This window comes from Myotis myotis, unplaced genomic scaffold (assembly GCF_014108235.1).
Source record: "Myotis myotis isolate mMyoMyo1 unplaced genomic scaffold, mMyoMyo1.p scaffold_m19_p_2, whole genome shotgun sequence".
NCBI classification, from domain to species: domain Eukaryota; kingdom Metazoa; phylum Chordata; class Mammalia; order Chiroptera; family Vespertilionidae; genus Myotis; species Myotis myotis.
Genome location: NW_023416324.1, coordinates 131758492 through 131880387, shown reverse-complemented (window position 1 = coordinate 131880387; position 121896 = coordinate 131758492). Strand labels below are relative to the sequence as shown.

Below are 121896 nucleotides of genomic sequence, written 5' to 3'. Positions count from 1 at the left end.
TGCTAAGTGAAATAAGCCAGTCAATGAAGGAAAAATACCACATGATCTCACTCATTCATGGATAATAGAGACCATTATAAACTTTTGAACAATAATAGATACAGAGGCAGAGCTGCCTCAAACAGATTGTCAAACTGCAGCGGGAAGGCCGGGGAGGGTTGGGGGGCAGGAGGGAGGGGGGTAAGAGATCAACTAAAGGACTTGTATGCATGCATATAAGCATAACCAATGGACATAAGACACTGGGGGATAGGGGAGGCTAGGGGACTGTCTAGGGCGGGGGGATAAAATGGACACATATGTAATACCCTTTGTAATACTTTAAGCAATTAATTAAAAAAAAATAAAAAAATAAAAAATAATGTATACAAAAAAATAAATTAGCAAAAATGGCCCACGCCACCTGTTAGCGTGTGATAAAAACTACCTGCAAACAATGTGTTAAAATCATTTTTCTTGAAATAAAAAAACTGAAAAAAAAGAGTGACTTCCACTAGTTTGTGTTTGTGTGATTGTACAGAAATATATAATTGAATAAGGATCATGTGACATTTTTGGAAAAAGTATACTTAAATAACACAAAATTTTGTACCTATATTTCCATATATAAATGTGAATAACCCATTGAGTACATAAACTATTAACAATTTGCTGTAACCTTAAAATGGCATTTTTCTTTATCATTAACCTTGAGATTAGTTTTGCTTTGTAAATGTGATCATCCCTGTGTGATTTTTAAAATTTCTGTTCTTATTGAATATTTTTTCTTTTCGTTTTTTTTTTTAATATATTTTTTATTGATTCTTTACAGAGAGGAAGGAAGAGAGATAGAGAGCCAGAAACATCGATGAGAGAAACATCGATCAGCTGCCTCCTGCACATCTCCCACTGGGGATGTGCCCGCAACCCAGGTACATGCCCTTGACGGGAATCGAACCCGGGACCCCTCTGTCTGCAGGCTGACGCTCTATCCACTGAGCCAAACCGGTTTTGGCTTATTTTATCTTTAAGGATAAAAATTATTAAGGTAGACTTAACAATTAACTCACTTAGGTGATATGCTCATTCATATTTATCAGCATTGGTAGTAAATAGCCAATTTATACCTGTACTCCCAATATTTAAAGAGAGTTTCCTTCCCTGTCTCTTATAGCAAAGTACAGATCAATGAATCATTTATAAGAGAATGTCAGTTACTCTATTTTGATTTGTTGTACTATGTAATAAAATTAAAATATATGTAGCTGATACTAAGACTCTGAAAATTAAATAATTAGTTTGCAAGTAATTTAAAACTTTTATTTAAATAATGACCAATTTACAAGGGATGTAACTACATTGTTGAAATACCTAAGCTGGTGATACATAACAACTGAATGCAATGAGTGAACCTTAAGTAGATCCTGATTAAACTTAAAACACTCTTGGCTGTTTAATCTCAAGGCGGTCAATAGGATGAAGGAACTTATATCATAAGTATGTGACTATCTCAACTTTTGTTGTTCTTCTCTTGTGACTCTGAGTCTGAATTCCCCAAAGAACAAACTTCGAGGGAGGCCTGGATTGCAGAAGAGTGGGGACAACATTCACTCAAAGATCTCACATATTTTATTGATGCCATACTCAGCAGTGAGGAATTCTATCCATTTTCGGAAATCTCTGTAATTTTTGACTTGTAAGACATATCTGTATTTTATGTGTGTGTGATTTGAGGGTGTTATCAATGTTAAAAAAATACTTACATTAACACTTACATTAACACTATTATGCCCATTTTACAGGTGATAATGAAGCATGGTAGCAATCACCTCGGGTAAACACTGCTGTTTAATTTTTAACCCTGCTGTTCTGGCTTCTGTACTTATTTGCTTGCTAAAATAATAGAGAAGTTATTTTGATTTTCTGAACTTATATAAATCATCCCATTCAATTGAATACCCCATTGATTGTGGTTTTACTGGTCTTTCAAAACACATTTCTTTGCACCTGGAGTCCAGGAAGCACAATTGCTTTAATTGCTTCGTGGCTCCAGAAAATGTGTTTCTGTTGACGCAGTGGCCCCAAGACCTGAAACTATAATTAATCTTTGTACATAACTAACTTGCTTATTTTAGCTTCTGTAACAAACTGCTTTTGCAAACCAGATTCCTCATTCCAAACCTCGAGATGTAATCAATACCTTTGTGATATTTGCCTTTATAAGCCTGATGTTATGGCCAGTCGGGGCTTCGAGATTTGGAGAGTATTTGCCCCCTCGAAGCCGCCGGCTCTGAAATAAATGTGGCTCCTTAATTCGACTTCTTGAGGCATCCTTGTGTGATTCGCGGGGTACAACACAACAATACAACTGAGGCTTAGAGGGGTTAATCAATTTGCTTAAAGTCACATAACTAATAAGTGGCAGAGCATTTCGATTTAAATCCAGGCAGTTTAGCTCCACAGGCAGTCTCAAACATTAAATAACACACATTTCAAAGGAGTATGCCTAAAGCACAAAAAGCAGAGGTAATACATAAAAAAACAAAATGAGCTCTCTAAGGTGATGGAATTTGATACATTCTCTTTTTTCCCCCATCAAAACATTATTTCGCTATAGTTGTTTTAGACCATACATGCAGGTACAAAATAAAAATGTTGATGGTCAAAACTATCCCATTTGCTTCCCTTATCCCTGTGTTCTCCAGTCTTCTTGGAGTGGCTTCACTCACTTCTTGGTTTCAGTTCATGTCCTCACCCCCGATGTCTCTCTCCCTGTTTTTCTTCCCAGCAGGGATCCCCTTTCCCCGGAGTCCTCCACGTTCTCCTGGCCACTCAGCCTCCCAGCCTGGCTCGCAGGAGCTTTTTACTACGCTTGCCTCCCCTTCCCCTCGGAAACTCCCCCCTCGGGAGACCTGGGCCGAAACGCGCGAGTCGGGGAGCGGGCCAGGAAAGCTGCCTCCGCAGTGTTTACCAGGCCGCCAACGCGTCCCCCGAGCCCTGCCCCCAGCTCCGCAAAGCTTCCTGGAAATGTCCGCGTTATCACTTCCCCGCTGCGGCTGGGGGCTGGGAGCGGGCGGGCCTCTCCGCCCCCGGCTCCCGGGGCGCCGCCGCCCGCAGTCCTCGCGCAGCCCGGCCATGAGAGTCCTCGGCGGGAGCTGCGGGGCGCTGCTGGCGTGCCTCGCCCTCGCGTTCCCCGTCTCGGAGGCAAACTGTGAGTAATCAATAGCGTCTTGTCTTCTTCTGTCCCCAGCGATGCCAGCCGAGCTGCCAGCCTTGCTCCAGTTTGTTTTCCGGGGCTGCAGCCTCCTAGAAACTTTCCAAGCCCCGACAGCCCCCGGCGGATGGAAGCAGCCCTGGGTCTTGCGGGCAGCGGAGTGGTGGGGCAGGGTCGGTATTTGCTCTGCGCTGGGAACCCCGTGTTGCTGCCCAAAGGACCGAGGGAAGGAGCCGAGTAACACTAACTGTTAAAGAAGGAGTTAGAACACCTACCCATTTGCCCCAGCAGCTGAAGTTCCCGGTCAGAGGACAGGGATGAGCACATTCCAGCATAAAAGTAGGGGAAAAGGCATCCCACTGTCTTCCCTTTGTACCCGCGCCTGTCCCCAACTCGCACCCCCTGCTGCAGCCTTACCCCACTTTTGCAATGTCTGGACTTTGAGCTTGGTTTGCTTATTTCAACACTGACAAACGAATTGTTGTAGGTGAGTTGAATTTTGCATAGCAGTTGGCACATATTATCTGACCTTGAAATCAAAAGGACTGTTAAACATCGTATTTCTTAGATCATTTTGTACTGAGGATATTTGACACTGAGTGCCACTGATCTGAAGTCCTGGCAGGAGTTTTTCATCTTTATCTTTGAATGTCTAGTTCTTTAGGTTCCCGTGCCTAGACTCAAGGCACAATATTGAGTTTTGTCTGAAAAATATATGAGGTGTATTAAGGCATTTAGAACATTTCAGTTGTCAGTTAACTCATTTGTTTTCTAGAGTTTAAGCATATTCATTGATTAAAAATGCTTACTTGTACTGTTTTACTCTCAGGAAATGACATGGGAGAGATAAACTATGAATTAAAAATAACTTTTAGGTTGCGTAAAGCTCTAATATAAAAACTTCAAAGAAGTAATTTCAGGAGAATTAAATAGGAATTTACTAACATTACACTAGTTTTTATTACTGCTCGTGATGAATGGAATATTTTAACATTCTAATTTAGAGGCTAACATTATTTGTTGATTTTATATTAAAGAGCTACAATAGCAGAACTTCAACACTCATACCCCTATCATCACTACTAATAAGCCTGCATGTGGACCATAGGCACTTCCTTATTACCTATGTAGGCCATTAGGATAATCAGATATTCGTTTGTTAATTAGTGCTTTGAGAAGAGAAAGAGGCAAAATGACTAGCCATACTTCCTGCTTGCCATCACAGGAATTTTCTCAGCCCTTTCTTTTTATAGAGATTGTCATATTTTCACTGAATCTAGGCAGAGTTAAAAGTGTGTGTGTGTGTGTGTGCACATTATATGTAGGTATTCAAACCATATGTATGGAGAAATACAAGTGTTATGTATAGATACTGTTAGATAAATTAATTCCACCAGGTTACATATAAAGGCCCTATAATCTCTTAACTTAAAAAAATAGGATAGTTTGCCCTGGCCAAGTAGCTCAGTTGGTTAGAGCATCATCCAGATACATCAAGATTGTGTGTTCAATCCCTGATGAGGGAACATACATGAATCAATCAATGAATGCATACATAAGTGGAATAATAAATCAATGTTTCTCTCTCTCTCTTCCTCTGCCCCCTCCCTCCTTTCCTCTCTCTGTAAAAATCGATCAATAAAAAATTGTTAAAAGTTTAATTGGATTGAAAATTATCTTGGTTTACTGATGAGAAAACTGTGATACAGGTGGAATTATTTAACTCTTTAAGATTTTAAATTTGAAATAGAATTAGAATTCTAAATATTTGATTTACAATTCATGTTTAGTCCATAGAAATATAGTTGATATTTAAAGATAATCAAATCATAGGTTTAGTTTTGAGAGAGTGAGAAATCATCCAGTTCAACCTCTTTGTTTTAACAATAAATTGTTCAGAGATGTTAACTGACTTTGCAGACATTTCTAGACCATATGCAGAGAGAGAGAGAGATTTAAAAGATATACTGTCTACATATTTTGTCATTTCCCCTTAAGGGTTGTGGTGAAGAGAACTAGAAGAAAGTGAGTCCCGTTTTGGCTGTGCTAATTTGGCCCTACGGAGACTTCCACTTCTGGATGGATGCAGTCCACCCTAGACATTACGGACTCATATTTTCCTTCTCTGTTTTACTCTTTACTAACTATTACTTTCATTGTTTATTTGTCTTTACTTGAAGTCCCTTTATTTCAGAGTCCAAAATGTTGCACTGGTGGAGAGATTTTATCAAGGTTAGGTTAGATTTGGGGTTGGTGCTAGAAAACTTAGAAGCAATTTCTGGTATGCAACAGCACCCTATGCCATAGTCTCTTACCACTAATTATATGTAAGGAAACATAGTAATATTTTTCATAATAGACCTTTTCTGTCCACCAAGTTATAGATAAACTAGATAAACTAGAGGCCCGGTGCATGAAATTCATGAAGTTGCGGGTGGAGGGGGATCCCCTCAGCCCGGCCTGGGCCCTCTTGCAGTCCGGGACCCCTTGCTCCTTACTGCCTGCCTGCTCTCTGCTCCTTAGCACTGCTGTGGAGGCGGGAGAGGCTGGCTTCTGGCTGAGCAGCACTCCCCCTGTGGGAGTGAACTGACCACCAGGGGCAGCTCCTGTGTTGAGCATCTGCACTCTGGTGGTCAGTGCGCATCATAGCAACCAGTCATTCCACAGTTCGGTTGATTTGCATATTAAGTTTTTATTATATAGGATGTTCTTTATGCATAGGTAATTTTCAAAATATTATGAGAAAAAATGTAAGAAGCCTGGTAATACATATATCAGTATTCTTTATTTACAAGTAACAGCAATGATAAGGGAAGAAGGAAGAAATGGAGGGAGGAGGGGAGGAAGAGAAGGCAAGGAAGGGGAAGGAAGGAAGGGAAGGGAAGGAAATGTAAGGGGAAGGAAGGGGGAAAGAAAAGAGAAGAAAGAGAAAGGAAAAAGGAAGGAAGGAAAAAAGGAGCCAAATGGATTTATTGGAAGGTTACTGAAGGCATGCTGAATAAACAGGTTTAGGGAAGCCAGGGACTGGGCATTTAGGTGTTCCCTACAGTGGGAACTCCCGTGCTCACTGTGTTAGGATCTGCCACCATGTGACTCCTAATTGCCTTCTAGTCCTGTGTGTCTCTACTCATGATTGAAATTCCTACTCATGATTGAGAGTCTCATCATTTGGGCTTAGCTTATTTCTGGAATCCTGTGATAGACACCTCACTAGAATCAGGTAGAGAGAGCATGGACAGCTCCCACAATGCTGGGAAGGAAGCAGAAACAAGAGAAGTCTACACGTTCTAATTATACCCTGTGCAACATACACACATGACCTTCTTTCTATTCACACCACCTGAAAGTATTTCAAATATTTGCACATATTTATAATATCATGTAAATAAGTAATATACAACACAAAGTATCTCCTGTTGAATAGGTTTTAGTCATCATAACCAGAGAGGAAGGCTCAAGGCTGCCATTTCCTACTTTAGTATCCTTGGGTGATGTCCGTGCCTCCTCTAGTTCTGTCACAATCCCTTATCAATGTGGTCTGCTTTATGGACAAAATGATACATTGTAGTGTATCGACACATATTATATGCCAAAATGTAATAATAAAAAAGAGGGGAATACAGGTCCTGGCTTTAGGGATTGGCTGTCTCTCTTGGTTATAAGCTTGAATTGGTATTTATGAGGGACTTCATCCTTCACTACTCAATTCACATCTCTCTTCTTCTCAGGGAGTTCCTCATGCTTGGGCTTTTGTCTGCTCCATGAGCTGAATGAACCACACCCTTCAGGAAGAATTTGAGCCCTGTTGTTTCTACCTGTGGAAGGCTGTATTCATCTCTTCTTTTAGAATTTCTGCTGTTTACCATAGTTATCCTGGAGGAGTAACACTCCTAACCCTGATTTATATGTGGTAACAACACTATTTTGCCTCGATTATTGTCACTCCAGACAATCCTCTTTTCTTTTTTTTCAATGAGAGTAAGGAATTTTAACTGGCCATAAAGTAGGTTCAGCTTCTAATTCAGTAGAAAATATATTAGGTCCCTCATGAATGTATTCCTCCCTGGTTCGCCAACTTCTAGATGAACAGAACCCAGTTATGAAGGGAGAAAGCAAAAAATTTAAGAATAGGTCTTTGAATTAGTTTCTTAGGTCTGTTGGAACAAAGTACACAACCCTCACCCTAGCTGGTTTGGCTCAATGGGTAGAGCGTCGGCCTGTGGACTGAAGGGTCCCAGGTTCAGTTCCAGTCCAGGGCACATGCCTGGGTTGCGGGCTCAATCCCCAGTAGGGGGCGTGATCCCCAGTAGGGGGCGTGGAGGAGGCAGCCAATCTCTCTCATCATTGATGTTTCTATCTATCTCTTCTCCCGTCTTCTCTCTGAAATCAATAATAATAATTAAAAAAGTACCACAACCTGGGTGGCTTAAACAACAGAATTCATTTTCTCACAGTTTTGGAGGCTAGAAATCTAACATCAAGATTTTATCGGAAAGGGGACCTGCCCTGAGCTGGTCTGCTGGTAGTGTGTGGGTTCTTGACTTCATGCAGGAAAAATTTCACAATATGGGTCCAGGTGATTTTTAAAGGACATTTATTAAAGTTGGGGACAGTGAAACAAGGAAGGGCCTCGGATAGAAGAAACAACAGGAGAGAGACTATGGGGGGAAATGAGCCTCGGCTGGGCTTCTCCGGCTCACTAAGAAGTCGGAGAAAAGGGGATGGTGGGGACAGGTTCAGCGGGTCAGCCTGGAATGAGCTGAGGACTAGGAGGGAGAATCTGTTCCATGCTTCTCTCCTAGCTTCTGGTTTCAAAAGACATTCTCCCTATCTTCACATCATCTTTGCTCTGCACATGTCTATCTCTGTTCCACATTTCCTCTCTTGATAAGAACAGTCATAGTAGATTAGCAACTACCCTTATGACCTTGTCTTTCCTTGTCATCTGCATAGTTCCGATTTCCAGATACGGTCAGGTTCACAAGTACTGGGGAATTAGGACTTCAATATCTTTATAGGGGACACAGCTGAAACCATAATAGCCACTAATCATGACAAGAACCATATTTTCCCATGTATAAGACGCCCCCCCCCTTTCCAACCCCAAATTAAGAAATCAATATTTTAAACATAAAACAACACATTTTTATTTATTTATCTTTTTATTTTTTGACATCTTCATGGGCTCAGAAAGCTCTGGTCCCTGTTGCATCTGCACACTCTCCACCTCTACCTCCACCTCCAATTATGGCATCAGCTGACATCAGTATCAATAAGGCTCGTGATTGGAGGAAGCCTGTTTGACCAGGTATGGGCAGCTATGCACCTGTGCGGCTCCCTCCTTGCCTGACTTCCGTGTATAAGATGCCCCTCGATTTTCAGTCTATTTTAGAAAAAAAAATAGCATCTTATACACGGGAAAATACGGTTCTTATGTCTTTCTACCTTCATTTCTGACCTGTGTATTTTGGCTTAAGGGAAAAGAGCACCATATATGAATGATTGCTAGTATTGAGAAGGTACTACATTTTTTTTTTTTTTTAGCCACAGTGGAAGATAGTGTTGTATCACAAAAGGCAGTGACTGAGTACTCACTAATTGGTCAGTCTCTCATTCCCTGAGGCTACCTCCTTTAAGGTGTTAGAGTGAGTATACAATAAGAACAATGAAAACCACCATAATCATCCCATTCACTTATTTCCTTAATAAGTTAATTCCTTAGTTAAAGGTAATTTTGTGTGGCTTAGCATAAAGCATTGAATTAGTCTACCAATAGTGGTACTGACAGAAAAATTTAACCCAAATACAGAATAAATGCCTCTATCTCTGAGCACAAATTGCTGTTCCTGATAGAAAAGCCCTAACTAATCAGCCATCCACTAAGTCCCTGGTTCGATTTTGTAATACATCCAGGGCTGAGTCTCATCTGAAGCTCTTCTAGGCTCACTGGCAGAACTCATTTCTGGCAGCTGTAGGACAGAGGCCCTCAGACCCGGAGGCCTCCCCCATCTGACCATCTCCTCAAGGCAGGTTGCTTCTGAAAGGTAAACCAGAGGCTCTGCTGCTGCGCCTTGACTCTCACTTCTCTTTCTGATGTGGCATATGAGGCTCATGATGGGGAGGATTCCAGAGCATTTCCTCCACCGGACCTTTCCCTGCCTCTCTTCTCAGAGGGTCACTCTATCCTCTCTTCCCTGTGGTCTTTCCCCACGCTAGTCCTCCTGTTCGGAAGACTTCCCTTTTACAGTCCTCCCACAAGCATCCCAGGTGATCAGTCAAAAGGCTTCTCAGACTTTAGGATACTTTATGAGAATTTGTTCTTTTTTTAAAGAATAATGGATTGGCATGTGATCAAGCTTTCTAGGATAATTACAGTGGGGCCTTGACTTATGAGTTTAATTCGTTCGGAGACCCGAGCTCATTAAGGAGCTCGTTAACTCAAATTACTCTATCAACTCAATGCAAAAAATCGGCGGAGAGACAGCTGGTATCTCAAAAAACTCGTTAGTCGTACACTCGTAAGTCAAGGCCCCACTGTATCTCCCTATTTATATTAAAGGATGATTTAGAAAATTGTCCATTTTCTTTTTTTTAAAAAATATATCTTTATTGATTTCAGAGAGGAAGGGAGAGGGAAAGAGAGATAGAAACATCAGTGATGAGAGAGAATCATTGATTGGCTACCTCCTGCACATCCCCCACTGGGGATAAAGCCCAGGCATGTGCCCTTGGCTGGAATCGAACCTGGGGCCCTTCAGTCCGCAGGCTGACGCCCTATCCACTGAGCCAAACCAGCCAGGGCGTCCATTTTCTTGATTGCTATTTTTGGATACTGTATTTCAAATATATTTGGGGCATTTATTTATTTATTTTACTCTTGCTTTACTGGTAATTTTATTCAAGGAATAAACAGAAGTACTCTGTCTCTATTTACTACCTATCTATCTATCATCTATCTATCTATTTATACATTTTTGCTTTCTTTAGAGTCCTCTGATTCTTAGAATTAACAAAACAGCAAATTAGCACTTAGTAAATAACATCTGTTACAAGCATTAAACTATTTTAAAATTTTCATAATCTTTTATTACTTTTTATTTATTTATTTATTTATTTATTTTATTTTATTTTTTTAATTAAATCTTTATTGTTCAGATTATTACATTTGTTCCTCTTTTTTCCCCCCCATAACTCCCCTCCTCCCAGTTCCTGCCCCACCCTCCGCCCTCACTCCCCACCCACTGTCCTCATCCATAGGTGCACGATTTTTGTCCAGTCTCTGCCCCCATCTCCCATACCCCTTTCCCCCCCAAGAATGGTCAGTCCATTCCCTTTCTATGTCCCTGATTCTATTATAATCACCAGTTCATTCTGTTCATCAGATTATTTATTCACTTGATTCTTAGATTCACTTGTTGATAGATGCATATTTGTTGTTCATAATTTGTATCTTTACCTTTTTCTTCCTCTTCCTCTTCTTAAAGGATACCTTTCAGCATTTCATATAATCCTGGTTTGGTGGTGATGAACTCCTTTAGCTTTTCCTTATCTGTGAAGCTCTTTATCTGACCTTCAATTCTGAATGATAGCTTTGCTGGATAAAGTAATCTTGGTTGTAGGTTCTTGGTATTCATCACTTTGAATATTTCTTGCCACTCCCTTCTGGCCTGCAAAGTTTCTGTTGAGAAATCAGCTGACAGTCGTATGGGTAATCCCTTGTAGGTAACTGAGTTTCTTTCTCTTGCTGCTTTTAAGATTCTCTCTTTGTCTTTTGCTCTTGGCATTTTAATGATGATATGTCTTGGTGTGGTCCTCTTTGGATTCCTTTTGTTTGGGGTTCTCCGCGCTTCTTGGACCTATAAGTCCATTTCTTTCACCAGGAAGGGGAAGTTTTCTGTCATTATTTCTTCAAATAGGTTTTCAATATCTTGCTCTCTCTCATCTTCTGGCACCCCTATAATTCTGATGTTGGTACGCTTGAAGCTGTCCCAGAGGCTCCTTACACTATCCTCGCATTTTTGGATTCTTTTTTCATTTTGCTTTTCCGGTTGGGTGTTTTTTGCTTCCTCGCATTTCAAATCATTGACTTGATTCTTGCGCTCCTCTGGTCTGCTGTCGGGAGTCTGTATAATATTCGTTATTTCAGTCCGTGTATGCTTAATTTCTAGTTGGTTCCCCAATATAACATCGAGGGTCTCATTAGTTTTCTTGTAGATCTCATTAAGTTTATCGGCGGCTTCTAAACACTTCTTGAGAGACCTTAAAAGCGTGGTTCTGAACTCTGTATCTTCCATTGACAATTTTGTCCTGTTTCTTTGTCTCCGCATTTTGTTATGCTTCCTTGGTGCACCCCCTAGTGGTCTTTGTGCACAGTCTTATAGTTAAACCTTGATTGTTGTAGCTAATACCAGGGAGGGTTTGACCTCCAGGCCAAGTGGCTATGAGAATCAGCTGTGTCTGCAGTGAGAGAACTTCTGTCCTCTAGGGAGGTGCTAATCTAGCCTTTGCCTGAGGCTATCTGGCAAATGCCTCTGTGCAGGGCTTGGGCGGGGCGGGTCGCACAGGATCAACACGGTGGGCTGGAGAGAGCAGTTATGGCGGCTCTCAGTCCTGTCCCCAGGGGTTCTGCCTCTCTGAGTCCCAGCACCCTCTGCAAAGCTCAGAGAGAAAGCTGCACTTGCTCTGACCGAAGCCAGACAGTCCCGCTTCTCCCATTTGAGTCTGGGTCCCTAAAGACTCGCCTGTATCTGGAGCTCAGAGTCTGCGACTCCCTCCCGATTGAAAACGCCAACCGCGCCCTCCGCCGCCAGCCCGCTCCGCGCACTCCGCACCTCAGAATTTGACTTCAGCACTGCGCCTCCTCTGAGTGTCCGTATGCGTTTCTCTTTCCTCCTAGTTGTAGGACTTCCACTCAGCCAGCGTTCCTGTGGTTCTGGGTGATGTCTGTTCCGTTTTTTAGTTTCACTTTTGAAGTAGTTGTTCAAGGCAGCAAACTCCGGCGTTAACCTATGCCGCCATCTTGGTTCAAAATCCAATCTTTTATTACTTTGGATAAGATATGCTATAATATCTTCAATAACAATTTAGTAACACTTTAATCTCCAAATCTGCAAATCTCCAAATCCTAGTAGTTTAGCAAAATAAGAGTTTCTTTCTTTTTTAAAAAATTAATATATTTTTATTGCTTTCTGAGAGGAAGGGAGAGGGAGAGAGAGATAGAAACATCATCATGAGAGTTGATCATTGCTTGGCTACCTCCTGCATGCCCCCGACTGGGGATCGAACCTGAAACCCAGGTATATGCCCTTGACCAGAATGCCCCTGCAACCAGGGCATGGGCCTTTGACCGGAATCGAACCTGGGACCCTTCAATCCACAGACCGACTGAGCCAAACAGGCTAGGGCAAGAGTTTCTTTCTTAATTGTGTAAAGTCCAATTTGTTTTTTGTAAATCTCTTCCATCTTTAGTTTAACTGTCTGGTACACATGGCCTCCAATGTCCCTGCAAGAAAAGAGAGCAGTAGAGGAGATGTATTTGTTCTTTACGGTCTTAGCATGGAAGTGACAAGACTCACCCCTGCTTAGGGTTCAGATAGCCACATCCCAAGGCAGCACATGGAGTATTTGGTCAGCATTGTTCCTGTTACAAATATTTTTCTTCTAAGGTTAAGATGTTAAAATTACGGTTTCTTTCTCTAAGAGAGGTGCAGGTATTTATTGACTATTTAAATTTGGTCATATATATTCCAAAGTGTGAGGTTGTTGCAACTATGTGAAAAAAATTTGTGATAGACAGAGGGCACAATTAACTATGCCTATTATGACATAACACCTGGGGACTTAGTATAATGACATTGAGTTGGTTGCTGCTGTAGCAGGATGAAAAATAATATGGTAATAGTTGGCACTGAAATTGTTCCTCTGGTGAGAACTGCCATTATTTTAGAAATTCCCTTCCACAATGGCTTTACATTTAGGAAGTGAAGTTCTGAAAACACGGTCTATAACTTTGCTACTCAAGCGGAGCCCGTGGACCAGCAGCAGCAACATTTCCTAGGAGCTTATTGGAAATGAAGTATCTCTGGCCCCACTCCAGACCTGCTGATTCAGAATATGCATTTTAACAAGATCCTCAGGCAACTCCTCTGCACACTTAAAGCTTGAATCATGTGGTCTGTAAGGGGATAGCAGGGAAGATAGATAAATGGTTCTGCGTAAGAAGTGAACCGATTGCATGGGTGGCAGTAGCGGGCACCCAGGGAGCAAGAAGGGGAAGGATGTCAGAGAAGGGAGAAGAGAAGCTGAGCCACAGAGAATGCAGCTGGTGTGGAAGGTCTCCCGGCAGAGATTATTAGATGCCAGGTGGACAAAGGATTTTAGGAACTGGCATTTCTAGGTCTCAACTTTAAGTGGCAAAAGTTGCTTTAAATGTAAACTGCCCCCAGGGTTTCTTCAGAAGAGGTTGATTTTGCCCTAGCAGGTTTGACTCAGTGGATAGAGCGTCAGTCTGCGGATTGAAGGGTTCCGGGTTTGATTCTGGTCAAGGGCACATACCTTGATTGCAGGCTCCTCCCCAGCCTGGACCCTGTGTTTCTCTCACATCAATATTTCTCTTTGTCTTTCCCTCTTCCACTCTCTCTAAAAATCAATGGAAAAATATCCTTGGGTGAGGATAAAAAAAAAAAAAAAAAAAAAAGAGCTTGATTTCCACATCTAGGCTGATTAAGAATGAAGAGAAGACAGTAGTGAGATTGTATTTAAAGGGCCAGAAGGTTGAGAACCACTGCTCTAATGTATCTTATAAGGACACTAATTCATTAGAATCTGGGCCCCACCTCTATGATCTCATTTAACCTTAATTACTTCTTTAGAGTCCCATCTCCAAATATAGCCACACTGGGGATTATAGCTTCTGAATATGAATTTCTGGAAGAAGCAAACATTCAGTTCATAATGACCATCAAGTAGAACACAAATGCTTATTTTCTTATTTCATTACTATGGAAGAAAACAAGTACATTTTATATTTTGTCTGGGTGGTTGTTTTTTCTTTTTTTCTTTTTTTTTTTTTTTAAATGGCCCTGAGTTTCTATATGTTACATGCATCTTTCCTTATAACTTGTTTTATTTTCCTTGACTCCTTATCCCAGTCATTTTCTCTCCTTTTCTTAATAGGTTATCATTTTATTCCATTGTTATTTAGCCTTTTGGAATGTCAACAGGGAATTCTGAGAGGCTGACAGAGATTGTATTGAATTTTAAACACCTACTCAATGATATACCAATATGTCAAGTAATCTCACATTCACATCTGCACTTAAAAATATATATATATCCTAAGAGTCAGAAGGGAAGCCATTGAAATCTACAGTCTTTCTAAGCCTGTAAGTATACTTCAGATTTGCTTATTGTGGAGATCTGGGAGGTATTGCAGGAAGTGGGATATTGTAGCATTAGGCCAACAGTTTCATTGTTGCCTTAAAAACATGTCCAAAAACAATTTGCCTGTTGCTTCATAAATACACACACAGGCCAGTGAACTAATAATATAATTGATGGCATCCTAAAAAAATAGGTCAAATAGAACAAAAAACAAAACATTTCCTGTGTTGTAAACTCTTGATACATGACATCAAAATCACATGGTATTTTGGTCTCCCAGAGTGTAGTAAATAGAAAAGACATGAGGACTGACTGCCGGAATATTTTACTGCACGTCATAGAAGAGACCTCCCACTACAGCCTCAGAAAGTATAGCCAGTTGGCAATGTAGTAGTTGAGAGAAGAAAAGACAAGGCTATAGAAAATTCCTCTTCATACCTTGCAATAATCTGAACTCTTATGATGTACAGTAATTTATCATTTACTGAGAGCAAACAGATCAAATAAAAAAGATGGTCCATATAATTATTTCCTGAGTAATAAAAGGCTACCTGTTCTGTCTTTTGAGTAAAATGTATTGCTTCCTCTCTTTGTGGCTGAATGAAAGGTGATAATCTTGAGGAAACAATGGCAGAATGTTTGGTTTATTCTTTTTCCCCCTTAGACTGAGGCAGTAAATTAAACATTTAATTAAATCTCAGAGTAAGGAGAGGCCCATTTCACTTCTGTTGTGACTGAACAGTTTAGGCATTGTTTCCCTATTCATTCATTGATCTGACCCAGAATGGAGGTCAATGGCCATAGGTTTGTTTGTATGTTTGTTTTTTAATGTCAGCAATGGCTTTCCTATTTCTAAATAAATGACAGTCCTCACTCCTTCCAATCCAAATGTTTTAGAACTCACTTTTATGAGTGCAGCATATAATTCATAGATTATTTCATCTTCTTTTCCAGATTTATATCTGTATCTTTTATGATCTTTGACTACCTTAAAGTCAGCCTATTTATTGCTCACTCCTTTTGAAGGACAGAGGCATAGTTCACCTTTTCTTACATTTTTCTTACCATTAGCAGAATAACATTCGGAGAATCAGCGTTCAGCAACATAGTGCTCAATATGAAAAAAAAAAGTGAAATTTAGAGAAAAGCAAGGGTAATACCTTTCTTTAAAATTTTTTAAATTGATGTATATTGCACATACAGACATAGCATTTCTTTCTGAAGGCTAATAAAAGCTTTTCTGAAAGTTCATAATAATTATATAGACTGATGAATGCCCAAGTAAAAATCTGTCTTTGGAGTTTTCTTAATATTTGCAACCTTCACTTTTATAAATATCCCCTCAATTGAAAATCTTCTGTAGTAGATTTATTTATTTAAAAAATTAAATTATAGTTAATTAATATGTGATAACTTAAAATTTGTAATACTAGGTATGTGGTCACATGTTTTCCTATCACTATTAACTAAAGGTTTTTCTATATTAACATGCAGTTATATTTTTTTTCAGGCTTTAACTAAGGAAAACATGCCTTTTTAACAGTTGAGATATTAGAGGTACAATTATATCTCAAATTATTATCTAGTTGTTCTGTTTGTACTTTGAAAGCCATTTTCCCTGAACCCATCCCACACTGAAGCAGAAACAAAGATTCAAAGATTTTGATAACTCAAATGCTAGGCAAAGATTCTCTTCTCAAAACAAACACACAGAAAAACAGTAACAAAAAACAAACACACAAAAGATTCTCTTCTCAGACACATTATTTTAGGGGCAGTTTTTCATTTTTGGGATGCCAGATAATGAGGGCCTGGGGAAAGGAATGACAGAAAGCAAAACTAAAAAAGAGATGACCTTTTGGAGGGAGGAATGTACGAATAGTCGTTTCAAGGACAAGAAAGCAGAATGGAAGTGATTCAGAGGATGAGCTGCTTGCTACCTCCTCTTCTTCTGACTGATCAGTTTTGGGCAACCTGCAGACTTACGGTCCTGACCCACCTGAACACAGGGTAGCAAACTTGGAAAACCAAGTGGGAAAGGGGCCTGAAGAAAGGAGCTCCCCTGACCAAGGTTCAACTGAATTGAACAGTGAGGAATTTTCCTGTGAGTAAAGGCATTACTAACTCCTCTATCCTTATTACGGATGCTTAAGTGATGCATCTGTAATATGCTTAAGGATAAATTACTTTTTTGGAGATAAACTTGTGCTGGAAAAAACACACAAAGATTTGTTCCCACAGAAAATATTGAACCTGTGAAGGCTGTGAAGACCATTTCAAAAGAGAATTCCGGTTAGTGTTTGAACAATGATTATGTTATTGACATAGTTGTTCAACTGGCTGTGGTCACTTTTTGGAGAAGGGGTGACCCAGATAAGTTAAAAAAAGAAGCTTATTCAGTTATGCTTCTAATCTTGAAAGACTCATAACTAAACATTACAACCTAAAAGTTTGAATCTGAATGTAGCACTTTTCAAGCAACATAGTTGGGTTTTAACAAGGATTTTCTTGAAAAACTTCTCCATTTAAAGAAGTGAAGCAAACGATTTAAGACCGAGTGGCAATGCAAAAAGAGAACAGGTTTTGGAGGCAGACTTGGCTTTGTTCTCAGCTCTGTGAACTTGATAAAATTAAACTCAACTTCAGTTGATTTTTAGTTCCTGTGTAATATGGGAAAATTATTATATATTTAGAGCAGTTGTGATTAGGATTAAAGGAGATTAAAACAAAACAGCATTTATTTGCTTATATGCCATGGCTATCATGATGATATTTAATGGAACTTTTTGGACATTACTGCAGGCCAGTAGGTTGGGTGTTTTGGGGCTTATAGATTGAACCAGCTGTTAAAAGCATGTCTAACCACATATTATTCTCATCCTACAGTTTTGTAGTTTTTAGTTTGGATCTGTGATATCATATTTATACCTTTTGACAAGGAATAGTAGACTCCTTTACAAACACACTCTTTTGGAGGGGTTTATTTTATAAAGGACAGTGAATGTCTTATTTACCGTAAGCTATCAAACTTGTCCACTCCACAACCACATAATTTCTTTTCCTTTTTTAAATTAAGTACATTGTGGGTGTTGGAGTGACAGCATGCATAGAAGAAAGAGCACTGGACTAGGAGGATGGGGATAACTTCACTTATTTATTTATTTTTAAAATCTGTATTGTTGAGAGTATTAAAGATGTCTCCTCCCCCATTTCCCCCCTCCACCTGGTTCCCACCCTGCCCCAGGCCTTCACCACTCTATTGTTTGTGTCCATAGGTAATGCATATATGCACACAAGATCCTTGGTTAATCCCTCCTGCCCCCCCCCCCTTCCCTCTGAGATTCCTTAGCCTGCTCTATGCTTCCATGCCCCTGATTCTATTTTATTCACCAGTTTATTTGTTCATTACATTTGTTCATTTATTTTGATTTTTAGATTCAAATGTTGATAGATATGTATTTATTGCCATTTTATTGTTCATATTTTTTATCTTCTTCTTCTTCCACTTCTTAAAGAATACCCTTCAACATTTCACATAATACTGGTTTGGTGATGATGAACTTCTTTAGCTCTCTCTTGTCCATGAAGCTCTTTACTTGACCTTCAATTCTTTTTTTTTTTTTACATTTATTTTTAAATGTATTTTTTTATTATTGATAGTATTACAGATATCTCCCATTTCCCTCCCCCTCTTTCCCCCTTCCTCCCAGCCCTTACCTACCCACCCCCCCTCCCCCGCCAAGTCTTCACCACCCTATTGCCCATGTCCGTGGGCTATGTATATAACTATATAAGTTCTTTGGTTTATCTCTTCTCGTCCCCCTAACCCCACATTGAGGTATGTCAGTCTGTTCCATGCCTCCCTGCTTGGGGTCTTATTTTGTTGGTCAGTTCCTTTTGTTCATTAGATTCCACAAATAAGTGAGATCATGTGATATTTGTCTTTCTCAGTTTGGTTTATTTCACTTAGCATAATATTTTCCTGGTCCGTCCATGCTGTCCCACAGGGTAAGAGAGTCCTCCTTTTTAACAGCTGCATAGTATTCCATAGTATAAATGTCCCATAAACTTTTTTATCCATTCATCCACTGATGGGCACTTGGGCTGTTTCCAGATCTTAGCTATTGTAGATAATCCAATTTTTTGATTGGTGTTTTGGGGTTTTTAGGATATATGCCCAGAAGTGGGATCGCTGGGCATTAACAAAAGTTTAATTTGACCTTCAATTCTAAATGATAACTCTGCTGGGTAGAGTAATCTTGGTTGAAGGTCCTTGCTATTCATCAATTTGAATATTTCTTGCCAATTTCGTTTGGCCTGCAAAGTTTCTGTTGAGAATTCAGATGACAGTCATATGGGTGCTTCCTTATAGGTAACTAACTGCTTTTCTCTTGCTGCTTTTTAAAAAAAATATGTTTTTATTGATTTCAGAGAGGGAGAGAGAGAGAGGGAGAGAAACATCAATGATGAGAGAGAATCATTGATTGGCTGCCTCCTGCATGCCCCCTACTGGGCTTTGAGCCCGAAACTGGGCATGTGCCCTTGATCAGAACGGAACCCGGGACCCTTCAGTCTGCAGGCCGATGCTCTATCCACTGAGCCCACTAGGGCTTCTCTTGCTTCTTTTAAGATTCTCTCTTTGTCTTTAACCTTTGGCATTTTAAATATGATGTGTCTTGGTGTAGGCCTCCTTGGGTTCTTCTTGTTTGGGACTCTGTGCTTCCTGGACTTGAAAGTCTATTTCTTTCACCAGGGTAAGTTTTCTGTTATTATTTCTTCAAATAGGTTGTCAATATCTTGCTCTCTCTCTTCTCCTTTTGGCACCCCCATAATTTGAATATTGGTATACATGAAGTTGTCCCAGAGGCTCCTTATACTCTCTTCAATTTTTGGATTCTTTTTTCTTTTTGCTGTTCTGATTGTGTGTTTTTTTTGCGTCTTCATATTCCAAATTGTTTATTTGATTCTCGGAATCCTCTACTCTACTGTTGAATCCCTGTAAATTATTCTTTATTTCAGTTAGTGTATGCTTAATTTCTGAGTGGTTCTTTGTCATGTCTTTGAAATTCTCACTAAGATTCTTGAAAATCTCACTAAGTCCCTTAAAGCTCTCATTAAGATCCTTGAGCAACCTTATAACCATTGTTTTGAATTCTGTACTAGTAGTCTGCTTGCTTCCATTTTTTTCATTTGTGACATGTTTCTTTGTCTCCACATTTTGGCTGCTTTGCTGTGTCTGTTTCTATGTATTGGGTAGAGCTGCTATGTCTCCTGGAATTGGTAGAGTTGGCCCTGTGTAGTAGGGAGCCCAGTAGGGTCCAGTGGCTCAGCCTCCTCAGTCATCTGAGCTGGGCCCTCTAGTTGCACCCCTGTGTGGGGCGTGTGTACATTCTTGTTGTAGTTGAGCCTTCATTGCTGTTGGCATCACTGGGAAGAATTGACCTCTAGGCCAACTGGCTGTGAGAACCAGCTGCAACTACAGCAGAAGAGCTGCTGTGCAGGAGACACCCATATGGAGCAGGACTTGCTTCAGTGGGGCTTTGGTGCTTACCGAATCTGCCTATTGAGTATGTCGTGTGTGGATGTGTAGAGTTGTAATCTGGTATTGTCTGAAGCTGTCCACCGGATGCATTGTCTCTTGGGTCTCCAGGGAGGTGCAAAGCCAGCCACTGCCTGGGGCATCCAGCAGGAGCTACAGAGAGATCTGCAGATTCCTCCTATTTGTATTGGGTTTGGAAGTGCCCAGGTGAAGCCCAGCTGTGAAGCAAGGCAGGCTGGTGCTGGTGCTGGGTCTTGGGCCTCTTATTGATAGGTTTGGGGCATGCTGAAGCCAGCTGCTGCTTGTTTGAGAGGTTTTTTTAAAAGAGTGAAGGCTGAGCTGGGGCAGGCCATTCATATGGAAAAGACTCTGCAAACAGCTTGGGTGGGCTGCAAATTGGATGGGGAGGGTCTCAGGGAATCACCAGGGTGGAGTGAACAGTGTGGGCCATGCTTCTGGAAACTCAGATATAGCTGTCAGTCAGCTCTGCAATGGGGAGGTCCCAACACAGGAACAATAATCCCTGTGAGCACCCCAGTCTGGGAGAATGCTGCCCCCAAGTTCCTTCCCCGATGCCAGACAATCCAGTTCCTCCCCGTATGTCCCTGGATCCTCCAATGCAACCCCTGAGTGCTGGAGGAAGCAGGACCCTGTAAGTTTATGCGCCAACCCTTAAAGAGGAACTCTGTGAGGCTTTATAGCAGCCGTGGGCAAACTACGGCCCGCGGGCCGGATCTGGCCCGTTTGAAATGAATAAAACTAAAAAAAAAAAGACCGTACCCTTTTATGTAATGATGTTTACTTTGAATTTATATTAGTTCACACAAACACTCCATCCATGCTTTTGTTCCGGCCCTCTGGTCCAGTTTAAGAACCCATTGTGACTCTCGAGTCAAAAAGTTTGCCCACCCCTGCTCAATAGCCTCAGCTTCACTCAGTCTCAAACCTTGATGGTTTTTACAGCCCGGCTCCCAGGCACTAAGGCAGCCAGGCAGGGGGCCCAGCCCCAATCGATTGATCCGCAGGCGGGATGGTGGAGCAGATTTTTGTGTAACAGATTTTTGTTTCTTGAAGAGGAGTTTGAGGTCTTTGATGGGCTTACAAAAATAGGTCTTAGGTTGTAGTTTCTGTGGGGATTCACAAGAAACAGGTTAAATTTGAGATAAGTGAGCCCAACTGGCTATCGCTGTGAGCTTTACTGGAGTTGGGGTGCTTAGTAGGATCTGATGTGGGCCCTTCTGTCTGGTTGTAGTTGGGATCAAGACAATTGTATTTCATTTTGCAAGGCCCAAGAGACTTCCTCTGTGGTGTAGGAGGGCCTTTTAGGGGCCGAGGGAGGTTGGGGAACAGGTTTTTCTCTAATTATAAGACTCCAGTGAGTGCTATGAGTTCAGCTTTTTGGGCCCAACTAGTGGGAGACAGGGGTTTTGCCTCTTGTTTCCTGAAGACTGTTAATGGCATACCCAGCCCTTCTGACCCCATCCTTTATAATAAAAGCTTAATATGCAAATTGTTCAACTGAGAGTTCGACCGGGAGCTCAACTGCTCGCTATGACATCTGCTGACCACCGGGGGCAGTGTGGAACATGGTGGGCATCAGCAACTTGGCACTGGCAATGGGCGGCAATAGAGGCGCTGCCGGCCCCAAAGGGCCCCAACAAAAGTGGGACCGTGGCGGGATGGTGGAGCAGGTGAGCGGGCAGCACCAGGCCAAGGTGGGTGCAAGTGGGGGCCCAGTCGCCCCTCCAATTGCCCCGCAGGTGGTGACCAGCGGCAGCAGTGGGGGGTGGGGTCACCGCCCGGCTCCCAGGCACTGAGGCAGCCAGGCAGGGGGCCTAGCCGCAATCGATCGACCCACAGGCGGGATGGTGGAGCAGGTGAGGGGGTGGCACCAGGCCATGGTGGGGTGCCAGGCAAGGCTGCAAGGCTGGGGGTGCAAGCTTGGGCTGTGAGCCTGGGGGCACGAGCTGGGGGCTGATCCCCACAGGCAACCCCAAGGGACCCCACCGTGCACAAATTCGTGCACCAGGCCTCTAGTCTTGTATAAAACTTCTGCCATCTATAGACTATTCTGTTTCAAGATGAGGTAAAAGTTAATCTTTTATGTCAGGCCTGCTTGAATGTAATTGTTCAGTAGTTTCTATGGATTGGTGTGTGACTTGTTTTTCTATATTTATTGGTAAGAGGGTGGCAGGACTAAAAGTTTGGAAGACCTTCAAGTTAATGCAAGAGAGTTGAGGAGGAAAGCCTAATATTTACTTAGCCTTCCCCTGTGAGCCATTGAGAGCCCTTTATTTCTGTTGTGGGTAGTGAGATTGGCACCAGGTGTTAGCCCACTGGGGTCAGACTGGACCTGGGTTCAACAACCTTGTCCTTGAGTTCTGGCTAGGAAAGTACTATTCACAATCGAGATTCAAACCATAAGAGAACATTTATTTGGAAAATCACAAGAGGTAAAAGAAGTAATTTGTAGAAGAAATGGGCTTAGGAAACAAGTTATAGAGGCAAAGGAAGGGCCCTTGGAGCTTAGAAGTCAGCTATATTTCCCTCCAATCTGTTGCTTGATGTTGAATTTTGTTATGTAATGTTTGTTGTTATCCAACTATTTAAAATTTTTCTTCTTTGCCTTCTGTTTTTTTCTTGCATAGTCTTTATATGATGCCATTAAATATTTTTAAACAATAAAATAAGTGTTATACTACCAAATAGGAAAATGTAATACGTTAGTCATATTTAATTATATTACTTATTTTTTAAAGGTGGACAAATCTTACATAATATTGGTTTGTCACAATATTGAATAATGTTAGTTAATTAGTTAAATTCCTCAAATTTTAAGAAGGAAATATTTCCTTTGGTGACAGCATGGATGGACCTGGAAAGTATTATGCTGAGTGAAATAAGTCAAAGAAAGACAAATACCATATAATCCTATTTATATGTGGAATCTAATGAATAAAATAAACTGATGAACAAAATAAGTCTAGAGGCATGGAAACATGGAATAGACTGATAGTTGTCAGAGATGAGGGGGGAGAAGGGGACTGGATGAAAGAAGGTGAAGAGATTAGCCAAAGAACATGTATGCATAACCCATAGAGACAGCATTGTGGTGATAGCCAGAGGGCAGTGATGGGGCTGAGGCTGGAAGGAGGTGGGCAAAGGGAGAAAATGGGACATCTGTAATAGTGTTGATAATAAAAATAGAGCTAAAAAATAAAAGAAATTGAAACTGTGAAGTGATGGATATTAAACTAAACTTATTGTGGTAAGAGTTTATATATATAAAGTTATAATGAATTTTGTTATGTCATTTTTGTTGTTATTCAACTATTTAAAAATTTTTTTCTTTGCTTTCTGTTTTTTTCTTACATAGTCTTTATATGATGCCATTAAATATTTTTAAACAATAAAATAAGTGTTATAATACCAAATAGGAAAATGTAATACATTAGTCATTTTAATTATATTAATTAATGAGATTAGCCAAAGTATAATCTATACTAATAAAAGGGTAATATGCTAATTAGACTGTGAGACCTGCCAGGGAGGGCAGTTGGGGGCCATGAGGCCAGCAGGGTAGGGCAGTTGGGGGCGATCAGGCTGGTGGGGGGGCAGTTGGGGGCAATCAGGCTGGCGGGGGGGGCAGTTGGGGGCAATCAGGCTGGCGGGGGGGGCGGCTGTTGGGTGTGAGCAGGCTGGCAGGCAGAGTGGTTAGGGGCAATTGGGCAGGCAGGCAGGTGAGCGGTTAGGAGCCAGCAGTCCCAGATTGCGAGAGGAATGTAACCGGAGTCAGATATCCCCTTAGGGGTCCCAGATTAGAGAGGGTGCAGGCCAGGCTGAGGGACGCACCCCACTCCCCCCATGCACTAGTAAACCTACTGATTACTAGTACATTATATATACATATATATATATTGGTTATATATAATGATATAAAACATGCACCTAAAACTAATACAGTGTTATATATCAATCATATCTCAAACTGGAAATGACAACTAAAGAAATTCCTAACATTTTAAATAACTTTGTAAAAACTAATCTTTTTCAGATATTCAAGTGTCACAGATAGTGTTGCCTGATTTTTTAAAATCTTGACTCATAGTTGGTTAAAGAACATGTTTTATTAATTTAATTATGGGAGTTTTAAAATGAAAACATACACCAGTAATGTCTGTTGAGGTGGTGAGAAGTGATCATATGTTTTATAAGTATTTATTTATTTACTTATTTTTAATCCTCAGCTGAGGATATTTTTTCATTGATTTTTAGAGAGAGTGGAAAAGAGAGGGAAAGACAGAGAGAAGTATCAGTGTGAGAGAAACACATTGGTTGCCTCCTGCACACACCCCAACCAGGGCCCAAGTCAGGGAGGAGCCTGCAACCAAGATGTGCCCTTGACCAGAGTCGAAACTGGGACCCTTCAGTTCACAGGCTGATGCTCCATCCATTGAGCCAAACTGGCTAGGGCTGTTTTATAAGTCCTAAAGAGAAAGCTGAGAGGATTTTGTGATGATGTAGAATTGGGTTTTGAGGTAGGGGGAGAGGGGAAGGGGGAATGAAGGATTATTTCAATATATTTTGTCTGAGCTCTAGAAATTACCATCAATTGAGAGGTCAAGTGGAGGCAGTCAGATGGAGTGTGGAAATTAAAAGTTCACTTTTATGATGCCATATTTGAGATTTTTGGTCATCCAAGAGATGCCCACTAGCCAATTGGACATATGATCTGAAGTGAGGAGGGAGGCTCTAGCTAGAGATATAATGTATCATTAGGATATAGCCATGAAACCTCAAATAACCAATATTTACAGGTCAGTAAAAGGGGTCTGGGTCTGGTCAATGAGATACAAGAATAATGAAAACTGCCTTATGACCTGTAAGTTAGGTTTAAATATTGTATCCACGAAGCAATAATCAAGGCTGTCAAATAATACTTGTAGGTCATGGAAGATGAGGACTGATAATTAACCTTTAGAGTTCGTATCAGGATCTTGATAAAAGCAGCATGGTTAGAGTCACACAGAAAAGCCTGATTGGTGTGAGTGTGAAAGAATGGGAGGGACAGCTGTGCCAAGTGGAGCAAAGAAATGGGAGCATTTCTGATATGATTGAAATGCCTGTCATTAGAGGATGAAGAAGGCCATAGAGGGCATGCTAGGATTAGTCTCTGTGGATTCTAGAGTCTTCTGTACGGGCTTGCTTTTACCATGAATTTTTAGCTTCCTATTTGTATGAATAATTGTGTTAGCCTATTGAATATATTTTAAGTAGCTGATTGGACTATACTTCTGCTTTAGTGATCATGTGAGTTTTTCATTAAAATTAAGAAAGTGGCTTTCAAGATGGGATAGCTATGACTTTTTACATAGTCATTTCAGCATGATGCTATTTCCAATGTAGTTATAAGATAAACAGAAGTATCATCTGGTATGTATGACCTCCAGCATGAGCATGAAAAATTTGTGTAGATCATTATACTAATGCTATAGTTGGACACCAAACCTACTCTTTGAGTTGTTATCAAAGTGCTATATATCTGCACTTTTTCTTCAGTTCAACCATACTGATTTTAAATGTCATACAATTCGAAGGCAGAAAATGATTCTAATTATCACTAGAGGCCTGCTGCATGGATTTGTGCACCAATGGGGTTCTTCGGCCTGGCCCGTAGGGATTGGGCCAAAACTGGCTCTTTAACATCTCCAAAGGGGTCCTGGATTGTGAGAGGGCACAGGCCAGGATGAGGGACCCCACTGGTGCACGATTGGGGCTGGGGAGAGACCACGGGAGGGCTCCAGGACGTTTCTGGCCCGTCTCGCCCAGTCCCGATCGGCTGGACCCCAGCAGCAAGTTAACTTACTGGTTGGAGCATCTGCCCCCTGGTGGTCAGTGCATGTTATAGAGACTGGTCAGATGGTTGAACGTATGGTTGGACACTTAGCCTATTAGGCTTTTATTATATAGGATTGTTTAAAAAATAATATATTTTATGTGGAGAAATGAAATATTTCTTTATATAAACTTATTTTTTTCCTTCAGTTTTGTCAAAGCAACATGCCTCACAAGTTCTGGTTAGGAAACGCCGAGCAAATCATCCCTTTGAAGAAGTCAAACCGGGTAATCTTGAAAGAGAGTGCATTGAAGAACTGTGCAATAAAGAAGAAGCCAGGGAGATCTTTGAAAATTACCCTGAAACGGTAAGAGCTCATGACAATTAACGTTAGCACAGCTAGTCATACGATTATAGACAGAACAGTTCCAGCTTGAGTCTGTGTTCCTCTGTGTTCCTTTTTAATGTTAAGTGATTGTGTATATATCACATTTCACATGTAACCATTGAAGTATTTCAGAAGGAAATACCTTCAAAGGAAGGTGGACTAGTCAGGAAGATGCTATTGCCAAAAGCAATGCTCTTACCAATCTAGTATTTAATTATAAATTAAATACTACCAGCAAATAGTATCAACCTCATGGTTTGTAAATACTTTCTTCCAACCATAACTTGGTAATATGGGGTAGGGAGGGAAGACATCTTAAATATAATGTGTGTGCATGTTTGTGTGCGCATATGTACAGACATGGGTGGGTACCAACATGTGATTGCATTGTTATCACTATACTTAATTAAATATCTCCAGGCATTTTTAACCAGCCTTTAATCTAGAGCTTGGTACATAATAGGTACTCTGTGAATCCTTACTGAAGAATTCACTCAGGCCCTAGCCAGTTTGGCTTGGTGGATAGAGCGTCGGCCTGTGGACTGAAGGGTCCCATGTTCGATTCCGGTCAAGAGCATGTACCTTGGTTGTGGGCACATCTCCAGTGGGGGGTGTGCAGGAGGCAGCCGATCGATGTTTCTCTCTCATTGATGTTTCTAACTCTCTGTCTCTCTCCCTTCCTCTCAGTAAAAAAATCAATAAAATATATTAAAACAAAAAAAAAATGAATTCTCTCAGCACTGTATTTCCTGAGTATATTTTGATTTATTCCATAAATCCTTGAGAACTTTCCTGAGCCATTTTATATCATCAGTCATTCCTAGGGTTAGAATTTACATCTTAGTGTATTAATTTTTCCAAGTTAGTTTACAAAAATCTAACCATAAACATCCCTAAATATGCAGAAATATGACCTTATCTTTAGTCCTCTTACTTCCCAGGCCAGGATATTCTCCAAAATATACTGTAGGTGGCAGTATAAATAGTGCCTCTAAGAATTCAAGTTTGATAACCTTCATGGTCACCTCAGATATTTTCTTTTCTGAGATGAACTATATAACCAAAAGGAAATGAGGAAGAACATATATACAAAGGCCCTCCTGCACCTCTCCCATGGCTCTTAGGACCATGAGATAACGAGGAAGAATCATCTCTATAGTTGGAGAACTTGTCCAAGACAGTAATAAGTTGTGTTCTCTTTAATTCTTTTACCTCCACCTACCTTTATAGGTTCAAAAGGAATTTTTTCCAAGGTACCTAAAGATTCATTTTTAATACCCTCTGGGATTGACGCAAAATGTTTCTCTTAATTCTGTTGCTTTTGTGGATAAGCACTTGGCAAGAGAAAAATATTTTCTTCCACACAATATACAGAGTATTCTTATTTTTTAGGAAATAGATACACACACCTTTATTTTTATTATAGAAATTTAAAATATATACCAAAATACAGAGAACAATATAATAAACCCCAATATACCTTCCCTTTATTCTCAACAATGATCAGTAATCTACCATACTTGTTTTACCCGTTTTCTACTATGCCCACTCTAGTTTTGTTTTGTTTGCTGGAACATTTTAAAGCAAGTGTGCATGGCTGAGATATCATACTGTATCACTCATACATAAATACTTGATTATGTTAGCATCTGAGTAGCAAATAGGGAGGCCAAAGACCATAATGGAGTGAAGGGAAGATAGTGGGGAAGAGAACTCATGAATGTTTTTTCTCTCCACTCATTCTGATGGAGGTCTCATTGACAAAAGAGAAAGATATGACAGACAAAAGAAGAAATGGGAAAAGTAAAAGGAAAGAAGAAACATTTGTTACTGCTTCTCACTTCCATCCTGCCTCATCCACTCACTGTCCACGTCCCTAATACCCTAATTCACATTCCCAATCTCTACCCCTTTGTTTACCTCCCCATTATCCCTAATACATTCCTTTCAGCCATCACATAATCTCCTTTTGAACCTATTCATTATTGCTTATCCTCCTGGCTTCTGTTCTGTAGAAGACACTGCTGTCTGAAACACTTGATGGGAGATCCTATCCTTATAAACTAGTAGATGTGTTGTGTAGGTTTATATGTGAGAGAAAGAAACAGTGAAGACTTTTGACTCTGTATTGGATGAAGTTATAGTTTGCACTTCATTATGTTTTTGTGTAGAAACACTGGTTCCTCATGAGGTGTTCTTGTGCTTTTAATGTTACACATTAGATATATTATGACTTAAGAAGGCTTTTGTGAACCAGCCTGAGAACCTTACCATTAGAAATCATTTTTAAAATTTTCTCTCTCTGGTGAAGTATATTTCTTAGTCCAAATTACTGATTTACAGACAAATTTTTGGTACATAGCCAATTAAAAAGTAAGGTATTACTTGTACTCATGATGCTAAAAGATAAATGTCCACTTCAATTCAGTTCAGATGATATCAGTCTTATTCAGCATTGGATCTGGTATGTGTAATCAGCATGGCATGAAATGTGTCAAATGATCTGATCTCTATGGGAAAAATAAAGGATTTACAAAAAGGGGACATATATGATTATATTTGATAGCTTCAATAGAACCTGTTTTCAAATTAGAAATTTTTGAAGCATAATTTAATAGATCACTATTGCCTTAAGACTAAGCATCTGATTAGCTGAATGTTATTAGTTATCTACTCCTAGTATGTTTTGCTATAGAAAAGAATCTTATAATGTGGAGATGACAATTGTATGTAACTTATTTGCATCTTTAAAAAGATATATATTTAAAGTTTTTCGCCTTCACCATTTATTCCCCCTATACCCTCCTCCACATTCACCTACACCCCTCCCCTCCTCTCACCACATATTTGCATCTTTAAAGTAAAAACACATTTCAAAATTGTTTTAACTCTATAGTGAAATTTAACTTTCTAAGATAACTTATTTATTTTTCTTTCTTTCTAGGAATATTTTTATCCAAAATATTTAGGTAAGTTCAAAGGCTTTTATTCACATAATTCTAGAAATGGAAGGGAGTTAGATATGATCAAGTCTAGTCCTCTACTTGTATATGTCATCCAATACAATTTCATTGGCCTTGGGAGGAAGATTCCATTCTATATGCAATATTGCTGTTCTTTTATTAAAGTTACGTAGAAAAATTTTAGAATTGTCCTTTAATTACCATGTGGAATTTTGACATTTAGTTTTTTCAATTTCCTGTCTTTCTCATAGAGTCATTGGGCTAATACTAAGCTATATTTAGGTCCTGGGTTATCTTTTAATAAAAGAGAATATCTCTGAGAGAAAAACTCCCCAGAGCTGTGGCATAAATAATTATTGAAATGATTAACAGCTTCTCCCTTGGCAACATCACTTTATCATTTCCTCCAGTATCTCTCTCCATGTTTTGCTTTGGTACACAATTCTGGACTTCCCAGGAGTGAGGTCATTTCCGTACCCAAACAGATGAGATGATTCCAACTAAATATCAGTTAAAGATAACTAGGTTTCGGTTTGCTTTAAGGAAATATGAGAACATTTGTATTAATATTACTTGGGATAGTTGTTAGCATTTCTCAGCAATGAAAGTCGAGTATAATTTTCTCACCTCTTTCTGATGGGATTCTCTGTAGGTGGAGCCCACAAAGGTGTGCTCTTGTCCTCTTTAGGCTCAGATTACTCCCCATTGGTGCCTCTTTCCATCCCACTCTCATCCCAGCCAACGTGAGCTTCGAGCCCTGTGAAAAAGAAAAATGAATCTTCCTTAAAAAAAAAAAAAAGGTAGAAATGTACTCTGATACACATGAATTACTATGTAGCTTAAAATTTATTGATATAATTTTGTGAATAACTTTCTATTATTCTATTTTTTCTCTTGAAATTTGAGGGTTTAATTATAGTTTAGAGCTTCACTTTTTGTTTGTTTTTGAATACCCATGCACAGCCTCCAGAGACCATGTTTAGATTGGGTATATCTCTTCTTTCCCCCCTTTCCTCGGGAGCCTGATATTGAAATGATGGTATGTGCTTATATCTTCCCTTCAGGACAATTAACAATTAGGAGCCTAATAAGACCCTTTTAGGACCAAGTGCTCATTTTCATAGTCCTGAAGTAGTTACTCTTTCTTTCTTTTCTTTTCTTTTTTTTTTTTATTGATTTTATTGATTTTTTACAGAGAGGAAGGGAGAGAGATAGAGAGTTAGAAACATCGATGAGAGAGAAACATCGATCAGCTGCCTCCTGCACATCCCCCACTGGGGATGTGCCCGCAACCCAGGTACATGCCCTTGACTGGAATCGAACCTGGGACCTTTCAGTCCGCAGGCCGACGCTCTATCCACTGAGCCAAACCGGTTCCGGCTAGTTACTCTTTCATTTATGAGTGTCCACAATGGTCTGACTCACTTTCTTTCTTTCTTTCTTTTTTTTTTTTTGGTAATCCTCACCTGAGGATATTTTTCCTTTGGTTTTTAGAGAGACTGGAAGGGGCAGAGAAAGGCACAGAGAGAGAAACATCACTGTGAGAGAGTCACATCAATTGGTTGCCTACTGTACACGTGATAGAGCCTGCAACCGAGGTACGTGCCCTTGACCAGAATTGAACCCAGTACCCTTCAGTCCGTAGGCCGAAGCTCTATTCACTGAGCCAAACCGGGTAGGGCTATACATGACTCACTTTCTAAAGCAAAAACTACAGGTCTGCACTGTTAAAGTGGAGAAAAGATAGAATAATAAGACTATTTCAACTTCTCAATTTTAGGTAGAAATTTGATTATGTTATAATTAAAACAGGCAATATTTGAATATTAAAAAGTTACAAGCTTGCATTAAAAAACATAGTGTTAATCTCTATTTCTTAAGTCCGTGTATTGAAACTGTTTCTGTAGGTGTCTAAACTCTAGAAAATATATACATTTGATCACAGAGTATATTTCGATAAAGATAAATAAGATTTTAATAGAATATTATGTGTTTTGGAGGAGTTCCTTAGGTAAAACATTTTTCCTTTATTTTCCTTTTATTTTTCTCAACTTCCTCTTTGCTGGCTCAACCCAACTTTCTCTTCTCTTTACCTGTCTTATTTGGCAGCATGGTGGAAAAGCTAAGTATCAAATAAAAAAATAAGTAAGTAAGATGTAGGCTCTAGTTAAAGACCTAAATCATTTCTACTGTGTTAGGTTATGCAAGTTATTTAACTTTTTAGCTTCTGTATTTAAATGTACACTATATTTTTTAACTTCAGAACTATTGGGAATACCAAATAAGTACATTTATGGAGATACACTTTTTATTGTGTTAATTTTTTTAAGTGTAAAGTATTATCATTTAATCAACCCGTATATGAAATAAAATATATTCTTACTATGGTTTATTTTTTTAATTCAAATTTCATATTTTGGACCTTATTTATACACAGGCATATGTGATTAATTCCACTGTTGAAGACAGAAAAGAAATGCTCTAAGTTAAACTTTTCTGTCATTTGATTTATATATTTTGTAGGCCAGATTTTTCTACTTGATAAAAAACCTACTTGATAAAATCCTATCCATGGTAATCCTAACAGTAATTTTACTAATTACCTCAGTCCATGCATAGAGCTCCTTACCGTGAGATAAGAACACCCATGAGATCAGATCACTAATAACCCATACTTTTTGGACAGTGTTTAGATTTGGAGTTTCAGGGGTTCAGAAAGCACCTCAATCTCTCCACATATCCCATTACTGCATTGAAAACATAGAATTTGGACAGAAATGCTCTGTTTGTTTTTATATTTATTTTTTCTCAGGTTATTTTTTAGATTTTTTTAAAATTAATTTTTAGAGAGAGGAGGGGAGAGGGAGAGAGAGATAGAAATATCCATGAGAGAGAAACATCATGGATCGGCTGCCTCCTGCACACCACCTACTGGGGATTGAGCCCCAAACCCGAGCATGTGCCCTGACCCGGAATGGAACACGACCTCTTGGCTCCTGGGTTGATGCTCAACCACTGAGCCACAGCAGCTGGGCAATGCTCTGGGTTTTCAAGTTGTGTTCTTTTCCTTAGAAAATAGAATAAATAACTCTACCAGATATATTACCTTTAAAATATCACCTGATAGAGTGGAAGATTCTATTAATGGGAGAGAAACTTTTGGGGAAGAATGCTAAATTCTGAGCCTAAATATAAACATTAGAAATTATTTTTAATTTCTAGTTCTTACCAAGTTGGTGAATTAGCCCAGACTGCCGACTTCCCTTAAAATCATCTCAAGGGAAACATTAGCATTCCAGGAACTAATAATAACAAAATAAAACTTTAAAACAAAAACAAGAAATATGAGAAACCCATGGGCAGACTAAAGACTGGTTTGACCTAGCATGGGGATCGGGTGCTGACTGCTGATGCGGCAGTTGGAGGACAGGTCAGAATACTTAAAAAAGGATCTAAGCATTCCAATCAAGAGAGACTTTTGAAGGTAAACCCTGAGTGACAAGGAATAAGGAAATAATAAAAATAGGGATAGAAATAAGTTAAATGGAAAACAAAAGAGAGATTAACAAAAACAGTATATCTTTCTTTGAAAAGTATAAATTAGACTGACCTCTTGTAAGGATAATCAAAGAAAAAGAAAGAGGGAATGCCAAAACAAAGTGGAGGATAAAAATGGGAAATACTGGAAACTCCCAATATAGATGAGATTTATAATAAAATAAAGATCATCATAAAATATTACAAATAGCTATACCAAAATATATTTAGAAACTGGATAAAATGGACACATTCCTAGAAATATATAAACATCTATAATTTTACATGAAGAAATAGAGAACTTGATTTTATAAATGAGAACTAAATAAGTTAACCTCCTCCCCACTTAAAGCTTTCTCCTTTGTGTTCCCTCAACTCCAAACCCAGATGTTATATGAGTGAGTTCTTCTACACTTAAAATTGTCCTAGAAAATAGAAAAATAGAAAAAGATCTATGTTGTGAGTTTATTCTAAAAGACTGGTGTGGATCTTGATTCCAAAATCAGATAAGGACAATGCAAGAAAATAAAAATATAATTCCTTTTCATTTATGAATTCTAAGTAAAATTACATCCAGTCTGATGTAAACTATATTAAAAATAATGTCATGGTAATGTAGATTTTATTCCAGAAATTCAAGGAGGTTTAACATCAGAAAATCCATTAATGTAATTCTCCACGTGGTTTATTAGTACCTCAATTCATACAGAAAAAGTAGTTGATAAAGTTCAACACTTAATTATGATAAAAAACTTTTGGCAAACTACAATTACTAGTATAGGAGAACTTTCTGAGCTTTGTAAAGGTTATATATGGAATAACCATGTAATTTATCTTTCAAATTTTGATGTTTTGTTTATGTCTAATATTACACTAGATAAATGCCAAGTAAAAAAGAATAAGTAGGACTCTCCTGGGTAAATTGGCATGTATGGTAATGCTAATGATATACACACAACATGAGAGAAAGAAAGAATGGAAGGATGGAAGGATGGAATAAGAGAAGGAAGAAAAGGAAGGGAAAAATAAGAACAAAACATTATACTTAATGGGTAAACTTTAGATATAGTCTCTTTATGATTGATAGCAAAAATAGAAGCACTTCAGGTTGCAGATAAATCAAGGAAAGAAAAGTAAGAATAGTATAGATCATGAGGCAAAATCTATGGCTATCATTATTTGTAATTGATATGATGATATATTGCTAGGAAAAAACATTATCCACAGACAAAATATTAGAACATGTACGAAATATTAGATAGTTCTGAGTCTACCCCATAAAAATCAGTAGTAGTTCTTTATACAAACAACTAGTAGTCCTGCACACAAATCCGTGCCCCCCTCATAGCTTGCTGCCCTGTCCCCTCCTGTAGTTCTCTGCTGCCCTCTTGTAGCCAATAGCTCGCTGCCGCCCTCCTGTAGCTCTCCGCCAGCTGCCCTGCCCTCCTGTAGCTCCCCATCCCCCCCCCACTCCCTCCCATAGCTTGCTGCCCTGCTCCCTCCTGTAGCTCTCCGTCACCTGCTTGTAGCTCACTGCCCCACCCTCCTGCTGATCCGTGATCCGGTCGTTGTGTAACGACCATTTGCATATTACATCTTTATTATATAGGATAGTCCAGTAAAAAATAAAAAGTTGATACCATTCACAATAGCAGAAAATCCAATAGAATATCTACAAATATCTTAGGAATATATAAAACAGCTAGAGGGAAAATTTTAACTCAACTTAAGGTCATAGAAGATGAACTGAAATCATAGAAAAATATTTCATGTTCTTGAATTGAGTGATGCAGCAGCAGCGGGGTGATGGGGGCGGCACCTTCCCCTGATTGGCCAGGTCGCCTCTGGCAGAGGGAGGCTTAGGCTGCGAGGTAGAGGTGGTTAGGGGCAATCTGGCTGGCAGGGGCCAAGATAAGGGTGATCAGGTCGGCAGGAGACAAGGTTGGGGCAATCAGGCTGGCCGGGGGGGCAAGGTAGGGGTAATCAGGCCAGCAGGGGGGCAGTTAGGGGTAATCAAACTGGCAGGCAGGCAGAGGCAGTTAGGGGTAATCAGGCAGGCAGGTAGAGGAGTTAGGGGCGATCAATCAGGCAGGCAGGCAAGAGTTTAGGAGCCAGTGGTCCTAGATTGCTAGAGGGATGTCCATCTGCCAGTTTAGGCCCGATCCCTGCAGGCAGTTGAACATCCCCTGAGGGGTCCCAGATTGGAGAGGGTGCAGGCTGGGCTGAGGGACCCCCCCCCCCCCCGCATGAATTTTGTGCACCAGGCCTCTAGTTAATAATACAATGCTATAGAAACAAAACCACTTGCTATTGTCAAAGGAACATGTAGACTAATGAATTTAAAGAGTTTAGAAACATCTATTTATATATGGAACCTAATATTTGGTAAAGATGATACCATATGTCACCTTGAATTGTTTAGAAGATCATGTTGGAAAGACTGGCTAACTATAATCAGAAAAATAAATCTGGGTTCCTAACTATCATCAAATGAAAAGATGGATCATAGGTGAAATAACAATACACACTAATGTTAAAATAAAGTAAAACAATTGAAACGAAACAAAAACTATATGAGAATATCTTTATGATCAATGGCATGGAACAAGAAAACCTCAAATGCACAAACCATAAGGCAAAATAATTGGTAAATTTGATTACAATAAAATTAAGGACTTCTCTTAAAAGACAAAAGGGATATGATTAAGAGACAGGTAAGAGAATGAGATGATATTATGAATGTTTAAAGTTTTGCAAACCTACATGAACAATGGATAAGTGCCAAAAGAAAAATGATTACAAAATAATAAACTATTCAGAGAAGGAAACCCCAATTTTTATTTATTTTTTAAAATATTTACTTATTTATTTAGTGTTAATCCTCACCTAAGGATAGTTTTCCATTGATTTTTAGAGAGAGTGGAAGGGTGAGGGACACATCAATTGGTTGCCTTCCACATGTGCTGGACAAGGGCTGGAGATTGAGCCTTCCACTGAGGTCTGTGCCCTTGACTGGAATCAAACAAGGACCCTTCAGTCCACAAGACAATGCTCTGTCCATTGAGCCAAACCAGCTAGGGAAGAAACCCCAATTAAAACAAAATGAGATATGCTCCATCTCACTGGAAATCAGAAAAACAATGAGATGTCACTTGATTACCCACTAGAGGCCCAGTGCACAAAATTCAGGCATGGATAGGGTCCCTAGGCCTGGCCAGTGATCAGGGCTGATCGGGGCCTTCCAGCTGCCAGCTGGAGCCTCCCTTCCCCCGCTGCCAGCCAGGGCCTTCATTTGTTCTGTGCTGCCCCCTGGTGGTCAACACACATCATAGCGAGCGATCAAATTCCCAGTTGAACTCCCAAGGGGACACTTTGCATATTAGCCATATATATATTAGAGACCCGATGCACAATATTTATGCAGGAGTAGGCCTTCCTTCCCTCGGCTGCTGGCACCAGCTTCCCTCTGGCACCCGGGTGCGGGCATCCCTTGCAGCCCTGGCTTTGTCCGGAAGGTCATTCGGAAGGACGTCGGTCTAATTAGCATATTACACTTTTATTATTATAGATATATATTCTGGAAACTATTAGAAAGCCAGAATATGAAAATTCTTATGCTGTGATGGTGGGAGTGCACCTCTGGAGAGCCCCTAAGTTCATGCCTAGCTAATGATCCTGCAATTCCAGAAACCCTTTAGAATCTATTCCATAGAATTTCTTATTCATGTGCTAACGAGACATGCATGAAGATATACCCATTGCAGTGCTGCTTATAGAGGTGGGAAATTGGAAGCAATCTGAGTATTGCAGATAGAGAGGATTTTTAAAATGGTGATTGCATGCCATGAGTAATATTTAGAAGTTAGAAGCAATAAGTTATATATAATAGCATGGATAGATAGATCATAAAAATATAATGCTAAGGAAGAAATATCAGAAAACATGATACATATTACACAACCATTTATAGAAATGAAAATTCATGTACACAAAATTATAAATCTGTATTTTATAAGAACACATACAAATAAAAATGCATGTTAATTAATTAGAATAATTGCATAAGGAGTGATTGGGAGTGGAAATGGAGATAAAAAGCTGCAAGCAACAGGCTTTTTAAAGACAGATAATAGTAATGTATCATCAAGAGGGGAATATGAATAACAGTCTTCCACTTAATGAACAAACACTTAGATTTTTATGTGATGGCATCTTCTGTGATATAAAGACAGAAAGATGCAAATGTAGTTTCTCAAAGAAAAGAAAAATTTGCCAGACTCTGGTTCCACTACAATGCCAATAAAACTTTTGTTTAGGGCAATTTGAACTATTTTTTAAAATTGACCAATTCAGACAAGTAGTTCAGTGGTGCCTATATCAGGTGGTAAAAGAGAATCAAATAATTTGGTCCCTAATAATATTAATGAGGAAAAAGGTGAATAGAAGGTGCGTGTAGGAATTTTCATAGTCTAGACTAGTGGCTGGCAAACTGCGGCTCGGAAAACCACGGCTCGCGAGCCACATGCGGCTCTTTGGCCCCTTGAGTGTGGCTCTTCCACGCAATACCGGCTTTCCACAAAATACCGACTTCTGCGCATGGGCCACGAAGTTTCAATTGCACTGTACGTGTGCGCCCACACATGGTATTGTGTGGAAGAGCCACACTCAAGGGGCCAAAGAGCCGCATGTGGCTCGTGAGCCACGGTTTGCCGACCACGGGTCTAGACCAAGTGTAATCATCAGGGTCCTTATACAGGGAGGCAGGAGATCAGAGTAGGTAGTAGGTTATATACCAATGAAGCAAAAGTTGGTAGTGATGTGAAGGTAGGCCTACTGGTACAAGCCAAGGAATGCAGGTGGCTTCTAAAATCTGAAAAAAGGCAAGGAAATCAATTCTCCCTTGAAGTCTCCAGAAGGGATGCAGCCCGGCTGAGACTGTAATTTTAGACTTCTGGTTCCTATAGCTGTAAGAGAATAAACTTACATTGATTTAAGCACTAAGGTTATGGTAATTTGTCACAGCAGCAGTAAGATACTAATGTACATACTGACTTCAAATGGAGCCTCTGAATCAACCTGTTATACATTGTACCTTCCACAAATGGCTGCAGAAATATCTCCCATCACACATACTCTTCTGCAATACCTCTTGCCACTTCCCATTCACTACATGGAGTCCATGCTTGCCACCTCTCCCCCTTGAATCTGTGTGGAACCTGGGACCGCTTCGATCAATAGAATGGTGGAAGTGACAAAATGCCTCCTAGTTGGCCTGGCAACTTCCACTTTTTCCTCCTGAAAGCTAGCTACCCTGAAAGAAGTGCCACGTTAGAACCAGCATGCTAAGAGAAACTCAACCTCATGGAGCAGCCCTGCAGCATGATGTGCCACATGGAGAGAGAGCGATGCCATGAGCCCGAGCTGTCGGACATGTGAATGAAAAGCTATCTCGGAGGTGGACCCTCCAGGATGTGCAGCAGGGACAAACAGCCCAACACTTTCTAAATATCTGACCCACAAATTCATGACTAAAGTAGAATAGTTATTTTAAGCTACCAATTTTAGGGTTTGTTTCTCAGCAAAAGATAATGAAATCCACCTTTTTAGTAAGCTGATGATTGTCCGCACAGTGAAGTGATATACTGTTGTTTTCGGGGACTATTAAAGAACGTATTGTTGGCACTGAGTGACCCCTAGTTACTTCAAAGACTGTAAGTATTTTATCTCTATTTTTTCAGCTGTTATTTCTGCCAGGTTGCCATATGTAATTTCATAGCGTTATAGTGAGGAACAAAATGAATGCAGTGAACCTGCTTTGCTTTGTACTATTGAGGCATTAGGCAAATACTATTATGTTAATCTCTATGCAACATTGGAACAATTGGAAGTTGTTTACAGCAACCAGAAACACTAATTCTATTGACTTAATTACAGACACTTTCTAAATCAGGCTCTGATCTACAGATTTGAGGAAAACTGTATAGGTCTTTGCTATAGAGATTTTTGTGTCACAATAAATCTCTTTGCAAATCCAAGAACGTTTTCACTTCTGGCTTTTAGGTTCTTTTCCAAAGAGAACTTTCATAAACCTACTAGAGGCCCGGCGCACGAATTCGTGCACCAGTGGGGTCCCTCGGCCTGGCCTGTGCCCTGTCACAATCTGGGACCCCTCAGGGGATGTTGGACTTCTGGTTTCAGCCTGATCCCCACAGGCCAGGCTGAGGGACCCTACTGCACCGGGCCTCTGGTATGCATATAAGATCTTTGGTTAATCTCTTCCCGCCCTCCCTCCTTCCCACTTCCTTCTGAGATTCATCAGTCTGTTCCATGTTTCCATGCCTGTTTATTGAGCGTCTGCCCCCTGGTGGTCATTGCGCATCACAGGTACTGATCGAACGGTCAAATGGTTGCTTAGGCTTTTATATGTATAGATTTTTCATGAACCTGTATGTTTGCAATCTTGCTTTGAATGCTGAATCTGTAAGTCCACAGGAATATAAATAATGTGCCTCTTTGCATAATTTCTACCATGATTTCAGATCATGTGAGCATGCCCACTCTAAAAAGATTACATTTGTTTGTATTTACAGGCTGTCTTGGCTCCTTCCGAGCTGGATTATTCACTGCTGCACGTCAGTCAACTAATACCTACTCTGATCTAAGGAGCTGTGTCAAGGGTAAATACCTCTGCAATCAATTTAAAAACAAAACCAAACAAAAACCTGGGAAAAGTACACCCATGTAAATATGTTTAAAAATTAACAAATGAACCCTTGAAGGTTATGCCCAACAGGGAGGTTGGCTTAAAATGCATTTGAAAGAATGCTTGTCATATGTAAATGCTACTGTTTTATTAAAAATGAATTTTTCACCTAATGTTTATTGAGCTGTCTGCCTTGTTTACTAAGCTTTAGGTCATGGATTTCAGAATTTTATTCCCAACAGCTTTATTTTGTCTATTGTTGCATAATCATGTAATATGACCAAATGTTACAGTTAATAGATCAAAATTGAGCCAAGTTATTTTCCTAACTATTGGCATCAATAACATAAGTGTGGAAAATGTTATGATCCCAAATTATCCTTCTCCCTCTGAAGTTCACATAAAGTCTAGTGATAATCCTGGTACATTGTCTAACTCTGATTTACCAGTTTCCTGAGAGTCATAGTGAAAAAGGTGAAATTGCAAGAAGTTGAAAATGCAAGATTGGAATGTTTGTCCAGTGAATGCTTTACATGGAGCATTGGCAATATCTAGATATTTATCTGAATTTTCTCTAATATAAAGTTAGTTAAACTTACATAAGTATAAAACTATTTGAACACACATATTTAATTCACACTTTATCAGTTTTTTAATTTACCAAAGGACAGGAAAGTAATTTGATAACAATTTCTGATTGGTCTTTCTGTTATTTTAATCCCTAATTTATTACTATTTTAAAAAACAACTTGATGAACTTATGAGGACATTTAAAAACATGTGGTAATTATGTTTCAGCTAGGTTTAAAATGATTTTCTTTGCAAGAAACAGAATTTTCCTCTAGCTAACCTAAGCAGAGGGGGCTGTTTGGGAAGTACGGAAGGAACTCGCTGAGTTGACTAGGAAGGCTGGAGAAGCAGGCATGGAAATGTGTAGGAACCAGGGACCCTGCAGTGTCCCGTGAGGAGAGAGAAACCAGAAATGACTAAAGAAACAAATGGGCATGTCATTAAGATGGTGATAAAGTGCTCTGACATTTTATGAAGAAAATTCCTTCCCCTAAGGATCACAGTACTCTGCTACCTTTTTTTAAATGTCTGAAAACCATTATTTCATGTATTTTGACAGAGTTCTATTTATCTAAGGCGGGAGGATAAATCTGGTCTCTGTTATTCCATTTTAGCCCAAATTGGAAGTCCCCAATTTTTTTTCTATTAATATTGAGAGTAGTTTTATGTGTCCTGTATATCTCATGGAACTGTTTTAATGGTCAAGTATGGTAATATATATGAAAAAATAGCTAAATTGCAGTTATAAAATACTGTATATATTTGCAAATATAAGAGTAGTTTCCTTTTGCAAAATAAAAAGATTGTCTAATGGACTCAATATTTTATGAAAAAGTATTATTTGAAAGAAGGATTTACAATTTTTTGTTTGTTTATTATAGGCTTCATGCACAGGATTTCTTTTTTTAAATTTTTTTCTTTATTGGAAGGAACTCTTACCATTTGCAACGGCATGGATGGAACTGGAGAGCATTATGCTAAGTGAAATAAGCCAGTCAATGAAGGAAAAATACCACATGATCTCACTCATTCATGGATAATAGAGACCATTATAAACTTTTGAACAATAATAGATACAGAGGCAGAGCTGCCTCAAACCGATTGTCAAACTGCAGCAGGAAGGCCGGGGAGGGTTGGGGGGCAGGAGGTAGGGGGGTAAGAGATCAACCAAAGGACTTGTATGCATGCATATAAGCATAACCAATGGACATAAGACACTGGGGGTTAGGGGAGGCTAGGGGACTGTCTAGGGCGGGGGGAAAAAATGGACACATATGTAATACCCTTTGTAATACTTTAAGCAATAAAAAAAAATAATGAAAATAAAAATAAATAAATAATTTTTTTTCTTTATTGATTAAGGTATTGCATATGTGTCCTTATCCTCCCATTGTTCCCCCACCCCCCAGCTCATGCCCTCACCCCCCTGGTGTCTGTGTCCATTGGTTAGGCTTATATGCATGCATATAGGTCCTTATGTTGATCTCTTCCCCTTTACCCCCACCCTCCCCTGCCTTCCCTCTGAGGTTTGACGGTCTGATCGATGCTTCTCTGTGTCTGGATCTGTTTTTGTTCATCAGTTTATGTTGTTCATTATATTCCACAAATGAGTGAGATCATGCGATATTTATCTTTCTCTGACTGGCTTATTTCGCTTAGCATAATCCTCTCCAGTTCCATCCATGCTGTTGCAAATGATAAGAATTCCTTCTTTTTTATCACAGCGTAGTATTCCATTGTGTAAATGATCCACAATTTTTTAATCCATTCAGTTGCTGATGGGCACTTATGCTATTTCCAAATCTTAGTTATGGTAAATTGCATGCCCAGGATTTTTATCAAAAAGTATATCATTTTATTTACTATGGCATGCGGTAAAAATTAACTAGATGTCTATTTCCTTTAGCCATTCCAGACCAATGCAACCCTCTTCCATGCAATGAAGATGGATATCTGAGCTGCAAAGATGGCCAGGCTACATTCACTTGCAAGTGTAAATCAGGTTGGCAAGGAGAGAAGTGTGAATTCGGTATGTGTGATATACCCATTTGGCTTATCTGGATCAACCCCCTGAGGAATTTTCTGAAGGCTTTATCACTTTAATAATAATTTATGTTCTGGTTTTTAGATATAAATGAATGCAAAAATCCCTCAAACATAAATGGAGGTTGCAGTCAGATTTGTGATAATACACCTGGAAGTTACCAATGTTCTTGTAAAAGTGGTTTTATTCTACTTTCAAATAAAAAGGACTGCAAAGGTAAGAGAAAGAAGGTGGAATAAGAAGATATTTACCATGTGAGAGCAAAATTCAGTTAGAGAAATTTCCCTAGGATATTCTTGGAAAACTCTCTGGTTATAAGCTGTTATAATAAACTAGAGGCCCGTTGCAGGAATATTCCTGCAAGAATAGGTCTTCCTGTGGCTGGAGCAAAGCAGAGAAGGGAGCGAAACTCTCTGAGGCGGGCTTCGCTCCCGCTTCAAGCCCCTGCAGCTGGTCTTGCCCTCCCGCTCCAAGCCGCTGCCCCTTATGCTCCCAGCCACAGTGGTTGGGCTTGCCCCCCTGATCCCAGTCGCTGGGGCTGGGCTTGCCCTCCCACTCCCAGCTGCTGCCCCTCAGCTTCCAGCTGCTGCCCCCCCACCCCCCCAGCCGCTGCCCCTTATGCTCCCAGCCACAGTGGTTGGGCTTGCCCCCCTGATCCCAGTCGCTGGGGCTGGGCTTGCCCTCCGGATCCCAGCCGCTGCCCCTCAGCTTCCAGCCGCTGCCCCCCCCCACCCCCCAGCCGCTGCCCCTTATGCTCCCAGCCACAGTGGTTGGGCTGGCCCTCCCGCTCCCAGCCGCTGCCCCTCCCACTCCAAGCCTCTGCCCCTTCCGCCCCCAGCCGCTGCCCCCTGTGCTCCCAGCCACAGTGGGTGGGCTTGCCCTCCCACTCCCAGCCGCTGCCCCTTCCTCTCCAAGCCGCTGCCCCTCCCGCTCCAGGTCGCTGCCCCTCCCGCTCACAGCGGCTGCAGCTCCGTTTCTGTCCTCGCAGCCACTTGGCCTCCATGTTGTCGTCAGTCACTCGCCCCTGGTATATGCAAATTAACCGCCATCTTTTAGCTTCTATAATTGAAACATTGTATCTTTTGGAGCTGTTGCTTCAGGAGCTCAGAGGCTGTCAGCGGCAGGTGGGGAACCTGGCTTCCTTCGTCACTGGAGCAAGCAAGCCTCCTGTTGGCGTTAGTTGCCTGGCTGCCGGCGCCATCTTGGCTGGCAGTTAATTTGCATATCACCCTGATTAGCCAATGGGAAGGGTAGCGGAGGTATGGCTAATTACCATGTTTCTCTTTTATTAGATAGGATATACATTACTATGCACTTTGAAGCCTTTCAATATTATGGGACTGCCTTTTAATTTTTTATAGGACATTTATTGTTTTCTTTTTGTATTTAATTTTTATAGAGTATTTTTTATTGCATATGTATGTGTGCATACACGTGATCACATTTTAAAAATAATTTCATTATGCCCTGGTCAGGTGGTTCAGTTGGTTGGAGCATTGTCCTGTACATCAAAAGATTTCGGGTTCGACCCCCTATCAGGGTGTGTACGGGAAGCAACTGTTCCTTGTTTCTCTCTCTTGCATTGATGTCTCTCTCTCTCTCTCTCTCTCTCTCTCTCAAAATAAAACATATCTTTAGATGAGGATAAAAAAAAAGAAAAAATAATTTTGTTATGTGGTGATAAAGTGAAGTTTCAGTGCAAGTCCTTGCATACTACAGTGCTTGCAAAATTGTTGTTTATACTTTCTATGACAGACACTATAATATTATTTCCTTTATTCCAATGAGATAAACAACTATACGAAAAAATCCAACACAATGCTTAGTAACATTTTTTGTTGTATTTTGTTTCCTTGTCAGAAATATCTCTTTAATTTCCAATATAAACCCTTCATCTTACACCTGATTTCCTGTTGGAAATTTGGGGAAAATGAAGCACAGACTTTCTTTCTTTATACTACATCTAAGAGCACATCATTTGCCATTAGTCTTGTTTTTTTTTTGTTTTTTTTTTAAATCTCAGACTTTAGTGATTCCTGTCAATTTAGCTTTATAACAGTCATTTTGCTATAGTATATTTCTTTTTTTCTTTATGCTTCTCTGTTCCCCGAGTTTTGACTTTTTTATCTCTGCATGTCTTTTCTATTGGACTACTTTAACAGCTGTAACTAAATCTTCAAGTGTAATTGGTAGGTATGTGGATGACTAAAAAGGGAAATTTCCAGCCTGAAGTTCAATTTTGCCTTAAGAAGCTAGAAGTTTTTCTTTCCCTCCCTCCCTCCCTCCCTTCCTTCTTTCCTTCCTTCCTTCCTTCCTTCCTTCCTTCCTTCCTTCCTTCCTTCCTTCCTTCCTTCCTTCCTTCCTTCCTTCCTTCCTTCCTTCCTTCCTTCCTCCTCCTTCCCTCTCTCTCTTTCTCTACTACTCCTCTATCTCCTCCATCTCTTTTTGCTGCAAGGTGAAAAAAGAATAGTAAATTAAAATGTAAAGTTTTCTCCATTCATATCTGCTTTGGTAAATATACCAAATTGAATTCATAGTCAAGGAAAGGTCTGCCCCTAATGCACTGTAGTGTTTGGTGGGGTATAGTTTACTATAATATTATTTAAAGTGCAGTTCAATGACTAAAGTGAAGTGTACGAACTAACAATTTCTTCTAAACATATACCTAATTTGTAACCATATATCTTTCTTATTTGCCTATATGAAAGTCTGTTTGAGGTTTAAACATTTAGAATACCAATATCATTAGAACATCAGTTATAGAAAACCATCATAATGCAAGATACCATATGCATGCCATAAACAAATAGTACCCATTCATACTCTACATTAAAAAACTTAAATAGTCTGTTCTTCTAAAGAATTTGTGACATATTTTTAATTGAAAGTTATTTAATCCTTTTACACTGAAGTTATACATGTGCATGTAAATTATCAAAAAAAAGTACTCATAAATAAGAAGGTCCCGATTGACCAGAACATATGGTCTTGTGTACTTCATTTGCATAGCTTTTTATCCATGACATCTAATTAATAGAGTACAGAACTCTGAGAAGAATGTGTATACAACTATTACAATAAGGCCTTTGTCAACATGTGGATATGCTTGGATCAAGTTGCCAGGAAATGTCTAAAAAATTCAAGAATAGAACTTTTCATCAGTCATTAGATGTCAGTGTAGAGTCATAAAATCAATGAGCTGTAACCTGAACTCATATGATTTAAATAATTCCTTGCAATTTTTCTCAGACCAAATAATTTAGGCATATGTTTTCACTTTCTTTTAAAAATATTAAATATTTTATTTTGAAGTAATATAGATTCACATGCTATTGTAAGAAATAATAAAAAGAGATCCCATGAACCCTTTGCCCAGTTTCCCCTAATTGTAACATTTTACAAAACTGTAGTACATTATCACACCCAAGATACTGACACTTATGGAGTCAAGATACGGGGAAATTCCCTTACCACAGGGATTGATTCTATTATATTTGTGCATGTCATTTTATTTTTATTTCTTTAATATATATATTTTATTGATTTTTTACAGAGAGGAAGGGAGAAGGATAGAGAGTTAGAAACATAGATGAGAGAATAACATCGATCAGCTGCCTCCTGCACACCCCCCACTGGGGATGTGCCTGCAACCAAGGTACATGCCCTTGACTGGAATCAAACCTGGGACCCTTCAGTCCACAGGCCGATGCTCTATCCACTGAGCCAAACCGGTTAGGGCTATTTTTATTTTTTTTATCCTCACCCTAGAAGTGAGGATATTTTTTCTGATTTTTAGAGAGAGTGGAAGGGGTGGGGGAGGGAGAGAGAGAGAGAGAGAAGAGAGAGAGAAGAGAGAAACATTGGTTGCCTGCCATGTGTGCCCTAATGTGGGTGGGAGGAAAGGGGGGTGGGAACCAGACCTGCAACCCAGGTGCATGCCCTTGACCAGGAATCTACCTGCGACCCGCTGGTGCACAGGCCCATGATCCAACCACTGAGCAATGCTGACCAGTGTGCATGTCTTTTAAAACAGAATAATGTCTGAAATGTTGGTTATTAGTCTGTGGAAAAGTTAAAATCCCAGCTTTTAAAAGAAATACATATTTTTTTATTTATTTCAGAAAGAAAGGGAGAGGGGGAGAGAGAGATAGAAACATCAATGGTGAGAGAGAATCATTGATCATCTGCCTCCTGCATGCCCCCCACTGGGGATCGAGCCACAACCCAGGCATGTGCCCTTAATCGGAATTGAACCTGGGACCCTTCAGTCCACAGGCCAAATGCTTTATCCACTGATCCAAACCAGCTAGGGCAACTCCCAACTTTTTAAAGTAGAAAGTATATTTTTCATTCTAAACTTGCTTTCAGAGAGTACAAATGAGAAAAGTTCACTTCTAATTAGATCTCCATTGAATTATTTCTATCACTTTTTTCTTTCTTTTTTTTTTTTAAATATATTTTATTGATTTTTTTACAGAGAGGAAGGGAGAGGGATAGAGAGTTAGAAACATCGATGAGAGAGAAACATCGATCAACTGCCTCCCACACACCCCCTACTGGGGATATGCCCGCAACGAAGGTACATGCCCTTGACCGGAATCGAACCTGGGACCCTTCAGTCCGCAGGCCAATGCTCTATCCACTGAGCCAAACCGGTTAGGGCCACTTTTTTTTCTTTGTTTTTATAGGTTCTTATCTAGTAGCTAATTGCAATCAATACTTTGTCTCCTACTCTACTATGTAATGTAATAAACACATCTGAAATTTCAGGAATATTAATTTAGCATTAAAATTTGTATTGGATTAACTGCAGCTTTATAAATACTTTGAGACCTTATTCAATTTCACTTTAAATTCGAGTCACTCTTGAATATTTTAGGTAACAATAATGGTATGCAGTTTAGCTATTGTTTTTCCAAAGGAAAAACATAAGACTGATGAGCCATCTCATATTTGTTTTTTATATTTGTGATAATGCAGATTGTATATACTTTTTTTTTGTATATACTTTTAAGACCATATTTCAGAAACATGTATTTAGAAATACATATGAATAATATGGTGGCTCTGGCTGGTGTGGTTCAGTTGGTTGGGTTCCATCCCATTCAATGAAAGGTTGCTTGTTTGATTCCTGGTCAGGGCACATGCCTGGGTTGCAGTCTCAATCCCCAGAAGGGGCCTGCAGGAGGCAGCCGATGTTTCGCTCTCACATTGATGTTTCTCTCTTCATCTCCTTCTCCCTCTCTAAAAATCAATTATATATATATATATATATATATATATATATATATATATATATATATTAAAAGAAATGTTTATGGTAAATCCTTTGTCCCATTTATTTTCATACTGTAGACTGGTAGATAAGACAATAACTAAAGCCCTGTCTTTCATTTACATAACTACACATTGCAAACATAAATCAAATTCTCTGCGCTTGCATGAAGATATAATATTTAGTGAACTAAAATATGATGATAGATTTAATATTTTGTTATTCTCAGGCCACTCTGTTATCTTATTTTATATATTAAACCAGATCCAGGAAACACAGATCAAGGGTTTTTTGCTAGCTTGGTATGGGAAAAATGTCTTTTAATATATTGGTTTCATTTATAGATGTGGATGAATGCTCTGTGAAGCCAGGCATTTGTGGCACAGCTGTGTGCAAGAACACCCCAGGAGACTTTGAATGTGAATGTGCTGAAGGTTACAGATACAATCCCACATCAAAGTCTTGTGAAGGTAGAGTTGTGGTCATGTCATTGTTGATGGTGGAGAGGGTGGGTTTGAACCCTGATTTGGTATTAGAAGCATTGGTTCTGTTTGACATCAACAATCAGATTTTCTAAGATGGTCAAATCCATCTTAGTTTGTTCAATTGAATAATCATTGGCTTCCTTCCAAAGTAAAAATATGCAAGACACATGGTCTTTAGTTTTAGTGTTAGTACTCCAGTGGGCCCTCTAAGCTAAATATGGATTAGAGACCTCCCAATGTATGATAAAAGCAAAATAAACATATTCTCACATCACTTAAATAATATTCAAAGATAAAAAGAGTTTCAAGCTGTAAGGAATAACACACACATACAAAAAAAAAAAAAGACAAGTTTAAAAATCACGTGGGAGTTACTTACAACAGGGGTGGTTAAAAACCTTCAGTTCTATACCAAGCTTATCAATGATTTTTTGTGTGTAAGTTTTATTTATTATAAAATAAGAAATGACAAAGTTCTATTATAAGTAAAAGCATATGAAAGAAAAAAAATAATCATAACCAAATGATAGCTAAGTTCTAGAAATGAGAGAGTACTGATTAGTAGTGTCAGTGCCTATGCATTAGGAAGAGCCCTTGGACTTGTTGCTGCTTCATTTGGCCACAGCAGTGCTTGGACGTCATAGTGGATTATTATTTTTTTATTTTTTATCATGGATATATACAAATTATCTCACATCCTCCTTTAAATTTTTTGAAGTTTCAAAATGAATTTAATACCATGACTAAAACTAATGAAATGAATAGCAGTTTTGACAAAATATATTTGAGATACAAAGTGGTCATTTAACCTTTTTTAAGTGTACAATTCAGTGGCATTAATTACATTTTATATAGATATGCAGCCATTGCCATTGTCTGTTCTAAAACAACTTCACCACCCCAAAGAGAACTCTGTAACCCTCCTCCAATCCCTGAACCTCTAATCTACTTTCTCTTTCTACAAATATCCCTAATCAATAATAATTTTAGAATAGGGTTTTTTCCAGCTACATATACTTCTCTTGAGATTTTGAGGCCTTATCTCTTCGTGCATGCACCAAAAATACCTGCTCGTTCCGACACACATATGTCATTTCTACTCTCTCACCACTCCAGATAGAAATTACTGTAGTAAACCATAACCATTTGTAGATGGTAATTAGCTCACTTCATCATCTATATTGTAGCTTTATTCCATGAATAACAATTAAAAAACAAAATAACAGATTTATATGACATACAGTATTTTATTACTTTAATCATATAACATTTTAAGGGCATTGAGGGATCACTAATATGGGGGTTTTGTTTTAAACCGTTGTGTGCTATAATAGCATTTATGAATTTGGGAATTTGCCGGGGTCAAGATATCATTGGTTCATTCATCGAAAAGGTCAGGATCTTAGTAGCTCTGGATCTTAGTAGTGGGCTTTAGCTAAAGAATATTTTTACAACTTTTCAAGAATGACTTTCTCAAAATATGAAGTGGGGACAGGGATCATTATACAAGATTTCGCAATATGGGAGGTAATATAGCACAGTGAGTTTTTAATAAAAATAAGAATACAGGTATGCCCTTTAATTTAATGCCTCTATTAATCATTGCATCATGTAGAGTCAAATGTTTTTGATATTATCATTTAGTTCTCAATTACATTGACCTTCAATTAAAAGGGATCTTTTCATCCCTATCTTTCCATCCTCCCCTTCCTTCTCCTCCCCTCTACTCTCCCCTCTTTTTCTTCAAAGCAAAGAATAGGAAAGGTAGTCTCAATGGAATTATATAATCAGAAATGCCAACTGACTTGAGACTCTTGGTCTTTTTGCCTTCAAATTCAAAACCAGGAAATTAGTATACTTGTTATATTTTTGTTAAGTATTAATTAATAAAATTAAATATTAAATTTGTTATTTCCAGTGTGTAAATAAAAAGAAATTAAACTTGTGACTCATTTAAATTTTCATGCCAAGTGTTTAAATGTAATTTGATGTCAGAAATTTCTTTCATTATTGTCACTGATATCGCAGATTAAAATCAGAATACTTCTTCTGTTGGGTTGAGCATTTAGAAGATATTAAGATTTATGTTCTCTTTTTCTCTAGATGTGGATGAATGCTCTGAGAACATGTGTGCTCAACTTTGTATCAATTACCCTGGAGGTTATTCTTGTTACTGTGATGGGAAGAAAGGATTCAAACTTGCCCAAGATCAGAAGAGTTGTGAGGTAACATTTTGCAATGCTAAACTTACTATCTCTTTTCTAAAATAAGAGACCCAGGTACTTATTTCCACAGAGCTGAGATAAGTCAGGAAAATACAGATGTTCTACAATAATTTCTGTAGTTCCATCTAGGCTCTGAGTCACAATCTATTTACTAATTATGGATGTGTAAAGTTGTAAACAATTGGGAATAATTAGTGGCCGGGTAAAAATAAAAGCTGCAGGGTCACAGTTCAGAGAGTACAGCATGTACATTTACAAAATACAAAATATATGCTTATTTAAGGAACTTAAGGAAAGCTGAGGTTTATACTGGTCTTTGTGAGAAAAAGAATCTTCCATAGAAACTTCAATGAAAACATTTCTCAGTGTCCACTTTTCTTTATTTACCATTCTGACAACTTTGATCAAGCCTTAGGCATGTTAGTACTTTCAAGAGTTGTCATAAAATCTTGGGTGGAAACATTGTCAGACTAGAAGAGTTAGTGGGACTTACATATATAAAAATTCAGAGAGTTTGATTTTGTTAATCTGTATCTCTTAAATTTGCTTTTAGTTACTCAGATTTAACACATAATTGACTCAGAAATTGAATGTTGGGGGTAGATTCTAGTTTTTCCTTTATTGAAATGAATAGATCAATCTCTGAAGCTATTTTTTTTAAAAATAAGGATCATGTGTTAATGATCCTTAGTCCAATTATTGTATCTCCTTTACTTTTTTTCAAGTAAAAGTGAAATTTATATGATTCTGACGCAAACAGTAAAGATACAAAAATCCTTAATAATGATTTAATCATATGTACACACATACCTCTTTATCATCAAGACAAAGCTTAAGTACCCCAAAAATGTAACATTCAATATTATTCTACCTACTTGATAAAGGAAGATAAGGTAAGATAGTTGCCTATGTACTGACTTTAATAGTACAGTACTTAATTGAAATGCCATGCTGTGTGAATGTCTATTTTGTAACTTAGTCTCTTATGATTTAAGTACTTGTTGTAGTTAGACATCACCATCTGCCTCAGAATAGATTTATTAAAGTTCTAAGAGGAAATTAAATGTTATTTCTGGACCTAGATTTAATACAGTGCTATGTACATAATTCCTTCCAAAATAGCCATTTATAAGACTTTCCATTTTAATGTTTATTTTTATTTTTAGGAAAAAAAGTACTTAATTTCATATTTAATGATTCTAAATCACTGTTTTTGTAGCTTCCTTGAAGACTATGATGATATCTCATTTCTATTTATTCCATCCAGGTTTTCCAGTATTCCCTTTGCTACCTAGATAGCACAGTTTTTGCACAGAAATTTTTTGCTTAATAATGAATGAGTGAATAAATGAGGTCCTATTTATTGGTACATTAATTTTCCCACCTACTTCTGACTTCAAATAAAAATTATTTTCAGACATAATTCATGGAAGGTCTGATACCTGTATCAGTTAAATAAGGGATCACTTGTTACTAGAGGAAAAAGTTTGTGTTTTTGGACTGCGATTTATAAAGGAAATATTAAAGACAAAAATATAAAGCCATGCACATTGAACAAAATTTTAAAAAACACGTAGTTTTGGGGGTTCCACTGCTAGACTAGACAAGGAAGTAAAGGTTATTGCTTTATTATTACCAGGGTGTCTTTAATTCATTTTAGTGTATCATGGAGGATACATTTGACAAGAACACTAGGAATCAGAGAAAGGATGCATAATCTGACAAAAAACAAGCAGTTAACTATAGTTTTTGTTTGTTTTCTTTTCTTTTCTCCAGGCTGTCCCAGTGTGCCTTTCCTTGAACCTTGAGAAAAATTATGAACTCCTTTACTTGGCAGAGCAGTTCGTAGGGGTTGTTTTATATCTAAAATTTCGCTTACCGGATTTTATCAGGTAAGGTACCACTGTCAATGATAATTTCTAGCAGTAGTCAGGTTAGAACAGAAGAAGGAGGGGACTACAAAAGTTTGAAATGTATGAAATTGCATTATAAATCAGATGATTTAGGTATATTATCATTCAGATGACTTGGGGAACCATAAAGCTAATTTGCTCCTTCACACATGTAATTTTCTTTCTTTCTTTCTTTTTTTTTTTATTGCTTACAGTATTACAAAGGGTATTACATATGTGTCCCTTTTATTCCCCCCGCCCTTGACAATCCCCTGGCTTCCCCTACCCCCCAGTGTCTTATGTCCATTGGTTATGCTTATATGCATGCATACAAGTCCTTTGGTTGATCTCTTACCCCCCTACCTCCTGCCCCCCAACCCTCCCCGGACTTCCCGCTGCAGTTTGACAATCTGTTTGAGGCTGCTCTGCCTCTGTATCTATTATTGTTCAAAAGTTTATAATGGTCTCTATTATCCATGAATGAGTGAGATCATGTGGTATTTTTCCTTCATTGACTGGCTTATTTCACTTAGCATAATGCTCTCCAGTTCCATCCATGCCGTTGCAAATGGTAAGAGTTCCTTCTTTTTTATAGCAGCATAGTATTCCATAGTGTAGATGTACCAGAGGTTTCTAATCCATTCATCTACTGATGGGCACTTAGGCTGTTTCCAGATCTTAGCTATGGTGAATTGTGCTGCTATGAACATATGGGTGCATATATCCTTTCTGATTGGTGTTTCTGGTTTCCTGGGATATATTCCTAGAAGTGGGATCACAGGGTCAAATGGGAGTTCCATTTGCAGTTTTTTAAGGAAACTCCATACTGTCTTCCATAGTGGCTGCACCAGTCTGCATTCCCACCAGCAGTGCACAAGTGTTCCTTTTTCTCCACATCCTCTCCAGCACTTGTCGTTTGTTGATTTGTTGATGATAGCCAATCTGACAGGTGTGAGATGGTACCTCATTGTTGTTTTGATTTGCATCTCTCGGATGATTAGTGACTTTGAGCATGTTTTCATATGTCTGTTGGCTTTCTAAATGTCCTCTTTTGAAAGGTGTCTATTTAGGTCCTTTGCCCATTTTTTGATTGGATTGTTTATCTTCCTTTTGTTAAGTTGTATGAGTTCCCTATAAATTTTGGAGATTAGGCCCTTATCAGATATGACATTGGCAACACACATGTAATTTTCATGCTAGAACCAATTTGGATCATTCTAGGCTGGCCTTCCTAGTGATCCTTCAGTCTTCCTTATTTATTTATTTATTTATTTATTTATTTATTTATTTATACCTATACATATGTATTTATTCTTTGACAAACATTGAAGTCATCCTGTACATGTAGTTTTGTAATCTGCTTTTTTCCAAATACCAGTTCACTATAAGCATTCTTCCCAATATAAATATTTCTACAGAATAATTTTAAAAAAATCTTTATTGTTGAGAGTATTACAGATGTCCCTCTTTTTCCCCCCATTGTCCCCTTCCACCTAGTTCCTGCCCCACCCCAGGCCTTTGCCACCCTATTGTCAGTGACTATAGGTAATGCATATATGCAGATAAGATCTTTGCTTAATATCTTCCCAATCCCTCACCCCTTTCCCTCTGAGAATCTTCAGTCTATTCCATTCCCATGACTCTGATTTTATTTTATTCACCAGTTTATTTTGTTCATTAGATTCCTTGTTCTTTTATTTTGATTTTTAGATTTAATTGCCGATATATATGTTTTTATTGTCATTTTATTGTTATACTAGAGGCCTGATGCATGAAATTCGTGCAAGAGTAGGCCTTCCTTCCCCCAGCTGCAAGCACCCGCTTCCCTCTGGCACCCATGACCTGGGCTTCCCTCTGGCACCTGGGACCCAAGCTTCCCTCTGGCCGCCAGCAGGCACCCAGAACCCAGGCTTCCCTCTGGCCGCCAGCAGGCACCCAGGACCTGGGCTTCCCTTGCAGCCCCAGCTTTGTCTGGAAGGTTGTCCGGAAGGACATCCAGTCTAATTAGCATATTATGCTTTTATTATATAGGATTTTTTTTCTTTATTGATTAAGGTATTACATATGCGTCCTTACTCCCCCATTGCCCCCCAACCCCTGCACTCATGCCCTCACCCTCCTGGTGTCTGTGTGGATTTTTTATCTTTTTCTTCTCTTCTTCTTAAAGAATACCCTTCAACATTTCATGTATTACTGTTTTGGTGGTGATGAACTCCTTTAGCTTTTTGTCTGTGAGGCTCTTTATCTCAACTTCAATTCTAAATGATAGCTTTGCTGGGTAGAGTGATCTTGCTTGTAGGTCCCTGCTATTCATCACTTTGAATATTTCTTGCCACTCCCTTCTGGCCTGCAAAGTTTCTGTTGAGAAATCAGCTGACAGTTCTATGGGCACTCCCTTGCAGGTAACTAACTGCTTTTTTTCTTGTTACTTTTAAGCCTCTCTCTTTGTCTTTAGGCCTTGGTATTTTAATTATGATGTGTCTTGATGTGGGCCTCTTTGGGTTCCTCTTATTTGGGGTTCTCTGTGCTTACTGGACTTGTAAGTTTATTTCTTTTACCAGGTAGGGGAAGTTTTGTCATTATTTTTTCAAATAGGTTTTCAATATCTTGCTCTCTTCTCATTCTGGCACCCCCATAATTTGAATCTTGGTACACTTGCAGTTGTCCCAGAGGCTCCTTACACTCTCTTCATATTTTTGGATTCTTTTTTCTTTTTGCTCTTCTGATTGGGTGTTTTTGCTCTCTCATATTTCAAATCGTTGATTTGATTCTCAGAATCCTTTACTCTACTATTGAATCCCTGTCAATTATTCTTTATTTCAGTTAGTAATTTCTGAATGGTCCTTTTCCATGTTTTTGGCTTCTCACTAAGATCCTTGAAAGTCTCACTAAGTCCCTTGAAGGTCTCATGAAAATCCTTGAGTAACCTTATAACCATGGTTTTGAACTCTGTATCTAGTAGTTTGCTTTCTTCCATTTGTGACATGTTTCTTTGTCTCCACGTTTTGGCTATTTCCCTGTGTTTGTTTGTATGTGTTGTGTAGAACTGCTATTTCTCCTGGAGTTGGTAGAGTGGCTTTGTGTAGTAGGTGTCCTATAGGGCCCAGTGGCTCAGCCTTCCCAGTCACCTGAGGTAAGCCCTCTAGTTGCACCCCTTTGTGTACTGTGTGCACAGTCTTGTTGTAGTTGAGACTTGATTGCTATTGGCATCACTGGGAGAAACTGACCTCCAGGCCAATTGGCTATGAGAACCAGCTGCAACTACAGCAGAAGAGCTGCTGTAGGAAACACCCCTATAGAGCAGGACTTGCTTCTGTGGGGCTTTGGTGCAAATTGAGTCGGCCCCTTGAGTGTGTTGCTTGTGGATGTGTAGAGTTGTAATCTGGTATGGTCTGAAGCTGTCCACTGGGTGTATTGTCTCTTGGGTCTCTAGGAAGGTGCATTGTCAGCAGAGAGATCTTCAGATTCCTCCTATTTGTATCAGGTTTGGAAGTGCCCAGGTGAGGCCCAGCTATGAAGCAAGGCAGGCTGGTGCTGGTGCTGGGTCTTAGAGTCATACACTCTTTGAAAGAATGAAATTGGAGGTTTGTTGGAATAAAGTAAAGAAAACATGTTTAGACTGGCTATAGAGTCCAAATTTTAACATTTTAATTAAATAAGCAAGGTGACCTAGAATTTAATTCATTATATATGAGTGATTATTCATTAACTATAAATTCATAGAAATCTTTGCATTAAGAATCATTGAAATTTATTCTAAGATTCCCTGATGTAATTGTGCTCCTTCAACACTCATTTTCCACTATGACCTGGTTTTCCCCTTTAATATCTCAGAGCAAATAGTATTGTCTGATGAGATAGACTGGAGACAGTATTCCTTGCTATGCAAATAATGAGAATGACAGAGAAAAAAATAATGTTTGCATACTTTCAGGCATGTTCAGGGGTATTGCTTTCTCAGAGACAATTCATAATAGCTTGGGCTCAAACAGTGGATCAAATTGGACAAATAATAATTTTTCCTGGTATTATTTAGTTAATTAGTTACTTAGTTTAGCTTTTTATTGAGATATAATATATACAGAAATGGACATGTCTGAAATGTGCAGCTTGATGAATCTTTTATGAACCTCACCTGTGTAACCAACATGAAGAACAAGCTAGCTCTTTATTACTTTATTTTTTTTTTTTGCAAATCCCTTCTGTTGTTTCCTGTAATCAGATACTCTACCCAAAAGTACAGATTCACTATTTTTTTACTCTTTAATACTTCTGACAAAGAATGAATTGTTCCCCAATGTGATGAATCAGCATATTGATGTATTTCAGAAAGAAAACATACAGAACAGGACTCAGAATTACCGGTTTAGCATGATTTTACAAAGAGACAGAAATTATCTCCATAATAGGATCAAGTTATGGAAAATTCTGAGCATACACAGATTAAGGTTTTGGCAAGATAACACATGCTTTACATCAGCAAGATGTGATGAGTATGAAAAAGAATGGAAGCACTTATTCTAAGCAAAATTCTTTTTCTTATAAAATAATTTGGGTTCAGTGAATTTCTACTACATTGCTATCCATTCAACACACTTTACTTCACATTTACATCTTTAGAATATTTCCTATCACCTTTTCTTTGTTCCATTTGAGGTAGATCTGTTTCCCATTGCAAATGGTGCCTGTGTTGTTATTACTGCTATATGTGGGGATAAGGTGTGTATTCCTTACTTTATTTAGCAATTATTTGAAATCCTAACTTTTTAAGTTAAATTATCTTTATTTTAACTAATCATTATACCAGTACTTTTCTATTCCCTTTTGTCTTTTTTCAGTCATTTTGATTTGCTGGTCCCTTGGAAACTTTATTGCTGATTCTCATTAGAAAGTGTCCTATGGGCACTGAATCAGCATGTGTTATTTAAAAATATAGCATGCTTAAGATTTTTCCTCCCTTGTGGTAGCTACATATATGTCCAGAGTCTTTAATAGGCATTGCCAGAGCTCTGATACCCCAGAACACATGGCTAGACTTTATCTGTTTCTTTGAAGGTAAAATTGATATATGACATAATATGTCTCAGGCATACAACATTATCTGTAATAATAAAAGCGTAATATGCTAATTAGACTGGACATCCTTCCAGACGACCTTCTGGACAAAGCCAAGGCTGCGAGGGAAGCCTGGGTCCTGGGTGCCAGAGGGAAGCTGGTGCCGGCAGCCAGGGGAAGGAAAGCCTACTCTTGCACAAATTTCGTGCATCGGGCCTCTAGTAATTTGATATTTGTATATATTACAAAGTAATCACCACAAAAAATCTAGTTATTGTCTTTCACCATAAAATTGACCCCTGCAGACTTCTTACTCACTCCCCACCCAATTCTCCTCTGGTACCACCAACCTGTCCTTACTTATATATTTGAGTTTGTTTTTGCTCATTTTTGTTGTTGTTGTTGTTTGTTTGTTTGTTTTAGATTCCACACATGAGTGAAATTTTGCAGTATTAGTCTTTCTCCATCTAACTTACTTCACTCCGTTTGTTTTGTCTCAAATGGCAAGATTTAATTCTTTTTATGGCTGGGTAGTGGTCCGTTGTGTGTGTGTACCACATTTTCTTTATCCATTCATCCATCAGACACTTAGGTTGTTTTGTTTTTTATATCTTAGCTATTGTAAATAATGCTTTGGTGAACATAGGGGTGCATTTATCTTTTCAAATTAATGTTTTGTATTCTTTGAATAAATACACAGCAGTGGAATTGCTGGATCATATGGTGACTCTCTTCTTAAATTTTTGAGGAATCTTTATACTGTTTTCCATAGTGGTGTGCTACTTTACATTCCTACCAACAGCCTATGAGGGTTCTCTTTTCTCCACATCTTCTCCAACATTTGTTGTTTCTTGTGTTTTTGATAATAGGCATTCTAACAGGTATGAGGTGCTATCTCATTGTGGTTTTGATTTGCATTTTTCTAATAATTAGTGAAGCTGAACATCTTTTTATGTGCCTGTTGGCTAGCAGTATGTCTTTGGGAAATACATAGTCAGATTTTCTGCCCATTTTTTAAAGTTGGTTGATTTTTTGTGGTTGTTGAGTTTTGTGAATTCTTTGCATATTCTACATATTAATCCCTACTTGGATGTATAGTTTGCAAATATCTTCTCCAGTTCAATAGGTTGCATTTTCATTTTGATGATGGTTTCCTTTGCTTTGTAGAAGTTTTTTAGTTTGATCTGGTCCCATTTGTTTATTTGAATTTCTGTTTTCCTTTCCTTTGGAGTCAATTCACAAAAACATTGCTAAGACACATGTCAAGAAGCTTACCTGCTGTATTTCTTCTGTGTATTTTATGGCGTTAGGTCTTTAATCCATTTTGATTTAATTTTTGTGTATGGTGTGAGATAGTGGTCTAGTTTCGTTGTTTTGCAGGGGGCTATCCAATTTTCCCAGCACCGCTTGTTGAAAAGTCTGTCCTTTCGCCATTGTATGTTTTTGACTTCCTTTTCATGAATTAGTTATCCATAAATGTGTGGGATTATTTCTGGACTCTCAATTCTGTTCCATTGATCTGTCTATATTTATGCCAATATCATATCATTCTGATTACTATAGCTTTGCTGTATAGTTTGAAATCAGGAAGTGTGACACCTCCAGCTCTGTTCTTTCTCTAGCTTGCTTTAGCTATTGGGGAAGTTCTATGGTTCCATACAAATTTTAAAATTATTTATTCTACTTTAGTGAAAAATGCCATTGGAATTTTTTTGTGGCTGGGATTTGAGGAGACAGCTCATGGGGACTGAATAGGTGGTTCCCCCTGCCCAGATGGCCGTGGGGGTACCCAGGTATGGAACTGGACAGTGGCCTTCAAAAGGGGCTAAAAGGGGAGAGAGACTGGAATGGGAGAGGGTGGGCTCTGGACCAGGAAGGTAGAGAGGGAGAGAAAGAGGACCGACAGAGGTGGAGAAGAGGAGGTTCTGAAGGATGGGAGAGACAGAGAGTTCCAGTGGGAGAAAGCGGAGGGAGCCAGGGCGAGAGGGAGAATGACCAAAGGACAGAAAAACAGAGAAGGGAGAGAGAGACTGAGAGGGGAGAAAGGGGAAGAACGAGAGAGAATGAGAGAGAGAGAGAGAGAGAGAGAGAGAGAGAGAGAGAGAGAGAACAGAAATTGAGAGAGAGAGAGAGAGCACACTGGAGGGGGTTTAGACAGAGACAGACACAGGGAGACACCTAGAGACAGAGGTGGGTGGAGAAAGAGGGAAGAAAACAAAACCAGCCCCAGTGAGAGATGAGAACAGTGAGTTGTCAGGAGAAGGAGGATTGTGGAGGGCCAGACTCTTCTGCCTTGGGAGAGAGGGCCCTGTCGCTGGAGGGCGGAGCCATTGGAATTTTAATAGGGATTGCACTGAATCAGTAGATTGCCTTGAGTAATATGGATATTTTAACAATAATAATTCTTCCAATCAGCACAAAATGTTTTTCCATTCATTTGTGTCTTCTTCAGTTTCTTTTATCAGCGCCTTATACTTTCCAGTGTATAGGTGTTTCACCTCCTTAGGTAAATTAATTCCTAGGTACGCGTATTTTATTCTTTTTGATAACATTGTAAATGGGATTGTTTTCTTAATTTCTCTTTCTGATAGTTTGTTATTAGCATATAGAAACACTACAGATTTCTGTACATTAATTTTGTTTCCTGCAGCTTTGTTGAACATTTATTAGTTCTAACAGTTTTTTTGGTGATATCTTTGGGGTTTTCTATATATATATACCATTTCCAAATAGTGAGCTTTACTTCTTCCTTTTTGACTTGGATGCCTTTTCTTTCTTTCTCTAGTCTAATAAAAGTGGCAAGAGTGGGCATCCTTGTCTTGTTTCTGCTTTCACTTTTCCCAATTGAGTATTGTTGTTTGCTGTTGGTATGTCATATGGCCTTTATTATGTTGAGCTATGTTTTTCTCTATACCCACATTGTTGAGAGTTTTTACCATAAATGGATGTTGAATATTAGCAAATATTTTTTCTGTTTCTATGGGGATAATATATGATTTTTATTCTTCATTTTGTTAATGTGGTGTATCACATTGATTGATTTGTGGATGTTGGATCATCCTTACATCCCTGGAATAAATTCTACCTGATCATGCTATATGATCCTTTCAATGTATTGTTGTATTTGGTTTGCTAATATTAGACTATATCTTTTAAACTTTTTTACCATGTAATCTAGTATAGTGATTTACGCTATTAGAGTTTGGGAGACCCTTTGAAATCAAGCTAATAGATAAATTTTAAAGCTTTTGACTTTACCTTTTCTACCACACATGAAAGCTTAACTGTGTTTGCAATCATTCAGATGCTGAGTGATTCCTTCCTGACATATATGAAATCATAGGGAGAATATGCTTTTTGATGGATAAACCAATCATGAAATTGTAATATCTTTCACTAACCACTTACAGATACAGCAATAAAAGAATCTTAATCAGATTATATAGTGTATAAAAGGTTCCAGAAGAGATTCAATATGTCTAATATTTGTACATGTGCCTTAATCCCAACATTTGAAAGGTGCCTCCAAAACAAATGCCAAAAAAAGATGAAAAATTACCAAAGTATCTGTTCTCTGGGAAAAAAAGAGACTCCAATAATAAGCAAGAAAATTTAATAACTTGATTTTAAACACACATGGAGCCAGAGATAATACACCAACAATCTAATTCTGCCCTTTTCTTTTATTAATTCCAGGGACGGAAGTAGTTGACTCAACATACTGCTTTTTGCCAGTACAAGAAAAAAAAGAATAATACATTGAGCCTTCCATGTTCTCACTATTAAGGCTCTCTCTTTGTCCGTTATTTAGATTTTCAGCTACATTTGATTTCCGGACATATGATTCCGAAGGTGTTATCCTGTTTACAGAAGCTCTTGACCACTCAGCTTGGCTCCTGATTGCACTTCGTGATGGAAAGCTTGAAATTCAGTTTAAGAATGAACATACAACCCAAATCACAACTGGAGGCCAAGTTATTAATAATGGTCTATGGCATATGGTACGTTGTTCAGATTTCATAAAGAATCTGTCCACTTTGACACAGTTTGTATAAAATCATTAATAATTTATTTTTATTAGGTTTAGTGGTACCAAACCTAAGTGGATTTGGTTTTAATCTGATGTTATATGAAGTATATTCTATGTACTGCAAATCCATGAAACAGTCTGAGGAAGGATAACCTCCCTTAATGTATTTAAGATTTCTCATAACTGAAGTTGTTTCCAGTTATTTGCCTGACCTTGTCTGTCTTTAGCTTCTTACCCTTTTTAGTGTCTGTCACTGGCTGAATAGTTCGAAGATTATTAGCTGGCAAACTAGTTTATGTAAAGACACCACTGATCAAGGATAGATATACTGGATAGCCAACAATCTTTTTTTAAATGTAAAGAATTACACTTAGGAACAAAATCAAAGTTACTTCAGCTTTAAATATTAGCATATAGATAATCAGTTTGTACAGTTTACATTAGCTGGTAGCAATCAGAGTGCCTAGAAACTAGCATTTTTAGATAATCCCTAATCATGAGCCTTCATTTTAATAATAACATTTTAATCAACTGGATCATAGTGGAGATTTTCTTTGAGAAGGGATTACTGCAAGTCTATAGCGAAGAGAATTCTTTTCTGCAATAGAACCAATCATTTCTTCCAGGAGAGGCTAGCTAAGACCAGCTTCACCTTAGAATGTGGCACCCCAAAGAGGAACTTTCTATGCCTGTGGGAGCTGATGAGAGTCCATGTGGTGATGCCATGTGAAGTCATCACTAAATTATTTCATTCCATTATTTACCCACTCATGCACTCATCTATTCAATACACTTAAAGTGAGCACTTTCAAAGTGCTAAGTTCCTAAGAACTGGTCTTTCTTACTCTTGAACTTAGCACCTCACAATTTAGTAGTTGATGTTGCCTTATGAATTAGTTGTCCATATCTGTGTGGGTTTATGGACTAATGCAATGGAATGTGAAATATGCTACAGTAGAAGGAGTGATAAAGTCAGTTGAGCACAAATGTGGTTCACCAAAGAAGGGCTTTCTGTCCTTTGATAGCCATAGATTTTGGGCTCCTAACTCTAAAAGAATATGTCTGCACAGGTTTAGATGCAACTGTCAGAAAAATCACTAAAATTTTCTGACTCTGTATGCTCTCATTAGATGCTTTGCTACTATGTCTCTCCTATTACCCCTGTATCAAGAGCAGTTTATGAATCTAGCTAAAGGATATATTTTACTGCCTAATGTCCCAAACACATATCTCAAATCACTAAAATCACTTTCAGCAAGAGGATAAACATTTTCCCCCAATGAGTTTATACAAATAGAAAATAGCTGTTTGAAGGAAAATTTGGTAAATGTCTAAGTAGAATATATTATGTATAAGGAAGAAGGTAACTATTTACCTGTGAGATTAACAACATGAGTTGTAGATTGTATTTATTTTTTAAAATTTTATTTATAAAAGGGGACCTAAGAGATGGTGACAGAAGAAGATTTGACTTTGGTGGTGGCCACACAGATCTTATATCTTAGAAATCTACACCTGAAAACTATATGATTCTATTAACCAACGTCACCCCATAAATTTAATACAAGAATCAAGAAAACAGAAGGGAAATATTTAAAAACAAACAAAAAATTGGCAATGAATCATACTGCTGAAGGCAAGATTAATGGTTGGATGTAAGGCAGCAATTCAGTTTAATGCATTTTGTCCTCTATGTTTATGATCCTTGTTTAAAAGAAAGTATTTAATGTATATCCATGTTTCAATTAAAACATTTTAATTAAATTATTCCTTTATAAACAATTCAATTTTATATAAAAATAAAATGTAAGAACTATAAACAAGTCAGAGAAAAACTTTAATCTGGTAATAAATTTGGTATTGGTAGTTTTTCTTAAGTTCTTAATTCAATATTTTAACAATTTATGAATTCCTCCCCACCATATAAGTAGGATTTTTTTCTCACTCTGTATCTTTTGTTTTTAAAAAATTACCACGGGCTATTTTACCAGCTTATGATTTTGATGGTTTATTAATAAATTATACTATTTTGCTGAACAAATTTATTCAGCACAGAAATTATTTGAAATAAATATTTTAAGTTAGTAGAGTATTTACTATAAAATGACTGTTTCACCAATTTTAAATTATTTAAAAATTTAAAATAAAATACTTTAAAAATAAATCAAAATTGAAATGCATGACAATTATTTTATAATTCAGCTAAAGTGAATAGAATGTGTACTTATTAAGTACTTATAATGACTATAATGCAAATAAATAAATACTGATTGTTTAGAATGATTATTATATCTCATATTTGGGTTTAATCCTAATATTGGTTGGAAATCTATAATTTATATAATAATTTCATTCATTTAGCAAAATATTTATTGCACTTTATGTGATATTCTGTCTAGGTGGTGAGGATACAATAATGAATAAAATAAAGTCACTGCTCTTATGGAACTTTCATTCTAGTAGTGGTGAGATGAAAACCACAAATACACAAATAAATAGATATGTCAGATATAATGAATGCTATGAGGAAAAAGAGAAGGCCAGGCAATAGAGAATGATGATGGTGAATGTGCAAATGGAATCAGGAAAGCTATCTCTGATTAGATTACATTTGAGCAAATATTTGAGGCAAAAGTCATGAGAAATATATGGGGAAAGATGATCCTGTGCCATATGAACAGCAAATACAGTCTTAGGCAAGAGGATGTGTCTGAGGAATAACACAAAGGTCAGTGTAGATGCAGTGGAGTGAGACAGAAAGAGAGCATGTAGAAAATGAGGCTAGAAATATGATCTGGAATAACATCATGTAGGGTTGGAGAACATAGTGAGTACTTGGATTTTTTTTTTTTTTTTTTTTTTAATATGGAACGCTTCACGAATTTGCATGTCATCCTTTGCGCAGGGGCCATGCTAATCTTCTCTGTATCCTTCCAATTTTAGTCTATGTGCTGCCGAAGCGAGCACGAGGACTTGGATTTTATGCTAAGTAGAAAGATATTGGATGATTTTGAGACATGACATAATCTAATTTGCATTTTTAAAGATAATCTTGATTAGGTCCTCATAGCTTTGTGGAAACTAGATAGTAGAGAATAAGGGTAGAACAGGACATGGAGCCAGGAGACCATTGAAATAACCTAGAAGAGAGAAGATAGTAGTTTTGGCTGGAGTATTGATCGTGTGAGTGGTGAGAAGTGATCTGATTCTGGGTATATTTTTAAGGTCAAGCCTTCAAGGTACATATAAACTTTCAAATATCTAGCATAAAGAGAGGGTTAAAGGCCATGAAATTGAGTATATCAACTGGCGGTTCTAAACTCTCTCATCCATTGTCCAAATATTTATAATGTTCTTTTACTGTCCTATAATGAAATGCATCAATAATGAAAACCACCTTCACATATCCCTAATAGAAACCAATAGAATGCTTCAATTATTATATACATGAAGGAAAGCAATTTATAAGAATATATATTTCAATTTGTAAATGTTCAATACAAGTATAATACTTGTCAAATCTTGCTCCTATACATAGAATAATGAATAATGTGGAAGCTATAAATGAAGACTTATGCTGAGTGTTGTACTGGCAGCTCAAATACCATAACTGCATAAATGGGGTTGCCATCAGTAATAGTAATTTAATCCATAAATTATTTTGATGGTTTATTAATAAATTAATTGCTCTTATACATAGAATAATGAATAATATGTAATTATATATGTTTTTTCCGATGGTCTTAGGCGACCCTTGTGAAAGGGTCGTTCAACCCCCAAAGGGGTCGCGACCCACAGGTTGGCGACCCACAGGTTGAGAACTGCTGCCCTACAAGAATATCCAGTATGGTTATTTAGAAGGTTTGCAGGATATTGGATTTTTTATTATTTATTTTGCACAATTATCCTTCATATTACAATGTCAGCATACTTCCTACTCCTTGTGACAACTAAAAGTACCCCCTCCACCCCACATTTTCCAATGCCCTAGAGTGGAGCATAGAGTTCCCATTTAGAAATACTTGCACGGCTGAAGGAAAAAGGTCAGGAAGCTGAGCTCTGGGGCTTATAGAGAGTGAGAAGAAGAGGAGAATCTAGCAAGGAGACTGAGAAGAAATCATAAGAAGGCAGAAGAAGCAAGGTTATTAGGAACATCTCCCCCCTCCGCCCCCCCCTTTCTTTTCTTTTCTTTTTTTTTTTTTAAGAAATGTCTTTCAAAGAGGGAATAGTCATTAGGGCAAAGTGACATGATTAGCTATATATATATATTTTTTCCTTTACTGATTAAGGTATTACAAATGTGTCCTTATCCCCCCATTGTTCCCTCATCCCCCCACTCATGCCCTCACCCTCCATCCCCGTGTCTGTATCCATTGGTTAGGCTTATATGCATGCATGCAAGTCCTTTGGTTGATCTCCCCCTTAGCCTCACCCTCTCCTGCTTCCCCTCTGAGATTTGAGCATTGATTGATGCTTCTCTGTCTCTAGATCTATTTTTTGATTAGCTATATTAAGGAGAAAGTATACACTGCCTAAATCTTTACATGCTACCAAATTTATTTTGCTTTAGAGCATAGGTTTTCTTTCTATAGTGGTGTTTTAATATGCCTTTTGTTTGGCCTCCATTAATAATTAGTAAATGAAAAATTTGCATGTTGAATGATACAGTTTTACATGAGATTGCAACAATGGTTCTTTGGATTGCCGTTATAGGATTTCTTAATTGTTGTTTACCATTACTACCAACCTTTATTTTAGAACCCACACTACTTTCAAAATTGGAAAAAAAGTTAAAATTTCATGTTTTGTGCTTCCTAATGATCTCAATTACTTTGGAATTTTGAAACAAAATATTATTTGTTGTGTAATAACCAGAATGATGAATGTACTGATTTCTCTTAATTTATATGAATACTTTATTTACATTATTGATTCTTTATGTGTATTATAATACAATTGTCAAGTAAGAACACAAACATTTTCTAAGATTTTGTAGAGTGACTCACTTTTTTTTTAAAATATATTTTACTGATTTTTTACAGAGAGGAAGGGAGAGAGATAGAGAGTTAGAAACATCGATGAAAGAGAAACATCGATCAGCTGCCTCCTGCACATCTCCCACCGGGGATGTGCCCACAACCCAGGTACATGCCCTTGACCGGAATCGAACCCGGGACCCCTCAGTCCGCAGGCTGACGCTCTATCCACTGAGCCAAACCGGTTTCGGCAAGTGACTCACTTTTTAAAAACTATCCATTTTATGACACACTGGCTTGAAGAATACATATTTTAATTGGATGTTTAAATTTAACAGAATAACATTGATTTTTTTAAACTTTAAAAGACAGTCATTTCATTTTTAATCATGTACTATTCATTTAAAACACATTTTTTATCATCTCTATAATCAGTTGACATTTCAAATGTATTGGGGCAAATTAATAATTACATTTAAATGATTACTTTAGAAAACTATTTACTGGAATATTAACAGGATTATTCAAAATTAGTATTTAATATGACATTCAAGGATGTTTGGTTGTTTGATAATCTCTGTCTTTTTAATTGTAGGTCTCTGTGGAAGAATTAGAACAGAGTATTAGTGTGAAAATAGCTAGAGAAGCCATAATGAATATAAATAAACCAGAGAGCCTTTTTAAGTCTACAAGTGGATTTGTAGAAACCAAAGTATACTTTGCAGGCTTACCTCGGACACTGAGGAATACACTCATTAAGCCGGTAAGGATCCAAGCTTTTTACATTCATTCATCAGGGATGAATTCCTTTTATTTGTAATAGATTTGAAAAGATATTGCCAAAGTCAAAAGAAGTTATTTTATTGAACACACCAACTGTGACAACTTGAATTGAACATGGAAAAATAACATTAGTGGGCCTTGAAGTTATATTAAGAAAACAGAAAAATGAGTATAGTGTTTTTGAGCCAATTTAACCTCCAGCAATTTTATTATTTTTTATTTTTATTTTGGCACCAGAACTTGGAAAACATTTATTAGACATGATAGGGAAAGTTCTCATGATGCATTATAAAAAGGACAGCCATATATCAACTGTTACAAAAATGAATTAAGGTGAACACTTTTAACAAACTGAAGTATTTTCTTAAAGAAACTTCCTCTACTGTCAGAGATCTTGAAAGGCCTCTTGGTCAGTCGTTGGAAGCAATGCTTCACATAACTGATAAGCTTGTCTTCCACTTTGGGAAGAGAACCACCTTTTTCTATTCTTGCTTGCAGTGAAATAGAAAATTTTAAATTCTTAAGCTTTAATTCACGGCTAACATCATAATTGTACATAGCCATTAAACATAAAACTACATATATTTGAATCCCCAAATACATTATTTTATAAAGTCAGTTAAAGAGCTTTCTTAGGTCTACTTTAGAACTTAAATTTGGGAGATAAGAATGGCATATAAGGTGGAACTTTTTTTATTTAAGAAATCTTTACTAGCAGTATGACTGCAGCTTGTCATAAATTGAAGTTACATACAGTAGATGATTTTCTGAATGTGATGTTTAATAACAGTAGAATAGGTTTCATGAAGGAGACGGATCACTGTCCTTAGAGAGTTTTAAATATTTCATCTGTATTCATGGATCTGCCAATTGCACCTGCTGATTTAACTTAAATATTTACTATTTTATATCTATCTTTCACTCATGGCAATTCACAGTTACCTTAAGTTAAAAGATTTCTGTAATATGATATAAAACCTGAATTAGTTAACCCATGTCAGAGTGAATATACCTGTTCTTTGAAATTGATAAATCCAGACACTTTAACAATAAAATAAATTATTCAAAAAGAATCAACTATTTATGACATGGCCACCACATATCTTCAGTCTGACTGGATGCCATGGTGAGGCTACAGAATGGAAACACACGGGGTCCTCTAATTGCATTTACCACACAGGTCTGTCTTGCCAATGCTTGAGTCTGATGGCAAGACAAATCTGTGTAGTAAATGCAATTAGAGAAAAATAGAAACCAGCCTAGAGCCCAGGGCCACAGCTAGACACATATATGGAACTTGAGAGCAGGAAAGTTACCCCTGCATGCCATAGAAGAGGCATGTAGGGCTTGAGGTATTAAAAATTATTAGGATCTTAATGGAGGCCTGTGGTGGCGTAAACTCACTTCCTGGAAAAGACTATGCATCTGATAGTCTTTTCTTTGATTTAAAAAATATTTTTAATATCTTGAATTTTATCTAAAATGTTCTTTTCAAAGTGTTGGTCAGATGGATAGTCTTTTCCAGGTAAAGTGAGTTTATGCCACCACAGGCCTCCATTAAGATCCTAATAATTTTTAATACCTCAAGCCCTACATGCCTCTTCTATGGCATGCAGGGGTAACTTTCCTGCTCTCAAGTTCCATATATGTGTCTAGCTGTGGCCCTGGGCTCTAGGCTGGTTTCTATTTTTCTCTAATTGCATTTACTACACAGATTTGTCTTGCCATCAGACTCAAACATTGGCAAGACAGACAGACCTGTGTGATAAATGCAAAAAGAAAAGATTTTCCCTCTAAGTGAAAGCCTGTTTCTATAATCAGTTAAGCCACTATCAGTCTGACAAGTTAAAAATGCACTCCTTGACGTATATTCTGTTTTGTTAGATTAATCCTCGTCTAGATGGATGTATGCGAGGCTGGAATTTGATGAATCAAGGAACTGCAAGAGTAGATGAAATTATTCAAGAAAGACAAAATAAGCATTGTTTTATCACTGTGGAGAAAGGTTCCTACTATCCTGGTTCTGGAGTTGCTCAATTTAGCATAGATTATAGTAAGTGATTTCCCATTTTATCTCTCTTTTCTCATTAATGACTAAATTTATTCATTGACAAATAGCAGTAATTCCTTCAGTAAACATTATGAGTGCCTACTTTTTGCCAGGCATAGTATTAAGCTTACTCATATTATTATATACTTTTTATAAAAATTTCCCCAGCATATTGAGGGAAAAAGTAGTTGAATATGCCTATGTTATTATTTAAATATTACTGGCACATAGCCTGATTGATTTTGGGTAAATTCAATTGAAGCTTCAACAATTTCTTAGTTGTATTGAGTCTACTAATTAATATAATTAAAAGGATGCATCTTCATTTCTAGTATTTTCATTTGCTTCTTTCTTAAAATTTTCACCTCTCATGAAATTTCTTTTCTGTTCATACATGTTGTCCCATCTTTTCCAATGAGCCTTCAACATATTAATTATAATTTTTTAAAATTTCCTGTCTGATAGTTCCAATGTCTGTGTCATATCCAAACCTGATCATGTTGATTGCATTGTCTCTTGACCATGTGTTGCTTTTTTCATTCTTTCTTCCACATCACATAATTTTTGTTTTAAAGGTGGGCATCTTATGCAGAACAGCAGAGAGTGAGATAAATAACATTTAGATCTGGAAATGAGCGCACTTCCACTTTTGTTAGGCTCTTTACTGAGGGATGATGAATCAATCTACTCAAGTGTTGAGCAGCTTAGGTTTTGTTATTTCTGTGACTACTTTTCAAATTCTTTTAATATTATCTTGTGCTTAGGGTAGCAGTTGGTAATCCAGAGGTTTTTTTTTTTAATTCTGTATGTTGAAAGTATTACATATGTCTCCTTCCCCCTTCCCCCCGCAAGTGACCTCTCCTAGCCTCCTCCCATTTCCCAGCATAGGCCCTCACTCCCCTATTGTCTGTGTCCATTGGTTATGCTTATATGCAACCATACAAGTCTTTTGGTTGATCTCTTACCCTGTCCCCCTCCACCTTCCCCTGCCTTCCCTCTGAAGTTGACAGTCTGTTCGATGCTTCTATGTCTCTATTTTTGTTCATCAGTTTATGTTGTTCATTATATTCCACAAATTAGTGATATCATGTGATACTTATCTTTCTCTGACTGGCTTATTTTGCTTAGCGTAATGCTCTCCAGATCCATCCATGCTGTTGCAAATGGCAAGAGTTTTTTGTTTGTTTGTTTGTTTTTACAGCAGTGTAGTATTCCATTGTGTAGATGTACCACTGTTTTTTAATCCACTCATCTGCTGATGGGCACTTAGGCTCTTTCCATATCTTAGCTATGGTAAATTGTGCTGCTATGAACATAGGAGTGCATGTATCCTTTCTGATTGGTTTTTCTGATTTCTTGGCTATAGTTCTAGAAGTGGGATTAATGGGTCTAATGGGAGTTCCATTTTTAACTTTTTGAGGAAACTCCATACTGTTTTCCATAGTGGCTGCACCAGTCTGCATTCCCACCCGCAGGGTTCCTTTTTCTCCACATCCTCACCAGCACTTGTCTTTTGTTGATTTGTTGATGATAGCCAGTCTGACAGGTGTGAGATGGTACCTCATTGTCATTTTGATTTGCATCTCTTGCATGATTAGTGACTTTGAACATTTTTTCATATGCCTCTTGGCCTTCTGTATGTCCACTTTCAAAAAGTGTCTATTTAGGTACTTTGCCCATTTTTTGATTGGATTGTTATCTTCCTTTTGTTAAGTTGTATGAGTTCCCTATACATTTTGGAGATTAAACCCTTATCGGATATAACATTGGCAAATATGCTCTCTCATGCAATGGGCTCTCTTGTTGTTTTGTTGATGGTTTCTTTTGCTGTGCAGAAAGGTTTTATTTTGATGTAGTCCCATTTGTTTGTTTTTTCTTAGTTTCCATTGTCTTAGGAGCTGTATCGGTGAAGAAATTGCTTCGGCGTATGTCTGAGATTTTGTTGCCTTTGGATTCCTCTAGTATTTTTATGGTTTCCCGTCTTACATTTAAGTCCTTTATCCATTTTGAGTTTATTTTTGTGTATGGTATGAGTTGGTGGTCTATTTTTATTTTTTTGCATGTATCTGTCCAATTTCCCCAACACCATTTATTAAAGAGACTGTCTTGACTCCATTGTATGCTCTTGCCTTCTTTGTCAAATATTAATTGAACATAATGGCTTGGGTTGATTTCTGGATTCTCTGTTATTTTTCATTGGTCTATATGTCTGTTCTTATTCAAGTACCAGGCAATTTTGAGAACAGTGGCTGTGTAATATAGCTTGATATCTGGTATTATGATCTCTCCAACTTTGTTCTTCTTTCTCAGGATTGCTGTGGCTATTAGGGGTCTTTTTTATTCCATATAAATTTTTGGAGAGTTTGTTCTAGGTCTGTGAAATATTCCATTGGTATTTTAATGGGGATTTCATTGAATCTATAGATTGCTTTGGGTAGTATGGACATTTTAATGATATTGATTTTACCAATCCATGAACATGGTATATTCTTCCACTTGTTTATATCTTCCTCTATCTCTTTTTCAATGTCCTATAGTTTTCCCAGTCTTTTACCTCTTTATGTTTATTCCTAGGTATCTTAATTTTTTTGTTGCAATGGATTTTTTAGTTTCTCTTTCTGTGAGATCATTATTGGTGTATAAAAATGCCATAGATTTCTGGGTGTTAATTTTGTATCCTGCTATGTTGCTGAAGAGGATTTTTCTTAATAGCTTATTTGTCCTAAGGTTTAGGTTCTCTCTCTCTCTCTCTCTCTCTCTCTCTCTCTCTCTCTCTCTCTCTCTCTCTCTTTCTCTTTCTCATATATTTTTATTGATTTCAGAGAGGAACAGAGAAGGAGAGAGAGAGAGAAACATCAATGATGAGTGAGAATCGTTGATCAGCTGCCTCCTACATGCCCCGTCCTGGGGATCGAGCCTGCAACCTGACAGGGAATTGAACCATGACCTCCTGGGTCATAGGTTGATGCTCAACCACTAAGCCAGTTCGGGCCAGGCTAGGTATTTTCTTTATGACATTATCAACAAAGTGTCTCTGCATGGTCTTGCCTCACCCAGCAGAGTGTTCTTACTCATTCCTTAATATTTGCTAGCCTCTTAGAGGGGTTGGGGGGTTGCAGGCTAGAGATGGGAGGAGTATTCTCTATTATTCTGGTGCAGATTCAGTCTTAGTGTTACCGGGGAGATGATGAAACCTCGGGTCTTGTCTTCTTGAAGGAAGTATTCCAATCGAGAGACAAAGTGTAGCAAAGTAAGTAAGAATTTACAGGCTGCAGCAAAAATATACTTAGGACAGTAAAACAAAGAAGGGCATAGAAGAAGCAATAGGAAAGCCTACGCTGGGATGCTTTGGCTCACTGAATAGTCAGAGAAAAGAGGGCTTGGTGACAGGGCTTGGCGGTTAGGCCTGGACGAACTGCTGCTGCCTATTGCTCCCGTGGTTGCAAGACTTGTGGGTCCCTTAGAAGGAAGGAGGGCAAAGGGAATAGTGCATGTGTACTCCCCTGGAGGGGGCGGGGAGGGGGGGAGTGTGCACTGTGTCCTTAATTCTGAGCATACTTATCTCTCTCTTGCAGGTGGAAATCTTAGGGGAGGTCTCAGGGGAAGGTCTCAATAGAATATTCATCAGCTTTCCAGGTGTGCCCTGTCAGGGTTTGGTATCCACTGATTGGTTGGTGCCATGGTAGGGGGTCATTAATCAATGTAGCTGGTCCATAGCATCACTTGTCTGGTTTAGCTGCTTTTTTGGGTCTGGAGTTGAAATACAACTGAGGCCTAGATGTTATCTTTAGGAAGGAAAAGGTCGAGGGGAGGGGGAGGTGGTATTCTAAACTTGCATGACCAGCAATATACTAGGGGAGGAAAGGTTGCCCTGGGGATGAGGTTCTTTTCCCCCCCAGTTTTGCTCCTTGTTAGGCATCTAGGGCTTTCTGGTCTGGTGAGTTTCTGTACCTGGCCCACCATCCTTGCTCTGCTCCTGTCTGTCTAACTGCCTATATAACATTGGGTGAGTGTTGTATTCCTGGGGCTCAGGATTGGACTTTTCATTGTCTCTCTCCCTCACAGCAGTGGGGAGATGTCTTGGATTCAGGTATTTTTCTGTTTCTCCTTCATGGTAGATTGTTTTTGTTTTCTTGTTTCCTTTCTATAATCTGTAGGTACATGGGTCTTCATATGTGTCCTAATGGTGGCAGGTTTTCGACTTTCCCCCCATGCTTTAAGGCTTTAATTGTGTGGAAGACACAGAGAATGATCTGGGTGAGACTTTGTGCCTTTCCTGCTGGTTGCTGCTTCTCTTTCCTAGGCCTGCACTAGGAAAAAGGCACTCTTTAAACTCTATCTCTGCCCCCAGTTTTTCTCTTGAGCACCCAGTAAGGTCTGTGTAGAAAGCCTATGAATGGGTATGAATTTATAGTGTTTCTGCAGTTCCCACAGCTTATTTATCACACCAGCTCCCACTAAGACTTTAGGAAGTTGTTAAAATTTTACCTAGTTCTAGAACCATGATGACGGCATAGGTAAATTCCAGTACTCACTGCCTCCCACAACCACATCAAAATTACAACTAAAATACAGAACAGCCATCATTCAGAACTGCCTGAAATATGACTGAATGGAAGTCCTACAACTAGAGAAGTAAAGAAGAAAGCATATTGAGACCGATAGGAAGGGCAAAGGCGTGGACCGGCTTGGTCTGACACCCATGTGTAGCATGTTTTTAATCAGGAGGGATATCTAGGCTTCAGAGGCCTCCAGTGGTGAGCAAGCCCCATACCAGACTCCTCAGCCCAGGGTTCCAGTGCTGGAAGAGAAGCCCCCCCCAAAACTTCAGCTATAAAAACCAGCAGGGATTATGGCTGAGTGACAGGGAGACTGCTGGAGTCCCAGGCAATTTCTTTTAAAGGGAAGCACATAGACTTACTCAGATTCACTCCCTCTGAGCTCCAGTGCTTGAGGCAGTGGCTTGGGAGGATCCAGGGACATACGGGAGGAACTGGATTGTCTGGCATCGGATCAAGAACTTGGGGACAGCTTTCTCCCAGACAGGGGTCCTTGCAGGGGTCATTGTTCCTATGCTGAGAGCTCCCCCTGACTGGCAGGCACCATATCCAAGTCTCCACCAACCTGGCTTATACTGTTTGCTCCACTATGGTGATTCCCTGAGATACCACCCCACTCAATTTGCAGCCCCACACAAGCTGTTTGTAGCAGCTATTCCATATGAATAGCCTGTCCTGGCTCAGGCTTCAGATTTTCCTAAAATATCACAAATAGGCATCAGCTAGCATTAGTGTGCCTCATACCTCTCAATAAGAGGCCCCAGGCCCAGCACTAGCAGCAGCCTGCCTTGCTTAACAGCTGGGCTCTCCTGGGCACTTCTAAGGCCAACACAAGTAGCAGCCATCTGCAGATCACTCTGTAGCTCCCGGTAGGTGGCCCCAGGCAGGGCACAGGCAGTGGCTGACTTTGCACCTCCAAAAGGGCCCCAGAGCCAATGTACCTGGTGGACAGCTTCAGACCATGCCAGATTACAGCTTTATACATCCACAAGCAACACGCTCAAGGGGCAAACTCAGTGAGCACCAAAGCCCCATTGAAGCAAGTCCTGCTCCATAGGGGTGTCTCCTGCATAGCAACTCTTCTGCTGTAGTTGCAGCTGGTCCTCACAGACAATTGGCCTGGGGGTCAGTTCCTTCAATTGGCCTGGGTGTCAATTCCACCAACAGCAATCAGGGCTCAACTACAATAAAACTGTGCACAAAGCTGACACTGGTGTGCACATAGAGTGCCATCTCAGGTGACGGGAGGATGAGCCACTGGGGCCTACAGGACACCTGCTACAGAAGGCCACTCTTCCAGTTCCAGGAGACATAGCAGCTCTACCTAATACATAGAAACAGACATGGGGAAGCAGCCAAAATGCAGAGACAAAGAAATGTGTCACAAATGAAATAACAGAAGACATCTCCAGAAAAAGAACTAAATGAAATGGAAATAAGCAAACTACTAGATACAGAGTTCCAAACAATAGTTAATAAGGATGCTCAAGGATCTGAAGGAGAGCTTCAAGGATCGTAGTGAGAATTTCAAGGAAATTAGTGAGAACACCAAAGACATGAAAAAAGATCAGTCATAAATGAAGGATACATGAATTGAAATGAAGAATAATTGATAGGGACTCAACAGTAGAGTAGAGGATGCAATTTGGAATATGAGGAAGCAAAAAAATACCTAATCAGAAGAGCAAAAAGAAAAAAAATCCAAAAATATGAAGAGAGTGTAAGGAGCCTCTGGGACAACTTCAAGCATACTATCACTCACATCATGGGGGTATCAGGAGAAGAGAGAGGGGAAGCTATTGAAAACCTATTTGAAGAAATAATGACAGAAAACTTCCCCTACCTGGTGAAAGAAATAGACTTACAAGTATAGAAGCACAGAGAGTCCCATACAAGAGAAACCCAAAGAGGCCCACATCAAGACACATCATATTTAAAATGCCAAAGGATAAAGACAAAGAATCTTAAAAGCAGCAAGGGAAAAGCAGTTAGTTACCTATAAGGGAGTGCCCATAGAACTGTCAGCCAATTTCTCAACAGGAACTTTGCAGCCCAAAAGGGAGTGGCAAGAAATATTCAAAGTGATGAGTAGCCAGGTTCTACAGCCAAGATCACCCTCCCCAGGAAAGCTACCATTTAGAATTGAAGGTGAGATAGAGTTTCACAGACACAAAAAAAAAGCTAATGGAGTTCATCACCACTAAACCAGTATTACATGAAATGTTGAATGCTAATCTTTCAGAAGAAGAAGGAGAAGAAAAGATAAAAAATCAATAAATACATACCTATCAACAGTTAAATCTAAAAATAATAAATGAACAGGGAATCTAGTGAACAAAATAAATTGATGAATAAAGTAGAACTAGAGGCATGGAAGCATGGAATAAACTGAAAAATCTCAGAGGGTAGGGTGATTGGAGGTGGGAAGAGATTAACCAAAAAACATATGCATATATGCAGTACCTATGAATACAAACAGTAGGGTAGTAAAGGCTTGTGACCCCGCGCAAACCAAGTGGATGGGGGGCAATGGGAGAAAAAAGGGCAACATTTGTAATAGTTTCAACAATAAAGATAAAAACATTTTTTTAAGCTAAATTCTTCTTACCAAATTGTATAGTATGTAGTGTTTGCCTTGGGTAAGTGAGTACTCTCATCCTGTCCCTCCTTGGAAGCACCTGTCTTTCTTTAGGTTTCTAATTAGTTGCTCTGCCAAGACAAGCTGTGATTATGTAGATAATTGGGCTCTTGATGTTGTAAGGGCGGGGACAGTGCTCTTTCCAGTTTTCTACAGACTTGCCAGACTGATCCCAAGCTTTTACCTTTGCAAATAATTCTTCCATGAGTATCCTTGGGCATGCATCCTTGTACCTTTATGTAATTAAGTCTTTAGGATATTCTTAGATTATTTCTCTCAGAGGTTATGCAAATGTACTTCTTACTGTTTGATCAGATTCTCTTCCAAAGATTTTTGTCAATTTCTACTTCTACCAACAGAAAAAACAGGTTTATGCTTGAGATTTCTTTTCAATTGGAGAATTCATAAATTAAATCTTATACATAGTTTTAAATAGTATTATCCCAATTTTTACTAAAGTTGAGTATCTCTCCATATGGTATATTTTAATTATTTTATTGGGTTCTTTGTCTTTTTCTGTTTTATGAGTTCCATATTTGAGCTACTAAGAGTTTACATTATAAAGTTAGTGTTAATCTGATATCTCTGCTTTAAGAAAACATTATATTTTAATTGTGTTTATTTGCAATCTGAAAAAGACTTACTACAGTTTTACGGAAGAGTCTTATACCAATACTTTCTGTTTCTTTTTTTTAACATAAATTAATACAGTGCTTTAAACTTTTATTTCTGTTCTGTAAATAAAGGCTTTTTGTTGTTGTTGTTGTTAATCCTCACCTGACGATATTTTTGCACAGGTTTTTAGAGAGATTAGAAGGGAGAGGGAGAGACAGAGAGAAAGAAACATTGATGGGAGAGAGACACATCGATTGCTTGCCTCCTGCACATGCCTGGACCAGGCCAGGGATTGAGCCTGCAACTAAGGTATGTGTCCTTGACCGAATCAAACTTGACCTTTCAGTTTGGGCTCTATCCACTGAGTCAAATTGGCTAGGGCTAAAGGATTTTTAAAAATATTTAAAGTGGATTGATTACTGAATACAGGAAAATAATTGGCCTACAACAATTTGTTGAATTGAGGAAAAAATTCAGAAAAAGAGGAAAATAAGAATTATATTGTGTCTGAAAAAAGAACTTTAATAAGCAAGTAGTTTTTTATGGGTAATTTGAAAGAGATCTACTTTTAAATTAATATTTAATTTTACATTGTAGTTTCTGAGCATTTGCACGTTCATTTTAGTTTGACTTTGTTATTGCCTTAAATTTACTTAATTCAAAATGATTACATAAAAAATATTTTTTCTTGAAGGGAATTAGACTATTATAATGAAAAAATATAATAGCATTAGATGTGGCTAAATGGAAGAACATGTTGTCAAAGGAAAATTATGTTGTCCATTCACATTCATCCTTTCAAAGCCCCTAAGTGGTATTTGAGTTATTGTTATATTTTACTTTATTAAATGAGGAAGACTGCATTCAGATTGTGAACTAATATTTTTAGGAATCGAACAATTTTGGAAACATTAATTCAACAAATATGTGTTGAGTGACTTCTGTGGAAAACACAATGATGGTAGAGACATGTAGAGAGCTTGCATCGTAATGTGGTAGGCAATTAACCTAGTAATTAAGAAAAAGAATGTTAGGTATTATGCAAGAAAATAACAGAAGAGTCTCTATCAAATGTCAAAGTTAGCTGTTGACTGAAGAGTATCTCTCTATTATCAAACTACCCAACTCCCCTATGCATAGAAATCATATTTTCCCTTTCTATTGCTCTAACCTCACCTCTTTATGGATGGGAAGTGGTGATGTTGTAATGACAGCTACACCCAAATTTTCCCTCAGATATATTACGATGAAGTTGTTGAATTTCCTTCTAAATGCGTACTTTAAAATATGACCACTCTGAGATTTGAGCATTGGTGAGTATGCAAAGTGGAAGGGAGAGCTGTTAAAGAGCAAACAAGGAAAATGCATAATAATCCTAAATGCCACCGTCCAGAATCCCACTCTGGGAAGAACAGAAAGGTGGGGTTTTGTTTATGTGTTTCTTGCCTGCATTAATGTTTCTCTGTGTTTTGTTTTGTCTAGGTCATATAGGTCACTGAGCAGGAAGAACTAAAATCTCTAGTATTACACAAAAATGGCTTTGAATAGTAATGAGATTATAATAATTCCTTCTGCTGTACTTTGATCCTAATTTTTGTTTGTTTGTTTAAACAGATAATATATCAAACCCTGATGCTTGGCATGTAAATGTGGTTTTGAATATTCGTCCATCCACGGGCACTGGCGTTATGTTTGCCTTGGTTTCAGGGGACACAGTGCCCTTTGCCTTGTCCTTGGTAGACTCCTCCTCTGAGAAGCTTCAGGTAACTTTATTCTAACCCTTTATGATCCGTGTTTTCTGTTTTTCTTTTTAAATATATTTTTATTGATTTCAGAGAGGAAGGGAGAGGGAGAGAGAGATAGAAACATCAATAAATAGAGAGAATCATTGATCTGTTGCCTCCTGCATGCCCCACACTGGGGAATGAGCCTGCAACCTGGGCATGTGTCCTGACCAGGAATCAAACCATGTCTTCCTGGTTCATAGGTCGACGTTCAACCACTGAGCCATGCTGGCCGGGCTATGATTCTTGCTTTTTGTTTAAATCTGTAAAATGAATATAATAGCAATCTTTACCTCAAAATGCTATTCTAATGATTAAATGAGATAACTGATGTGAAGTATTTGATACAATCTCTAGCACATCATTAAGGACTCAATAGATATCCATTATTGTTACTTTTTTTCTGGCTTATTTCTGAGGTCTGAACCCAGAAGTAAGGGTGAGAAATTGAAAAGCTTTATTGCATCTGTAGCTAAGATTAAGCAGACTCACACACAGGCTGCTTGGAGCCTTTCCAGAGTACATAGGGATCCACCCTTATTCAGAATTTTGGAGGAATCATGGGAATTAGTCTGTACTGGCACAATAGAAGTGAGTCTGACTACACTCTGCTCTCAGCTATTCAGTGCCTAATTATAATGCTTGTGTTTTCTGGCACACGTAATCTTTTCTCCCACAAGTAAATTAGGAAAGACTAGAGAAAACTAAAAGCAGTTCACGTGGCTTCTTGCTGGCAACTCTGGTTTAAAATTAGGAGGCAGAACAGGAAAAATGCTTGCTTCAAAGGAAACATGAGACTTATCAGAAGATCTGTATTATTCTACTTTCTATTAGAGGCTGATAGCTCTGTTCTCATGTTACCCACTGTGGATTCCAACAAGCTACAGCAAGAAGCTTACATTTGTGCCAAGGTTGGCGTGGATGCTCTCTGGAGCTTTTAGAGAGATATGTAATTGAATAATGTCTGTAGTAATAAAAAGGTGTTGTTTGCAACTTAAAAGATGACCTGGAGGAGTTTCTGGTAGTTAACTCTAAGCAACCTGAAAAGATCCTGCTGAGTTTTTATCACTAATCTACCACCACAGGAGCTTACCATACTGGGATCACAGCTTTTTGTTTGCTTGTTTTTTTTTTGTTATTTTTTAAATAAACAAAATGGAATTCCTATCTTTAACATTACGTTCATGCTCCTGCTGGCCATGCCTTTGATATTTATGTCATCTCTTTGCCATTTGTCTCCGTGGCTCCCTATTTTGGCATGTCAGATTGCTTTCTCAGGATCTGTGTACTTTGTTTTATAATATTATTCCACACGCTACTGATCATTCTGGAACAGCTTTTCAGCTGACCATCTTTAAGTCTAAACGAGTTCAAGGATCTGGAACATGTAACACAGTAACAGATCTTCTTGAGTAACCTGTATTTGAGATGTATAGACTTAACATAAGCATCTTGGATTCCTGAGTAGGCACTTCAGACTCTCTCTGCCATCTGGGAAGCATGCATCTAGCACTGCATCTCTCTAGTTTTGATTTTATTTTCTCTCTTCACATTAACATTTCCTCTGTATCCAAATAAGCTATATGCATAAATCACACTCAACAAGTTGAGTACTTTTGTGTATCAGTAGTTTGAAAAGTTCAGCAAAATAAGTACATTTTTTCTTTTGAGAATCATCTGTTAAATACTCTGTAACTTACTGCTGGTGATCCCTGTTGTTTCTCTCTCCTGGTTTACTCATTTACTTTTTCCCAAGTCTATAAGATTGCTTAGGTGATACAAAAATCTCTTCAGTCTTACTAAAGCACTTTAAATTTTCCAAGTCTTTTTTCCTAACAAATAGTGATTCAGGATATATATATATATATATATATATATATATATATATATATGCAAGTCTTGAAGTGAGGAAGGTTCATAAATAGAAAAACATTGCTTAAGACACTAGGTTCTTGTTGTTGGTATCACAACTCTGATGGTTTATTGAATTTTCAGAAGTCACCATACATTTACATCTTAGCTAAACCTGAAGTTTATGAAACTAATGTATATTCTAAAATTATGATTATTGCTTGAGGCGCGTTGCACGAAATTCTTGCATGGGTGGGGTCCCTAGGCCTGGCCAGTGATCAGGGCTGATTGGGGCCTTCCTTCCCCAGCTGCCAGCAGGGTCTTCCTTCATTCCGTACCACCCCCGATGGTCAGCGATCGAACTCCTGGTCTCCCAGTCAAACTTCCGAGGGGACACTTTGCATATTAGCCTTTTATATATAGAGATAATAATTAGTAATGTTTTCATTTAAATTTGGAGGCTCTATCACACATTTTTTTCTTTCTTTTTTTTTTTCTTTTAAAAATATTCTTGGTTATCCTTGAGAATTATTCTTTTTTTTTTAATTAAATCTTTATTGTTCAGATTATTACATTTGTTCCTCTTTTTTCCCCCCCATAACTCCCCTCCTCCCAGTTCCCGCCCCACCCTCCGCCCTCACTCCCCACCCACTGTCCTCATCCATAGGTGCACGATTTTTGTCCAGTCTCTTCCCGCATCTCCCACACCCCTTTCCCCCTCAAGAATAGTCAGTCCATTCCCTTTCTATGTCCCTGATTCTATTATAATCACCAGTTCATTCTGTTCATCAGATTATTTATTCACTTGATTCTTAGATTCACTTGTTGATAGATACATATTTGTTGTTCATAATTTGTATCTTTACCTTTTTCTTCCTCTTCCTCTTCTTAAAGGATACCTTTCAGCATTTCATATAATCCTGGTTTGGTGGTGATGAACTCCTTTAGCTTTTCCTTATCTGTGAAGCTCTTTATCTGACCTTCAATTCTGAATGATAGCTTTGCTGGATAAAGTAATCTTGGTTGTAGGTTCTTGGTATTCATCACTTTGAATATTTCTTGCCACTCCCTTCTGGCCTGCAAAGTTTCTGTTGAGAAATCAGCTGACAGTCGTATGGGTATTCCCTTGTAGGTAACTGAGTTTCTTTCTCTTGCTGCTTTTAAGATTCTCTCTTTGTCTTTTGCTCTTGGCATTTTAATTATGATGTGTCTTGGTGTGGTCCTCTTTGGATTCCTTTTGTTTGGGGTTCTCTGCGTTTCCTGGACCTGTAAGTCTATTTCTTTCACCAGGTGGGGGAAGTTTTCTGTCATTATTTCTTCAAATAGGTTTTCAATATCTTGCTCTCTCTCAACTTCTGGCACCCCTATAATTCTGATGTTGGTACGCTTGAAGCTGTCCCAGAGGCTCCTTACACTATCCTCGCATTTTTGGATTCTTTTTTCATTTTGCTTTTCCGGTTGGGTGTTTTTTGCTTCCTCGCATTTCAAATCATTGACTTGATTCTTGCGCTCCTCTGGTCTGCTGTCGGGAGTCTGTATAATATTCGTTATTTCAGTCCGTGTATGCTTAATTTCTAGTTGGTTCCCCAATATAACATTGAGGGTCTCATTAGTTTTCTTGTAGATCTCATTAAGTTTATCGGCGGCTTCTAAACAGTTCTTGAGAGACCTTAAAAGTGTGGTTCTGAACGCTATATCTTCCATTGACAATTTTGTCCTGTTTCTTTGTCTCCGCATTTTGTTATGCTTCCTTGGTGCACCCCCTAGTGGTCTTTGTGCACAGTCTTATAGTTAAACCTTGGTTGTTGTAGCTAATACCAGGGAGGGTTTGATCTCCAGGCCAAGTGGCTATGAGAATCAGCTGTGTCTGCAGTGAGAGAACTTCTGTCCTCCTGGGAGGTGCTAATCTAGCCTTTGCCTGAGGCTATCCGGCAAATGCCTCTGTGCAGGGCTTGGGTGGGGCGGGTCGCACAGGATCAACAGGGTGGGCCGGAGAGAGCAGTTATGGCGGCTCTCAGTCCTGTCCCCAGGGGCTCTGCCTCTCTGAGTCCCAGCACTCGCTGCAAAGCTCGGAGAGAAAGCTGCACTCGCTCTGACCGAAGCCAGACAGTCCCGCTTCTCCCGTTTGAGTCTGGGTCCCTAAAGACTCGCCTGTATCTGGAGCTCAGAGTCTGCGACTCCCTCCCGATTGAAAACGCCAACCGCGCCCTCCGCCGCCAGCCCGCTCCGCGCACTCCGCACCTCAGAATTTGACTTCAGCACTGCGCCTCCTCTGAGTGTCCCTTTGCGTTTCTCTTTCCTCCTAGTTGTAGGACTTCCACTCAGCCAGCGTTCCTGTGGTTCTGGGTGATGTCTGTTCCGTTTTTTAGTTTCACTTTTGAAGTAGTTGTTCAAGGCAGCAAACTCCGGCGTTAACCTATGCCGCCATCTTGGTTCTCCACTATCACACATTTTTTTCTCATTGAAATTCAGTTTTTGAGTTTCAAAACCCCTAAATCACTCTTAAGTAGTATCACCATCAGCACTTGCTTATACTGAGTCTGCCTGTTCTTCAGGATATCCTGGTATCCGTTGAAAATACGGTAATATTCCGGATAGAGGCCTTAAGTCTGTGTTCCAGTCAACAATCTCATCTGGAATTCAGAATCAACAGAACAAATCTGGAGCTGGTGACTCCACTTAAATATGACATCATCTACTCTGAAGATCTTCAAAGAGAATTTGGCATCTTGGACAAAGCAATGAAAGGAAAAGTAGCCACTTACCTGGGTGGCCTTCCAGGTATCTGCTTTTTCTTCAGTTTTAAAAAGTGTATTTTTAATCACAGGGATAGTTGTTAGAGTCACCAAAGGAGGAACGCATGAAGCCAAAGTGGTGAGGGATTATGAATTTATTAGGTCGTCTGGATAACAGATGGGCTAAGCCCCAAAATGATGCCAGCACCCAAATACAGGGAATCAGAGATTTTAAAGGACTCTAGGCGGGTTTTTTCCTGGGCAGAGTATTCTCTGTGCAGGTCCAGATCCTGGGAAAGTCCAGAGGGGGGAGATAATGGCCTTAGCAAGTGGAATGTGGTCTAAGGGGAAGGGAATGTGCATTCTGAAGTGGCCTACAGGTCAGTTCCCAGGGCAGGGGTAGTGATTCAATTATTTGATCAAACCTAACAATAGTATTTTAAATAAGTAATTTTAGTAAAAGGACATCGGAGGGGAAAACAAAATTCCTATATCCATTATTCTTTTCCTCATGGTTTGAATTGACATTTTATTGTACATTTTTGTTTATTTTTTTTAAATGTGAACTGAAACTAACCACATTTTGCCTCATTTGGCTATCCTAGCCAGAAAGAATTTATTATTTCATTTCATCCTCATAATAGTCTTGTGAATTCAATATTTATTCTTCAATTCATCCATTCTTCACCCAGTATTTCTTAAGAATCTACATCCTGGCACTAGGAATACAGTAATAAACAGATATGATCCCTGCTATTAAGGGTTTTACAATCTACTGGCAGAGGCAGACACTGAGCAAGTAATTAGAAAAATTTTAAAAGATAAAATTGTCCTAACTTCAGTCTCCTTCCATTACCATTTATTTCCCCTTTTGCCTCTTCTACCTCTCCCCACCCAAGATATAAATCTGGTATTTGAAGGATTAAAAGAATTTAATCAGGTGGTGGGGGTGGGGATTAGCATTAATATGCAAATAAAATGGTTTATGTGCTGGAAAAATGGGAAGGGGTTGACATGCGTGAGGAATATAGAGATCAGTATGGTGAAAGCACACTGAGCAGGGGGATGGCAGTGCAGGATGAGGCTCTGAACTGGGTGGGGGTGGCGGGGAATTAGGAGGCTTGTACTCCTGGGACAGTGTCCTGAGTCTAATTTTAAGAGCTATGAAAATCATTACAAAGTTTTAGACAAGCAAGTTGTATATCATCAATATAGCACCCTGTATAATGAATGGAGATGGACAGATGGGAGGAAAAAATGGACAAGATGAGTTGGGGGCTCCGGAAGTAGTCCAGGTGAAGGCGCAGTATTAATAACAGCAGCAACAACTGTCCTACCTGTTCATAGTGCTTCACATGTATCCACTCACTGAATCTTCAAAACAGTTTTGTCAAGTAGGTACTCTTATTACCCCATTTTACAGATGAGGATGCTGTTGAACCACAGTGATGACAGTGGAGATGGTATACAGTGATTAAATCGGAGATGTATAAGAGAAATGAAACTAATAGGATTTAATGATTACTGGGGTAGGATCTCCTAGGCATCCAGCATGAGCAGTAGCATGGGTGGGGATTTCACACCAAGATGGACAAAACTGGAGGCAAAGCAGGTTCATCTTTAACTTAATATTAGAAAATACGAAATTGGCATAAATATTTTACTTTAAATGGCAAAAAAAAAAAAATTGAGGCAGAAAGTTCTTTAAAATAATTATCAAATACCTTTGCAGGTTACTCTTATGGGGAGAATTCTGAGTTTGATGTCTGGACTTTAGTAACCTTCATTCCATTACTTTAACTGATCAGGATCTTCATTTCCCATATATGGAATTTATATCTGGGTTTTGGAGGAATAGAAATAAATAGGCTCTAACAGTTATAGATAAATAGACAGATAAAGATAACTGTGTAAAGTTGGTTGATTATTAGGAAGTTAGTTAAGTTAGCATGGTTAATTATTAGGAATTATAATTAGAGTTCAAATGAGTAAATTCTATGTTGAAACCCACTACTATCTCATTCACAAATTATTTGAATGCAGTTTTTAAAAGAAGTGAAATTATGAAAACTTCAGTGGTTCCAGGACTTTGGCAACAGCACTGAAGACTGACTTCAGGCGAGATGGGTTTAGAAAAAAGAGGAAAAATTAAGGGGAACTGAAAATTGAGATATTAAGAGTGTATGTAAACTGTGGGATGGGTAAATTATAATTGTTATGCAAAATAGGCATATTAAATTGCATGTTATGAATTAAAAATCAGGGAAAATTGATCATTCTGAGGTATTTTTATAATAGTGGCATAATCCATAGTGCTCAGCCACAGTTAAAAGGGTTTCTTAATAAATATAAGCCCACAGAAAAGTGTATTGTCAAGTTAGAGTAGAAAATTTAAAATATATATGCATATATGTGTATATATACATATATGTGTGTATGTATGTGTATATATATATATATATGTGCGTGTGTGTATATATATATATATTTGCTTAAGGTACTGAGGAAGAAGAGTAAGGACTGAGAATATCTATTGGGAATTAAGATTCATGGAGTGGAGATGCCAAAAAAAAAAAAAAAAAAAAAGAGAGAGAGAGAAAACAATAGAGAGATAGATGTTTTTACGGTGAACTGTAGTTCTCAGGAATCCAAGGATGTTACCTACGTATTAAATTTGATAAAGAGAGTGAAAGTATAGAAAGCCCCAGAGACCATAAACTATTCACTGAAGCATCATTAAAATTGTTATTTTTTAGAACCAAACATTACATAAAAGTGAATTCCCTATCATGATCTGCCAGTGTGTGCTCAGCAAGAAACTATTTCTTTGGAAAATAAAGAAATTTGCTTTAATTCCAGTAATAATAAAAGAAACATATTTATCATGGCATTTAAAAAAGATTTCTAAGTAACTATAATTTAGAGTTGAAAAAGTGATTTAACAGTACTTAAACTGTTGCTCAGATTTAAAGAGACAATAATGAAGTTCCACATTATAAGTAAGAATGTGCTCATTTCTCCCAAGTGTGTTTATCTTAGGTTTGGGTGGAACTGATTGTGTTTATGAAATGAAAGGAACTCATGTATTCTGAGTTCAGTGCTATGCACAGTGCCTTATACACATAGACTCTCTTATATAAATTTATTAAATAGAATTACATTATTAACTTTTCCCTTAGGGGTAGAATTTGGTTGGGAATGGGAAGTTTGAGTAATTCCTCTAAGTGTAAGCAAATAAGATGGTAAAAATCTTGGACTGATTTTTTTGATATTGTCTTTTACAGTTGTTCCATTCAGTGCAACGCCAGTGACTGCCTTTTTTAATGGCTGCATGGAAGTGAATGTGAATGGTGTACAGCTGGATCTGGATGAAGCCGTTTCTAAACACAATGATATTAGAGCTCACACATGTCCATCAGTTTTGGAAAACAGAAAGAGCCCTTAAGTCATCTTTTGTCTGCTGATAACATCTTTTTCCCTTTTTGTAATTATACTTACATTTCAAAAATAGTTGAAGGGTTTTACTTATGATGGGCAGACCTTAATTATTTTATGGTACTTTGTTTGACCTTCTTGGAATTTTAAAAAGGTCCTTTTTTGAGGAAACAAGATTCTCTTGTGATATAAATCACATTAAAAAGTTCTTACCTCTGTTGCTGTCTAGAAATTAAATAATGAAAAAACATAAGAAAGTTAATTTGAATTTTTGCTACAAATGACATTTCTTCATTTTTATGTTTGTAAAGGTAAATTTTAATTGTGTCATCATGAACTAGTGTCTAAATATCTAGTTTTATTGGAAGGCAAGGAAGTAAACCTAAACAAATGTTCAGGAGACTAAGTACTATTGATCATAGCAGATACTATTTTGTTTTTGTTTCTTCCTAATGAAAGCAGAAGAGACAGTGAGTGGCCTATTAATTTGAATTGAGTGGGAGGCCTTACAGCTTTATTCCAAAACAACTCCTCAGGGGCACCAGCTTCGGCTTCACCTTTCTTTCACTGGCTTCACATTTGAACCAGTAGTTTTACTGAATTAGCGAACAAGTGGACACATTTTCAGACAGCAGCACATGAATCTTACCAGTTACTTATTGGATTCCACGAGGATGAGCTACCAGATGGTGCTGGGATGGGTGTGGAAACTGGGAGTGGGTACATTCTTTAAATTTGACTGTGCTGGTCACACAAGCTCCAGATTAGAACTTAATGATGGAAAGAATGAATGATTCCAACTTTAATTACCTGAATAAGTTGCCAGAGTGTGACTGTTTATTGAAGGATAAAGGGAACTATGAAAACTAAAATAGATTTTAATGAAAGAGTAACAACAGAGGGACATCGTTAATATTGTGTCTTTGGAGCAAGTAGTTCTATCACTCCTAAACCTGTGATTCACATTAAGAATGTATCTTATGTTTCATTGACAGTTTTAGAGAATAAACTATTTTTTCCCACTAGAGGTATTTTGTATCATGTAAAACATAATAAATTGCTGTATATTTTTAAAATTTATATGAATGTTATCTATATTCTATCAACTCTTTGAACAGAACATAAAGTTATAGACCTGGCCAGGTAGCTCAGTTGGTTAGAACATTGTCCTGATACTCTAAGGTTGTGGGATCGATCCCTGGTCAGGGCACAATACACCAGGCAACCAATGAATGCATAAACATGTGGAACAACAAATCTCTCTTTTTCTCTCAACAATCAATAAATTTTTAAAAATTGCTTAAACAATATAAAACTACATAGTATGCATGTAACTCTTCATGCAGCACAGTAGTTCTTTAGTTCAAAGATAGATAAAGCTCAAATATCTGATGAATAGTTATGGCTGCATTGTACACACGGAGCTGAGAAAGGAAGAAAAGCAAAAGTCACATGTATTAAGTATTTGCCAGAAATTGTGCTAGACCATCTTAATGGATGTAATTTTTCTCCCAATTACTACCATGTACTGTGGGGAATACATTTCAGCAAGCAACTACTGATGATTACTTTGGTGTAAAAAACTAAGGAAGTGGAGTGGTGGCCTGTGTGGCTCAGTTGGTTGGAGCGTCCTCCCAGGAGCGCACACCGGAGGCAACCGGTGGATGTTTCTCTCTTCCTATCCCTCTCTTTAAAATTAGTAAAACATATCCTTGGGTGAGGATTTAAAAACAAATAAGGACCTAGAAAAACTGAAAGTTTATGAAGAGAAAAAGAGAATGGAAGAAAGGGAAAAATGAGTTTTTTTTGAGAGGGGAGCTCTCTGATTCTCATTTAACTATGTCCCACTACACTGAACTATACAGATCCATTCCACATTTGTCATTAGAAATAGAACCTTCCAACGTGCAGTAATCTTCTTAGAGGCTCCATGTACTTATTTATAAATTTCATCCTTCTTTGAGATGGACTCACATGTGGCTTAGAGAGAGAAGGTGTCTAGACCTCAGGCTAAGAATCTTTCATTTGACCTTTGATCTTGATGTTTGCCAAGAAACATAGATTCCTAATTTTAAAGAGAACTGTGGTACTGAACATTATGCAAGACAGGTTGTAGATTGCCAGCTTGCTGATTAATACATTGGAAAGTATAGATCTGCCGCAGCATGCCCAGGCGCAGTGTTCCTGAAAGCATTTGGACTCATCCGAAGGGGGGCATTTAGATACAGCAGGTGTGATGACTAACAAGGATGAGATTTCATATCTGCGGGGAGGCATGGCCGGGAAGCCCAGGGGGACCCTGATAGAATTCTTCGTTCAGTTCAGGGAAGACGGTGCTTAGTTCAGATACTCTAGAATTCCTTCGTTCTGTCTTAAATGGGCAGTTGAGCTTCAAAATATTTTGCAATGGATATGAAAATCTGTTAAAGGAAACAAAAGATAGTATTTCAAATACAGGAAAAAATGAAATTTGTATGCCTTGATTTGTTTTTTTTCATTTTTATGCAGAGATTAAAAAATATAAAGCTATATGTTGCTTAGCAAAGATTTTTTAGATACCCTATATGTAGGATGATTGATTAAAAAAACAAACCTAATCACTTTTCAGAGTATATGTTCTTAATTGAGGAATGAAATTGTATTTCAGATTTGTGATGCCAGGAACATGAACAAACTAAAAGTTACTGTGCAGTTGTCAGAAATAATAAATCCAGCTTTTTATGAAAAAATAAAGAGAACAGTGGTTTATATTTGGTGCTATTTGAGCTTTGTCATGAAAAATCCAAGTGACAGAGTCCGTACATTGTCCCCTAGAAATTACTATTTTCAGACAGGTTATGGGTCAGTAATAATAGTGGTTCATTTGTGAGAACAGAGTTACTAACCTTGGTTTTCCTGTCTGAAGTTTTAATTCCGGTATCAATCCCTGTGAGTCTTATAATCTTTTCATTTTGAAAGTGGTATTATTGATAGGGAAATTTTTTTGGAGGGTATATTTGTTTAATAATAGACATTTCTTTGGGAAACCCCTTAAGCCTTTAATCTCTACAGTCAGTACAGAAGACTGGGATATTAGAGGAAATTTTATTTATTTAACCCTCACTGGGGGATTTTTTTCCATTGATTTTTATTTTTATTTTTTTGTAATTAGCTAGTTATTATTTTAAATCTTTATTGTTGAAAGTATTACATATGTCACCTTTTTTTCTCCCATTGACTCCTTATAGCCCACCCCCACCCCCATCCCAGGCCTTTACCACCTTATTGTCTGTGTCCATGGGCTATGCATATATGCATATAAGTTCTTTGGTTGATCTCTTCCCTCCACCTACCCACCTACCCCTGCCTTCCCTCTGACATTCGTCAGTCTGTTCCATGGTTCTGTGTCTCTGGATCTATTTTGTTTATTTTATTCATTAGATTCCACATAAGAGTGACATCATGTGATACTTGTCTTTCTCCATGCTGTATCAAAGGATAAAAGATCCTTCTTTTTTACTGCTGCATAGTATCCCATGGTGTAAATGTACCACAGCTTTTTTACTGTTATGAATTGTAATGGAAATATCTGATATGCAGGATGGTCTTAGGCAACCCCTGTGAAAGGGTCATTCTACCGCCAAAGGGGTCGCGACCCACAGGTTGGGAACCGCTGCTCTAGAGACAAGTGTGAAAAATTTCTAATTCATTCATTTAGCAACAAATATTATTGAGTAATTACTCTGCATAAGGTAGAATGTCTGAAGAGATAAACCCAACTGAATAGGAAATGACAATACTCAAGTCAGCCCATGGTAGGCCTCATATTCCTATTCCTTGGGGTTACAAAGCGGGTTCTTTCAGGTTGTACTAAGAAATGGAGGCAAAACAACTTTTGATCATTGCTTCTACATTAAGTAGTTTGTTCCTTACAAACAGATTGATTTGACAGTGATCTTACACATGGGTTACTAACTAATATCAGGTTTCAAGCTTTCACAGAGAATTTATATTTGAAAATTGGACTTTCTTCAGTGGAAGAGACATTGGTCAAAGGTTCATCCAGAGATGTACTTGGGTCCACTCCTAGCTCTTGGCTATCTTGTGTTCATGTTTGTAGAGTATGACAGTGAAGGGCAGTTTCATGGATCAGCATCCTATGCTGTTTTCTGGTACATATTAATATAAACACTGCAAGGTCTGATTACCAAATCAGATTGATACCATGAAAAGATTGAATCAAGATAATGTGAAGCTAAGAAGGTCAGAAGTGGAACGAACTGAGTATGGAGTGGTTTGGAACAAGTAATACCCTGAGGCTGTGAGGCATATCCTGAGCCACAGCAACTACTTCTGCAGTGCTGCAGACCTGCCATGGTATAGCAATGACCTTGTGGATAAGAGTAGCATCCAGTGAACTTACAGACTCACTTCTGTGTTCTGCAACTACTTTCCACAGCAAGCCCACTCCAATGATGACAATAGTTCTATGTGAGAAATTGTACAATACAATTTGTATTTTACTGGTGAGAAATCTTTCCTGCTAAAGTTTCAAATGGTGGAATCTGAAATATTATTCTGTAACTAGAGGCCCAGTTGCACTGAGGGGGGCGGGGGAGGGTTCCCTTAGCCCGGCCTGTGTCCTCTCACAATCCAAGACCCCTTGGGGAATGTCTGCCCGGGGATCGGGCCTAAGCCAGCAGTCAGACATCCCTCTCAAAGTCTGGGGCTCTCGCAGTCCAGAATCCCTTGCTCCTTACTGCCCACCTGCAGCGGAGGTGGGAGAAGCTCCTGCCACTGCCACTGTGCTATCCAGCTGTTGAGTCTGGCTTTTGACTGAGCAGTGCTCCCACCTCTGTGCTTGCCAGCCGCGAGCCCACTGTGAGCCTTTGCATGGAGGTCAGTGCTGCGCTTGCCAGCCATGAGCCCACCGTGAGCCTCTGCATGGAGGTCAGTGCACCTCATAGCAACCAGTCATTCCACCGTTTGGTCGATTTGCATATGAAGGTTTTATTATATAAGAGTAGTCTCCAGATGGAAAAAATAGCTTGGTACATTTGATCCTTCTTCAAGTTGATTTGAACAGAAGGGAGATTAGGCTAATATTTAACTGACATAGGGAGAATCTAACATTATTATCTGTAGTTCCCTAGTCATAAGCAAACAAAATAATAAATTATATAAATGTAAGTAATAAATATAATGCATATTAAAGTGTAGTTAAAGCCCTATTGAACCTTGGGGTTGATGCTGGAGCCTTCCTGAGCCAATTTGGCATGTACAAGGTAGCCACAGAGGACTAGTAGCTGGCTCTCCTGAAAAATAGACACAGACTTAGCCTTCTTTATACATGCAACTAGCAAGATGTCAATCTGGAATTGTATCCCAAGATGTACCCAAATTTGAAACTATATGTGCCTTTATTCTTATTAGTTATCCCATCACTTAGTAAATGTTATATTTTTAGAGTAAACAAATTTTATCTCCAACTCTATATACAGCCTGCTGTATCATTGAATCCCAGCCAATAATATTATCAATTTAATAGTTCTGAAGACAAATGTGATATTTTTTCAATTAAGCAAATGCTGATGATGACTCTGAAAACTTGTATCTATACTAATAATAGAGGAATATGCAAATTGTCTGGGATGCCGTCACAGTAACAGTAATGACCAAACAGCAGGCTGCGTGGGGTAATAAGGCCAGCAGGGACGGCAGTTGGGGGCAACCAGGCTGGTTGGTTGGGCAGTTAGGGGCAAGCAGGCCGGCAGGGGAGGGCAAGTAGGGGAGACCAGGCCAGCAGGGGAGGGCAGTTGGGGGTGATAGGGCCGGCAGGGGAGCAGTTAGGTGTCAACCAGGCCAGCAGGGGAGTGGTTAGGGGGCGATCAGGCAGGCAGGCAGAAGCAGTTAGGGGTAATCAGGCAGGCAGGCAGGCGAGCGGTTAGGAGCCAGCAGTCCCAGATTGTGAGAGGGATGTCCGACTCCCCGTTTAAGCCCAATCTCTAAACCAGCAGTCGAACATCTCCCAAGGGGTCCCAGATTGGAGAGGGTGAAGGCCAGGCTGAGGGACAAACCCCCCCCCCCCCCGTGCATGAATTTCATGCACCAGGCCTCTAGTAATCATATAATTGGAACTCTGGGCTAGATACTGTCCTAGGAAACAGTGAAGAAAATGCTCTAGTCCTGCCACCAACAGTTTTATAGTCTAGGGCAGTGGTCGGCAAACTCATTAGTCAACGGAGCCAAATATCAACAGTACTTCTTCAAAATAGACTTGCCCAGGCCGAAAAACAACTTCTGTGCATGGGTCATGAAGTTTGAATTGCACTGTACGTGTGCCTACATGTGGTATTTTGTGGAAGAGCCACACTCAAGGGACCAAAGAGCTGCATGTGGCTCGCGAGCCACAGTTTGCCGACCACAGGTCTAGGGAATAGAAGACAAATGGACAAGTAATTAAAACATGAGCTTGAGTTTGATAAGTGGTGCAGCAGAGAAATAAACATTTCAGGAGGTTATGTGGAGGAATAAATGGATTACAAATGGAAGCTTAGTGAAGTAGGCCCTATTTGAATTAGGCCCAATAAGATAGGAATTTCCATTAGTTTCTCTGCTTCCAAGTCCTGTTGCCCACAATGTTTCCAGATGATCTCTCACACAAAGATCATATTTCACTATAATCCTCATAACCTCCTTTGTTTATCTATTGATTATTGCCTGAAGTACATATGATTAATTGGGCTTTCAAGGGCTGTCATCATTAAACCAGTGGATCTTGACCCAAGATGCTTACCAGATTCACTGGCCCCATCCCAGACAACTAAATCAGAAGATTCCCATGGGTAACCAAGTAATAAGACACAGATCCAGCCTCTGGGTTACTCTCTAGTCCAGTAATTTTCTTTTTTTAAAAAAATTCTTTATTGTTTAAAGTATTACATATAGTATTACACATGTCTCCTTTTGCCCCCATTGACCTCTCCCCGGCCACCACCACCCCACAGCACATGCCCTCACCCCCCTGGTGTCTGTGTCCATTGGTTAGGCTTGTATGCATGCATACAAGTCCTTTGGTTGATCTCTCGCCCTCCCCTCCACCCTCCTCTACCTTCCCTCTGAAGTTTGATGGTCCGATTGATGCTTCTCTGTCTCTGGATCTGTTGTTGTCCGTCTGTTTATGTTGTTCATTATATTCCACAAATGAGTGAGATCATGTGATATTTATCTTTCTCCAACTGGCTTATTTCACTTAGCATAATGCTCTCCATGTCCATCCATGCTGTTGTGAATGGTAAGAGTTCTTTCTTTTTTACAGCAACGTAGTATTCTCTAGCCCAGCAATTTTCAACCAGTGTGCCACAGCACACTAGTGTGCTGCAAGAATTTTTAAAACATGCAATGCCTGACTAGTCAGGGTCACTGACCTCTTTTTCCTTAGTTTGTCAAATAAAAAAATGACAACAGTCAACACAACAGTAGCTATCCATTTGAAGTATAGTAATCTCCATCTTGGGTAAAAACTGCTGTTTAAAATTTTAACCCTGCTATTCTGGCTTCTGTAAAAATTTGCTTCCTTAAATAATAGGGGAAATAAGGCTACTCCCCATTCCAGAGAAGCCATAAACTATGCCCAGACAGAGTTGTCAGTGCTGGCGCCAGGCCAGGCCTTGAGATATGGTCTCACAGCCCTGTCCCAGCAAACAGGACTTTTTCTCAGAAGGTCCAGAAGTCTCATTCCAAATTTGGAGACAAAGAGCTGAAAAACATATAAATTGAAAAGACTTCCACCATATTGGGCCCCAGAATTTGAGAAGCAAGTGTTCTTCTGGGCCTGCTAATGCTAGCGAAAATGAACATGACTCCAATTAAATTTGGCTTATTGATTAAGGTGTCTTCTGATTTACAATATAGCACAGTGTGAACCATAAATATATAGGTCATGTAATAGAGTTGCATCTTATTGGTCATGTCATATAATAAAGTTGTGTCTGATTGGTTAATTCTTGGTACTGAAATCCTTATAAATATGTCTAGGCATCTGATTTTTAAAAAGTCACTTTGGAGAAAAAAGGATAGGTAACTACTGTTATTATTTGTAGATCAGTCAAAATTATACCATTTTTTTTGTCAGATTAGCAAAAAATACAATTTAATTTTTGGTATGCTGCAGAATTTTAGTAATTTATGTGTGTCATGAGAAAAAAGGTTGAAAATCACTGCTCTAGCCTCATGTATTCCCTTTCCCATTCCTTTTGTCTCCTGTGTGCATATGTACACACACACACACACACACATCAGAAGGGCAGACAAAGCATGAAATTGAGTGAAAAATAGAAATAAAGGAAAGGATACAGAGGACCAGGTGTGTGTACAAAACCAGGAGAGAAAAAGACAATGAAGAAAAAGTATATGAAAACAAAGATTCACTGAGAGATTTGGTAAGATACAAAATAAATAATGAAGTGGAAGAAAGAGAAGAAACAAAGACTACAAATGATACTGGATGAATAGGATAAGATAGAAATAGAGAAAAATTCAAAAGGAAATGAAATATCTACTTCCTTGTAGTCACTTAAATAAGTGTAGATAGAGACAAATTGAGATACCCACAGAAAAAGAGAGATTTAAAGGGGACAGAGATGATGAAATAGGGACAGATATTTAAAAGACAAGCCAGCTGTAACCGGTTTGGCTCAGTGGATAGAGTGTCGGCCTGCGGACTGAAAGGTCCCAGGTTCGATTCCGGTCAAGGGCGTGTACCTTGGTTGCAGGCACATCCCCAGTGTGTGGTGTGCAGGAGGCAGCTGGTCGATGTTTCTCTCTCATCGATGTTTCTGACTCTCTATCCCTCTCCCTTCCTCTCTGTAAAAAATCAATAAAATATATTTAAAAAATAAAAATAAAAGACAAGCCAAAGAATGAAAGAAAAAGGAAAGAAAAAAAAGGGAGAGAGAAACAGAAGAAAAAGACCAAGTAAGCATGAAAATAGGGGAAAATATTAGGTAGAGGAAAGGAGGATGAGCCAAATATAGAGAAGGGAAGAGTGAGATGGAAAGAAACAACAAATACTAATGGAAAGAAAGAAGGAAAGAACTCCAGGAGGAAAACAGCAAGGAGAGGCAGACATAGAATTATATAAAAAGGGGAATATGTCTGGAAGAGGAAAGTGGGAACAAGAATAAAAATTAAAATGGAAAAAAATGGATGGAGAATTAGACAAAGAGACTGAGAAAAAGAAAGAAAAGGAGAGAAGTATAGAGGGGGCAAGGTAGTTTTATAGTTGTATTACAAACACAGTTTATTCTCATATTACTTAATTTTTATATTATTTTCCATATGAACAACTATAAACCCACTTTTGCCCCACCCTGTACAGAGAGAGGCAGGAAGAAGAGGTTGTTCATCTAGTTTATCCAAGGTGAGGATGGCAACCAGAAGGACATAATGGGATGGCGTTCCATGCCCTGATGTGGCGCCCTTGGCCAAGTAGCTGCTGAGAGTGTACAGTCAGTGTTCCTGAAATCAGTCATCAGGGAAGTCCCTGTAGGAGCTGATAGTTCAAAATCCAGGTGCCAGGGGTTTAGTTTTTTCTGAAGGCTGTGAGGGGAGGATCTGTTTCAGGAAAAGGGTAAAGTTTTAAAACCTTGGAAGATGTATTGATGCTATCTGTTTTCACCATTCCAATTTTTACCAACATCACTAGAACATACATTCAGATTTATTATGATGCAAGATCAGAAGTGCTGTTCAGTTAAGCACTCACGTTAATGTTCATTTAACAAAAGACATAGATTCTGACTCATAAATTATGTGAGGGGGAAGGTAAAGAACCTAGAAAATAATTATCTAACATAAGTAATGTAGATGCATTTCCTCTGAAAGCAATAAAATATCTTTGCTGCTTCCTGCAGAAATGACTTTAAGGCATTGATATAGTGTGGTTCTTCTACATAATATTTAGATAGTGTGGTTTAGAAAGTAAAAAAAAAATACTCTAGAATTTTATATTCAACTTTGCCCCCATTTGTAAATCATAAATTTATTCAAATAAAAATTATTTTCCATGATCTAGTCAATTATATATGCCTTTATTATTCAATGCTTTGTTCTGTGATTTTTTTTCAATTTTTAAAACCCCTGTTATTATATACAAATATAAGACCTCTTTGGGTAGGCAGGATGGGAGATACTAAATAACTCAAATATTAAATAAGAAAGAAGTCAGTTTTAACTAATAAAGCTGTTTCTGAAAGTAGTTTCTATCTACTTCTTTAGTTTTCCTGAATAGAAACTGGAAAATGTCAGGCTATGAGATCTAGAAAAGTGATCTGATGACCATGCTGAGGTAAAGTCTGGAAAAGAACATATATTTCAAAATTTTCCTAGGGATTCTCTATTACTTTGCATTCATGGGACTACTCTGTAATACTTCAAACATAAGACATATTTAGCTCTACTAATTGCATAATAAAGTGTACCATACTCAAGTACACTTAGGGCTGAGAAAACAAGCTGAAAATATTTATTATGAGCTGTTCCAAATTCAATAATATGATTAGATGCTTTTCATTTTTATTCTTAACTTAGATTTAAATGTAGCACTTTGGATCCACTTTCCTTCCACTTATGCTTTCAGTTTAATACAGAAGTAAAACCCACGGGAACTAGGGACACACGTGGCAACTTGCTATAAGCCCTCAGTTCCTTTCCCTGCCTTTTTACTCACCTGCAAAGTTCTCCAGTCATAGGAGAATGCGTAAATCCTCACTACAGACAAAAGAGAGGTGAATCCTGTTGTTAAACTCATTTTAAACACAGACTACTTCCTTGGCTATTAATTGCTTTGTTTTAATCTCAAGTTCTCTACAGGGTTTCCAAGGCCCTTCATAATCTTTCCCTTCCTCCTGTCCCCAGACATCATCTCTACCTCTTTTCATCAGTTACTCATGGCCCTTCATGGGTTACCATTTAACCCACTTGTCTTCATTCTGCTTTGGCCTGTGATTTTCATTTGATTCATGGAGCCCTCCCATCTTTATTCACCTTGTAACATTTGTAGATATTTTCATGTATATTGTTTATTTATGATGTGTCTTTCCATAGGCTGTAATTTTCATGAAAGAAGGTGCATTATCTGTACCCCAGTAGCTGGCACTTAATAAGCTATACATATTTGTTAAATAAATAAATTCTATTGTTTACATGCACTGGCTTTACTTCCTCTCCAGCTAGGTTGTAAACATTTATGTACATGGAAAATACCTGTTATTCTTTTTATCCAGAGCTGCTTTGGGACAACCTCATTGCCTCCTACAATACCATTGACTTCATGGATACTTAATAAATCTAGGCTCATTAAAATCTGGAGGCACTAGTGAAAATCAAAGAGAGCATGAGGAATACGGTAAACAGGAATGAGGCGTGAATGTTTTAGTAAGCACTGTTCCAGCATGCCGAGATGAGCTCTGTTATGCTTCACCTTCCTCTGGTCCAGAAGAGAGAATAATTCGACAGTGAAGAGCAGAACATTTGCAGCAGATAAAGGGAAACACTGAAGGTGTCTGTGTTCTGTCTGGAAAGAAGCAAGAGTGAGGGGCTGTCCCTACTCAAGTCCACAGCACGATGGCTTGGGGTAAAAGGCCTTGCACTATAAAGGGACACTGCACTGCAAGGAAGATATAGACATGCAAAGACTCATCCTGCTTTTCTCCTCATTCTTGGAATTTCATGTCCCAGGCTAAACAGATGACTCTTATTACTGAAGAGCAGCCCACATCCACAAATCTTGGCAGGACTGTCTCACAGGAAATCCTCAACTTTTATATCAACCTGGACATGTGATTTTTTTTCCCCCCAAATACTCTTGCAAAGGAGTGTTTCATCATGTCTTTGACATCCTTGGGAATAACTCAAATGAATTCTACTCAGTTGCAAAGAAAAAAAATCATCTCCAATTATTTACATTTAACAGACCTATTTTTCCCCTCCTGACATGAAAGCCCAATATCCAACTACATTTTTGGAGGTACATTTTATATTCTTGCCTGCAATCCTGCCTTTGTCTCTGTCTGCCTTTGATGATAAACCCACATTTCAGTCGTAATTTGTTTCATGTCAGTAAAGTTAAAACAGAACTGTAACGCATTTGGCGGAACACGTTATGGTGTTTGGGAATCCTGCTCTCTTCCTTCCTATTGTCTCGTACTGACTGCTTGCAGCTTTCCAGGCCCTCGCGGCTGCTCACTACTTTTTTCTTTAATTGAAGTAAGATTCACATAAAGTGTAATTTGCCATTTTAAAGCCTACCCAGCGATCGGTTCCTCCTCACTGCTCTCCCCCCGCAGAGCGGAAGCAGCAGCGTTTCCCCTGACCAGGGTGTCTCCTGTCCCATGTCTCCAGCTTCTTGGTGCCCTCTGCCACCAAATATTTTGGGGATTTGTTACCTTTACTCAATTACTACTGCAGCGCTGCTGCCCTAGGCTTACAATCTCTCTCACCAGACTCACCGCATTTGCCTTTCAAATGTCTTTCTGCCTCCAACTTTCCCATTTCCTTATATTCATCCTCTTTTTTTGTTATTATTTATATATTTGAAAATAAAGATCCATCAAGTTATTTTTGTACCTTACAACAGTCTTTGGCTGTCCGCTGCCGAGAGGAGGAAGTTCAAACTCATTTTCTGCTTGCCTGGGTTTCCATCACTGTTTCTTCTATGCACTCCACAGTTCATCCACTGTGCATGCACTTATTTCCCAAACACATTCATTTCCTCAACAGCTGCTGTATGACAACAGCATTGTGATGAGTGCTGAGGACAGGACAATAAATGCACTGGTGTGAGCTTCTGCTCTCAAGCAGCTTCAGTGGAAGCGTCCACTGGTTTGGTAGTGCATATGCATAGAATCAATAAGGACTAAATCATGCTACAACATGATTGTAAGTTCCCTCTTCATGAGCAAGACTCACAGATTCCTCATAGTGGGAACCTCAGAATCAAATACAGTGCCCGAGTCATAATAAAACATTTAGTTCAGGCATACTGTGCTGAATTGGGTTTTAATTATTTAGCATAATAATGAATGTGTAGTCAGTGACAGATGCTCTATGTTTAGTGATCTGTAAATGTGGTTCAAATTAACGGATGGAAGTACAAATAATAAAAAACACGGTAATGTAGATTACAATTAAGTTTTGTATTATTTTCATTAATTTCTATGATATCTCAGTTTATCTTAATGATTGAAAATGTACATTCTTATTTTTCTGATTTTCCCTAAGGTGGGCATTTTTTATCGTATGGCCTGTCCTTGAGCAGTGGTCCCTGATATACAGCTTCAGTGGGACAAAGCCATATCTAAATTCCTATTTTCAACAAAGACAATCAAGAACTATTCCTCATCTTTAACATTATTCAGTGGCTTAGGTTCTATCTAGCTAATTTTCTTTAAGAAAATAACCATTGTAGAGTGAGAAAGCATTTGGTATGTTCTTTTGCCTGTTGTCTAATTGCACTTAATTCAGTTCAGAGACCAGAGCATTTAAGCTTGTTTGGAAGTTCTTACAGGAAACCAGATGAAGGTTTATAACCCCCCATAGAGGAGGTGTGTGCACATTCTGCAAAGCTAGACAAGGCATGAAGTGGACCATGTATACATGCTCTTTACCCTTCATGAGTCTTCAGTCCTCTTCCATTAATACCATACACCTTAGAGAGGACTTCTGAAAAGGAAGTGAGGCTGGGCCGCTGGCATAGTGGAATAAGCACTGATTAGGAAACAGGATCGTTGGTTGACACACTGGGGGAAGAGTTGTGGACACAGGTTAAGATGGCATGGTTGGGAAGAAATGCCTTGGACTTTGCTAGCAAAGATCTAGGTCAGGGGTGGGCAACCCCTGGCACGCGTGCCAAACATGGCACACCAGTAACTTTTGCTGGCAAGCAAAACCCTCTCTTATAATCTTCCATTTATATTTTTTTCTTTTTTTTTTCTTTTTTTTTTCTTTTTATTGCTTAAAGTATTACAAAGGGTATTACATATGTGTCCATTTTATCCCCCCCGCCCTAGACAGTCCCCTAGCCTCCCCTATCCCCCAGTGTCTTATGTCCATTGGTTATGCTTATATGCATGCATACAAGTCCTTTAGTTGATCTCTTACCCCCCTACCTCCTGCCCCCCAACCCTCCCCGGCCTTCCCGCTGCAGTTTGACAATCTGTTTGAGGCAGCTCTGCCTCTGTATCTATTATTGTTCAAAAGTTTATAATGGTCTCTATTATCCATGAATGAGTGAGATCATGTGGTATTTTTCCTTCATTGACTGGCTTATTTCACTTAGCATAATGCTCTCCAGTTCCATCCATGACGTTGTACATTTTTTTTCTTAATATCAACTTTTTTATTTTTCAGATAAATTCAGTGTAGGTGCATCTTAGATAAATAAATAATTTTACATAACAAGTTATCTTAAAGACCATAGACATGGCTGACTTTGAAATGCAGTTGATTGAATTTCAGAGTAGCTCAATTTGGAAGCAGAAATTTATTGACCTTCGAGGTGACCTGGAAAACATTGGAAAAAAGCGATTAGAGACAGGAGTACCAGAGAGAAGTGTCAAAAATGAACTATTGAGGACTTGGAATGCCATTCCAGAAAATTTTTTCTGTTTAAAAAACTTTGCAACAGCGTTACTCTCCATGTTTTCATCCACATACGCTTGTGAATCTTTGTTCTCAGTGATGAATTTTGTTAAGTCTCATAATAGGAGTAGCCTGATGGATGAAAGTAGTAGCTCATGCATATCTCTGAAGGTCACGAAATATAAACCTGATGTAAAATCTCTGTCATCAGTGATGCAGCAGCAAAAGTCCCACTGATAATATCAAACGGAGTCATAAATTTTTCTGTTGGACTATCAGTGTACATGTATACATTAAAAAATAAATGTATTGTTCATCATCATATACTGTGTTTTTGTCACTCGAATTTTATTATTTCTTCAAGGTTCTTCACATTCATACACCTTAAGAGATATCAAGTAGGCGTAACATGTTCTCAAAAAATTAGGGTTGACACGCAGAAGAATTTTGAGTCAGAGATTTTGCTGGTTTTGGCATGCACTCACAGAAAGGTTGCCCACCCCTGATCTAGGTTCTCCATCCAGGTTACCATCCTTGTGACTGTGATTGAATTATTGCTTCTTGAGTTTCAGTATGAGGATCTTTAAGATGGGAATAAAATACATTTCAAAGAGCGACTATGACAAATCAATGAGAAATTTAAATACAATGCCTGGTATATAATAGGTATTTATTAAATACTAGAAACCTGGTGCATAAAATTTGTGGGGGGTGGGGGGGTGGTTTCCCTCAGCCTGGCCTGCACCCTCTCCAATCTGGGACCCCTTGGAGGATGTCTGAATGCCTAAACCGGCAGTCGGACATCCCTCTCACAATCCGGGACTTCTGGCTTCTAACCGCTCACATGCCTGCCTGCCTGATTGCCTCCTAACTGTTCCCCTGCCAGCCTGATTGATGCCTAACTGCTCCCCTGCTGGCCTGGTCACCCCAATTGCTCTCCCCTGCCGGCATGGCCACCCCCAACTTCCCTCTCTGCTGGCCTGGTCGCCCCCAATTGCCCTCCCCTGCTGGCCTGATCACACACAACTGCCTTCCCCTGCTGGCCAGCTTGTGACGGCCGTCTTGTGGTGGCCATCTTGTGATGATGTTGCACATGACACCACCTAGGCTTTATTATGTAGGATTATCTAGCTTTTAAAAAGTGATGATAACATTGTATTAAATCACAGTTAATAGAAAAGTTATGTTAAATTAGTCTAACCCAGTGGTCGGCAAACCATGGCTTGCGAGCCACATGTGGCTCTTTGGCCCCTTGATTGTGGCTCTTCCACAAAATACCGACTTCTGTGCATGGGCCATGAAGTTTCAATCGCAATGTATGTGCGCGCCCGCACGTGGTATTTTGTGGAAGAGCCACATTCAAGGGGCCAAAGAGCCGCATATGGCTCGTGAGCCATAGTTTGCCGACCATTGGTCTAACCAATAAAATTCACAATGACCAAGTTGTGATTTCAGTCTTCTGAAAATGGCTTACTTATTAAAATTTTTTCTTTATGTTTCATTCTTGCTAAGCTTTTTCTCTACTCAAAGACAAATACATTATGGGTCCAGGATATGCCTCTCTGTTAATCAAGGTTTCCCCAGTTTGCTTCTCTAGATTAAGACTCCAAGAATAAGGCTCCTCAATTCTTCCTCCAGCTATTTCCTGTAGCTTGAACTTGTGTGGTATCTGGCCACACTATGCACCTCTTCTCTTAAAAGAGGAGAACATTCTTAAAAGTGTGGGACCTGGAAGTCATTTGTATATTTTATAATTCTACTGATCCTACCCAATATCATTACCATTTTCTTCCAATATAATCTGGGCCAATTAGATTCACATCTATTCAACAATTGAATGGTACTGAGAGAAAAGTAATCTGGTTTATCACTATAAAGAGTTTTGTAATTGTTTTAAAGCTGTGAAGTCATCCTTTTCTATTAAAGCTCATAGAATAAACTGCTTTTATGTGAAACTACTGTAAAAGTTATAAACTGTGGAAAGTTACTATGTTAAGTGGAAAGAAATTTTAAATTGAGACCCCAAAAGTTATGTTGAATTAATAATTTATGTACAGTAAAGCAAAGTCAGGTGTGTGCAAAGAAAAAATAAAATAATCATGTAGAGAGAAGCAGATAGTTCTTGAGGCTCTGAAGGTCCAGAGAGAGCTGGATAATCTGGTCTAGTTCCTCACTGAGGTTTGGATGCTTATATTTTGTTTGTATGAAATAGCTTTTGTCTTAGGTTGGGTTCTCCAGACTAAGGGGACATTGAGCAAGGTATCTATTTGTGTTGGGTCAATTTCTTCCAAATAAAGGGACCTTAGGCAAGGGATTCATATGCAAAAGAGAGAAGGTTAGAAGCAAGGGTACTATTTCAAGCAAGGGTAGTGACAGCTAAGTTACAATGCACTGTCTGTCTGTCCTGACTCAAGGCAAAGTTGCTGGGCTTTCACACTACCTCACCAACCAGTCATTGGCTTGTGGCCGCAGTGGTGGTTATAAACTCTTAAGCGCTTCCTGCTCTCTGCTTATGCTGGCAAAGGTGCTTCACTAGCTCAAAGCCCCCTTTTAAAAATCATGAAAGGAGTGGCCTCCAGAACTGTGAGAGAATAAATTTCTGTTGTTGTTAGCCACTAAGTTTTTGGTAAATTGTTGCAATGGCCATAAGAAACTAATACAGAACCTATATGTATTTTTCTTAAAATTTAAAAATAATCAAACAAAAGTACTCTATCAACTGTTACACAATTTTCTAAATGCTTAATTTCAATTTCTATAACTAATCCCATCATGGTTTTTGGATTGCTCTTTGAGTAGCAACACACACACACACACACACACACACACACACACACACACACACACACTTATATATTTCAGAGAGGAAGGGAGAGGGAGGGAGAGAGACAGAAACATCAATGATTAGAGAGAATCATCTATTGACTGCCTCCTGCAGGCCCCCCCACTGGGGATCGAGCCCACAACCTGGGCATGTGCCCAGGTTGGAATTGAACCGTGACCTCCTGGTTTATAGGTTGATGATCAACCACCGAGCTATGCTTGGCAGCCACCTCCCCCTTTTTAAAAATTGTTTGATTTGATTTTGTTGCTAAACACTGATCTGCAGAAGCAAAGGGGATGTGTCTGATATTCACTGGTGTTCTCCTTAGCACTCAGCCCAGACTAGGGAACACTATATACTTATATCCAAACAATGAATGCCACTTCTTTGCTTAATCTAAAATGAGTTTCTGTTATTTGCAGTCAAAAGAACAGTTGACTAAGATTGCCTCCAGTCTTTGTTCTTCCTAATAGAACAGAGATGTATCTGTGAAGAAGCTGACCAATACTCCTTTGATGTTACCCATGGCCAGAGCTTCTGGATACCCTTCATCTCCTTTATGGGGATTGAAGATTCAGGAGACTTTTGATTTGTAGCCTTCCCATCTGCAGCTGCCCCTGACACTCCTGTTGAACCAGTTTCTGGGATTGTCAGACAGTTAAATAACTTGTTAACTGGTCTTAACTAGTGGCCCCACCCCCTAACTATTAAGTCCTGTAACTGTGTCAAGATTCCATTAGGCTTTCTACTTGTTTTATTACTGTATGTCTAGTTACTGGGTTTGTTTTATTTTCCATAATAGACACTCATAACCAAAATAATTGTGTTTATTTAATCTTTGGGTTAAATAAGCTCTATGTCTACTCAATACATTTTTTCTTTCTTCATTAGGATATGTACTTACTAAGTCATATTTCTTTTTCTTTCATATACAGATATACTTCTTTTCTACTAAAAGTGATCAGAACAAACTTATTTTACATAAAACTATCATAAACTCATGAACATATTATAGAAAGTCACTATATTAAATAGAACATATAGAAGTAGTGACAGTTTGAAACCCCAAATTTAGATTTATAGTCATGTTCTTTCTGGTTTTATATCTGTTGATAATTTTATATCTTTTAAATGTAATAAGCAATTTGCAGTTGGTGTTCAATAGACAATAGAAAAGTAAATTAGAAATTTGTTCCACAAAGTTGACTGGTGTATTTAAATTTTATAATCTGAGATCTGGCTGGGTAGTTCAGTTGGTTTATAGCTTTGTCCTGATACACTAATGCTGTGGGTTCGAACCCCGGTCAGGGTACATACAAGAATCAACCAATGAATGCATAAATAAGTGGAACAACAAATTGATGTTTCTCTCTCTCTAAAAAGTTAAATTTTATAAATTTGAAAGCACTTGGCATTTTAAAAAGAATATATAAATCAGTATAGTTTAAATGACCAAATTTCTCTCTTTTTATTCTCAATTAAAGGGAACAGTTTCATCAGCTCATTTAATACTTTATAAAGTAAGAGAAATCATTAACAGAATTGCACTTCTCCATAGGTTTTACTATGTTTAAATTTTAGTAATGTTTTATACCTGAAAGAAATTTAAGGATTTATAAAAATAACTTCTGTATTTAAATCCTGAATCACTCCTTTACCAACTTGTGTTTTTGATTTCTGTGTTTAGACCTTGAGAGAAAAAAATTTTACTTTTAAAATATCAACCTGCATGATACCCTCCAGGTCAGAAATACTAGTAAGCCAGTCAGGGAAAGACAAGAATCACATGATCTCACTCAAAGTTGGAATCTAAAAAACAAAATAAACTGATGAACAAAATAGATCCAGAGACATGGAAACATGGAACAGACTGTGGAAACTCAGAGGGAAGGTGGGTGTGGGTGTGTGGGAAGAGATCAACCAAAGAACTTATACGTATAATATTCATAACCCATGGACACAGACAATAATGTGGTGAAGGCCTGGGGTGGGGGAGGGAGCAGGCTAGAAGGGGTCAGTGGGGAAAAAAGGGGTGCATCTGTATTACTTTCAACAATAAAGATAAATTAAAAAAAATAAAAATGGCTTCAAACACACACACACACACACACACACACACACACACACACACACACACGCTGTTAAAATATCCTCATTGTCACCCTAACCGGTTTGGCTCAGTGGATAGAGTGTTGGCCTGCGGACTGAAAGGTCCCAGGTTCGATTCTGGTCAAGGGCATGTACCTTGGTTTGCGGGCACATCCCCAGTGGGGAGTGTGCAGGAGGCAGCTGATCGATGTTTCTCTCTCATCAATGTTTCTAACTCTCTATCCCTCTCCCTCCCTTTCTGTAAAAAATCAATAAAATATATTTAAAAAAATAACCTCATTGTCATGATTTAAATGATTATACCCATCAGTCAGTATTAGAGATGATATTGAAAATTAAGTAGAATAGAGTTGGAACAAAAGTTTTGCTTTGTACTTTTGAAAATAGATGCACATGATTTAAATGAGAAAAGAACAATGTCATGCTATGTGTTTAATATATAAATTGCTCTGATTTGCCCCATATGTGCACTTAAACGTGTCTATCCATATACCCAGATTTTTTTAGTTAGATAAAAAGGTCACTATGGTTATATCATTTTGACTGTAACTTGTGATTTTGGAAATAATTATAGAAATAACACAACTTTGAACCGTTGATAGACCTTTTATATAAGATGCCCAAATATTAAACAGTTTTGAAGTGGGAAGAGCTATTTGCTGCCTCAGGTCTTCTCAGCTATGTTGACTTGGTTCTGACTTCAAACAAGCACCATCTGAGCCTGCTGGTAAGTCAGTGCCTGGGCTTAGGTCTGTGCAATGAGGGGACCACAGCCAACTCTTTTTAGGCGCTTTTTGATAAGATGAAGGTTCTCAGCTTGAACTAAATCCACCAAATAGCACATTCTTTCTCTTTTGGGACTTTTCAGACTTTCAAATCAACGGGTATGTGCTTGGCTGACCACACGATGGCGCTACATGAAAGCCTTACAATAAAAGCAAGAAAGAAAGCTTGTCAGACTGTATAATGTAACAACCCAAATTACCCACTTACAATGTGAATGTGACCTAATCCAGTTCTCTTATTCTACAGAACATGTTCATACTGAAAATATTGTCAATGTATGCTATTTATATTGATGTTCTCTGCTCCCCACCACATACATAGGATTATTAGTAATCAGTGATAGCAGGTAGATGTTAAAGGCATTGTTGTTTTGGTTTTATTTTTAGTAAATGATCAGAGGCATTAATAATGGGGAGGAAAACAGTAGCATTAACTCTTTATCAACCTATAACTCTTGCAAACCTCATTATTTCATTTTTATAAGTTTTTTTCTCTGGTATTATTAATTCTCAGGACATTCACCAGAGGTAAGTAATAAACTAAGTAGTTATTATTTTCAAAATGAACAATATGTTACTTAGATATTAAAATTTAAAGATAGGTGATAAATAATAAAAGTTACCATTTAGAAGGGGACAATTTTGAGACCAATGTTAGTACCCTTATCCACCAAACTGAAATAGAACCATGGTTAGGAGTATACATATTTTATTTTAGTTATTTATTTAGTTTTTAATCATTTAAAAAATTTTCAATTACAGTTGACATACATTATTATATTAGTTTCAGGTATACACCCCAGTGATTAGACATTACTTAACTTATTAAGTGATCATCCCAATAAATCTCGTACTCATTCTGACACTATACACAGTAATTAGAATATTATTATCTATCCTAGAGGCCCAGTGCACAACATTCATGCACTTGGGGGGTGGTCCTCAGCCCAGCCTGTGCCCTTTCACAGTGTGGGAGCCCTTGGGGGAAGTCCAACTGACAGCTTAGGCTGCTGCGGAGGTGGGAGAGGCTCCCAGCACCGTCACTACACTTGCCAGCCATCAGCCTGGCTTCTGGCTGAGCAGTGCTCCCCCTGTGGAAGAGCACTGACCACCGGGGGACAGCTCCTGCATTGAGCATCTGCCTCCTGGTGGTCAGTGTTCATCATAGTGACCGGTCATTCTGACGTTCAGTTGATTTGCATATTACCCTTTTATTATATAGGACTCCCTATGTGTACTTTACACCCCTATGACTATCCTGTGACAACAAATTTGTACTTCTTAATCCCTTCATCTTTTTCACCCATCCCTCCAGATCCCTCCCATCTGACAACCGTCAAAATGTTCTCTGTATCTATAAGCCTGTTTCTATTCTGCTTGTTCACTTATTTTTTTTTTAGATTTAATTGTTGATATATATGTATTCATTGTCATTTTATTGTTCATTTTTTTATCTTATTTTTTCCTTCTTCTTCTTAAAGAAGACCCTTTAACATTTCATATAATATTGATTTGGTGGTGATGAACTTCAGCTTTTTCTTGTCTGGGAAGCTCTTTATCTATCCTTCTTTTTAAAATGGTAGCTTTTCTGGGTAGAATAATCTTGTTTGCAGATTCTTGGTTTTTATCACTTTGAATATTTCTTGCCAATCCCTTCTGGCCTGAAAAGTTTCTGTTGAGAAATTAGCTGACAGTGCTAAAAGAACTCCTTTATGGGTAAATGCTTTTCTCTTGCTACTTTTAAGATTTTCTCTGGGTATTTAACAATTTGCGTTTTAATTATGATGTATCTTGGTAGGGGCCTCTTGGATTCATCTTGTTTGGGATTCTTTGTGCTTCCTGGACTTGTATGTTTACTTCCTTCACCAAGTTAGGGAAATTTTCTGTCATTATTTCTTCAAATATGTTTTTAATATCTTGCTCTCTCTCTTCTCTTTCCAGTGCCCCCATGATGCACATATTGGTATGCTCAAAGTGGTCCTAGAGGTTCCTTACACTACTCTCATTTTTTTTTCATTCCTTTTTTTTTTTTTTTTTACTGTTCTGACTAGGTGTTTTTTTCTTCCTTATATTTTAAATCGCTGATTTGATTCTTGGCGTCATCTATTCTACTGTCGATTCCCTGTAAATTATCCTTCATTTCCGTTAGAATGTCTTTTATTTCCGACTGGTTCTTTTTATGCTGCTGAGGTCCTCACTAAGTTCATCGAGCAGCTTTACAACCAGTGTTTGAACTCTGCATCTAGTAGGTTGCTTGGCTCCATTTTGTTTTATTCTTTTTCTGGAGTTTTGTTTTGTTCCTCCATTTGGGGCCTGGTTCTGTGTCCCCTCATTTTGGCAGCCTCCCTGTGTCTGTTTCTGTGTATTGGGTGGAGCTGCTACACTCCCAGGCTTGGTAGAGTGGCCTAATGCAGTAGGTGTCATGTGGGGCCCAGTGGCACAGCCTCCCCAGTCACCCCGGCTGGGCACTCAAGGTGCACTACCCGCGTGGGCTGTGTAAACCCTCCAGTTGTAGTTGAGTCTTGATTGTTGTTGGCATGTCAATGGGAGGGATTTACCCTCCAGCTGATTCGCTGCAAGGACTGGCTGTGACCATCAACCACCACGGAGGGTCAGCTGTGCAGGGGCCCACCTCACAGAGCAGGATTTACCTCAGTGGGGCTCTGGTGCCCACTGAGTCCACCCATTAAGTAAGTTGCTTGATGGATGGGTGGTGCTTCAACATGGTCTAAAGTTGTCTACAGGGCCTGCTGGCTTTGGAGCCTCCAGGGAGGTATAGACCAAAGTTAGCCACCACCTGGGTTGTGCTTGGGACCACCGACATGAGCTACAAAAAATCTGCAGATAGTTGCTGCTTGTGCTGGGCTTGGAGAGGCCAAGCTGCCGACCTCTAGTGCCAGACCTAGGACACTTAAGGAGAGGTATGGGGCATCCTAAGACCAGATCTGTTTGTGTGAGAGATATTAGGAAAGTATGAAGCCTGAGCTAAGACAGGCCATTTGTATGGAAAAACTACTAGAAATATCTTGGGTGGGCTGGCAAGTTGGGTGGGGCAGAGTTTCAGGGAATTTCCAAGGTTGGGCAAACATTATGAGCCAGGTTGATGTAGGCTCAGATATGGTACCTGCCTCCCAGCTCAACAATGGAACAATGGCCTGTGCCAGCACTTCTGTCTGGGAGAAAGCTGTCCCCCAGCTTTCACCCTGATGCCAAATAATTTAGTTCCTCCTCACATGTCCCTGCTGCCTTTTGAGTTGTTGCTTCAGCATTGGAGCTTAGAGGGAGTGAGTCTGAGTAATTTTGCGCACTGGCCCTTTAAGAGGAACTGCCTGGGACTCCAGCAGCCTCCTTGCCACTCAGCTACAATACCTGCTGGTTTTAAAGCCAGAAGTTATGGGGACTTCTCTTCCTGGCATTGGGACCCTGGGCTGGTGGGCCTGTTGTGGGGCTGCGACCCCTCACTCCTTATGGCAGACCTCTGCAGCCGAGATATCCCTCCAGATTTTTATCCCCCATACATGGGTGTGGGACCAGCCCTGTCAGTGTCTCCACCCTTCCTACCAGTCTCAGTGTGGCTTCTTCTTTAATACCCGAGTTGTAGGACTTCCATTCATTCAGATTTCAGGTGGTTCTGAATGATGGTGTTTTGTTGTTTAGTTGCAATTTTGAGTGGTTGTGGGAGGAGGTGAGTACTGTGTTTACCTAAATTCCACCGTCTTGACCAGAAGTCGAGAATACATATTTTAAAAAGAGAAGTGAGACCATAGAAAGTGAGATGAATTTGATTATTTATATTACATTTAAACCTCATATTTTTTTCTATTTACAAAATGTAGGTAAAAAAAAGAAAAAGTCATTCCTATTATTCATACATTTTCATGTGACACCTTATTTCTTTTAATTGTTGTATTTTCAAGCACCTTATTTGTTTGAGGTTTTAAAAATGCATTAGTCAACCCAGCCTGCAGTATAATCTCACTGTTTGTGAGTTCATTCTATTAAGGAGGTAATAATACTAGTCCATTTAGGTTTCCCTTTGATTAATAGAAATTCCAAACTTCTATATAATCTCTGTACACAATCTTGCTTGTCTTCATTATTTTTACTTACTTCCTCAGCCTTCTTGGATGATAGGAGTCAATCACTGATTCAAATTCCTCTAATAATTTTTCCCCTAAATCTTCCCATGGTAAACTAAACACAGAACTTCTGGTTGTCTTGTGGATGCTTCTGAGAATTGACAACTATTGACCTGTTTCCCTTTATTAATTTATTTGGATGTGTAAACTCTAGTACGTGCACAATCACAGAGGATGTCTATTAAAAGAAAATCTTGTCTATTCTGATTTCATCCTTTGGATAAATCAATTCTTTGTTGTTAGGCTTACTGACTTAAATCACTTTGAGTGCAAATCATCAGAGCTATAGAGAAAGGACTCATATAACAAATTGCACCTTTTTCTCTCTCACCTCTTTTATCCTTCTCTTTTCTTCCTCATTCTTCATGTTCTCCTTTCTCTTCTCTCTCCTCCCTTATTCTTAAATTTGGAATTCTAGGCTATCAAAACCAGACAAGAACAACATGGAATCAGAGGTGTGGGGTGGGGGGAACACAACTGTCAAATTACAACCTCAAGAGACACAGTAATAAACATCAATCTGAGGTTATTTTGGATTAGATTGCATAGTTTTTATAAGTACATGCAAACCAAATGTAAATAAACTTATGACCCACTTATTGATCTTGGAAGTTACAACTAACTTCTTCAACACTGCTCAATCTATCATGACATTTCTCTGTCCTCAGCATGAAAGATTATCCCTATTAAAAGTAACATCAATATTTTTATTTCTATAGCTTTAAATACAGAGCCAAAATAAGCATTTGTGAACTGTTGCTTCATCCTGTCATCCTCATCTATTCAGCCACAATAATTATACTGCTGTAACCAGCCTGAATCCTCCTGTAGCTCTAATTCTAAAGTGATCCACGTTTCTGTGATGAATATGTGTTTTTATGGAGCGGGCTTCATTTCCTCTTCCTCACGATTGGGTGATTGTGTTTCCTCTCTGGATGAATTAGAGCAGTATATTTGAGATTATATTTCATTAGTTTTATTGCTGCTTGTTAAAGTTTTATTATCCTCTCTGTGTTATATTTCAGGATGGCAACTCTTGCCAGCAGTGCTAAGTGACTTGATATATATGAATCATAACTCTGTGACCTAAGAATATGATGTCTGAAAATATAATGGTGTCTTAGATGTGATACTCTGTAATGCTATTAAACATATGCATTCACAGAATAAGCAAATATGCTTAAAACACTTTTAAGCTATTTAAAATTAAGGAACTCTATTTCAAATTTTTTTTTTTTATCCCAGTTAAAGTTCTTAACATTTCTCTTAAGAGGCAAGTGGTATACAATATGTTTTAAATAATAATTCATTCACTGTGTATGGTTTTCATTTATTTCATGTCATTGTTATCGACTACTCAATTATAATTCAATTAGAGGCCCGATGCATGAAATTTCGTTCAAAAGTAGGCCTTCCTTCCCTCGGCTGCTGGCAGGCACCTGGGACCTGGGATGCTTCCCTTCTCCTGCTATCCACAGTCACCCAGGACCCAGGTTGGCTTCCCTCTGGCCCTGGCTTTGTCAGGAAGGCTGTCCGGAATGATGTCTGGAAGATGTTTGGTCTAATTAGCATATTACCCTTTTATTATTATAGACTAGGGGCCTGTTGCACAAAATCTGTTCACTGGGGTGGCCTGTGCCCTCTCACAGTCTGGGAGCCCCACAATGGATCGCCCCAAGGAGGTAGGCCCTGCCTACCCAGCCAGGGCTCCGTGATGGATCACCCCTGCAGAGGGAGACCTCAGCCCACCAGTTGGTGGCCTGGGCCTCCCTCTTTGGGGTGATCGTGGAGCTCCCCAATTGATCAATTGCCCTGCCAGCCGGTGGACTGGGCCTCTCTCTTCAGGGTGATCATGCGGTGATGGCCAAACCCCTGACCAATCGCATTGCACCCACCTTGGCTGGCCTGGCACCAGTGGGTGTCATAGAGTAGTCATCTGGATGGTCGTTCCACTGTTCGGTGTTCTGTTGATTTGTGTATTACACTTTTATTATTATAGATAATGTCTTTTAAGCAATCTAACACTTGGGTAAAATCTGAAACTTTGTGCTCCTTAGGTTTATGTCTCTTCACTCAGCTGAATAAATAGTTATGTGGATATAAAGCATAGTTACACATCACATAATTATAGTAGTACTAGACAGGGAGAGGGTTGACTAGGAGGTATGTTGGAATATTCTAATATTTTCTAGCATAATTCTAACCCCTACTCCTCTGAACTCTCTATACTGTGGTTTCTTGTTATGTAAATGAGATTAAGTGTAGCACTCCCTGATACATTTAGAGTTATTAAAATGTGTGCAATATTATCATAGAGAACATGATTTAAATAAACTCCCTGAAATTGTACTCTTTAAAGCAAATTTGCTTAAAGAATTTTTGTTTTGTTTTTCAGAAAAAAGTAATGTTTTAGTTTTCTAGTAAAGAGATTGTCATATGCAATCACCATCAATAATTTAGTCTTTAGAAGGAGGATGATTCATTTCTGAATATTTATCAAGGTCTTACTATGTGCCAAAGGGTACCTTAAATTGTGTTTAACACATTGTTATTTTTGTATCATTTCACTTTATGCAATTGAGACTAGTGATTCATATAAATATCTCTAGTTAGCTAGATGTTCACTACCAATAACATAAAATTCTTTGACTATTTTAGACAAAAAGGAATGTATTCCTTGTTTTTATAGCGTTTTTCTTTCTTGGTAGTACTCTAACATTTAAAAATTAAATAAAATTTGATTAATTGTGAAATTGAACTTTTTCTTACTCATTAAAAGCAGAACAGGACAAAATCAAAGTCTGTGGGGGAAAAAGGAGGCAAGGTGGAAATGCCAGTTTACGAGTTCTTGGAGCAACCATGAATTCCACGCCTGTTTCCAGTGAGTGGCAATGCAGAAAGCCACAAGTCTGGGAGCACCGCGTCTCCACGCTTCATCTCAGGTGCCAGGAAAGCATTTGGCATCTCTAAGGTTAGAGGACTCCCCAGGTCTCTGTGGTTTGACATGGAAATTTCTATGTAGTTTCCCACTGATTTCAAAAGCCCAAGAGATCCTGAAAGAGAAAACTTCCTGAGAATTTTAATTGTTTTCTGAAGAGCCTGGAGTTTGAGAACAAAATATAACATAATAACAGTAAATTGTTTTGAAACTAAGTATTTACATGTGATGGGAACAAAAAAACCTTAATGTGTGCAAGCTTTCCCATCTCCACATTTGCCCCTTCTTTTCTCTTTGCCCCTCACCTCCAAGTAGAATTCTTTCAGTTTCTATATTTCTTAGATGCTGCTGCTTTGAGTCAATGGTGCGGGGGGTTGGGGGGGGGGAGGGAGGGGAAGAGGATGGGATATTTACTTTGGGAAGAGATAAAAGAATAGTGACAGAAGGAAAGAGAGAGGAAGGAAAAACAAAAACCCTCATGGGATGGTGGGCTGAGTAGAGTGGTTGGTTGGAAGTTGAGAGTATCAGAGAGAAAGATTTTTAGGACTTGCTGCTATCCATGTGGGGAATGTTAAGAGTTAGACAGATGGGCAGAATGGCTATTTAAGAGGATTTGTGGTTTTAAAAGTATATTTTCATACTGTTGCCATTTTTTAAAAGGACGTCTTTAAATAATTTGAATGTCTTTTAATCCCTTCTGGTTTCTCTATTGTGTTTCTTTAACAATACGTCTGCGTTGAGCCTGGACTGGATGGGCCTGGCTCTTCTTGGGTTACTCTTTATTTCCAGAAGACATCAGGCTGCCAAATCTAGGAAACTCCTGTCTTCATTTTGCTTATTTTCTCCTGGGAGCTTGCATCTTTCCGGGAGTGCAAGGATGGATGATACTTACTCTTCACCTTGATATTCTAGGCCCCTTCACCAGACGTGTCGTTTTCTAGTGTCCTAGGAGTAAGTTCCAGTTAAGGAATTAGAAGACTCTGGGCAGAGTTAGGGAAACTTTTGGTGCATGTGGGAAAGTGAGCCTATAAGAAATGCTGTGGAAGGACGCTTGACTCAGTGTCTCTGACTTGAACTTTATTCCTCAGAGAAGCTGAAAATTGGAGACTCCTAGGGATGCTACTGAAAACTTCACTCAGCATATCCATTGCTCTGTGTGTCTGTGTTGAAAGAAGAGAGGCTGTGGTCAAAATAATTAAAAATGTTAGTGATTGTGCTTTTCCCAGTAGCAGAAATGGTAGCAGCAATCTTGTCCTGTCGTCACTTCTCATGTTGTTTAGGCATTAACACCACCTTCATTTTCTTCTGGTGGTCACCAAAAGGACTGAGAATTCAACATAGTCAAAGCCAAATGCAAGCTTTTCTCTCATGAGATTTCCCCCCCAGACTTACTTTGGCATTGTTCCCCCGGTTTGGAATTTAGAAATAATCTTTTATTTTTATCTTTGCTCTTGTCCAATCTTTCATGACAGATAGTTTTTCCTTTTTAATGTTTTTCAGACCCTGATTGTTGCCAATGATAATATTTTACTCAAGTTGTTTCTCCAAATGGGGATGCCTGCCCCCTTCTCTCTATCCCATCCTTTTAAGAACAAAATCGAGTCTCCTGCCTTGGAGCAGTGTCTGCTCCTCACTCTAATGCTCAGGCCCTTCCCTTCTCCATATGTGCTTAGCGATTACTTTATTGCTGTGGGAACGATTGTGGGGTGTTAAAATGCATTATTTCACGTGTATCTGTCCTATATGCTTACTGAGTCTGTAAGCTATAAAAATTACCCTGCTTGCTTTATTTCCTTAATTACTGCGTGATCCTCGAGTATCCCTTTGAATACATATGAAGTGCAGGATGTGTAATAAATTCTCATTACCTGTTGAGTTTTCTTAGAGAAACAAAGCTTATAATTCAGGGTAAGAAATGCAATTGACAGTTCACTGGGCCAGGGGGGAAACAATACAGTCTTACTCAAACGTTTCCTCAGAAGTCCCCCCTGAAGCAGTGGTGAGTATCCAGGTAGCTGAGGTGTAGCCGGAGGCAGCTGTATCATGTATGTTTGATGTCTCTGGTTTAATCCTAAACATTGGGGGAATTGTTCTCATCACTATGTTTTCAGTATTTGTTTTAATATAAAAACAATGTTTTAAATTATATATAGTAGTTTAACAATTTCTTTTCTGATTCTGTCTCCCAAATCTTGCTATAAAATAGATGGTTCAGGAAAATTTGTCGGATTAATGGTCTTTCTCATCCTTTGAAAGATAACTTAGTTTGAGATTTTAGAAATTTGCTGATAATGAGACCGGCAGTATGCAGAAAATAAATGATATATTAATAACTATAAAACAACAGTGGGGAATTCTCACTTAAGTAAATTTGTATATATTTTCACTTACTGATATTGTAAATATAGTAACAGATTTAAAATTTGAAACCTTTGTTTGGATCATAATGATTCATGTTTATTCAATTGCAATTTCAGTATATATCTCTAAAATATAAGATGTAATTTCAAAAAGTGTTCTATAAGAAATTAGTTTTACTTCCAAAGAGATCTATATGAACTTAATGTTTGAAGGCAATGTTTCTTAATCATTAAAACAAAAGAAAACTTGTATTAGGTTAGAGGTAGTATTAGAATGTTAATATCAAAACTGATTTGTTCAAATGACACGTACATATGGTCAAATGATTTAATTGTATGCATAAAATATTACACATTTGCATTTTAATTATGTATAACATTAACATAAATAATCGAATAAAATAATAAAATTATTTAAGTAAATATATTAATATTATGCAAAATTAATTATAAAATTAATTCTTGATATTATGTTTCTAATCTCATCTATTCTTTTTCTATTTATAAATATGTTTGCAATTATTTTGGTTATGGCACAATTGCAAACAAAATGAAATATTACTAAAATGTTAAGTATATTAAAATGAACACACCAAAATGCAACATTAAAAATATAACCAACATAACCCACTTGAGAATAGTATATTAATGACCTGTATTTTTAAAAAATGTATTGTAATTATGTAAATGTGATACTCATATTTATTGTAGATTATCCCCTGGCATGCTGGTAATCTAAAAATTTTCTTTCCTTAAATTCCACTCAGTACACTGTTTCTGTCAAACATTTTCCCCCTATTTATACATTTAAAGGTATGTGGAAAATTTATTAGACATTCAAATTTTTTGGCTACAAAAATTAGGTTAAAATTGTCTAATTGTAAGTGGTTCCAGTTTTCCAGAGCTCTACAGTTGTTATTTGCATATTTTTGGATGGGGCAGCTGGTACTGAGAAGGTATAAGTAAGTCTCATAATTTCAATTTCAGAAAGGTAGACAAGGCCAGACTTGATGCTGTCCGTAGATGCCTAATCCTGCTCTTCACACCAAGTGCTTTCAGAACATAGCCTGTTAAAATTACTTTAGTTCACGGGGACTATGAGTTTTCTCAGAAATATTTGCTGCACTTGATCAATGCTTAAGGCTATGTTTAACCACACTGGTAGCATTTCAGTCAAAATGGTCATAATGATGAGATTTGGGTGTGGGTGAGGAGAAGGAAGTATGGCATCAAGGCAGTTACCTTTATAATTAAACTACGGAGAGAATTAACCACTCTTATTTACAATTTCAGGTGCATTATTTTGTTTGTTTATAAATTGCCTCCTTTGGATAAGATTTTGTGGTAGCTAGATTTTTTCCCCCAGATACTAAGATATTCTTAAATCTAAAATCTGAAGTATTTTGGGAATAATAGTTCCCCAATGTTTCTTATTCTTTGTATACATTAGTTCTTTGAGATAAAAGTTCAAAGTTGCTTTTTGAGACTGACAAACTATCCTGTAGTATAAAAGTCTTCTGAAGATTTTGGTTGCTTTCCTAAAATCAAAGTATATATATGTTTCTATATTTTTTTATTTAGATATGTGTATATTAAAAGATATGTATTTAAAATACCTTAGAAATTGAAATAAATAATTTAAAACAATTCATCCTCCACCAGCCAATCACTAATACTTACTGAAGTCCTGTCTGGGCTTGATCTGTTGAGATTCCTCAGGTGATTTAAAACGGGGCCTGGGCTTTACTTGGTCGAATGTCACAAGAAGACTAGAGGGATGTTTGCAGAGTATTTGTCTTTCAAGCTCATCAGACTAGCAAACAAAAAGCCAATTAAGGAAGAATAGCACTCTATCCTTATTCATTCTTTTCTCTTATTTTTTTTTTAAATAGTGTTATGCCTAATTCATAATTGAAATTTTCAGTGAATAAAAATTATGAAGTTGAAAGAATGGGGAGTTATAAGGTGCTTAAGATCTCTATTTACTTTCCCCCAAAGCTTCGTCCAGCACGAGGCTGTTTCCAAATTCTGTTAGCTACAAGTGTAAAGTTTGTAACTATAAATGTAAAAGTGGTACTATAAAGGTTTTATGTATTTTATGATAAATAGTATTGTCTATTTTCTTTACAAACTCAGTGACCTCATTTTTATAGTTTCTTTGTAATATAAGGCAGTGGGTGCTCAACCTTGACTGCATGTTAAAATCACCTGGGGAACTTTTAAAATACAGCAATTCCCCAGCCATCATAGATGTTCTTTCTTAATTGGACTAGGGAAGAGTTCTGGCATCTGTATATCATAAAAGCCTATAGAGTGATTTATTTGAATTATTTGGAACAATCCCATCACTGGGCATATTCATATATCCTGTGTGGATAGTTACATAGCATATGTTTTAGAAAAGCTCCCCCACCAGTTCTAATTATGAAGTAGACCCCAGTGTGTAACACAAGTTCCTCCATGTGTTTTGTTCTGCTGTCCACTGCAGGTCTTTGGAAAAATAACGTTGGCGGGAGTTTGGTTTATTCAGCAGCATAAAAATTAGTCAGTGTCAGCAAACCATCTCCGTACTTCCTGGCATATTGACACTCTAGTTTGATTTGTTGCTGTGGACAACCTAGCAGGGTGGAAACAGTGCTGGCGCCCTGTCACCAATGTAAAGAAGATGCTGGGAAGGAGAAGAGCCTTCTTCGTAATTGTACCAAGAGTTGATCCTGTGTCTATTTTTTCACTAGTGTCTCAACGTTTTATTTAGAAAGCTGTTCCTGTTGGGTGACTAAGTGCATGAGAACTTTGTCACTGATTGTGACTAAAACCAATCACTTTGGACGTTCAAATCTTATTGTTTCTACCAATATATGATTAACCTGATTTTTTTCAATAGTAATCTGCAATAATAAAGAGATTCTGAGAAAAAAAGGTTATTTCTTTTTCATATTGGGTTCAGCACTTGTGTACAGATGAGAACATGTGTGGGTAATTTTGTGTGTCAGCTTGACTGGGCCATGGTGCCCAGATATTTGGTCAAACATTATTCTGGAAGTTTCTGTGAAGGCATATTTTTTTAATATTAACATTTAAATTGGTGGGCATTGAGTAAAGCACATAATAATCTGGGTGGGTCTCATGAGCTGAAGGCCTTCATAGAACAGAGACTGACCTCCCCCAAGCAAGATGGAACTCTGCCAACAGAGAGCCTTGGGACTGAAATTGCAAGACCCTGGGTCTCAAATCCGCTAGCCTACCTTTCAGATTTTGGACTTACCAAGTCTCAACCGTCATGTTAGCCAATTTCTTAAAAAAGAAAGAGACATAAAGAAAGAAAGAGAGAAAGCAAACAAAGTACCTAACTATATTTATATCTATACTTCCAGATGGTTCTGTTTTTCTGGAGAACCCCAACTAACACAGGCCATACTTAAGATGTGGACAATATGGTGGTTACTATGGACTCACATGCCCCAAATTCTGATCACTGGACCAGCAATATGAGCATTCATGGGAACCTGTTATAAATACAAACTTTTGAGCCTTATCCCAGATCTACTCATTCAGAAACTCTGTGGTATAGTAGCAATCTTTATTTTAGCAAGTCCTCTCAGTAATTCTAATGCACACTAAAGATTAAGAACAACTGTTATAAGTCACAGAAATTTTGAAAATTAGCATCGCTTATTTATCTCTAACCTCATTGTGACTATATTTTCTAGAGGTGGCCCACTTCGGTAAGAAGGAGCGCAGATTGGTGGTTCTTAAACTTGGCTGCACATTGGAATAACCTGGGAAGCCTTTAAACATTCTAATGCCTGGGCTGTAGCCTACAGCAATTATAAGTACTTCTAACAACTGCCCTGGTGATGCCAGTGCGCAGCAAGTTTGAGAAGCAGTGGCATACCTAAAGAAGCTTCATGTCCTGATGGGAATAGAGAAAATAGTTATAGTGTCATACAGTGAAAATGTCCTCTGAGTAACTGTAAAGTACCAAATATCCTATATAATAAAAGGGTAATATGCAAACTGATCCTAACAGCAGAAAGACTGGGAATGGCTGGTCACTATGACACACACTGACCACCAGGGGGCAGACGCTCAATGCAGGAGCTGCCCTCTGGTGGTCAGGGCGCTCTCACATGGGGGAGCTCTGCTCAGTCACAAGCCTGGCTGACGGCTGCCAGTACAGCGGTGGTAGGGGGAGCCTCTCCTGCCTCCTCAGCAGCACTAAGGATGTCAGACTGCAGCTTAGGCCTGCTCCCCACTGGCAAGTGAACATCCCCCGAGGGCTGCCGAGCTGCCAGAGGGATGTCTGATTGCAAGCTTAGGCCCAATCCCCCGGGGAGTGGACCTAAGCCAGCAGGTGGTGTTCCCCCGAGGGGTCCCAGACTTCGAGAGGGCACAGGCTGGGCTGAGGGACAACTCCCCCCACCCCGAGTGCACAGATTTTTGTGCACCAGGCCTCTAGTAGCAATATAACTAACATACATTTTTTTAGTTTTACAAATACATATGAACTCATTTAATTCTTGTTGGGGGCCAGATGTAAGCTGGCAAGGTCCTTGCACCTGAAGGGGCTAGCAAGGCTGGGACCCTTACCCACACAGTTTTCCCAGACCTGTTTGGATGGCAATTATCAGTAGAATAAGAGCAACCTTTGTAGAATGAGAACAGCCTTTCATGGCTTACCAAGAAGTCTGTAACTATTTACTGAGATATGCTGTACTGAGAACTTGTCCTTCTGTCCCTCCCTTAGAGATTAAGAGGAACAAAGAATACATTCCTCTTGACAGACCTCCTATTCAGTGTGTTGTGTATAAATAGGATTGTATAGCTAATAAAATTGCTTCAGTTCCTCAAGAACTGGAGTCCTCCCGATCCCGCTTTCCTGTCTTCCTTTCTTTTCTCATTTCCCACCTCCCTACCTCATCCTGGCTCAACCTGTCAGGCTGGCCCTGACAAATTCTCATAACAATTTTGTACTTATCTTCCTTTTGCAATTGAGGCAACTGAAGTGAAGAAAGTTAAGTGACTTGGTAAAAGGTACAGAAAGCGTAAGGACAGGAACTTGACTGAAGCCCTCTGGCTCCATCACTCTTGCTCTATTATTACCCACCACTACCTTGCACATGGCAGGTCATGGCACTGAAAACAGCTGGCTCATCACTTGAGGAATGCTTGCATTTTCCATTCTTGCTAATTGGCTCTTAGTGATCTCCACAAGCATTAGAAGACATAGTTAACCAAAGGCCAGAGCATAAGTCACCACTCATTAACAATTGAATGAAATTAGACTCCGGGTAAATAGAAAAAAATCTAAAAAATATGAAAAGCTTTTTGTGTTAAGCCCAGAGGAACAAAAAGAAAAAAAAAATGAGCAGATTCTGGTTGGTGAAAAGGAATTGTCCTCTCTATTCATGTTATTAGCCTAGCATTGGCCTAGTGCAGTGGTCGGCAAACTCATTAGTCAACAAAGCCAAATATCAACAGTACAACGATTGAAATTTCTTTTGAGAGCCAAATTTTTTAAACTTAAACTATATAGGTACGTATATTGTTATTAACTTAATTAGGGTACTCCTAAGGCT

At 38.5% G+C, this 121896-nt stretch overlaps 1 protein-coding gene and 1 non-coding gene across 2 annotated transcripts; one reads left to right on the top strand and one right to left on the bottom strand.

The window, feature by feature from the left end:
* The first annotated feature begins 3001 nt into the window (after positions 1–3001).
* Positions 3002–87623, top strand: PROS1 (protein S). The gene is made up of 15 exons (XM_036349484.1): positions 3002–3190; positions 26160–26317; positions 29283–29307; positions 39429–39515; positions 42018–42140; positions 42240–42371; positions 47775–47900; positions 50019–50140; positions 51917–52032; positions 60899–61088; positions 66689–66856; positions 68761–68929; positions 78353–78501; positions 82929–83154; positions 86393–87623. Exons 1-15 carry the CDS (start codon positions 3007–3009, stop codon positions 86551–86553), a joined length of 2136 nt encoding a protein of 711 aa, XP_036205377.1. The 5' UTR covers positions 3002–3006; the 3' UTR covers positions 86554–87623.
* Positions 63977–64084, bottom strand: LOC118677815. Its single transcript, XR_004974541.1, has one exon. It is a non-coding gene; the product is annotated as a U6 spliceosomal RNA (small nuclear RNA).
* Positions 87624–121896: the final 34273 nt, after the last annotated feature.

What these genes read in the sequence shown, in the direction of transcription:
- PROS1 (XM_036349484.1), top strand. Translation starts at nt 3,007, where the DNA reads ATGTCCGCGTTATCACTTCCCCGCTGCGGCTGGGGGCTGGGAGCGGGC. An exon ending in AGGAGAGAAGTGTGAATTCG is followed by an intron (nt 42,141 to 42,239) that starts GTATGTGTGATA and finishes TCTGGTTTTTAG; the next exon opens with ATATAAATGAATGCAAAAAT. An exon ending in AAGATCAGAAGAGTTGTGAG is followed by an intron (nt 50,141 to 51,916) that starts GTAACATTTTGC and finishes TCTTTTCTCCAG; the next exon opens with GCTGTCCCAGTGTGCCTTTC.